General features: G+C 39.6%; 1 protein-coding gene and 4 pseudogenes across 1 annotated transcript; 3 read left to right on the forward strand and 2 right to left on the reverse strand.

The window, feature by feature from the left end:
• The first annotated feature begins 12062 nt into the window (after positions 1 to 12062).
• Positions 12063 to 13022, forward strand: LOC124975159 (E3 ubiquitin/ISG15 ligase TRIM25-like; annotated as a pseudogene).
• Positions 13023 to 21738: 8716 nt separating this feature from the next.
• On the forward strand, positions 21739 to 22905 carry LOC124975160 (SNW domain-containing protein 1-like; annotated as a pseudogene).
• A 3087-nt stretch (positions 22906 to 25992) lies between these two features.
• LOC124975161 (ornithine decarboxylase-like) lies at positions 25993 to 27050 on the reverse strand (annotated as a pseudogene).
• A 19344-nt stretch (positions 27051 to 46394) lies between these two features.
• On the reverse strand, positions 46395 to 46966 carry LOC124975154 (SREBP regulating gene protein-like). The gene is made up of 2 exons (XM_047538024.1): positions 46844 to 46966; positions 46395 to 46445 (listed from the first exon to the last, which is right to left on the reverse strand). The coding sequence occupies exons 1-2, from the start codon at positions 46964 to 46966 to the stop codon at positions 46395 to 46397; spliced, it is 174 nt and encodes a 57-aa protein (XP_047393980.1).
• An 18638-nt stretch (positions 46967 to 65604) lies between these two features.
• On the forward strand, positions 65605 to 70180 carry LOC124975162 (deleted in azoospermia-like; annotated as a pseudogene).
• The last annotated feature ends 41783 nt before the right edge of the window (positions 70181 to 111963 follow it).

The raw sequence follows: 111963 nt of genomic DNA on the forward strand, positions 1-111963 counted from the left end.
CCCTTATTGTGAATTAGCATCTGCATATCAGAGAAAACATTCAGTCTTTGGTTTTCTGGGATTAGCTTATTTCACTTAGCATATATTCTCCTGCTCCATTATTTATAATCAAATGCCATAATTTCATTCTTCTTTAAGACTGAGTAATATTCTATCACATATATGTAAATGTAATTATACACCACATTTTTTCAATCCGTTCATCTGTTGATCATGAACTTCCAGTGGTGTATACAGTGTCTCTTTTACTTAGTATCAGAAATAAATACAGTACTCATTACTGTTTCTTTCCTCATTGTCATTTCCACCATAAAGAAAAGTCATTTCCATGGAATTATGGAGAAGGATAATGAGATTGAGATGATCAGTTAAAAACTAACTCGAATGAAAAAAAATTTTTTTGAACTAATTGCAGACTTAACTAGGAGCCTTTAAAATATTTAATAAAACAGATTTTCTGATTTAGTCAGCTTTTGTGCTGCTGTGACTAAAGGACCCAAGCAGAACAATGTAAAGGAGAAAAAGTTTATTTGAGGGCTTAAACAGTTTCAGAGGTCTTAGTCTGTTGAAGGCCAGCTCCATTCCTTGGGGCTCCATTCCTCATGGCAGGAGAGTGTGGCAGAGGGAAGTAGCTCGCATGGGGATCAGGAAGCAGAGAGAGAGTTCCCTCTCCAGATACAAAGTATATGCCCCATATCCACACCCCCAGTGAACCACTCCCTTCCAGCCACAAACTACCACTTCAGTTACCACTCAGTTAATCCCTATCTGGGGATTAATTCACTGATTGGGGTAAGACTCTCACAAACCAATCGAATTTTCCAAAGGATGCAGTTGGTAAGACTACACATTTCTTATCACTCATAAGCAACCCATTGTTCTTGTTTCATTTATTTTAAAGACATCTGCCAAGCATGTGTCATTGGTTGAGTCTCTCAGATTATCCATCATGATAAAAGGGTCATAGTCCTTTCATTAAAAGGAGTGGAGCTTACACAAGAGTTCCTTAAGTCTATCTGATTCAGCAAGAAGTCACCTTCTCCATAATTACGAATTTATATCTATTAATTTTTCTACTGTACTCCCTTGTAATGTCATCAAATCATAAAATGAAGCAATATGATCATGGATCTCATCTAATATTCTCTATTGGACTATTTGGTTTTTTATAGTGGAACTTATACAGGGTAAGTTTGGGTTATCGCAGAAACAGGAAAGAAATTAGGAAAGATTCTATACAGATAATGTTTTATAAAGAATAGTGTATTCTTTTTTAAAATTTCTTTAATTTTTAAAATTTTTATTTTTTTATTTTTATTATTGTAAACAAATGGAATACATGTTGTTTCTCTATTTGTACATGGAGTCAAGGCATACCATGTGTGTAATCATAAATTTACATAGGGCAATGTTGTTGATTAATTCTGTTATTTTTTACCCTTCCCCCCCCCCCCTCCCACCCCTCTTTTCCCTCTATACAGTCCTTCCTTCCTCCATTCTTACCACCCTCCTTATCCCTAACCCTAAACCTAACACTAACCCTAACGCTAAACCCTCACATCCCGCATTATATGTCCTCATCCGCTTATCAGCGAGATCATTCGTCCTTTAGTTTTTTGAGATTGGCTTATCTCACTTAGCATGATATTCTCCAATTTCATCCATTTGCCTGCAAATGCCATAATTTTATCATTCTTCATGGCGGAGTAATATTCCATTGTATATATATGCCACAGTTTCTTTATCCATTCATCAACTGAAGGGCATCTAGGTTGGTTCCAAAATCTGGCTATGGTGAATTGAACAGCAATGAACATTGATGTGGCTGTATCTCTGTAGTATGCTGATTTTAAGTCCTTCGGGTATAGGCTGAGGAGTGGGATAGCTGGGTCAAATGCTGGTTCCATTCCAAGCTTTCTGAGGAATCTCCATACTGCTTTCCAGAGTGGCTGCACTAATTTGCAACCCCACCAGCAATGTGTGAGTGTACCTTTTTTCCCCACATCCTCGCCAACACCTATTGTTGCTTGTGTTCTTGATAATCGCCATTCTAATTGGGGTGAGATGAAATCTTAGGGTAGTTTTGATTTGCATTTCTCTTATTACTAGAGATATTGAACATTTTTTCATATGTTTGTTGATTGCTTGTATATCTTCTTCTGTGAATTGTCTGTTCATTTCCTTAGCCCATTTGTTGATTGGATTATTTGTATTCTTGGTGTAGAGTTTTTTGAGTTCTTTATAGACTCTGGAAATTAGTGCTCTATCTGAAGTATGAGTGGCAAAGTTATTCTCCCACTCTGTAGGCTCTCTCTTCACATTACTGATAGTTTCCTTTGCTGAGAGAAAGGTTTTTAGTTTGAATCTATCCCAGTTGTTGATTCTTGCTTTTATTTCTTGTGCTACGGGCGTCCTGTTAAGGAAGTCTGATCCTAAACCAAGAAGTTGAAAGTTCGGACCTACATATTCTTCTATAAGATGCAGGGTTTCTGGTCTGATTCTGAGGTCCTTGATCCATTTTCAGTTGAGTTTTGTGTAGGGTGAGAGATAGGGGTTTAATTTCATTCGGTTGCATATAGTTTTCCAGTTTTCCCAGCACCATTTATTGAAGAGGCTATCTTTTCTCCATTGCATATTTTTGGCACTTTTGTCTAGTATGAGAAAATTGTATTATTTGGGTTTGTGTCCATGTCCTCTATTCTGTACCATTGATCTACCTGTCTATTTTGGTACCAATACCATGCCGTTTTTGTTACTATTGCTTTGTAATAGAGTTGAAGATCTGGTATTGTGATACCCCCTGCTTTGCTCTTTCTACTGAGGATTGCTTTAGCTCTTCTGGGTTTCGTATTCTTCCAGATGAATTTCATAATTAATTGCTTGCTGTATTTCTGTAAGGTACATCATGGTGATTTTAATTGGAATTGCATTGAATCTGTATAGCACTTTAGGTAGTATGGCCATTTTGACAATATTAATTCTGCCTATCCAAGAACATGGGAGATCTTTCCATCTTCTAAGGTTTTCTTTAATTTCTTTCTTTAGTGTTCTATAGTTCTCATTGTAGATGTCTTTTGCCTCTTTTGTGAGATTGATTCCCAAATATTTTATTTTTTTCGATGCTATTGTGAATGGGGTAGTTTTCCTAATTTCTCTTTCTGAAGATTCATCACTTATGTATAAAAATGCATTGGATTTATGAGCATTGATCTTGTAACCTGCTACTTTACTGAATTCAATTATGAGTTCTAAAAGTTTTCTGGTGGAATTTCCAGGTTCCTCTAAATATATAATCATGTCATCAGCGAAAAGGGATAGTTTGAGTTCTTCTTTTTCAATTCGTATCCCTTTAATTTCTTTGGTTTGTCTAATTGCTCTGGCTAGAGTCTCAAGGAAGATGTTGAATAGAAGTGGTGAAACAGGGCATCCCTTCCTTGTTCCAGTTTTTAGGGGGAATGCTTTCAGTTTTTCACCATTTAGAATGATATTGGCCATGGGCTTAGCGTAGATGGTCTTTACAATGTTAAGGAATGTTCCCACTACCCCAATTTTTTCTAGTGTTTTGAGCATGAAGGGATGCTGTATTTTATCGAATGCTTTTTCTGCATCTATTGAAATAATCATGTTATTCTTAACTTTAAGTCTGTTGATATGGTGAATAACATTTATTGATTTTCAGATATTGAACCAACCTTGCATCCCTGGCATAAAACCCACTTGATCGTGGTGCACTATCTTTTTAATATATTTTTAGATGCGATTTGCTGAAATTTTGTTGAGAATTTTTTTGTTGATGTTCATTAAGGATATTGTTCTAAAATTTTGTTTCTTCGATGTGTCTCTGTCTGGCTTAGGTGTCAGGTGATATTGGCTTCATAGAATGAGATTGGGAGGGATTCCTCCTCTTCTATTTCTTGGAATACTTTGAGGAGTATTGGAATAAGCTCTTCTTTAAAGGGTTTTTAGAATGCGGCTGAGAACCCATCTGGTCCCAGACTTTTCTTTGTTGGTAGGCTTTGGATGACCTCTTCTATTTCATTGCTTGAAATTGATTTATTTAAGTTGTGTATGTCCTCCTCTTTCATTTTAGGTAATTCATATGTCTGTAGAAACTTGTTGTTGTCTTCGAGGTTTTCTGTTTTGTTGGAGTATAGATTTTCAAAATAGTTTCTAATTATGTTTTGTATTTCACTCGTGTCTGTTGTGATATTTCCTTGTTTATTCTGAATTTTAGTAATTTGAGTTTTCTTCCTCTTTCTTTTTGTTAGTGTGGCTAAGGGTTTATCAATTTTGTTTATTTTTTCAAAGAACCAACTATTTATTTTGTTAACTTTTCCAATTGTTTCTTTTGTTTCAATTTCGTTGATTTCGGCTCTGATTTTAACTATTTCCTGTCTTCTACTACTTTTGGTGTTGGTGTGCTCTTCTTTTTCTAGGGCTTTGAGCTGTAGTTTTAAGTCATTTATTTGTTGATTTCTACTTCTTTTGTTGAATGCGCCCAGTGAAATAAATCTTCCTCTAAGTACTGCTTTCATAGTGTCCCAGAGATTTTGATATGATGTGTCTTTCTTCTTGTTTACTTCTAAGAATTTTTTATTTCCCTCTTCATGTCTTCTGTTGTCCATTCATCATATAATAGCATATTATTTAATCTCCAGGTATTGGAGAAGTTTCTGTTTTTTATTCTGTCATTTATTTCTAATTTGAATCCTTTATGATCTGATAGAGTACAAGGTAGTATCTCTACCTTCTTTATTTGCTAACAGTAGCTTTGTGGCATAAAATATGGTCTATTTTAGAGAAGGATCCATGTGCTGCTGAGAAGAAAGTGTATTCGTTCTTTGTTGGATGGTATATTCTATATATGTCGGTTAAGTCTAAACTGTTGATTGTGTTATTGAGATCTATGGTTTCTTTATTCAATTTTTGTTTGGAAGATCTATCCAGTGGTGAGAGAGGTGTGTTAAAATCGCCTAATATTATTGTGTTGTGGTCTATTTGATTTCTGGAATTGAGAAGGATTTGTTTGACATACATGGATGAACCAATGTACAGGGCATAGATATTTATGATTGTTATGTCTTGCTGATTTATGCTTCCTGTAAGCAGTTTGTAATGTCCTTCATTATCCCTTCTAACTAGTTTTAGCTTGAAGTCCACATTATCTGAAATGAGGATGGATACTCCAGGTTTTTTGCTGTGTCCATGTGCATGGTATGTTTTTTCCCATCCTTTCACCTTTAGTCTATGGGTATCTCTTTCTATGAGTTGAGTCTCTTGTAGGCAGCATATTGTTGGATTTTCCTTTTTATTCCAATCTGCCAGTCTATGTCTTTTGATTGATGAGTTCAGGCCATTAACATTCAGCGTTATTATTGTGATATGATTTGTATTCCCAGTCATTTGACTCATATTTGTTTTTTGACATGATTTGGTTTCTCCTTTATTTGGCTATTCCTTTAGGCCTGTTCCTCCCAGTTGCTGATTTGCATTGTTGTTTTTCATCTCTTCCTCATGGAATATTTTGCTGAGAATGTTCTGTAATGCTGGCTTTCTTTTTGTAAATACCTTTAGCTTTTTTTTTTATCATGGAAGGATCTTATTTCATTGTCAAATCTGAAAGTAAGTTTTGCTGGGTATAAGATTCTTGGTTGGCATCTGTTTTCTTTCAGGGCTTGTTAAATGTTGTTCCAGGCCATTCTAGTTTTTAGGGTCTGGATTGAAAAATCTGCTGATATTCTTATTGGTTTCCCCCTGAATGTAATTTGATTCTTTTCTCTCGTGGCCTGTAAAATTCTGTCTTTGTTTTGTATGTTAGGTATTTTCATAATAATGTGCCTTGGTGTGGGTCTAGTTATAATTTTGTATATTTGGAGTCTTATAAGTCTCTTGTACTTGGTTTTCCATTTCATTCTTCAGATTTGGGAAATTTTCTGATATTACTTCATTGAATAGATTGTTCATTCCTTTGGTTTGTTTCTCTAAGCCTTCCTCAATCCCAATAATTCTTAAATTTGGCCTTTTCATGATATCCCATAAATCTTGTAGATTCTGTTCATAATTTCTTAACATCTTCTCTGTTTGGCCACCTTTGTTTTCAAGGTTAAATATTTTTTCTTCAATGTCTGAGGTTCTGTCTTCCAGGTGTTCTATCCTATTAGTTATGCTTTCGATGGAGTTTTTAACTTGGTTTATTGTTTCCTTCATTTCAAGGATTTCTGTTTGTTTTTTTTTTCAGTATCTCTAACTCTTTATTGAAATGATCTCTTACTTCCCATATTTGCTCTTTTAACTGTTGATTGGTGCGATCATTTAATGCCTGCATTTGCTCTCTCATCTCCTCCTTCAATGCCTGCTTTTGCTCTTTCATCTCCTCATTTGCTTCCCTGATTGTTTTACTTATGTACATTCTGAACTCCCTTTCTGACATTTCTTCTGCTGTGCTATCATTGGGTTTTATTGATATAGTATCTAGTTTTGTTTGGGACATTTTCTTCCCTTGTTTTCTCATATTGGTCAGATGTCAGTGGGACTCTGAGATATTGCAGATTTCCTCTATTGGCTTATAGTGTCCCTGTAGATTTTCAGTGTATCACCTCCCAGCCTTCAGTAGCCTGAAGTCTTGGAGGAACTTGATAATGCAGTGCTTCCAAAGAAAGCTGCCCCTATCCCACTACTGGTTCCAGGGCTTGGACCTGGCTCTGTGTGGAAAGGCTCTCACTGGGGGGCCTGCTCTGAGAAGCTGGCCGTGTGGGTGGCGCCCACCACCGGAGTACTCAGGGCTACCTGGAAAGACTCTAGCTGCTCTGCCCTGCTCTGATAAGACGCCCCTATCTGTGCCTGCTGCCCAGTCCAAGCTTCACCCAGTGCGGGAGACTCACCCCGTGGCTCTATTTTAGTCCGAGTCTCTCAATGCCTCCCCTTCTTGAATCCTGCATTCTGGAGTGACTGGAGATGTAGTCACCCTCTAGTCTGCCATCTTGGATCACCCCGTGGGAAGAGCCTGTGGCCTGAGGGGGCAGGGCCACATGGAGAAGTCTCTGGCTGCCCTTCCCTGATCCCAGAGGCTGCCTGCGGGTCAGAGCTCTCCGTTGGCTCGGGGACTTGTGGCTGACTCTGTAGAAAGGCTCTCACTGGGTGGTCTGCTCTGAGAAGCTAGCCTTGAAAGGCGCATCCCGCCAGAGGGGGCCGGGCTGCTTGGAGAAGTCCCTGGCTGCCCTGTCCTGGTCTCTGAAGGTGCATGCAGGCCGGAGCTCACTGCACTGGCTCTGGGACTTGGAGTTGGTTCTGTGCAGAAAAGCTCTTACTGGGGGGCCTGCTCCGAGGAGCTGGAGAAGCTGGCCGTGTGGGAGGAGCCCACCGCCAGAGTGTGCAGGGCTGCCTGGGGAAGACTTTAGCTGCCCTGCCCTGCTCTGATAAGCCACTTCTATCTGGGCCTGCCACCCAGGCCAAGCTTTGCCCGGTGGGGGAGACTCACCTCGTGGCTCTATTTTAGTCTGAGTTACTCAATGCTTCCCCTTCTTGAATCCTGGGTTCTGGAGTGACTGGAGATGCAGTCACCCTCTAGTCTGCCATCTTGGATCGCCAATGTATTCTTTTGTTGTTTTTGTTTTTGGTACTAGGGATTGAAGGCAGGGGTACTCAACCATGAGCCACATCCCCGGTCCTTTTTTGTATTTCATTTAGAGATAGTGTCTCACTGAGTTGCTTAGGGCCTTGCTAAATTGCTGATGCTGGCTTTGAACTTGTGATCCTCCTGCCTCAGCCTCCCTAGGTGCTGAAATTATAGGTGTGCTCCGCTATGCCCAGACTACTAGTATCCTTTTCAAAATGATTTTAATATGGTTAAATTAAGTGATTACTCCTCAATCTTTAGAAGTGGTTGTAAATTCCAAAAGCAAATATTCATAATAAATAGCCATTTATTGTGATATGCTGAATATGTTGTTCCTCAGGAGGAATTTATAGTTCAATAAGCTGTACAAAACAGCAATGAACAGTTTGCATTAAAGCAACATTCCCATCAGTCACTGCACATGCATCTGGCACATATCACCTCAATGATTTGTGTGTGCAGTTTTCATGGCAGAAACCCAGAACTTTATCCAGAAGAAGTAATCCAGGGGATTCAATCCAGTACAAAGATATTTACATTACAGAATTTATAGTCACCTGAATTTTATTTTATTAAGATTTACCTACTGTAAATCTCATAAACATTTCAGCATTTTTATACATAGCAAGAAATAGAAAACAAAAAAGTAAGATATTGGAGATAGTAACAAAAATACATCTCCTTTCTTTGCAAAATTTTTCACATCAAAACATTTTGTTGCAAATAAAGTAATTTGTTTTGTTTTGTTTTGCAGTACTAGAGATTGAATCTAGGGTCTAGTACAAACACATGCTGTACCACTGAGCTATACCCCAAGATCCTTTTTAATTTCATTTTGAGACTTGGTCTTGCTAAGTTGCTGAGGCTGGCTTCCAACTTGCAATCATCCTCCTTCAGACTCCTGAGTACCTGGGATTATAGATGTGTACTACCATGCTCAGCTTGAAGTGAGTTTTTAAATACACAGATAGAAGACTCTCTAAATGACATTTAGAATCAATTGCAAATTCAACTTTAAAAGAGACTTTTAACATAGGTTTCACACTGACTTCAACAAATCAGGCACTCCAGAATACAATATGTATACATATTTTACAATATGTAAAATATGTGATGCCATCTTCATACCCCAAGGGAAAAAGCTCTTTTGCAAATAAGTAAAATCAAAACAAAACAAAAACAGGGAGGCATTCTACAATGTTATCTCTAAGAACAGTTCCCTTTCATAGACTACAATGCTATTGACAATTTCAAGCACATTTACTTCTAAAGAATTCTCATAGGAAGAAATTCCTCCAAGCTTCCCCAGACACAGCTCCACTTTCTGTCCTTCTCACCACCTGAACAGTATAGCATGTCCAGTTCCAGGCAGACCCAGTGGCTTCCCCCTGTATTCTCTAAGGTTGGTCACATTCATAACCAATGTTTTGTAACACAATTAACTATAATTATTTCTGGGGTCAATGTGGATTGCTGCATTTTCCAAACAGGTGTAGATCTCTGTGGTTACTCAGAGATTTGCTAGGGTGTCCCTCCCTGAGATGAGCTGTGATATCCAGAACACCCCATCTCCCTATAAACATGTGGCCCTGCTTCTCACACTTATTGCACCACAGTTATGCAAATGACACAGGTGAAACTAATGTCCAGAAAGGTATAAAATAACACTGTGCCAGCCACAGTAAATGGGGAGTAAAAAAGCTAAGTTCTCATCTAGGAAACATGGCTGGCACAGCCCTGCAGTCCTGAACATTTTTGTGCATTAGCTTTTCTCACCCTCATTCACTTTCATTATGTCAGCAGTTATTCTTTTCCCCTTTGTCCAGTACTTGAAATTGCTGCTACCTGCTCCCTCATGTTGTCACAATCTCTATCATTTTTTGCCAACAACCACTTGTACAGACAGACATCTATCATCTCATAAATCCTCCTGAAACATTGCAAAAAGACCATCCCACTCCCTTTTATATTCCTGCCATAATTTGTTGCTAGGAACACTTTACATACCTATTTCCAACATCAAGAAAATCTTCAAGAGGTGTATGAATTTCCTTTGTACACTGTGGTCCCTGGAGTGAGAGAAACTTTCCACATTCCAGTCTATGACTTAGGCAAGTCACTCAGTGTCTCCAAACATAAACTTCCTAAAATGAGAATGAATGTTAATAATATTGTAGTGAGGGGTGAATGAGTTACAATATTAAAACACTTTGCCTAATTCCTATTGGATGCCTTTGATATTTTTTTTTAATTTTTATTTCATTATATTACCAACTTAACTTGATGATTTTTATTTTTACTGTATGATTGTCAACTTAACTTTTACTTGCTAAATTAAGTACACACAATTCTGGTACATTATTTCCAGAGTTAAGAAATTAATTTTCTAGCACAAAAGGTAATGTTTAATACATACCAGAGATTTACAGTTCTGAGAAAAAAATGAATATTCCTTCAAGAAATTTTTCAAATTGCTTTTTTAACATGATATTTAGTGGTTTTTACTAATTTATTTTGGTGTTAAAGGATTGTTTTCTATAATCCCAGTGACCGCTGCTTTGACTGTGAACAAGCTGCACTAATGGAGTTCTTCAAAACTGACTTTGTTCTCTCCACACTGCCTATGCACGCCAGCTCTTTGGTGCTGGTGTTTCCAGTCCTTGGGTGAAATCTAGGGTCCCCATGGCTTACCTGTTCATGTTCAGATAATGAAAAATCCACTGGTTCTCTCCAGGGACAAAATGATGTCTTGTTACAGTAATTACACTGCCAGTCCCAGGTTAACAGTCAAAACACAACACTGCATTAAAACAGGAAGTTTCTCTCTCAGGAATAGCAGGGCTTGCTGGAATCCTGCAGAGCCAAGTCAGCAAACAGCAGGCAGACTTCTCCATTTGCATTTGGTACATCTACCTCTTCTGCGACATAGGACTGGAGATCTTGTCTTCTAACCACTACAAGTCCAGCAGCCACCATGGGAGTAGAAGAGCAAGAAAATATCACTTGATGGGTGTTGTTCTTCCCTGAGCCCAAGGATGCTGTCTGGAGTAGACATGAGTTCAGAGGGGGCTCTTTCATGGCCATTCCCTGTGGTTTCTAGGGCCTTGCTCATGTACTTCCCATGGCTGGTCCTCTCAAGATCTGGTCTAACTTTTGGCCCTGTGGTGGGAAGCAGTTATTCACAAGGTAGCCTCGCTGTGTTTCTGGATTCTTCAGCTCAGTCCACTTCCAGATGGCTCAAAAATGGTCAGAAAATAGTCTTTGAGTTTCCCCAAATGCCAGAAGGAACATAGGCAGGTTCTCACAATTAGTTCCTAGATGGGAATTGTTTTAAGAAAACTGAGAATTCTTAATTTAGCAAAGCTTGCCTACAGAAAGAAAGAAAAGATTTCTAGCACAGTGGCACTTGGGACCAAAGACTGTTAACCCTCACCATCACCACCTCCACAGATAACACTCACTGCCAGGGAAAAGGAAGTGCCATATGGAAACCATCTGATTGGCAGCAGTCACCATTTCTGACCTAGATGCACATGATCAGAGCAGTGTGTACCACGTGATTATCTGAAGCTGCACTGCTATGATTGGCTGAGAATTAGTTGCTTGGTTATGAGTGCATTCCTACCTTAGATTGGGTTTCAATTTGTTTGCATAGAAAGCTAGGTTACAGTTCACCATAGACACAGGCCTCTTTGGGATAAACTTTATCATGCAAGTATGGAGACAGGTTTAGGAAAAACTTATTTCAATTTAAGACTTAGCCCCATTTTGCTCATATTTTTAAATCTCAAGAGAGTAACCAAGACCGTGAGTGTAGGGCTGGAGACATGGCTTAGTGGCAGAGTACTTGCCTAGCTTGTGTGAAGCACTGGGTTCAATTCTTAGCACTACATGTAAATAAATAAAATCTGCTGACAACTAAAAATTATTTTTTAAAAAAGAGAAAGGAATGTTTGAAAAAAATGAGTGTAGACGTGACACTATCTTCTACAATCATCAAAATGGATCTGCTTGATTTCAGTACAGGCTTCACAAGTGCACAACATCAAGTTAAGTTAGATGAGCTGGGCATAGTGGTGCATGCCTATAATCCTAGAGAGTCAGAAAATAGGCAGGATAGCAAGTTCAAAGCCAGCCTCAGCAACTTAGAGACCAGAAGCAACTTAGCAAGATCCTAATAAAATATAAAAAATAAAAAGAACTAGGGATGTGGCTCAGTGATAAAGCACCCCTTGGTTCAATTTCCAGGACCTCCCCACCCCCAAAAATAAGTTAGATGGCTTGTAGGTTTTATGCCTACCATCACAAGACCACTGGATGTGCCTGGACTGTATGAGTGTTTAAACTTTGAGTACGACTTGATAGTGTCCTATACAGCCTGGGGATGGTCATGTGTTGGTTTCTCACTGTGCCTGGGTGACTTGTCGGGGGTGTCCCCAGAAGTGCCATGACTGAGCTATTCTGACTGACATAGGAGCTGTTGTGTTCCATTTGCCTGGAGATCTTGAAGGAGCTGGTCACCATCCCTTGTGGCCTCAACTTTGTCAGTTGTGCCTGGAGGAGACATGGGCCATCCAAGGCAAGCCATACCAGTGCCAGCACTCCTGGAGATGAAGAACATGGTGCTGTGCATGGTGGTGGACCAGTTTCTATAGGCCTAGCTGAAGCATGTGCCCAACACCAACAGGATGCCAGTTCCCTGGCCTCCAGTCCATCCACCCAGCTGGTGTGTGACCACTGCCTTAAGGCAGAGGCCCTGAAGACTTGCCTGAAATGCATGGCCTTCTATCAGGAGCACTTATGGCCACACCTTGAGAGCCCTGCCTTCCAAGACCTGTTGCAGTTATGGGTTTGAAACCTGCTGAGCCGCAAATGTTCTCAGCCATGGGACTTATTTTGCCCCACACATGATGAATGAATCTGCCACATCTACCTGGTGGAGCACAAATCCAGCTTTCCAGTGTCCCTGAATCAGGAGAATAAACTGAGGCATAAACTAACCATCAATGGAGCCTCAAGAGCACTGGAGAATGTAAAACCCAGACAGCAAAGCTTGCAGGAGGCTGCCAAAAGGAAGATGGAGCAACTGAGACAGGAATACATGAAAACAAAAGTTCCCATTGTTACCTCCGAGGCCAACTAGATAGGCAAGATAAAGGAAGAAGAGAAGAGGGTCATCAACAATTTTGACTCCATTTACCAGATTCTCCTCAAGAAGAAAAGTGAGATCCAGACCCTGAAAAAGGAAATCGAGAGCTTAGTGAAAGGGGAAGAGTTTGAATGTCTAAAGAAAGCATCAAAACAGCAAACAGTCTCAATGAAGCCAGTCTATGTCCACAAGGTGGAGCTGGACCATGAGCTGACCATACATGCACAAAAAGGACTGCTTAGTATTTGTGACAAATGAAAACCTCTATTCCAAAGTACTTTTCTGCAACCCACAGGGCCAATTTTCTTGCCACTGGCAGTTTAATAAATGTGCTTCCAAAGTTCTCCCAGCAATTCCTCATTTCTTGCAGGAGTGGTTAGTTTGCCATTGGTTTTACTGGTCAGTTGGCAGATGAAGCCCACCAGCAGAGGAGCACAGGTCTATTTGGGCCACAATTTCCTCCTTGCTTCCTGGTCCTGTATCATGGTCTGTAGGTTCTTGAAAGGAAACCTTTAAGCCACAAGGCCACTCTTATTTAGTTATAACTAGATACTGTCATTGGCAAGTTCTATAGAGGGGTACTCACAGCCCCTCATCAGCCTGTGCTCACAGGGAATGATTGGCTGAGACCCCACTTTCAGCCCCTCTGCATGGGTGTTGCCCCTTTTCACCATGGACTTCAGGTCCATGGGAAACTGAACTCTTAGGGCAAGGGAGGCACTAATGCCACCTATTCACTAACAATGAGGGATGAATCAAATTAGAAAACCTCTGCACAGCTAAGGGTATAATAAACAGAGTGAAAAGATAACTTAGAGAGTGAGAGAAAATCTTTTTCAGCTATTCATTTGACAGAGGAATAATATGCAGAATATATTTTTTAAAAAACTCAAAAACTCAACAACTAATAAATATGTAATACAATAAGAAGTGGAACAATTATCTGAATGTACTTCACAAAAGAAATACAAATGGCCAGTCAATAAAAGAAAAAAAATGTTCAACATCTTTATCCATCAGGAAAATAAAAATCAGAACTACAATGAAATTTCATTTTACCCCAGTTGGAATGACTATTATAAAAAAATAAATTAAAAAATAATAAATACTGGTGAGGATATAGAGTAAAAGGAACTCTTTTACACTGATGGTGAGAATGTTAATGAGTACAAACTCTATAGAAAACAAGATGGATCTTGCTTGGAAAACTAAAAAAAGAACTATCATATGATCCAGGTATACCACTGCTGGGTATTTCTCCAAAGTAAAGTGAGCATACAAATTGATACCTCAATGCCCATGTTTATTGTGGCACTATTCACAATGTGGAAAGATATGGACTCAGTCTAGGTGCCTGTCAACATATACACAAACTTTAAAAAAGTATATATACTATACGGAGTATTTTTCAACCATAAAGAATAATATAATCCTGTCATTTGTAGGAAAGCTGATGGAACTCAAGGACATGGAGTTAAGTGAAATATGTCAGACACAGTTAAGGAAAGCATAGCCTGTTTTTCCTCATATACAAAATCTCAGTCTTCATTTCCAGAACTGTTAATAAATATTTTTTTGTTGTTCAAGCAACCCTGTCATGGCACTTTGTTATGACAACCCAAGCTGACTATGACCTCTGTAGAGAGGTGTAACCAGAGAAAGTGGACTCTTTCCTTCTCTCACAGCAACACTTGGCTGAAAGACAAGGTCCCATATGATTCTGTCACTGTGTCCAGAAGTAACTAACACCACTCTCATTATTTTAATGCTTTTGATGAAATTGATTAGCACTATCCAATTTGAAAACTGAATTCTAGAGTTGATACAGATGGGAGAGTTCCAGAGTGAAAAAAATTAAGATCAAGTAGAAAGTATAGGGGTGCAAAAATTAGTAGTCAAAGTAAATAATATTTAGAGTATTAGTTCCAAAAATCCAAATTAATGCCAAAAATATGATAAACTCCAAAATGTCAAAGATTTAAATAAAAACAGTATCTCCACATATGATATTCAGAAACTTAAACCAAGAATGGCACAGACTGCAACCAATGAGAATTGATGTCATCTGTAGGGCTGGATTCAACCCAGAAGTCTTTAGCTGCAAAGAGAACATGGAACTATAAATGGTGCCATAAAAGAGGTAGGGGTAGGTCAGTAAAAGAGGGCCATTCAGGATTCTTCATCAACCACTGTAGAAATATTTCAATATTGTAACAATCAATCAGGAGCTATGATCTGAATAATGGTCTCTGTCACCGTGACAGGAGCATGCCTGTGCTGGGAAGTCCGTGTGCAAAGGCACTAGTTAAGACTGCCCAGATGCTATGGTGACACCCTGCTCAAAAGAGGTTCCATGCATGCCACAGCACTATCAGTCTTGTCCCTGAGTTCAGGCACCAGTTTCTGGGGGTATAGAATTATGAGTGCAAGTTGATAATTATAATTGGATTGCCCAGCACTTTGTATTTTATCCTGCATGCTTTGAAGAAACTTTCTCACAAAAAATCATTTTGATGTTAAAACCTATAATAATAAACATGCTGAGTTAGCTCTGGGTCATTATATCTCCATAAGAGTATAAAAATCTACATGGTCTCAGCTTTCTCTGTGTGTATGTCTGTCTTTTCTAATCCCCCATTGCCCCTCATCAGTTTTGGAATTAACTGATACAGCCGCACTCTTTGGAGCCAAGAAACACCAGCCTACAGGTACAGGTGGACTCAGTAATTCCAGAGCTCTCTGATGTAGGTGATATTTATGTCTGAAAAAATGTGTGGTCCCTGTATAGCTAAGGCATCCTTGAGGCTTAGCCCACATAATATTTGCCTTTACATTCTTATAGTAGGGCTCAGTGTTTTGCCTTCATGCTTGTTCTCTAACTGAACTAAAGAAAACATCTTTCTCTCCATGTAACTTGAACATTATAAAAAAAGTATAGAAGGATGCATGAAGAACTATTTTTGAATAGAAATGGCCTTTCATGGGCCATTTTCACAATTGGGTGAAAGATAAGTGTTTTCCTAGAGACAGTTTGTGGTCTTTCCAAAGTTCAAAGAAAAAGAAAGGACGGTATTCAAATTTTAAGTCAAAATCACCATATCTTGAAATAAATGGCATACACAGAGGGGTTGTTGAAGGGCCTTTGAGGCAGGGACATTTCAGAGAGGTGTGGGCAGTGCTATAGAGTCCATTTATGGACCCATGACAGCAGAAAGATGGTTGTATCTCCAGGTATCATGGACAGGGAAGGATGTATTCCTGGGTTTTGGCCTGAGGTAGTCATGGAAGAACTGCTGCCACCTCAGCAATGACTTTAGAAAAACTTCAAGAAAGACAATTAAGGCCATGGAATGAGCACCCTTGTCTCTTTATCCTCAGGCCCACTTCTTCCCAGCAGTGCTTTCCATTGGCTGAAGGTGAATGGTAACCAGAGGTTCATGGATCTGGGATGATGGAGGGTGGCATAAACTCAGGATACTGCTGAGGGATGACAGAGAGAAGAGTCCATCAAATAGTGCAGAGTTGTGAATGTCATATGTATATATCTGCATTGATGGTCTGATGGCTTTCAAAATGCTTCCAAATTAACCAACACCACTACAGTATGTGTTAAGAAAGAAGGTGTTGAATGACTCTCAGTGATAATTTTCTATCTTTTCCGTACATCATTGTACCAGTTTTTCTCTAATGAAAGTGCCTTTCTGTGTTTAGAATGTTACCAAGCTCAGATAATGGTTAAGAGAATTTGCAAGATGGTAAAGAGAAAAAGCAATAATATAAACTCCATGGGCTGAAAAGTAGTATCTCATATGGAAACATTGAAAGTTTATGAAGAGGAAAGTTTAGGAAGAAGATGAAAATTATGAATTACAGAACACCAAGAAGACAAAGAATATAGAAATGGGAAATTATTTCTTAGCAAAATCATTAATGAGAATTAAAAAGGGAAAAAAGAATAGTCACTCAAGAAAATCAGCAAATTGCTTTTCTTGAAAAAGAGTCATAGCTATCAGGCAAAGTAACATTCATGTGTCCCTTAAGCAAAGTTAGATCTGAAACTCCATTTCTGCCTTTATATATTGACAGAGGGAGTATGGTTTCTCTCCAGGACAGAGGTGTTTAATCAATAGTCAAGTTTTGATGAAATAGTCCTCTGCTGTCACTTGTATGATGAAGGCCAATGTATTAAGAACAAGCCCAGAGAGAGGACCAACTTAATTCTGATGTTAAAATCAATCTCTTTGGAACAGAGATTATGGTTTGAAAGAAGAGAGCACATTCTTTGATGTACTGCACATTGCCTGCACTACCAGTCACCTTCAGCAGGTGTCATTTCACACACTGTGTGATCTTTGGCATAGTAGAGTGAGCAGAGAAATCTGTCTAGCTGAAGCTGGATGCCAGGAAAAGATTCAGGGAAGTTGGAAAAATATTTTAACTTGCTCTCTGAAATTCAGTCATCACAAATGAAGAATTACATCTGACCTTAGCACCATCCTTACTGATTCATTAGTAGACAAGAGCTGGTGGCAGGGACTGGGAATTAGAAACCTGTGTAAAGTGTAACAAGAGCATTCTATGGGTTGTCTGCATCATCATGTTTATATTCTTTTTATTAGAATAAATTTTTTCATTTATGAGCATACATACACTTTAGTAATGGTAAAATATTTGCTAAGACTTTATATTCAAATTCTGTAAGACTTCATATAAAGTATTTTGATGGGACTGGGGTTGTGGCTCAGTGGTAGAGCACTCACCTAGCATGGGTGAGGACTGGGTTCAATCTTCAGCACCACATAAAAATAAAAATAAAGGTATTGTGTCCACCCACAACTAAAAAATTTATTTTTTAAAAAAAGTGTTTTGATAGTAAGAACACATGTCATTAGGGCCTATATAGTCTGCTGGCTTGGTGCAATATAAAAATGCAAGATTGCCATTATAAAGCATAACAGAGGAGAGAAAGTGGAACATTAATATAAGGACACCACAGTATTATGCCATCATATGGCATACTGCTAGTGTGTAGAATGAATAAAGCTGAGAATGTTTGAAAAGAGCCATTCAGTGAGATGACTTTTGTAATCCAGTTCCTATAGGTGATAAGGTTTGATTGTTAAAAATGCTTTTAAAATTATTTGTATGGGACTGGGAAGATAGCTCTGTTGGTTGAGTGCTTGCCTAGCATGCACAAGGCCCCAGGCAATCCCCAGCACCATAAAAAAAATCTGTTATACAACTTTAATTATGATAACCAAAACCGCATTCCATTTAATTTTCTTCATCTGTTAAGACTGTGTAAAAATCCAGAATATGTACAAAAGTATAAGTCATTTTTAACAGAGAAAAAAATAAGAATAATAAAATAATGAACATATTAGGATATTTAATAGGAGGAAACTAATTAGTGTTCTGCATCTTCAGAGGCCCAGGCAAGTTGAAAGATTTATTAGTCAGCTTTTGTTACTGTGACAAAATACATGATAAATCAACTTAAAGAAAGAAATATTTGAATAAACCAAAACAATTCATGATCACTAAACCAAAGATATACTATACAAAGAACTCAAAAACAAATCCCAGAGTTCTCAAGTTGGTGATGCTCTCCAGAAGAGCAGTAAAGTATGTAAAAATTAAGAATGAATTAAATCTCAGAAACAAAACAAAATGTCTCAGAACAATAGATATAACACTGAACAGTCTGATTGTATTGAAAAACAAAACCCAGCATATACTGTTTGCAAGTTACTCATATTAAATGCCAAGACATCCAAGACTGAAAGCAAAAAAATGAAAAAATATAATTTATGCAAATGGAGTCCAAAAACAAGGAATAGCTCTTCTCATGGCTGATAAAACAGGTTTTAAGCAAAAATTAATCAGAAGAGATAAGTCACTACATACAGTTAAAGGGAACAACCCAACCAAAAGATACAATGATAGGAAATATTTATGCCCCAAATGTTGGTGCACTTAATTACATGAAATAAACACTTATTGACTTTAAGTCCCAGTCAGACTCCAAAACAATAAAACTGGGTGATTTGAACACACCCCTCCCATACTAGATTAGGTGATCCAGAGATAAAATCAATGAAAACAATTGTGATCCATATAATACTATAAATGAACATAACATATATCTATATAAAATTTACCCAACAGCTGAATATTTTTTCCCTCAAGAACTTGTGATAGTTTTTCCAAAACAGACCCTGTTTTAAGTCATTGAGCAAGTCTTGAAGAAAAAAGAAAAAAAATTGTTGTTATCCTTAGTATCTTATCAGATCATAATAAAATAAAATTAGAAATCAATAGTAAAAAAATATAGGAACCACATGAACACATGGAGATTGAACAATTATCTTTTAAATGAATGGAGCATAGAAAAAATGAGAGCAGAGATTTTTTTAAAAATTACTAAAATCAAACGAGAATGGAGATACAATACACTAAAATCTCTGTGACACTATGAAGCCACTTTTAATAGGAGGACATTTAGCATTAAGTGACTATACACGCACACACACAAAACAACAAGAGCAACCACATCACACACAAAAAATCAGAATGATACCAAATGAACAATCTAAAGCTACATGTCAAAGCTCTAGAAACACAGGAACAAACTAATTCCAAAAATCAGTGGAAGACAGAAAAAAATAAGGATCACAGCCAAAATCATTGAAATATTTTAAAATACAAAGAATCAAAGCTGCAAAAAATTGGTTTTTGAAAAGATAAACAATATTAATAAATCCCTAGCCAAACTAACCAAAAGAAAGAGAATACCCAAATCAACAAAATTAGAGATAAAAGGAGACATCACCAGTCATTTCTAAAACCCAGAGAACTTTTAAGGTCTATTCTGAAAACTTATATCCCAATAAATTGGAAGATCTAGAAGATATTGACAAATTTCTAGACGCATATGTCCTTCGCAAACTGAATCAAAAGGATAGAGAAAATATAAACAGACCAATAACAAACAATGAGATTGCAGTGGCAATTAAAAGTCATCCAACAAAGAAAACCCCCGGACCAGATGGATTCTCATCTGAGTTCTACCAGACCCTTAAATAACTGATGCCAATTCTTCTCATATTCTTACATGAAATAAAAAGGATGGGAACACTCTCAAACTCATTTTATGAGGGCAACATCATCCTGATACCAAAAGTACAAAAACACACATCAAGGAAAGAAAACTGCAGACAAGACCACTGAACATACATGCAAAAATACTTAGTAAAATATTAGCAAATATGTTTAAAAACACATTAATAAGATTGTGTACCATGATTAAGTTGTATTCATCCAAGGGATGCAAGATTGGTTCAAAATATATAAATCAATGTAATTCATCATACAGACTCAAGAACAAAAAATTCACCATCATCTCTACAGATGCAGAAAAAGTCAATGGCAAAATTTACCACCTATTTATGTTAAAAGCAGTGAAAAAACTTGGGATGGAAGGAATTTACTTCAATATGATAAAGGTTATAATGACAAACACGAAGTTAATATAAAAACTGAAGCTTTTTCCTCTAAATCCACTCTCACCACTCCTATTCAATACAGTCCTTGCAACTCTAGCCAGAGCAATGAAACAAGAGAAGAAAATTAAAGGGATGCAAATGGGAAATGAAGAAGTCAAACTATTTCTGTTTGCTGATGACATGATCCTACACAGAGAGGACATTCCCTCCCAGCAAAAATAATTCACCAGAAGATTTCTACACCTGATCAACAAATTCAGCAAAGCAGTAGGATAAAAGATTAACATACAAAAAAATCAATAGCTTTCTTATGCTTCAATATATGAATGGATGAATCTACATTATGCATAACCATAGAAACAAAAGATGTACCCTATTTGTGTACAATGAATCAAAATGCAGTCTGTAAAAATAAAAAATAATTTAAAAAATAAATTAAAAATTTTTAAATTAAAAAAGAAAAGAAAAATAATGAATCCATGAAGAAAGAAATCAAGGAAACTACTTGATTCACAGTAGCCTCAAAAAAAAACTTATGAATGAATCTAATGGGGTAAATATCTCTATAACTAAAATTATAAAACACTGAAGAAATAAATTGAAGACCTTAGAAGATGGAAAGACTGAACATGTTTATGAATAGGTAAAATTAAAATAATCAAAAGACCATATTACCAAAAGAAATCTAGAGATTCATATCAAGTGCCAATGGTGGTCCTGACAGAACTAGAAAACACTGTTCTCAAATGTATATGCAAGAATAAAAGGCTCAGAATAGCCAAAGCAATCCTGAGCAGTAAGAGCAAGCTGGGAAGCTTCACAATACCTGATCTCAAATTATACTATAGAGTTTTAATAACAAAGTCAGTATTGGCATAAAAATAAATATGAAGATCAGTGGAAGAGATTAGAGGACACATAGACAAATACACATAAACACAGTCATCTGATCCTTGACCAAGGTGCCAAAAACATACATTGAAAAAAGTCCTTTTAACAAGTGGTGATGGGAAAACTGGGTATCTATATGTAGAAGAATGAAACTAGATCCCTACCCCTCACCCTCCACAATAGTCAACTCAAAGTAGATAAAAACCATAGGAATTAGACCAGAAACAGTAAAACTCCTAGAAGAAAATAAATTCAACACTCCAATATGTTGGCACAGGCAACAACCTTAATAAGACTCCTATAGCTCAAGAAATAAAACCAAGAATCAATGTGCAATGTCATTAAATTAAAAAGATTCTGCACAGCAAAGGAAGTCATTAAGAGTGTAAAGAAAAGAGTCTACAGAATGAGGGAAAATCTTTGCCAGTTACTCTTCTGACAAGGGTTTAATATCCAGAGTATATAAAAACTCAAAAGGAATCGGGTCTTCCACATTGAAGGGTCTGGGAGTAGCCACCTTTTTCTTCTCTTTGTCTGGAGCTCAGAACAACATGGACTGATATCCTGGGTATACCTTTATTAAAGAGATAACAGAAAAGACAAGGGTAACTTTAGAGAGATCTGTATAACAGAAGGTTGCCACAGCCATGCCAGAACCAGCAGCTGATAAACTGGCTCCTGCTCAGAACATCCACTACACACCATCTCAGCAGGGAGTAGTTTTCAACTCTGGAGCTAAACAGAGAGCTAGTCAAATGGTAGAAATGCAGTAAGATCCAATGGAACCTCCAAGGTTTAAGATTAATAAGAAAATTCCCCAGGGAACACCTCTTCCTGCATCTGTCATGCATTTTCCTAGTCAAAAATGACTGTAAAGGAACAATAGTGGAAGATTTCTCCTATTTCCAAGTGGAAAAATGCAAAGGGTTATACAATTCCATTAGATAAACATCTAGCTGCTGATGGAAGAGGACTTCAGACAATAAATCTAAATGAGAACTTTGGAAGATTCATGAAGCTGTGGAAATGCGTGTCCAAATACAGCAAAAGATGGCTCAAAAAGAAAAGGAGAAACAAAGAGAAACTTAAAGAAATGGACCAAAAAGCCAGAGAGAGGGAAGTGGGATCAAAACCCATGTGGAAAAAGAGGATGGGGAGACACCTGAGAGAGATGAAATCTGTCATGATAGATGAAAAGAGAGACAGCATGACTGGAATCTTTTTAGGGAAGCTCTTGATAAGAGGTCAAAGCTGCAGAGAAATGAAAATCGAAATATCAGTGAACTCATTGCTCCTGTGTGCCCAATCATTGGAATTCCAATGAACTGCAGTATGACCAAAGGATTTTCAACCAATCTAGGGTGTAGACAATGGATTTGCAGGTGGAGAAGATGAAATTTACAGTGTATATGATCAAGCATGGAGAGGTGGTTAAGATATGACTCAGAGTGTTTATAGGCCCAGTAAAAATCTGGACAAGGATATGTATGGTGATGACCTAGAAACTAGAATAAAGACCAACAGATTTGTTCCTGACAAGGAGATTTCTGGTTCAGATCATAGATGGAGAGGCCAAGAAGGACCAGTTCAGTTTGAAGAAGATTCTTTTGGTTTGGACAAGTTTTTGGAAGGAGCTAAACAGTAGGGTGACTCTTAAAGACCCTCAGATAGCACATGCCATAAAGAACATGAACAAGAAGGGAAGAAGAGGAAGGAGTGGATATACCTGTCTTCAGCGTGAATGAACTATATTACTCATACTCCTAAAGATGCAAGTTATGGGGGAACACTTTGTAAATGGTCAGGATAAAAACCAAATGTAGGTGTCAGATCCCAGCACTACTTTTTATTATGGGAGATGGGGGGAATTGAAAATTCAACTTTCAATTATTTAGTTTTCTTAAACATTTGTGTTTGTACTTCTTTCTTAAAAGTTGTGTTTGTACCTCTCCCACCTTTCAGCACCTATATAACATACTGCCCACACACAGAATTAAGACCACCTTGTGTCACTCTAGTAGTCTGGGGTAATATTTTACAGAAGAACAACTGCTTATGAACAACACTACCCTAACCATGATGAGGAGAAAGTTCACATATTGGAACTATGCTACCAAATGAATTTTGCCTGTATTGTTATGTTTTAGTTTAGAGTGAGGAAAGTAAGTTCTTGCAACTATTTATTTCAATAAAAACATTTAGACCAAAAAAACAAAAACAAAAAAAACAAAAAACAAAACTCAAAACACTTAATAGCAAAAAAAAAAGAAAAAAAATTTAAAAAACCTACTCAATAAATAGCCAAAAACAATCTAATTCGAGTTTTTCTAAGGAAGAAATACAAATGAACAACAAATATATGAAAAAAAATGTTCAACATCTTTAGCAATCAGGAATATGCAAATCAAAATTTTCCTAAGATTTCATCTCGCTCATAATGGCAATCATCAAAATAATGATAACTGCTGGCAAGGGTAGAGGGGAAAAGGTACACATACATTATTGGAGGGAAAGCATATTAGTACAACCACTTTGGAAAGTATTATGGAGATTCCTCAAAAGACCAGGAATGAATTGACCATGTAACCCAGATATCTCATTCCTTGGTATTTATCTAAAAGAATTAAAATCAGCATACTGTGGAGATAAATACATACCAATGCTTATAGTATGTGAGATCTGATGTGCAAAGCCCTGAATTCCATGCCAGTAACTAACGCTGTCTCTCTCTCACACACACACACACACTCATACACAGAGAGAGAGAGAGAAGACAAAATTAAACAAGCAAAGTGTAACACTTTAGCCACTCACCCCATTGGCATCTTCTCAAGAACTTATTTTCCATGTGACCAAGTCTTCTCATTTCTGCTTTTCCCTCCCTTTTCCCTCCAGTGTTTCCTCACGGTATCCAATTGTCTTGGGCTCTCGGAGGCAAACCTCTGGATCCCCGCCTAGGAAGAAATAGAAAATGTTAACACCAAGGTCTCCACGAAACAGGAATGCAGGCACCAGGACACTTGGTTGTCACCCTGACTCACTTCCTTCCCAGGTTCCCTGGACTCCTACTCCTGGTAGAGCCCAGTGGGAGGCATATATTAGGTGCAGCTCTCACAGGAGGGTTCAGATAGCTAAAGACTGAATGTGCTACAATACCACTTGGACTGACATGTCTATTGGGGTGACTGTAAATACTTATCCTACAGATGACAGATGTTCTCTCATGGCCAGCCTAGGTGTCCATTAATAGATGAATGGATAAAGAAAATGTGGTTCACACACACACACACACACACACACACACACACACACATGCACACACAGGTTTGACTCAGTCATAAAGAAAAACAAAGCTTTGTCATATGCTGGTAAATGGATGGAACTGGAGAGAGTCGGTCTAAGAGAAATAAACCAGATTCAGAAAGTCAAAGGTTAAATGTTTTCTCTTATACATGGAAGATGGAGAGAAAAAAAATTAAAGTGATCTCACAAAATTAGAAGTGAAATAGAGGTTAGATGAATGATAGGAGGGAAAGAGGAAGAGCTGGGTATGAAGTTGACCAAAATATACTATGATCATCTATGACATATATCACAATTTTATATATAACTACAATGCATAAATTAAAAAATGAACAGAAGACCAATAAAGTATAGAAAGGGAATCAGGGAGAGGAAGGAGGGAAGGGAAAGGGGAAGTACTATGGATTGAAACAGAGCAATCTATGCTATATGCATTTATGAAGATGTCACAATGAACCCCACTGTTATGTATAACTATAAGGCACTAATAAAAACATCAAAAACAGGAGAAAAGGTTTATTTTTTCCTCACAAGTTCAGAGGTTTTAGTCCATGTTACTAGGCACCATTGTTTCAGAGCCTGTGGTGAAGCAGAATGTCATGGTGTGGAGGGTGTGATGAAGGAAAACTGCTCACATTATGGCAGTCAGGAAGCAGAGAGTGGAGAAGCTGCCAGGGACAAGTCTTCCCGGGCATGTTCCCATGAACCCACGTATTTCAACTAGATCCCACTCACTATGGTTTCCGATTCATCCCAGTAATGCCATCGAATTATGAATCTGTTGGTAGAATAATCAGTCAATGATGTCAAAGCCTTCATGATCCAACCACTTTCTGAAAGCACCACCTCTGAACACTGCTATGTTGGGGGCAAAGTCTTCAGCAGATGAGCCTTCAGGGAACATTCCAGATTCAAACTATAACAGAGGACCTAAAGGAAACTTACCCAGAACATGAGAACATATTGATTATCCAGTTAATTAAACCTCTATTATTATTATCAGCACATTTGGAGATTCTGATTTTGTTGTCTAAGGGAAAAGAATTGATGCCTGGGTTTTCTTTGAACACCCTCTATTTTGTTTGGATTTGTTTGAGACTGAAGCAGATAATTGCTCCAACTTCTTTCTTAGATGATGCTTATGTTCAATCCCAGAAGATTTCCTTCAGAGTGCAGTTCTTTTTTCTCCCCTAATACCTAATTATTTCATGATACTTTATTTTCAAATCAGGTCACAACATTAAGCTTTTGACCCATTCGTCCATTGTACAAGCTACAAATGCTTGCTGGTCCAGCTGAGGGGACACTCTTCAGTAGATAGTTTGAAAAGTGAATAAAAATCCATAAACAAATATTCAAATAGTTTCCATAAGAACATAGATAAGTGTGACCCCAACTTTTAGTCCATAGTGCTGCATCTATGCCAATTCTACTCTTAGAAAGACATTTCAAAAATAGCAGTAATTAAGTTAAGTGGTTTCCCCAGATCCCATAACTTAACCTTGCAGTTAACAGCTACAGAGTGGCATCTACACGTTGATACTAGTGGAGGCACAGGCTGCCAAATAACATTTGATCTTGCTTTCCTGAGCACAAGGCACAGGCAGAGTGCCAATGTCCTGCTCCTTTACTTCAGGTGGGAAGCCATGGTTCTGGATTTGCTGTATACACTGCCATGTTGGTTGTGACATCACACAGCAGACTGTGGGCCTCTGAAATCCAATGAAATGTAAAAGCAGTGGTAACAGTATATGCGACCATGTTTTCAAAAATCATCCAATTACCCACATGCATTTTCAGCAGTCCTCAACAATCCCATCAAGACCATCACATGTAATTCCCCATATGCCGAATGAATAATACTTCTCCTCTGGTTTAGGTCTCTTCTGCAGCAGAGGTTTTTCATGTGCATGATCATAAAGGATGCAATTAAATAATCTGTGTACTCCATCATTCACATAATACATAAAATCTGTTTACTTGACTCATCATCATCAGAGCCTGCCTGTTCCTTTAATATGATTTTTTTTTTTTTTGGCAATGATATTTTACTGCAAGCATGAAAGCTGAAGCAACATAATATCTACCTGGTTCAGCTATGGTCTTCACTCCAGAGTCCCACAGAAAGTATTTGTCCAGTGCTGGGTTAATCACACTGGTGATCTCTTCAAATTTAAGCTTTACTTCTTCAGATCCAGGAAAGCCTCCACCAATATCAAGCAGATACATGATGAAACTAACCTCAGCTCCAATGCCAAAGACAGTGGGCATCAGAGATGGCCTGCAGGAAAGTCTCAGGATCAGTGCAGCCATTCTCCATGTGAAAACTGATACCAATGACATCAATATTTGATTCTTTATCTAGTTCCAAAAGAAGTCTGCTGGTTTTGAGTGTGGCACCACATTTAACACCGAGGTGGCAGACTACTTTAAAATCATCAGTGGCACAGATGGGCCCAGGAGCACAATGGTTGGAGGAGCCAAAGGCATCCCCAGGGACTCCCAGCGTGCTTAGACACTGTGGCTGGTGCAACTTGGGGCCCGACCTGTGGGTGCCACAAGGACGACTCGGGCACCGTGAGGACATCTGGACCCAGGAGAAGTGGCCCACGACCCTCTCTGCCACCAAGTGTTCCCCTGCTGGCAGAGCGGGTCAGTGTGGGCCGCTGGACACTTGGCTGTGCTTCCCTTCCACCGCCCACTCGCCTCACAGCACAAGGAAGGCGCTGACTCGCCCTGTGGAGATGCCGCCGCGGGATCGGAGCCCCGCAGCGTTGATGAGGAACCAAAGCGAGAGGAGAGCTCCACTGCCCACCACTGCAGCGCCTGTCAGCTACCTAAATCCCGCCAGTCTGAGACGCCAGCCCCAGGTGGTGCGAGCTGCTGGCTGAAGGAGGCCTCAGGCAGCAGAGGACACTGCAGGGACTGACCTCAAAGTGCATGCAGTTCTATGGAGAAATTTGACCCAGACTAACTCATCTGGCTGTTAACAACACCAAGTATATCTCCATTCAAACTTAGAGTTAATATGAAATTTTGTATGCATTTTTTAATCATGTTGTATGTGATTGCATTTATGTCTGTCCTTTTTTGAAGAGTACAGAACAAAGGTTGCATATTTACAGATCTTGTTCATAAAGTAGCAGTGAATCCATGTTATTACTATGTTTACTCTAATCTTGTTAAAACTGGGCAATGTGAGCTAGAAAGCTAATCACATTTAATTTTTAGAAAAATTAATAAGTACTTCTTTAGAACTCATGGAAAATCTTCCAATCTTATCCAACAACATTTGTTTATCAGTTACCATGTGCCATGCCCAACTTGAGTTGTTCCTGGGAGTAGGACACAACAAAAACCAAAAATATTTAAATTCTTCAAAGTTAGGTTACTGCTTTCATGGGGAAAAAAAAGTACAATTAACTAAGTATTTGGAGTGATAGATGACGCCATAAACTGATTTGAGAAAATAAATTCGAGTTAGTGACTTTGCCTCTGAGCCTTGTTGATATTTGTACCTTAATTCTGCATGCAACAGATTTTTTTCAAGCATCTTTTAACAAATTTTACTGGTGTAAATTTGAAGGCAAAAATGAATGTGTATTTAAGAAGCAGGTAAACAAAGCTCATTTGGAGGGGAAGAAGACAGGATCAGGGAAGCATATAAAAAGGTTTATTTCCCACTTATCTGCATCCTTGCAACACTAGCTTCAGCAGCCCCTTTTAACTCAGGGGGCCCTTTCAATGCCACATGGTTGAAGTTAATCATGTGAACTGACTTTAGACTCATCTTATATTTTACTAGTGGAGTATGTGACAAAATATTAATTTGCTATAAAGCGTGTTTAGATATACTTCTGTTGTTTTATTTTTGAGGTTTCTACTTAATGCTTCCTTGTTGCAGTTTTGGTTTTCAGTGCTATTATCTGGCTGAATTTTGGGTAGCAACATGAATCTAGCATGATTCTTAGGTGGACATGTTTTCCCATATTTCCCAGTCATTAAATCCATTTATTTGAATAACTAAGTTCTACAAAGTCATAGATATGTCTGACTTGAAAAACAATTTTTCTACAACAGGTACTTAGAAATTTAATTATGGTAAGCACATATATAGTTTAAAAACATTGCCCAATTGGGGGCTATATAAATTTCTGCTTCTCTACAAACCAGGCCAAATACTAATATTATTGAATGTTTAAAATATCATTCATTTTCTGTCTAAAAAGGCATATCACAAGGAATTTCATTTGAATTTTTCTGATTAATAATAAGATTAAACATATTGGTAACATATTATTTACCACCTATGTGAAACTCACATACACACATATTCTACAAACATGGGAATAGCCATCCATTAGCCTTCACTTGAAGGTTTATAAGCTAGTGGATGCCATAAACCAGACCAATACAAGGACAGTAAGCCCTCGAGACATGTAAAGCGAGGATCATGGAGTATTCACCTGCAAGAGTTTTCTTCTGGAATAAAAAACTTCATGTAGTGCTATTTTTTAATGAAAGGAAGCAAAGACTATTATTTACAAATTCACTCTGGTTCAGAAAAGTCAAGGTTATTTGCTTGTGAGAACAATAACTAGTTAAGCTATGCAACTTTGTGTTTACATGAAATATCATTATTTATACCCTTTTAGCTCTAATATTGGCATACAACTGTAAATTTGCCTATACTGCAAGATCTTCCCTCACTCATCAAGTAGATATTGATATTTTTTTCAAAGATTTCACTTTAGAATCCAATAATCCATCATCTCCATGCCAGTAGCTTCTGTTAACACCTAATAAGAGAATAGTTGTTTATGCCCCAGCCTCAGCCTGTACATATTGAATACTTGTCAGGAATCATCAAATATACCCCAAACCCACCATGTGTGAAATGGACCCATGACTCCATACCTGGTCCTTGGTTGAGGGTATTATTATCTCACCAGCTGTGAAAGGCAGACCCAGCAGTGTCCCTGACATCTTTCTCTCCCAATGACCAATCAGTCTGGTCCTTCTCCTAAGGCTGCTTCAAATCCAGGCATGAAGTTTCTGTCTCCACATCTTCCAAATTCAACTAACCTATTCTTGCCCTCAGCAGAGACACCGGCATCCACCCTTGACTCCTGCCATGCACTCTCCACATGCAGCCAGGCTGGTCTTCTCAAAAGTGTGCCAAGTTAGACAATCCCCTGCTTAGTGCACTGTGATTGTTCACAAGATGAAGGGGAAGTCTCTGAAGACCCTGAATAAGATCAACATATCTTTTCATGACAAGGCATCAAACTTCACTTCCATCATGATCCCCTATCATCTGTGTGTGTATGTGTGTGTGTGCATGCATAATCTTCACACACAGCTTGTATGTATGTATATATTGGTATATATCCGCTAAATGCTGTTTGATTATACTGCAGATTATAAAGACTAAAATTACATCCTGGTTCTCTAATTAATCAACCTGAGAGATGTGCTTCCCCTAGTTTTCAGGTCTGAGACTAATTAATTATTAGCAATATTAGTAAACCTGACTTTACATAAGTCTGTGTACTTTCAGAGGTATCTACTCTTTTCCCTAATGTTTGTGAAAATTATCCTTTGAGTAAAGTTCACATTAACATATAAATACCATTTTGAAGTGAACAATTCATTGGCATTTAATACATTCACATTTTACACCCATCCTTCCATCTGGTTCTGAAATATTGTCATCATCCCAAAAGGAGACCCTGCTTTCATTAAGCAGTCATTCCCTATTCTCCCCTCTCCCCAGCCTCTGGCAACCATTAACCCTTCTGTCTGCCTGGGTATACCTGTTCTGAATGTTTCATACAAATGGATTCATACACTATTTGTCTTTTTCTGTCTGTCTCTTCATCCATATGGCCTAATATTTTTAAGGTTCATCCATGTTGTCACCTTTTTATGTGAACATGCCACATTTCCTTTAAACATGTCTGATGTCTGAGATTTTTCTCATTGGTTCATACCCATTTGCCCTCAGGCATCTCTCTGAATTAATCAACTTCCTCAATACAGAAATTAATAGAATCACCAGCATGCAAGACTCACTTATTACTTTTTCATTTCATCCTTGTCCCCAATCTATTCTTTTGCTTCAAAAACACTCACTCACTATGTTTGAGGTGTGTCATTAAACATACCCACATCCTGGTAATATCTGTACTTGTTTTCAATGTGTGCTTTCAATCTCTGCTAATGGTTTTTTGTGTTGTAAATCTCATTCTGAATCTTCCCCTTTCCCATTGACACCATAGACCTACCTGTGTCACTATTTGTACTTTACTTTGTTGTTCCTATTTGCTGAGGAATATTTCACAGCCAGCACCAGGCACATTTTTCTTATCCCTTTTCCTAGTAGTGAAAAGCTAGTTGTTTCTAATTCCCTGCCACAACCAAATGATCCTTCTCATGTGTGTCCTCAGGGACCTGTAGACCTGTTAAGAATGTCTCAGATGCATGCAGGGATGAAATGGCCATGAGAAGATGAACACATACTTACTTTAACTAGATTCCTTCCCTGAATACTCTGTGATGCACACTTGCACCAGAGGACTTAAGTGACCTGTTTCCTCACATCTTGTGTAACACACATTCTCATCTATCTTCAATATTAGCTCATTTTAAAAATTTACATTTCCTTATTTATGAGAACAGTAAGCATCTTTTTCAGATTTACTAGTCCCTTCCTGGCAGTTGTCCATCCACATCCTTTGTGAATTTTTAAAGGCAACCTCTTACCTCTGTTGTCATTATTGTGGTTTTTATAGTTCATTCATAAGAATGTTTGGCAATACTAGACATTGACTTATTATCTTTTTAGATTGATTTGTCTTTTAGTTTCTAAAAACTGAAGTATGCCTCCAATGCCCTGTACCATGCCTGTTAATGTCTCTGGTAACACTTGCTTGTTGTTAAAGCTTATTTTTTGGTGTGTTTATGTTTTCTGAATGCCCAGATTAGCTTTATATTCTCAGTTTTCTTATTTTGATCTTTAATCTTTCTGGAGTTCAATTCTATATCCAACAAACTGAATGAATAAATTAACAGAAGGGAAGGAACAAATCTTCCTTACAAGTCTATAGTAAACACATGTAGAAGAAAGGCAGGGAATAGAAAATCACCATTAGAACATCATGACAACATTGCTGCTGAAACATCTGTTGACTTTTTTCCTTTCTTCTGTTTTTTTTTTTTTTTTTTTTTTTTTCCCTTGGTACCGGGATTGAATGAAGGGGAGCTTAACCACTGAGCCTCATCCCCAGCCACTTTTATGTTTTATTTAGATATAGGGTCTTGCTAAGTTGCTTAGGTCCTTGCTAAGTTGCTGAGGTTGGCATTAAACTTGTGATCCTCCTGTCTCAGCCTCTTGCACTGCTGGGATTATAGGCATGTGCCACCACACCTGGTATACCTTCTTGTGGGAAGCCATTCTTATTTAGCAGAATCAGACTAGGTTGAGCCATGCAACGTAGAGGCCTGGCCTCTAGCAACTGCTGGGAAGTATGTGGCACTGTGTGGGAGTGGTTCCCTTTCTCCTTCTGGAATTTTCCCTCTAAGAGAATGGCTTCCCAAACTCCACCCTATCCTGTCCATCAGAAGCTCCTCCCAGTCCTTGCCCCCCTTATCTGTAAATGATGAATAAAGGAGAGTTGGACAAATCCATGGTATTGTACAGAGGCCAGAGCAGGTATGGCCAGACCTGTCACACCCCCTCACATATGAAAAGAGTATTGACTTTTTTTTTAATTTATTTTTATTGTAAACAAATGGGATACATGTTGTTTCTGTTTGTACATGGAGTAACAGCATACCATTTGCATATTCATACATTTACATAGAGTAAAGATGTTTGATTCATTCCATTATTTTTTCCTTCCCCCCGAGTCCTCCCATCTCTCTTTTGCCTCTATACAGTTGCTCCTTCCTCCCTTTGTGCCCCCCTCCCACCCCCCATTACATGTCATCATCCGCTTATCACTGAGATCATTTGCCTTTTGGATTTTTGAGATTGGCTTATCTCACTTAACATGATATTCTCCAATTTCATCCATTTGCCTGCAAATGACATAATTTTATTTTTCTTTATAGCTGAATAATATTGCATTGTATATATATATACCACAGTTTCTTTATACATTCATCAATTGAAGGGAATCTAGGTTGGTTCCATAGTCTGGCTATTGTGAATTGAGCAGCTATGAACATTAATGTGGCTGTATCTCTGCAGTATGCTGATTTTAAGTCCTTTGGGTATAGGCCAAGGAGTGGGATAGCTGGGTCAAATGGTGGGTCCATTCCAAGTTTTCTAAGGAATCTCCACACTGCTTTCCAGAGTGGCTGCACTAATTTGCAGTCCCACCAGCAATGTATGAGTGTACCATTTTCCCCATATCCTCTCCAACATATATTGTTGCTTGTATTCTTTTTTTTAACTGTGTTTTTATTGTTTTTTTCTCTTTATTTATTTATTTATTTTATTGTAAACAAATGGGATACATGTTGTTTCTCTATTTGTACATGGCGTCAAGGAATACCATTTGTGTAATCATAAATTTACATAGCGCAAGGTTGTTTGATTCATTCTGTTATTTTTTTCGCTTCCGCCCCACCCGTCCCACCCCTCTTTTCCCTCTATACAGTCTTTCCTTCCTCCATTCTTACCACCCTCCTTACCCTAACCCTAAACCTAACCGTAACCCTAACACTAAAACCTCCCACCCCCCATTATACGTCATAATCCGATGATCAGCGAGATCATTCTTCCTTTAGTTTTTTGAGATTGGCTTATCTCACTTAGCATGATATTCTCCAATTTCATCCATTTGCCTGCAAATGCCATAACTTTATCATTCTTCAGGGCAGAGTAATATTCCCTTGTGTATATATGCCACAGTTTCTTTATCCATTCATCAACTGAAGGGCATCTAGGTTGGTTCCAAAATCTGGCTATGGTGAATTGAGCAGCAATGAACATTGGTGTGGCTGTATTTCTGTAGTATGCTGATTTTAAATCCTTTGGGTATAGGCCAAGGAGTGGGATAGCTGGGTCAAATAGTGGGTCCATTCCAAGCTTTCTGAGGAATCTCCATACTGCTTTCCAGAGTGGCTGCACTAATTTGCAGCCCCACCAGCAATGTATGAGTGTACTTTTTCCCCACATCCTCGCCAACACCTATTGTTGCTTGTGTTCTTGAAAATCACCATTCTAATTGGGGTGAGATGGAATTTTAGATGGAAATGATTTACATTTCTCTTATTACTAGAGATGTTGAACATTTTTTCATATATCTGTTGATTTCTTGTAGATCTTCTTCTGTGTAGTATCTGTTCATATCCTTAGCCCATTTCTTGATTGGGTTATTAGTATTCTTGGTGTAGAGTTTTTTGAGTTCTTTATAGATTCTGGAAATTAGTGCTGTATCTGAAGTATGAGTGGCAAAGATATTCTCCCACTCTGAAAGCTCTCTCTTCGCATTGCTGAAAGTTTCCTTTGCAGAGAGAAAGCTATTTAATTTGATTCTATCCCAGTTATTGATTCTTGCTTTTATTTCTTGTGCTATGGGAGTCCTGTTAAGGGAGTCTGATCCTAAGTCAACAAGGTGAAGATTTGGACCTACTTTTTCTTCTATAAGATGCAGGATCTCTGGTTTGATTTCAAGGTCCTTGATCCATTGTGAGTTGAGTTTCATGCAGGGTGAGAGATAGGGGTTTAGTTTCATTCTGTTGCATATGGATTTCCAGTTTTCCCAGCACCATTTGTTGAAGAGGCTATCTTTTCTCCATTGCATATTTTTGGCACCTTTGTCTAGTATGAGAAAATTGTATTTATTTGGGTTTGTGTCCGTGTCTTCTATTCTGTACCATTGATCTACCTTTCTATTTTGGTGCCAATACCATGCCGTTCTTGTTACTATTGCTTTGAAGTATAGTTGAAGTTCTGGTATTGTGATACCCCCTGTTTCATTCTTCCTGCTAAGAATTGCTTTAACTATTCTGGGTTTCTTATTCTTCCAGATGAATTTCATGATTGCTTGCCCTATTTGTGTAAGGTACGTCATTGGGATTTTAATTGGAATTGCATTGAATCTGTATAGCACTTTTGGTAGTATGGCCATTTTGACAGTATTAATGCAGTCTATCCAAGAACATGGGAGATCTTTCCATCTTCTAAGGTCTTCCTAAATTTCTTTCTTCAATGTTTTATAGTTTTCATTGTAGAGATCTTTTACCTCTTTGGTTAGATTGATTCCCAAGTTTTTTTTTTTTTTTTTTTTTGAGGCTATTGCAAATAGAGTTGTTTTCCTCATTTCCCTTTCAACTGTTTCATCGCTTGCGTATAAAAATGCTTCAGACTTATGTGTGTTGATTTTACGGCCTGCTATTTTGCTGAATTCATTGATGAGGTCTAGAAATTTTCTGGACGTGGTTTTTGGATCTTCTAAATATAGAATCATGTCATCAGCAAATAGTGACAGCTTAAGTTCCTCTTTTCCTATTTGTATCCCTTTAATTTCTTTGGTGTGCCTAATTGCTATGGCTAGACTTTCGAGGACAATGTTGAATAGAAGTGGTGTAGGAGGACATCCCTGTCTTGTACCCATTTTTAAAGGGAATGGTTTCGGTTTTTCTCCATTAAGAATGATGTTGATCATGGGCTTAGCATAAATAGCCTTTACAATGTTCAGGTATGTTCCTACTATCATTATTTTTTCTAGTAATTTGAGCATGAAGGGGTGTTGTATTTTGTCGAACACTTTTTCCGTGTCAATTGAAATAACCATATGATTCTTATCCTTAAGTCTATTGACATGATTTATTACTTTTATTGATTTATGGATGTTAAACCATCCTTGCATTCCAGGGATGAATCCCACTTGATCGTGGTGCACTGGAGTTTTTAACTTGGTTTATCGTTTCCTTCATTTCAAGGATTTCTGTTTGTTTGCTTTTCAGTATCTCTCTTTATTGAAATGATCTTTTGCTTCCCGTATTTGCTCTTTTAACTGTTGTTTGGTGTGATCATTTAGTGCCTGCATTTGCTCTTTCATCTCCTTGTTTGCTTCCCTGATTGTTTTAATTATGCACATTCTGAACTAACTTTCTAACATTTCTTCTGCTGTGCTGTCATTGAGTTTTATTATTATAGTATCTAGGTTTGTTTGGGACATTTTCTTCCCTTGTTTTTTTCATATTGTTCAGGTATCTAACCCTCTAATAATGAAACACTGGGATATTGCAGATTTCCTTTATTGACTAATATTGAATCTTAGATTTCCCAATAACTCATCTCTTAGCCTTCAGTAGCCTGAAGTCTTGGAGGAACTTGATAATGTGTTGCTCCACTAGGAAGTTGGACTTCTTGGGGTGGTGACCATCAGGTGGGGTACATTCCCTGGTGGCTCTCAGTTGGTCTTGAGTCTCTCAATACCCCCTCTTCTTGGCTGCTGGGTCTTATCATAGGTCCTCTTGCCTCCTGTAGGTGTCTCAGGAAGGGAGTTGCCCTACCAATGATGATGGCCACACCCTCAGGATTAATTCAAAATGCCTGCACCAGCCTATAAAGAAGCCTATGTCTAACTCTGTGATGGTGACAAACCTCAGCATGGTGGTCGGGCGGGGTTGTTCAGTGATGGCATCTGTCTTTGGCCTTGTGCTTGGGTGGGTTGGCAACACGTCGCCCGGCTCTGCAAGGCAGGCAGGTTGGGTGCCCACCTGCTACCTCACCCACCAAGTCGCTCCACAACTGCAACCAACTAGTGATGGCACCAACCTAGGTGCAGGAGTCAGGTGGGGTCGCTCAGTTATGACGTCTGTCCTTGGCCTGCTGGCTGGGTGGGATAGCTGCCCACCACCTACCTCTGTGATGTAGGTGGCCTGGCTCACCACCAGCTCACTCTGTGACTGCCTGCAATTTCATTTCTGATGGCTGAATAAAATTCCTTTCTGTATATACACGCCATATTTTCTTTAATTTTCTTTAACCATTCATCTGTTGATGGACACAGGCTGGTTCCATAACTTGGCTATTGTGAACTGTGGTGCCAAATTCGCCTGCAGTACTGCAATAGTAACTTTAATTATCTTGAATAAATGCCGAGAAGTGGTTGGGTCATACTGGCTTTTAAAGCTCTCAAATTTTAATTTATTATGATAATAATAATAATATGTTTAATATAACTATATTAATATTATTGTACATTACTATATTATATTATACTGTATGTATTGTAACATTATGAATCTCAGGTAGTGAACTCAGGTTTATAAGCCATCTGAATGATTAGTTATCCAGGAAACCTAGGCAAGGATCCTGCACTCATGTAAATGAGTGCTGCCCAGGGTTATGGCCAGCTATCACTATCACCTGGGCAGTGACTGTATCCCATATGGTGGGCCCTTCTGCATTTCTTCTCTCCTCAGTTAGAGGATGGTGTGATAACCAGGTAGCCACAGTGATTCAATGATTCCCATCTCCTGGAATCTGTCTCCCCTTTGTGTAATCTCTACCCTCACTTTACCAAGATGGTCTGTGTGACCAATACAATATAGCATATGGTAAAGTGACTATGTCACTGTCCAGATCAGGTTATAAAGGCCACTGTGATCCACCCCTTTTCCCCACAATTGGGTCATTAGCTCTGTGTTTAGCCAGTTACAGTGTCTTGAGGACACTCAGCCAACCTTGTGCAGAGGCCAGTAGGCAGTGGAAACCTGACTACACAACTCAAGGGAGGGCTCAGTTGACTGCAGCCTCATGAGAAAATTTGGGGCAGAATCAGCCAGCTACAGCACCCCTATTCCTGACCCTCAGGCAACTGTGTGAATGAACATGTTGGTTGCTTGATGTGGTTTGGATGTGGCATGTCCCCGAAGACTCTTGTGTTGATGTCTTGTCCCCAGTGCAGCAGTGTTAAGTGGTGGGGTTTTTGGAAAGTGATTGAATCATGGAGGCTCCCATCTCATCAATGGATTCATCAATCGAGAGTTGAATGACCTACTGGGAGGTGGGGGGACTTTGTTGGAGGAAGTAGGTCACTGGGGGTGAGCCCTGGAAGCTATTCCTTCTCACCTGTTCCTACTTTTCCCTTTCTGCTTCCTGGCAGCTATGAGCGGAGTAGCTTTCCTCTGATATACTCTTCTGTGACACTGTTTTTGCTTTGGTGCCTCCTGACTGAAATCTTGTTCTAAGCAGTTAAGTTGGGCAGTAAATGGACACAAAGCAATAGATAACAAATACAGAGTGATGTTCATCTATGAAGGGCTCTTCCCTTCCCTCCTTGTGCCCTCTCACCCTGTCCAGGTCACTTTGAGCATTCTCCGGCACACGGCTCATAACCAAAAATGTGTCCTCTGCTCACTAAAGACTCTTCCCACTAAGGTCTCTGAGAGCTCCTAGGAGGCTGTGGCCTTCCCCTGTAACCAGGCTCTCTTTCTCTACTAGCACAGAGCCTGCCCTCAGTAAGTTTTCCATAAGTGTTTGCTTAGTAGATCTGGGTATTTGTTTCTTCCCCAGAGCCTGAAAAATTATGCTTTGCTCAAATTGAGTACCCAGTAGGTTTTTGTTGATCAAGTAATCAACCTGCAAAATTTATTGCCAGTTCAAAATTATCACTCACCCCTTCAATACTGACATTGATCAAACATTTTTCATCTGATAATCTGAGTATAAAAGCAATTTAAAATGTACACTTGTTGTCATGCAAATTAATACTTACACTTAATTAAAAATCAGAACAACTATAGTTGGAATTCTGCAACAAGGAGAACTTTCATCTTGTCCAGGGAATTATACAAATTTTAATATACTTTAGAAGGCAGAGTTGCCTAAGGGAAGGTTGTCCAAATTACATTCATCAAGAAAGATCTGGCTTCTGTCCTTTAGAAGGCAGTACAGGAGAGAAAACATGAGTGCCATTTCTGAAGTCTGTCACTGTGAGAAACTCAAATTGTGTGTGTGTGTGTGTGTGTGTGTGTGTGTGTGTAGTAACTACAGGCATGGAAATGGTCTAGTCAATGCACTTCAGTGTCTGCTGCCTGCCTGCTGTCTGCCAGATGCCCTGACAGTTGCTGAGGTACAGAGAAGGACATAGCATGACAGACTCCACAGATACACACTAAGCCTGCTTTCTGCCAGGACCTGTGCTGGTATTTGCAGAACTCACTATGCAGGGGTAGAAACAGACATGGATGCAAAACCATCCTGAGGTCACAGTCATTTGAGTAAGGGTATTCTTCTGTGGGACACGGAACAGTGTGACTGACCACTGAAAGAAGCACTTCCTCTAGAGGCTGACTGTGACCCCTCACATGCTCACTCAACTGACAGTTGCTGTGCACTGGGTATCTAACACTGTCCCTGGAACACACCAAGTGGACATTCAGAGGTGGTTCAAGACAAATCTGCCCACATAGAGCCCATGGTGTAGCCAGCAAGACAATAGACAATGAGTCATGTGATTGGATCTTAGAAAATAAGGATGGAATGCAAAGGTTTTCTAGATGGGGTCAAAGAGGCATTTGGGGTCTCAAGAACAGGATCTACACAAGCAAAGAGTGGTAAAAATCAGCAAGAAATGGCCCTGTTAAAGGAGGTTACAGCAGAAATTAGGTGTATACAGTCTCGAGTAGGCAAGTTTGAGATCACCTCTGAAGTGGTAGCAAGGCTGTCACAAGAAGACAGCAGTGTGTTTCCAACAGGGCAGGTTCAGCATCCCCTGAGCCAGCAAGGAAGTTGAGGTATTGCTAGAGTGCAGTGACAGGGGTGCCGGGGCCATGCCCATGTTGTTCCTCTGAGCTTAGCACTGAGCCTCGCACAAAGTAGGCTCTCACTCACTGGACAAGCACAGGAGGTGAAGAGTTTACAGAGTGGACTGGGGCCTGTGGAGGTCTAAAGGCAATCTAGAAAAACAGGTCTGGCTCTCACAATGCCACCTGGATTCTCCTTTCTGAGCAGGACTCTGTGTTTGATATGCAATACCTAACCAAAGTCAAGATTGGGTTTTCTATGCAGAATGTCAGTCCTAATGGAGATGAAAAATATTGAGCATTAATATTTTCATAACACCTCTCTAAGGAAGGAGGCTCCCATGTGAACATCACTTGTCCCAACAGTTCTGCCTGCCATCTGCTCCAATGGAAAGGGCATCTCACAGCCTTCTCATGAGGGTAACAGGATGCAACAGTCCAGTGTTCGCACACTGACCGCTGGTATTTGTAACCATTCTTAGAAAGAGTTAAGCTACTTGTTTACTTCCTTTGTTCATTTCTTCCTTCTTTTCCTAGCCCTCTCCACAAAGGATTTGAAGAGACCTAAAACATATAATCCTGTTTCATGGGATGGTCCCAAAGTTATCTCATTTGCCACTGGCTCTTTGCAGTGCCAAATCCACGGGTATTTGTCACCGCCTGCAGCAACAATTTGCGCGGGTCTTTTTCGGTGGTGAACTGGAAACGAACTGCATCTATCTTTCTGTTAGTGGGCTGCTTTCTCACTTATTTGCTTGTTACCTGGGCTATTGAGGAAGAAAGGCTTTTCTTAGAGAGAGAGAGAGAGAGAGACTTTGCATAAGAGAGAAAGAGAGACTTTGCTTATGAGAGAGAGACTACCCTTTCAGAGATCTGTATCTTCTTAGTTCTGCGCTTCTTAAAGGTGCGTTCTGCATTCTGTGAACTAAGGGTGCTTCTATCTGCTTGCTGCTTCTTCTTCTTTTCTGCTAGTGGCTTCTCTCTGCCTCTTTCTGCTAGCTGCTGCTCTCACTGTCGCTCATTACTGTTGCTCCTTACTCTCGCGCCCCCTCCCACCGCCTGTTTATATTCCCTCCAGGAGGTGGAGGCCGGGCCACGCCAGTTGCAATCAGGCTAGGAGCCAGCTGCCCTATCATGGCAAGGGTTAAAATGAGCAGGCCCAAGCAGGTGTGCTCGGAAATGCCTGTGCACGGCGTTGTGTGCATGGACTTAACTGAACATGGGCAGTGATAAATCACCTGAGTGTGCTTATGCCAATTAACCTCCTCACTGCTGATGTGATCAGGCACTGTTCTGGCTAGCACAGTCCCCAACACTCATTGTTTCTTTTTTGTTTTATTCTTGGAACACTGGAGCCAGAAAAATATGCAGTCCCAATCTCAGAACAACAGGTTCCTGCAGGAAGGCAAACCAGCAGTGACAAAGAATATATTTTCCTCATGAATTGGGTCAGGTAAGTTGTTCACAGGGCCTTTCTCAATCTCCATCAACTCTGTCACTACAGGTTGTAACCATGACTCTCATATATGTCACCACAGATTATGAACAGCCCCCCAGGCCACCCTTGTGCAAGAGGTCTTAGTCACTGGCCTCACCCCACTTTTAGTAACAGAAAAAAGATGGATGCTATTCCAAAGACACAGGAAATCTGAAGCTGCCCAGTGAAGGCCAGGTCAGGTGGAGAGAGGTCTTGCATGTGCCAGACTCAGGCCTGGCAGCAAAGGCAGGGATGCAGAGGCAGCCCTGTCATCTGACTGCAGGGATCTCTGAAAACCTAGCTTTGGCATAGCCAAATGGCTGCCTGGGTCACTGGGCCAGCTTGCATTTGCAGTGAGCAGGCACTCAGAGAGGGTTGATGAGGTATCTCCCTGCTACCCTGACTGAGTTCTTCCTCAGAGGAAGGCCCAGGACTCACTGACACTGCACATAGAGTCAGCTGAGGGACTCTGGAGATCACCAAGGAAGGTTGGTTTCCTCAGTGACTCAAAACAGTGACTGTGGGAGATGGAGAAAGGAGGAACCAAGAAGATGAGGTGGTCTAGCATGGAGAATGTGTTGGGAGAGCCAAGGATGGCAGAGGGGCCCTGCCTCAGACCCAGGTGTCCTTATAATCATGATAGTGATTACCTTCTGAGCATCTGTGCATGTGTCCCTTGTGCTAACCCTCCAACTGGGGAGGCAGTCATCTTTCCTCCTCAGGGAAACTGAGTCCCAGAGTGTGGGCAAAGAACAAAAGGGGTTGGTTGTGCCATGAGGAGCCAGCAACTCATTGAGGTTGATGGGCTAAAAGAAAGGGCCTCTCAGAGTAGAGAATAGTTCTCCAAGATCCTAAGTATTCCAGCCTCCTTCCCACTTCTCTTCATTCCCCCTATGGAGGGGAACAAGTGGAGTCCTGCCCTCAAGACCTAGGTCTTCATCTAGGTTTTTCTCATGGAGCCTTGAGCAAGTCACTGGAGCTCTTGGTAGTTTCCAGATTTGTTTCTACTTCTGTAAAATGGGATAACTCCAGGCTGTTGTCAGAACTGAGGAGCTCAGAGGGGGTTGGCTACCCACCCATCAGGCCTGGCCTGGCCTAGAACTTTAGACTCACTGCAGAGTTGAAGATACCTGCAGGGGCCTGGCAGCAACTCTGGAAGCTGCCTCTACCTGGTCCAACCTCTCGGCAGTGTAGTGCTGGTGGAGGTGGAAACTCCCTGGGGTTGGTCACTGGTGTCTATTACTATGCATCACACAGAAACCTTTGGGAAATTCCTACAGGAAGGCATTCTATAGCACATTGGTGGCTTTCAAGAGCCAGTGAGATCAGCATCAAGCAACTTGGGAAAGAAGAGCCCTTGGTTAATAACCCTTACAAAGAGATGCATCAGGTGCTCCACTGCAGAGCAGGGAGTGGGAATGGGGGGCCACAACACATACAGTTGTGTGTACTGAAGACACACAGCAGGCAAGTGGAAAATCCATGAGATAGACATAAAACAGAGACTTGCTTTTCCTTATGGCATGGAAAAAAAATTACCAACAACACAGTCAGGTATACTTCAGTCTGTACCAACGGCAAGTGTGTACACAAGGAACACACAGCTGCTGGTTTCCATTCAGGAACCACCCACTACCACCAATGGACTCTGGCAAAGAAACCCACTCCAATGAGACAGACTCTCAGATATCCCTACCCATTGTTACCTTCTCTCAGTGGTTGCAGGCACCTCTTAGAAACCCAAGGGAACTTTTCACAGTGTCCTGTGCTACTCTAAAGGCAGAAAACAACACTGAGGAATTAAATTCCAGCATTGCCCAAGACCACCTCAGCATGGCTTGTCCCAATATGCCATTCCAGGGATGGAGAAGCTGCCTGTCTCCTCTAGGGTCACTTGCATTCAGAAAGGCTCCACCCTCAGTGGCCCCATAGAGCCAAATTGCAGTCAGTTCATGGTTATGTCTCACCTATGATTGGTGCAGCACCACCTCAGGTCCTGCACTGAATGAGCTACTTTGATGCTCATTTCTAGGTCATGGTAAATGATTTTGTTGCTAGATCAAGAGAGGACTGTAATCTTCCTATTACAAAGCCTTGACCTGCAATTTATTTCTCAATGATTTTGCCAGACAAACAACAGCAATAGACTTCTGCCATTGCCCTGATCAGTCTGGACCACTGCCTTAATTCAGGCATTGTGGGACCAAATTCAGGAAAGAACACAGAATAGCACAGTTCCTGTGTCACTTGGAGCCACTGAGAGGTCAATGGGCAATCTGGCAGCAAGGATAAGAACCTAATAAAGGCATAAGCATAAACCTGTCCTGAGGCAGGTCACATCTGGCCTGGGAAATGCTGGATTCATCCAGCCATGGTGACTGATGACCACCTCAGGCAGTCCAAGACCTGATTAGACTTAATGACTTTGGCTGCTACTCTCAGATAAAGTAGTACACATGGCAGTAGGGTGATGATTGATGTCCTTGACACCTGATGGAGTCAAATTCTTCACCATACAAGCTCATGGGTTCTTTATTCCTTGGAATATGCTCATCTTTTCTTTCTCCTCTCTGGTTCTGGCCCACCTGGCTCTTCCTCTGCTTTAGAGCCTTAAAAGGAGACTGAAATTTGTCTCCAGATTCAGGGGTGTTGAAAGTACCATCCATGGCTCAGGTGTCAGAAAGTCAGTTCTGGCTTCTGAAAGTTGAAACTACCATAGCCCACCAACAGTAGCTCCAGCTTCTGGAGAACTGAAGGAAATTTCTAGTTTGTCACCAAAACCTGACTCACGTGTGAGAGCTCTCATCTCATCAGCAGCTATCCAGGGACTTCTGACCCTGGTTCTGACTTCTGGAGAGTAGAGAGAAACTCCCATAGTCCACTAGCATCAATTTCCAGTAGCTCTACTGCTGTGATTCCAGCATCTGGAAAATTGAGAGAATTCCTGTATCTGAGCCACTGGTTCAGGAGTACTTAGTTGGAGCCCGCATACTGTAACATGTCTTTTTGGTTTTTCCTTGCACTTGGGGTTTGCCATCCAGGTTGTTTACTCCAATGGGCTCGTCCATTTCTTCCTATAACCTTTCCTTCTGGCCCTACATATGTAAGTTGATATTTTGTTTGTTTGACATATTTAATTCAGCATTTCTTTTAAAAGGTCTCTGAATAACTCTTAGCCTATAATCATAGGGGTAATTTTGGAAGCTGTTAGAAGCTCTTTCCCCTCTTTCCCCCCAACACCTGCTATGTTTACTAAGGTAATTCAGGGTCACTTGATAGATTTATTCTCTCAAACCATCCTAGGTATGTGTAATACTTACAAGGTAACTCATAAATTTATTTGAAATAAGAAAATATAATTTTTAAAGATACCTCTAAAAATAAGCCACTATAAAACCACTGTTTAATGTCCAGAGGGGGAACTTGATTGATTTCTTTCAAGCCTAACACCCTGAATAGATTCCTCTGGGGCCCAGCATCTGGTATGAAGTGCTGCTCTTGTGCATAATCAGAGTCCATAGAATGAATGTTACCACTCTCTTTATATGGACACTTGTTCCAAGGATTCAACCCCTCCCCAGCACCACTCATTATGGGACACCAAATTTACAGTGGTATTATATACAGGTAACACTGACAGCAATTCAAAAGAGTCCCTTTTAGGGTATGTATTGTATAATGAGAAAAATTCAAACTAGATGATCTAAAGAAAAATGTTTTTTTTCTGCCATACTGCTTGCCCTCTATATGTGCTTGATGGTCAACAGGGATGACTTCCTTATTTCAACACCATTCACAACTAGATCTCTACTGCAGAAACAAAGAAAATGGACAGAAGTCCCTTATGTGCAGGTCTTTATGGCCCTCAGACTACAAAAATATGCCAGTCAGACTCCTATGGCCACACTGGTAATGGGAAGACTGATTGTCCCTACTTGAGAAGACCTGGACCCTCTAGTACTATCTAGAAAATAATTTCTCCATGAAGTGACATGGTCCAAATGTCCAAAGGGGTACAGGAACCCAGGTTGTTATCACACTGGAGGAGTCATATGTCATGTGTGGCATGGTGGGTGATTGACATGCCTACTTTAATGAATTCCTTATAAAGAATTTTAAAATAATCCTCCACTTGCAATTACAGGAAGCACCTACAGATTTTGGTGATTTTCTCTCTTCTGAATCTCCCAGTTGTACTGAAAATAAAGGTGTTTTCAAAATTGTTAGCACACATTCTTGCCTGGGTTGCTCACCAACCAAGGCTGTATTTATCCTTGTTGGATGTTGAAGGGATGCAATGACTACCGTTTTCTGTATTTCAGGTATGATGACTTTTACTGTATTCTCTGACAATGAAGCAATTGAAAATGGATGGTTTCTTGATTTCCATTGGTAATCTATAATCAACTATTAAAAATACATTAAATGTAAGTAAGATAAATATTTTTTTTATTTTTATTTTTTACGTTTACATAGGGTAATGATGTTTATTATATTTTTCCCCTCCCCCCCACCCCTCCCACCCCTCCCACCCCTCCCAATCCTCTTTTCCCTCTACACAGTCCTTCTTTCCTTCATTCTTACTGCTCTCCTTAGCCTAACTCTAAACCTAACCCTAAACCTAATGCTAGCCCATCCCACCCCCCATTATATGTCCTCATCCGCTTATCAGCGAGATCATTCGTCCTTTAGTTTTTTGAGATTGGCTTATCTCACTTAGCATGATATTCTCCAATTTCGACCATTTGCCTACAAATGCCATAATTTTATCATTCTTCATTGCGGAGTAATATTCCATTGTATAAATATGCCACAGTTTCTTTATCCATTCATTAACTGAAGGGCATCTAGGTTGGTTCCACAATCTGGCTATGGTGAATTGAGCAGCAATGAACATTGATGTGGCTGTATCTCTGTAGTATGCTGATTTTAAGTCCTTTGGGTATAGGCCAAGGAGTGGGATAGCTGGGTCAAATGGTGTTTCCATTCCAAGCTTTCTGAGGAATCTCCACACTGCTTTCCAGAGTGGTTGCACTAATTTGCAACCCCACCAGCAATGTATGAGTGTTCCTTTTTCACCACATCCTCGCCAACACCTATTGTTGAAGATAAATATTTGTAAAACTGCTTATAGAGTTTAAAATCTGAAAACTATATAAGGGGTAAAACAACTGAATCATTTGTAAGTTAAAATATGTTTTCAAAATTTCCTTGAATATATTCAACTAGAATGGTAAGGCATTTTCCTGCATACATTATGTTTTTCCTACTATTCCAAAGGAATCTAAAAATACATTTTACACAGAAGAGCCCAGATCAAAATAGCAGTGAACACATGGCACCTAATGAACACAAGTTCCAGGTCACTGTGTGGGTGCTGAGGCTGAGTCTCCCAGGGACAACAACACCGCTCCCAGCTCAGCCTGCAGTTCTTTCCTGCATGGGCCCAGCCAGAGGTTCCAGTCCACTTTATAGAAGAGCTCCACCAGTTGCAGCCCAGGTGGTGGGCAAAGCCAGTGAACAGCATGGAAGTGGTCACAGTCAATGTGTCCCCACTCCACCTTGTCCAGAACTGACCTGGACCCTTAAGTGTGGTTCCAGGTGGTGCATCCTCTGGCAGTGTCTCAGTGCTCAGGCTGCAGCAGGCCATCACATGTGGAAGAACTTGGGTGGGCTCTCTCCCTAGCAGAACTTGGCTATTGGATCCTGGTAGGGGTTCTCATGCTGTGCACTCTGGGAAGAGGTACTGCATTTAGCCAACCACAATTGGAAGTGATATTTCACTGCCATGAATAGTTTCTGGAATGGCACATCTGCCCTGCTGAGGAAGCGCTACAGGAAGAGTTGCTTGTTGGGCCGAAGGCAGCAGGACACACAGTACTCATAGGTGCTGCAGCCAACTATTGCAGCAATACTGCTTTGTGCTGGAGTTGGTTGACATCACAGTAGCCATTGGTCAGTAGAATCTTCCTTTCACAGACAAATCCTAGGTCATCCATGATGAGGCGCTTCCCTTGAAAGGAGTTCTGGCACTGAATGCTTGGCTGGCTGCTGTTGCCCAAGTTAAATTGTACTTTCCATGGAGTGGATTGGTTTTGGTCCTGAGCCTGGAGGAGATTGCTATCTCTCACTGTACTGTCCTCCTGTTTCAAGGTGTTGCTGAGGATGTAGACCTGCCAGAGCCTGAAGACCAGGACCAGCATGGACCTCTTCTCCAAGAGGCAGCGCCACACCATGGCAGCCAGGTTCACCATCCTGGTTGAGATGGGGGTGCTGCATCCAGGGAGTGGAGCAAAACCAGAGGCTGAGACCCAGTAGCATGGCCCCCTCATGCCCAGTATCCCCACCACTTGCTGCAACACTGGTCTTGCAGTCCTCAGCCCAGCTTGTAATTTAAAATATTTAAACATTCATTGCTAATTAAAAATTCAAGTATCTTGGTTTCTTACAGTCTATAAAATACAATATAATTGGGTCTCTTAAATGTGTTTTTATAAATTGTGTGTAAAAATTAGTAAAATATTATATGTGAAAAAGTTAAAAGGAGAGTCTCCTTCCTAGGTGTTCATTCAAATATAAGATTACTAAGAATTAAAATCTTATTCACATGTAATTGTATACCCTAAAAAATAACCCCTGAGGATCCTTGACTGACCTTCACAGTAGAAATGCACCATCTGCTCAGCCTTGGATGCCCAAAAGAAAAGTATACCCCAAGACAAACATGGCATCATATGGGTAAAGAAAAGTCATATGCTAAAGACTGAGTTTAACTTTAGAGGTTTAAATCCCAAAAGTGGAGGTCATCCCAAGACTAGTAACTCATTTCTCCAAACAGCTAGATCCTTTGAGTCAGGGGTTACCAAATTGTATATGAACAATGATCATGGCTCCTTTGGTAGTTAACCAGTCCTCCCAATTAATCTTGGGAAAGCATGTGGAGGTCCAGGTTCTCTCACCAAGTCCACACAGTTTTACAAACCAAGAATCATCACTGGTTCATAATCATCACTGTTAGATACTCCTGACATCAAATATTTCCAGGAATGTCCAACTTTGAATCTAACTACTCTATTCCTGAACTGAGCCCCCTCTAAAAGACCAATGTGTGGACATTATGGAACAAACTTTATAGCAAGCTAAAACTAAAAGATGTGCCTATAGATAACCCTGTGGCTAAATGATTCACAGGTGGAAGCAGTTTTATAAAAAAGATGACATAAAAGCATGGAATGCAACAGTTACAGTGATAATTTCATAGAAGCAAATGTTCTCCACACCCACACTTCTGTCCCCAAACAAAATTAATCATTTTTATTCAGGCCTTATAGTTAAAATAAGAAAATAACATCCATGGAGATTACACATATGGGCTTCTATTGCTTCCTGCTGCTTTTCAGAAGGAAAGAAATATATTAAGAGTTAAACGTACCCTCTGGGTCTTCTATCAGCAAATTGCTATTTGCTTCTCAGCATCTTGCAGAGTTTTAACTTCTATCAAGTGAACAAATGTGTGGGGTTCTTCCTGATACATAGACAGGTCTTTAGATGGTAAATTTGAAATGCAGTTATAACCAAAACAATTTGGAGGGGACTGGTTTGTCTTTTGACATGTTTTCCCTGCACAAATGACAATCTATTAGAAAAATAAGGACCTCAGGACACACTGACATAAGCATGCTAGAGAATGAATTCCCGTAGGAGTCATAGGAGCAGTCATATCTCTTGTTCCCTGGATTAGGTTTTTTAGTAAGATTTTCCATCACTGTGACCAAAAGAACTGACAAGAACAATTTTAGAGGAGGATCATCAGTTTTACTTGATGCTGATGGTTTTAGAGGTCTCAGTTCATAGACAGCCTCCTATATTAACTCAGGGTCCAAGAAGAGGTAGAATATCAGGGTGAAATGATGTGATGGAGGAAGGCAGCTCAGACCATGACAACTAGGAAGCAGAAAGAGCTCCACTTGTCAAGGCACACCCCCAATGAACCACCTCCTCGAGCCATACCATACCTGCCTACAGTTAGTTCAGTTCATCCCTAGCGAGGGAATAAATCCTTGATTATCTTATAACCAAATCATGTCACCTGTAAATTTTCTTGCATGGTCTCACATATGAACTTTTGAGGAATACCAAATATCTAAACCATCATAACAAACAGCTTTACCTACCTTGAGGTAACACTAATACTGTGAAAATAGAAGGGCATTCAATTTCTTATGATCTGAGCAGGGAGGAGTTTGTGCACACTTAAACTCCACCAGTTGCCCTGGAGTAAACTCCTCAAGATAAGTAGTGGTTAATAATAGCTGAGTATGTCAGTTGTCCTATGTATTAGGACAACTAGAGGTGTCTTATACATTAAACTAAGCAACTAATTGACCACTTGTGGTTAATTTTAAAATAAATATTATATTTGTACAGTGTTTTCCTTTTGAGAAAGGTAATTGGTGAGTGATGAGATCATTTGAAATATTTAAAAATTTATTGTGAACATGACAAACTATTGCGAAAGTCACTTTTACTAAATGTTTAATGGAATAGTAGTATGTACATAACAGGCATGTAATATAAGAAATACATTCATGAAAGTATTTTCTTGAAGTAGTTTGTCATTTTATATCTAGGAATGTGCTGTATTTCAAATTATTGATGTTTGAAAATAACTGTCCTATAAATAGGATACCAGGACTATGTATATTGCTTAGAAATGTGGAGTGTGACACACTGCTGCCTGACAACATCTAATGTTTTGCCCCTTGGTTGGTTTGCAGCAGAAGCACTCAAGAAAGCTCTAACAATAAACTTTAGCATGGAAAGGTAGTTCTCCAAATGCTTTAAGTGGTAGAGAATCCACTGTTCACTGGTTCTGACTTGTTTACATCCCATCCAGATAGTACATTTGGGGAAGATTTTGTTCGTAAGAGACAAAAGAGACCACACATGTGTTATCTGAAATGACAATAATGATAAAAGTAAAAGGCATATGATTAGATTTAATGCAAATAATGAAATTGTCTTTGTAAAATGATAAGATTATAAATACTTGGTGCAAAAAACTATCATAGAGTGGAACAACCTGCCAACATCTCAGTATGAATAAAAGGAGTGGAACCAACATGCCTCAACCAGAAGTAGTGGGTACTTGTAATAATCTCAACGGTGCTATGGATAAACATGATTTGTTGGTTTCCAAAGGGTATTAACTTTGGTTCACTCATATAACTTGCATGGGTATTGTAAATGCAGATATTGTTCACAAACTTGGGAACAAAATCAAATATCTCATAAATTGGTAGGATTTCAAAAGAGACATCTATTTAGCCTACCTAGAAGAATGCAATGAGAAACCATTGTGAGGAAGGAAGTGTAATACTCCTGAACCTACTGCTTTACAAATGAAATCAGATTTGACATGAGAAGTCCTACTGTTGTCAAACAGCAAGAAAGATGAAGGTGTCACAATAAGTCATTTCATGTAAAACACACAACATTTGGCTTCCTTGTGTGTCTCCTTAACCCATTAGCTCTCAAGTTTTCCCCTTGCTAATTCAAAGGATATAATCTCTCAGGGAAAATGAGATGGTAAGAGACCAAAATGGGGAACAACATGGCAGATAAGCTCTAAAGCCTTATTTTATAAGGTTATTATAATTTTTTTTAACTCTTCTACCTTAACAATGCATGGAATATGCCATTTTGTACACTTCCATTTTACAACAGATCAACCATAAATAGGTGTTGATCAACTGGGCTTAGGATGGCCCAGGAGATATCACAACAGCCTTTCACATGAAGGAAACTCCTTTAAAGCATTACCATGAAAATGCCGGCCCTTCCAACGAGTCACTCACTGGAAGCCTGGCCAGTCCATTAAAGGCTTGCTTATATGTTCATGCTCTACTGAGTCAACCTGATTGGCCCGAATAAGGTAAAATTTCTGATGAATCAGAAATTCTCATCTTCACTCTCACCACAACAAAGACCCCTAAGCCAACCAGGTCCTTTCTGCTTACCTTGAAGTCACAGTTGAAAAATACCCTTTGTGGCTAGCTGTTGTGTCTCCCTATTTTTATTACCAAGAACAGACAGGTCAGTGAAACAGAACTTCTCTAGGTATCCAAGGCCAAGTACTAAGCAGAAAAATACCCATGCATCAAGCAGGGAAGTGGACCAGCAAAGTACAGAGCTGAGGATGACCTGGAGTGCCTCTCACACAGACCAAGGGGCTGGAGACAGCTTCTCAGACTAGGTGACATCTAAGTAAAGCTTTCTGTTTGGAGGTCATCACATGCTAAATTATTCCTTCTAAATCACTGCAATAAACAATATTTCCCCCTTTTTGGGCACCTACCATGGACCAGGCCTCATGCTGTGTCTCATACTTCCAAATATCGCCACCCACTACCTAGTAGTATTAACAGCATTTCCACAGATGAAGCATGAGTGGCACAGAATAGTTAGAGTCTGCCATAATCCTGTAGCCACAGTGGCTGGGCTAGATTTGAAGGCAACACAAATAGTTCCAGGTAGAAGAGTCTCAATGGCAGACCTCATACTCTCAGCTTTATCAGGAGAGACATAAGCTTTGAATACTTGTTTGCACCATGAAAGGAGAAACTAGCTCATCTTAATGATAATAAAAGGATAATTGAGAAAGTGTTAATGGTTAATTTGTGTTGAAAATCTTCCTTTGACTGATGTGAAAGTGTCCAAGGCAGTGGATACTGGAGTACACACAGGAAGTGGGTCATAAAAGGGATATATCATATTCTCCTTTTCCTCTGTCTTCAAAATTTCAGACAACCTCTTGTCAATAATGACTTTTCTAACAGTCTCTACCCAGCTGATCATCTGGGATTTTCTATTTAGAGCCAGCTGGAACCTCCTAGAGAACAGATGGACTTGCACCTGCTTTTGCATAAAAGGGCACAGTCCTCTTGGTGGCATGGACTGTGCCACACCTGAGTCTCTCTTACCCTGTGCTGAGTCAGCCAGGTGAGGAGGAGCACTCTGGGGAAGTCTGACAAGAAGGCAAAGTAGCAGTGGTGACACTTTAATAAGGGACAAACACACACAGGCCCAGAAGAAGGGTAATGGTCAAGAGGGGGCCCACAGGATCAAAAAGATATCCCTGAGGCCAGAGTTCTTGACAGACTGAGATGACCCCCTCCTTTGGGAACCAGAATCCAGCTGAATATCTATAGACCTCTGAAGGTAATTGGCCTGGAAGCCTTTTCCAAAGCCTGGGTGATTTCCAGTCTGCTTACTAAAGTGTGGGACAGCTCTGGGACCCTGTTAGCAGTTATTTCCTTAACAGACCCACGCCAGCCCAGGTGTGGCCCATCAGGCACTCCTCAGCAAGGCTGTCGGTTCAGCAGTTCATCAGAACACAGGGGCTGAGCCTGAGCTCTGTCCTTCAGCAGCCTTCTTTTGAAAGCCAAAACCAGCATATTTTCAACCCATTGAAGATGACATCATGTGTTCACTTCTATCAATGTACATGCACACACATTAATACATAAAACATTAAGGATATCAATTGAGAAAGTGACCTCATACAAAGCTGAGAGACTGAATACTGTACCCCAGTTGACATTGCCTAAAACTGACAAAGGCCCAATATCTGGAATCTTCTAGGATGTCCTATGCATCGACAGGAGAAACACAGGCCTTGCTGGAGGCTTGGCAAAGAACATTAACTTGCAGTTTTAGGATTTAAGTAGCTCTTTGTCCCTAGAGACTGGCAAACTCTGGAGAGTGGGAAATGCCTAGTGTGGGGCACAGATGAACAGGTAGGTCTCAATGTAAGCATTGGTGGAAAACAGGAGGCAGTCCTCTCTACCACCAACCAGGTGAGAGTTAGGTCAGTAAGACCACTTGGGGTCTATGACCACATAGCTATTTTGCTGCTGACTTCTATCCCCACAGATATATTATCTTGTGTTCCAGGGAAGGTAAGGGACTGTGCCCTTGGTAAAGCACATTTCATTTTGTGGCCCAGCAGTACAGTGGTACAAGGATTTACAGGCCTGTGTGGACACATTGCAAGCTGAACAGAATCAGGATGGTGTGGGATTCAACATCACGTACATTAAACAGGGATGGCATTTACAAGAACGGATACCAATAAAATCCAAAATATTAAAGGGAGGAGGGGAGTAGCTATGAATGGGAAAAACAGAATATGAATGAGGGACTTGTCTCTGAGAAGTTCTCTCTTCCAGAATTTGGAGGCCAGTCAATTGTCTCTCGGGGAATGTAGCTCCCATTCATACCAGACCATGAAGGGTATTCCCCTTCAGGGGAATTGGTAGGCAGGTGGAACTTTTCCATACCCCACATTAGATCCTCCTCACTCTCAATTTTGGGAGCCAATTGGGTCCATCCAAAACAAGCTTCAATAGTCACAGCTTCCTTCAAAACTAAATCAAACCCTCCACACTGTATTCCTTAGCCAGAATAAGAGCCTTTTGGCAACAGGTGCCACAGAGTATGTCATCATCAGCTGCATGATAATAGAACATTGCTGAGTTTTGTCAGGCAGACTGCTTACAGCTCTACCTGAGTCACCCCATATCATATTATGACAATCCCAGGCAGTGAGTAACATGAGTGCTTCTATTTTTCAGAAAAGGAAACAGATCTGAAAATATACAGACACCAAAGACTCTTCAGCTAGAAGGAGAGAGAACCCCCCTGTTGTGGCCCCTTCAGGCCAATATCAGAGAGGATGTAGAGCTAAATCACAGTGCCCAGGCTCCATTTCTCATTCTGCTCTATGCTGAACAGGCCATCCCAGGAACCCCAATCCTGTACACTACTGGGACCACTTGCCAGGAAGACCTCAAATTTACCCTCAGAATGGCCAGGTTCTTGACCCTTAACCCTGAAGGGAAAGGTGCACTTTTATACCCTCCTCAAAAAAGTTCAGAGTGAGCCAGTCATGACACAACAGCCAGCAGAAGGAATGGTTCCTGACAGTGTTCTTTCTGACAAGCTCATGCACTGAATCTAATATTTTATCCAAAGCTGATAGAGGATTCCAAGAAGTTCCAAAATCTTTTCCATCAGCTTGGAAGACAAGAATGAAGGATGACCCTTTTGAGATTTCTTATTTACAGTCCTGCAGATGCAATGAAATGTGCTAAATGAGATTCTGATATCTCATTAAATCCACGGCGCATCCCAGACCTCTTAAATAATGATGCCCACCACTGACTCTCCAAGAGGAGCTGCACAGAAATGACTCTGAACCAAATATGTGGGACCTCATACAAGTCTCTTGTCTGCACATTTATGTCCCTTCAACTGTAAGTTTGGGACCAAAGCTGAGCATTTAAAAGCCACATACACTCAGTATGGTGGACTTGCACTGCAGGCCAGGCCTCTTCCCCATCAGCAAACTCTTGGCCATCACTTGAATAGATCCTACATCTTGCTGACTACTTCCTCATCTTTTCCATGCAAAGATGGAAACAGAGAGGCTTAGAAGAATCTTCAAAGATCCTTCACAGTTCCAGGATCTGAAACTGAGATGCCTCTGTCAGCACTGCCAGCTGGCCTGTTCCTCACTGAAACTTTCCCAACTCTCAAACTCTGAGACTCCAGAAACACCTTCCTATCACATATGAATGCTCAATAAACACCTGCTGTGTGCCAAGGGTATGTGAGGCACAGGGAATTAAGGCTGAACAAACTGATACTCCCCTCCTGGAACTTATGGCCAAGTAAGTAACACACTTATCTGGAGCTGAGAAGCCTGAACTCCATACAATGCCTCCCCTCTGTGGAGTCTTCCCCTGCAGTCCATACCACACTGTTCACCTCGAGTGGACCCTGTTGTCACACAATAAAATTTTCCAATATAATAGATTTTGAGGTTGAGAATTGTGCCTTTATTCTTTGCCATTCTCCATCTAGCAAACACAGGGGACTTCAGAGCATCCACACAGATCTCAAATGTGCTGGGAACTGGGATTCCTATTCCACAAGAAGAGGAGGAATCTGAGGAGTTGAGAATCCAGAGGTACAGACAACAAAATAACCTGCAGTCTCTATTTTTTTAAGTTTTTAGCCAGTGAGTCACACCTACTCTTCTGACAAATAGTTCAAAAAACCCAACTCCCAGTATATCCCCACACAGTGACTCCATGGTGGGCAGATGAGCAACTGCACCCCCTTCTGTCACATGAATGGTGGAATAACCTAAATACAGACCAGTGGGACCCCTTTGTCCCCTAGCTGCAGCCTACAAAACTTCTGGTGAAGTTCACTCCTGAGTTAGTTTATCCTCATGTATACCCATGTCTGAGACAGGCCAGGAGGACTCAAGACTGAGTCTCTTCTCCCCAGAATGTGTCCTGCAGCACCACTACCTCTCACAATGGTATCCTCTGTGCAGCTGGAGAGTGTCCCCTGCTATAAGCACAAGGTCTCCATCTCAACAACTTTCTTACCACCCATCCCCACTCCTATTCTAAATATTCCTTTTCAAACAGGGGTGACCACTGATCTTGGGGTGTGAAGTCTGTCATGTGTGTGTAAAGACAGAAAAGCATAATGGGTCCCTGGAGGGTCAGAGGCTGGCATTCCTCACCTGCTGCTACTGCCATTGTTTTACCTACAGCCTCAGTTTCCAGCCCCCTGGAATTCATCTGCAAACTCTGGGCTAGCCTAACCCAGCACAATGCCTGCCACTTCTCAGGATCTCACCCAGCTTTCAGTTCCAGTCATTCAGTTCCTGCCACACTGACTATCCCCATTCTGTCCTGGATCTGATGTTAACCAAGTATGAAGGGGGAAGAAAATGAGACTCTACCCTGCAAAGGCATCCCTTGTTCTTTGATAGTGTAATAGCATAAATCTCAGATTCAACAGCTTCAAAGTTAATTCAGTTATCCATTTTCAATCAAAATGTTCAAAATATCAAACAAAAAATGGATGAAATAGAAACTCAGTTTATGGTTTGAATGTGAGGTGTCTTCCAAAACTTTACATGTGAGACAATGCAAGAAGGTTCAGAGGAGAAATGATGGGGTTGTGAGAGTCTTAAACCAAGCAGTGAATTAATCCCATGATAGGGATAACTGTGTGGAAACTGAAGTGGTAGGGTTTGGCAGGAGGTGGGAACTGGGGGTGTGGCTCTGAGGTGTATATTTATATCTGGCAAGTGGAGACCTCTCTCTCTCCACTTCCTGATCATCACATGGGCTGCTTTCTTCTGCCATACTCTTCTTCCATGATGTCAAAGCTCCCCTTGAGCCCCAAGCAATGTAGCCAGCCTTCTATGGCCAAAGATCTCTGAAACTGAGCCCTCAAATAAACTTTTTCTCCTTTGCAGTGTTCCTGATTGGATTCTTAAATCACAGTAGCAAAAAAAAAAATCTAAAACACCCAGAAGTTTAAATTATTGAATTCTAATTCAAAAGAGAACACATGAAATGAATGATGTTCAGATGAAGGATGTGTTTAAACAAAGTTATTTTTATCTGAACTCTCCCTGAGGCTATAGGCCAAGTTTGTTGTGCCCAAGGCCCTCAGTGAAGGTTTCTGTGCTATAAGCTGTAAAAGGCCCAGCAATGACCTGCATGTACGCTCAAAGACCAGGCCAGCATGCCACTTCCCACTAGATCCTCCTGGAGCATCAGTTCAGAAGAACACACTTCACACATTCTTTAGACAACTGCCCAGCACCTGGAAGGAACTTGGCACACAGCTGCTATGGGCCCAGCCCTTCCCTCACCACACTGATGTGCTGCAGGGAGACACCCAATGAACAGCAGGCTCCTTGCTGAAAGTGGGATGGTGAGATCCTGAGATCCTCTTCCCAAGGTTCATAAATGCTCACTGAAAACAAGCAGCTCTCAGCAACAGTCCAGAGGCTCTACACTGACTAACAGCAAAAGGAGACAGGGACATTTCAAGGGACATCCTAAGTCACTTCAACCCCTCAGGTACCAAGCCAGAGTGACCTGGTGGGGAATCACCTGCTGTGAGAAGGGGGAGTTGCAGTTCCTCCAGGAACCCTAGCCCCTGAACCTTCCCAGGGATTTTCCTCTAACCTTGGTCCACCTCCACCCTGTCCTTGACCCCTGCATTATAATTCCTCTTTGCTTCCTGACTTCCATTGCCATTTTTCATCCCTGCTGAACCATACACAGCACCTCAATCCACCCTCACCTGTTGGTCCAAACCAACATAGTCCCATGGAGCCAGGTTGCCACAGTCTCATTAGATCCTTTACTGAGTGGAAAGGAAAATATATCTCCAACAGCATAACAATTTACTTCCACATCACTGAAATTCAAATAAAAAGCAACAATTCATCTTCAGAGGATAGGTTTCTTCACAACCCAAACCCTGAAGGGTTAAATTCTTTCCAGGCAATAGCTGAGCTACTCTGTATCTGGCATTTAGAACCATGACCTTCAGACAGTGAGAAGACATGCTTGAACCAAGAGGGTCTACTTTCTGTACCTTTCCTGTCCCTGTGTGTGAGGCTTACACAAGCTCCTTAGGAACTGGTTAAGTGAAAATTTCAAACTGCAGAGACCCCTTGGGCCTGGGACTCAACTTGGGTGCTGGCCCTGTCCTTCACTGTCCTGTGACCTTGAGGACACATGTCAGTGAATTCACTCATCAGTGTCACTGACCTAGCACCAGCATGTGTGATGCCTGGACAGTCTGCCTGACCTGTAATGATGCAACCTGAATTCTTTTTTCCTTCCCCCCAAAGAGCATGACTTAACTATTCCAAGCATCAGCAAAGAGTGAGTGCACAGGTTCTGGCTTGCTGAGGCAGTGACCCACGTGGGGAACAGCCTTAGCCTGACCCTAAACATCCTCATCTGTCAGGACTTCCAGTTTCTATCCCTAATAGTTCTTTCTGACTCCAAAGAGGTCAAGGTCCTCTCTGTCCTCTGCAAGATCACATTCACTGCAGTCTCCAGACTTTGCTCCAGCCTGGAATGCACTCCCTTCTCCCTGTTCCATGTTCAAGGCCACGCCTACCTCCTCCCACCCGCAGGCCTCCTCTGCTAACTGACCAGCAGTCCATATTCCCTGAAAGGACCATTCACCAAGAGGCAGAGTTGTGACTTGGTTCCCCCACTCCCTAATTCTTGGGGGCCACTGTCCTTCCTCCTCCAAGCTTCACCAAGGCACCTTAAGAGCAGGAATCAGAATATTCCTAGGCCCGTTTCTCTTCCCTTTTCCAAACCCCCTACTACAGGATTGAGCAATATAGGAAGGACTCCTCTGAATGTCCACTAAGTGACTCTACTCAGTACTCTGTCCCTGTGATCAGTGTTTGTCCATTCATCTGGCAAGTACCTGAGAGCCTAAGGGGGCACTAATACCCCTCATCCTGCAACTTCCTCAGGGAAGTCCCACTTCCCCCATGTGCCCCAGCAAGTCCTTCAGAAGCTTGCACAAACACCTTGCCCAGAGACTATTTTTTTCCCTCCAAGTGACACAGTCAAGGATTTCTGGAGGAGAGGGCTATAACCTTCCTATGAAGGCACATGACCAGCATGCACAAGACAGTTTAGAGATACTCTTCTCCATTTAGTAACTTCGGGTGGGAAAGAATAAAATTAAGCAGAAAACTCTTTGCATCTTGGAAAACACCAGGATTTGGGGGGTAGAGTAGCCTTCTGTGGGGTACTGGAACCTGCTGGGAACCTGGAGAGGACACAGATAGCAGTCTGTACCTAAGTCACTCTGAGTCTAGCAGTACCGACTCCTGTCTGGTCACTCCTTTGTCAAAGAACATCTGTGTTGGGAGAGGACAAAAATACTTCTGATGTCATACAATCTTAAGATCATTTCATGGACAGCATCACCATGGAGCAGAACCCACCTGTTCAGGGCAAAGGAGGTGCTCCCATCCACTGGCATGATCACAGCTAAGAATTTAACAGGGAGCCCAGGAGGTTCGATCAATGACTGGACTTGGTAGACCCACTTGATTGCTGTATGCCAACAGTATATATGAAAATGTTCATCTAAAATATTTTCACCTAAGTTTTTTAAATAGCAAGCTGCCCAAAACTTGTATGATAGCACTCTGGCTACTAAAATTTCCCAGCAGTTTGTGCCACAAAGGGGTAACCAAAGCAACACTACCAGAGGCACTGCAGGTATGTTGTAGTTGTGCATGTGCTGGTCCCTCCAGCTCCCATGTCTCAGGGATGGAGCACCTGGCCAGGCCTCTGTTAACTTCTGCACCTCTCCATGAATTTAATTTTTCAGCCCTCACAGCATCCCCAGATGTGGGCACATTATTATCTCCATTTTACAGACTGGGAATTTAAACAAAGATAAATTGGGAGCTTGCCCAAAGCCAAACCCAGGCAGAGTGACAAGGTCAAGCCCCTTGGCTGCAAGGCAATGTCTGCAGCTGTTGTAATTTTCTCCCAACTCTATCACTTACAAGGCCCTCTGGAGTTGGCTCAACCTTGGATCCTGGCTGTGCTGGAGATGCATAATGACTGCTGCTACTGGCAACCTCAGTACACATGACTAAAGAGCGTTTCCCTGTGAGTCTGGAAGTTCCTACTTTTAGTTTTGGTCAATTTCAAGAAGAGAGAGGACATTCATTTCTAAAGGTCTGTACACAGGAAGGCTCTGCACAGCCATATCTGCCCCTGGAGCAGTGTGTGGTGCTGGCAAGGCCAAGCCTCCCCAGGGTCAGCATGTGGGATTACCTGCCTGTGCACCTGAGCCAGCAGGTGGGGCTGAGGAGAGATCCTGAATCCTAGTCTTGTCCCAGTGCAATGCCAAAAGATGTTTTGTGACTGATGCTTCTAATGCATCTTTGTCAAGTTTTGCATCAAGCCTCCTACCCCACTGGACAGAAAATGGAAAAACAGGTTCTATCTTATATGTATTATCAATACATTGTTACAAAAATATCAAGAGAACAAGAGTCCTTTCCTCCATAGGGCACAGGGAAAGCTGGAAAGGGGCTTATGATGGGATCTGTTCAAGTACACAGGAAGAAGAGCTTTTGTATAAATAGTCAAATTGGTCAAGGAAGACAAGAAAAATCTCATCTGCCCCTGGAAATGCATGAATATGATTTCAGGTAAATTACCAATCAACTTACACATGCTTTTCTTTTCTTTTGTTCTTATTTATTTCTCTTTTTAATTTTCTTTGGATACTGAGGATTGAACCCAGCAGCTCTTTAGCCCTGAGCAATAACCCCAATCCTTTTTATTTTTTATTCTGAGATTGTCTTGCTATGTTGTGTAGGACCTCTTTAACTTGCTGAGTCTAGCCTCAAAATTTTGATCACCTGCCTGAGCCTCCTGAGATGCTGGGATTACCAGCATGCACCACCACACCTGGCATTTTTTTCTTTCTTAATGGAATTAATGGTTAAACAAGAGTAACCAGTATTTCTGATGGAGAACTCACTGAAGAAAGTATGGCACAGAAAGGAAGAAAGGGACAAAGGATTATCCATAGCTCCATCACCCCAAATGCTCTTCCCTTACAGTTTGGTTCCCTGCATCACTCTACTTCCTCCTTACTGAGCAGAGTGTAGATGTGGATAAACACATGGTGCCTCTTTGCAGACAGATAGCTCTAAGGTAAGAGGAGGACACAAGACAGAGTTTATGCTCCAAGAGAATAATGAGCTTCTGGACAAAACTCTCCTCATGACCAGACACTGGCCTCTGTTCTAGTGTATACACTCTCATGATGCCTGTCCATCATGCTCTTCCCCTTAGCCCATAGTGCTTCCCAAAAATGTAAGTGCTCAACTTCTTTACTAGCCTGACAAGTATCTAAACAAGAAGGAAGAGGACAAGTCTGAGATGAATTTATGACATTGGCATTTCCTTAGTCCAACTCCATAGATCCAAAAGGAAAGAATATTCCCAAATGTTAATACTTTTCCTTTCCAGAATTGAATCTCTGAACTTTTGAAAACAGTTTACTTGGGCTTTAGGATCCTAAGGAATTCTGTGTTGATTGAGACACATGTTTCCAGGATGCTAGGGCTTCAGGGTAGGTGACAGTTGCCAAGAGCAGCCCATGGCCCCACTCATCCTTCCTGCAAGCCAAGACCTTGATGGCCCCAGTTGCCTGCTACCCTGTGTTCTGCCCATGAGTCTGCCATGCCCAGCCAGGAGCATGTGTGCCACCCTGACTCCAGTGAGCTATACCCTTGAGGGCACAGGATTGCATTGGGCTTCATGAGGTTTCTGAAACTACTTAAGAGCTCTGCCAAATTTGGTAACATTTCTCTACTCAAATAGATGTACTGTTTGGATTTTTTACTGGTCAGCAATCTACTTGCCCAGTATGAGCCCTACCAGTACCTGCAGAATGCTCATACTGTGATCATCTTGTGGCGGAGCACCTGCCATACACCTGCAGGGAGGGGAGTAATCACAGGATTCCATGCTCCTGAAGGCTAGCACCCCTGTCCTCACCACACCTTAAGCAACACACTGTTCTGTGTAAGACCAAATATGAGAAAGGCAAGGCAGCAAAGGAGACTCAACAGTACAGAGTCACCACAGGATCAACTGCCTTGCAATATTTGACCAGTGCACCAATTCAATATATTTATACTGAGTCCACAGAGTAGAGCAAAGAGCAAAGCCATCCCAGTATTTCAGAGCAGCCCACTCACACCGACCATAAAGGAATGTGGCTGTTTTAGAAGGGGTGTAGTAGAACACACTTGACAAAATGTGCAGTGGAATGGAAAGAGGCTTCTGATACACTGGAAAGGCCCTGTTGGGCTGCCCTTCCAGTTACTAGTTATTATTCCTGTTGATATTGATCAATTTTACAAGTGTTAAGAAGTTATTTTGAAGCTGAAGGCTAATAAGATTAATATTGATGCTAATACATAATGACAAATTCATTTCCTGGTCATGTAGAAAAAGTAGAAATACATTATAAGAAATATATTTCCAACAGATGAAAACAAAACAAAACAAAATCCACCTCCAATTAATATCTCTGGCCACCAAGAAAGATGACCAAATGCTTATTCTCATCTTCTTTTATTTATTTGTTTTTATTTTTTGTATATTGATAGACCTCTATTTTATTCATTTATTTTTATGTGGTGCTGAGAATCAAACCCAGTGCCTCACACATGTGAGGAAAGTGCTTAACCACTGAACCACAACCCCAGACCCTGTGTCTTCTTCTTAGGAAGCTATTAGTTCTTCTGAAATCCTCTCTGCAAAATCTTGCTTAGGCACCACCTTTTCAGGCATACCTCTGCTTATGTGCCATCTTCACCTTCTCTGAAATGGGGTAGCAGCTGACAATGCAGACTCTGGAGATTAAGACAGTGATTGAGAGAGTGAAAACCTCAGCTCTGCCACTTACTTGCTCTATGACCTTGGCAAAGAGACTTCCCTTCCCCTCTCAGTGCCTCACTTTCCTCATCTGTGAAGTATGGATAATTATAGGATTGCATATTTTGCTCTTACAGAAACACAATAAGCTAATATCTGAAAAGTGCATCGAATGTTGCCTGGTTCATGGTAAACATCAGCAGCTGGACTCATCATCATGTATCCCTGACATGCAGGGTTGTACTGTAATTGCTGACACAACTAAGCAGCAAGCTCCAGAGAGCAGGGGTACCTCATATTTCCCCTCATGCTCCTTAACATTCATAATAGTTATCTAAATGTTGGCTGTCTTCAAATGTGTCCTAAGTTAAAATACTAAGTACTCAAATGTGCTCACATGCCTTACAACTTTCAGTTCTGAACTACCTTTACAAATATTCAAACAAAGATTTCTCTAAGCATGTCTTAGGAATGAAGGTAAACACCAAGGATGAATTGTTTTTGAACTGAGCTGAGGGAATTCTTTGGATGGGAGCCTTGGACTTGCATGTCAAAGGCTCTCATGATGACAGCTCTGAACACAGACACAGGAGCCTTGAGAAGAAACGTGAGCTCATCAGCCCCTGCTCATTCCCAAGCAAGGTGATGACACCCTGTACAATCTTAACTATCACTTAGATTAAGAGAGATGTAAAAGATGAGAGTACTAAGAGAAAAGGAAAGCAGAGAAGGTAGGAAAAACTGTAGAATTAGCATCATTTTAGGAAACAGCTTCCATGAACCAAAAAGCAAACTGAGGTGACGGGTTTCTCACAACCCAAGCAATTCTTCTATGAGTCAAAACATAATTTCTATAAAAATTGCATGCATTAGCTCCAATAATGGTTGCCCAGGTCAGAGAATTTTTTGTAGGTAGAGAATATTTCTAAATAGATTTCAGAAATTAGGAAATCATAATGAGTCTTGCAATGTCAACAAAGTTTTCATGTAATCAAGATATAAAATGGAGTAAGCCCTTAGCACAATTAATCTGGACTTCTACTCATAGACAATCTCAGGAATAGCTTCTGGGCTGCCTCATACAAGGTCTCAGAGAGTGTCTACACTAAAATCATAAGAAGGGTCACGTCCCATTTCCACTGAGTAGGAACTCAGTCAACTCTGACCTGGTTATCACCAATGTGTTCTAGGGATCTGCCAGATGTTGGGCTTTACATAAACCCAGAAGTGAGGAGCAGCCCAGGGCTAGTGAGGCATGGCCCCCTAGCAGCCAGTTCCAGAAGCCTTGCCATTAACCTTTCTGGAGGCTGTCTCCTGCTCTGCCCAGGCCACCAGACTGCCCATGTGCTTCACCCAAGCGGGCCTCAGGAGTTAAGTATAAGATCCTAGCCTGGAAGTTAATGAAACCCTCCACAACCTCAACCAGAAATTTCTCTTTTACCCTTATTTCTCCTCATTTACATTAGCATATAAACAGTAGCTAGGAAGTATTTCACTTTTCCTACTTCCCTTCTTACTGAAAGCCTCAATGCTGACCACCATGTTCCCTGCCTTGTCTCCATCGCCCAATCTCACCAAACCTTTGAAGTCCATTGCAAATGTCACCTCCTTTTTTAAACTTTGACTTTTCAACCACAAGTGGGTGTAATGCTTAGTTTCCATCTCTTTTGCAGAACATTACAGTCTATCTTCTTATGTATGGCATATTTAAGCCTGTTCCTAGCCCCAATCCAACAAGATCAGTGTGGAGATGTCTTTCACCTTGACAAAGCTCATGAAATACTTAAAAGTAAACCTGAGAAGAAACAGCTAGAAACTGAGTCTCAATATTCACCATTTAGCATTTTCTCTTGGCAAGGGCTCCCATAAGAGGAATCCCAGGAAGTCAGTTGGTTGTGAGCATCCTTGGGGCCAAGTGGTGGTAGAGTTTGTGTTCTTGTCAATTAGATAGATTTAGTCCATCATCTGTGTTAGAAACATAAAATGGGCAAGGCAAATTTTATCCCTGCCATGAAGGCCTGCTATCTAACTTGGCTAGCAATTGCACCTGGGTAGGTGGTCCACATTTTTTATTCCTAACACAGTACTACCCTTTGCCCAGAATTGGAGGAGATTGGGGTTACAATCTATACCATTTGCTAATTTTTAATCTGGGGTGAACAAGGGAAGGAATGTAATTAAAATGGCTACAATTGGATCCAATTAAGTGTAAATGCTACATTCTGAAAATGGTCCACCTAACTTTCTGTTTCTCACATCTACTCACTCTCTTTTTAGTATTACACCCCTGAGTTCAGCTGTGCCTGGTGTCTGCAAGTCCAAATTTTCTCTAGTTACATTTGTCTGCAAGGTTTCCACTGAGGTTGGGGAGAGGGGTGTAACAAGACAGGTGCAGATGTGTGGGTCTGGGTTCATCATTTCCTGCACAGTTTTTAAACAGCCCTGCTGTTGGCTCTATTTACACCTGTTTCCCAAGGTCCTGGTACTAACAACGTCTGAGAGCACCCTGCTGCTTCTGCACACCCCTGATGATAGCAGAGTTCTCTGTTCCCTCTGGCCTGCTATGTCTGTTACCCCTTTTCCATCTATTTCCTAGCTTCTAAAATTTTTTTTTGTCATTTCCACTCCTGATTTCATTTTTCTTGTTGATTTCTGGTGAGGAATACTCTGTTGTTTGCTGGTTAGTTGTTCTGTTCTCCACACATACACTAGAGAGTCAAACTTGTCCTTCATCATGCCATGAAGTCAGAGTTTTAATGGAGGCAAGAGGAGAGGAAACACTAATATTAGTTCCTGTCCACAGAATTTGTGGGAAGGAGCATCTGAAATCAGGAGTCCATGATATCCAAGAAGCCTCTTGAACACTCCAGTTTTATTGAGGATAAGGATTGTCAAGAGGGAAGAAACAGGCAGAGGAGGAAGGGGAGAGAGTGTAAAGAGAAATTATTACTTCAACAGACTGTGTTGGGTCAGTCAGGCCCTCAGTATTATTGTGATACATTAATTCACAGATGCTCTAGACACCAGGAAAGGCTCTGGTTTTGAAGTGCACCAAAATCCAGTCAGTCTTGTCTAGAGTCACAGAAAAACAGAGAGACAGAGCTGGAAAGGACACTGGTGGCCATCCATACCATCTTTTCATTCCTGGGTACAGGTCTTCAGGGTTATCTGTGTTCTCAGAACTAACCAACAACCCAGTGCTGGCTGTGACCTAGATAAGCATAACACCTCATAATACCACAGTATTCATGCCATTTGCAGAGGGACATCACCTCCTGACCATCACTCTGGCACGAGATACCTGGTGACTTGCTTGGCAGTAACCATCCCATCAGCTCCTTGTTGTGCATTCTCCACCACCCTAGGGTCACTTTGGTCTGCAACTCACCATCACTTAAGCTATTCTGAGGCTTAAAGGTGCTTAGGTCTTATTGGGTTCCAAATTACATTTTAGTACAGTCACTGTCTTACTCTGCTTTTGCTTGCTATCACAAAATACTTCAGATTGGATAATTTATAAGAATTGAGGTTTATATAGTTCACAGTTCTGGAATATGGGAAGTCTAGAGCATGACACCGAGTATCTGGTGAAGACCTTCTTGCTGTATGAAAACATGACAGAGGGCATCATGTGGTGAGACAGAGTATGTGTGTCCACTCTAGTCTCTCTTTCTCTTCTTATAAAGCTGCTAATGCTATTATGGTGGTTCTATCCTCACAACACTATCTAATCCTAGTTACTTCCCAAAGGTTCCACCTCTAAATGCCATTAGCATACAATTTGAGGAATAAGTTTCCTAAACATGAACATGTGGGAGACACAAACCATAACCATTACTTTTGCAGGCTTTTAGTGAAAAATTTGGAACAATGCAAGACAAGTGGCCCAAGCAGTTGATGATAGTGGCCTGGACAAGATAGAGAGTATGGCCATTGAGAGAAGTGGACAAACTTAAGACAGAGTTTAGAAGGAGACCTGGTAGGACTTGCTGAGGAATTTACTAATGAAACTGATAAATCAAGTCTGACTTCCTACTTTCTGGCTTAAGAATAGTGGGGAAACCATAGTGTCATTTAATGTCAAGGGATAAGCTAGGGAAGAGAGAACTGGCTGGGGATAAATTGAAGAGATTTTGGGGACATGTTAATTTTACAGTGTTTCTGTCAAATGTAACCAACCGGTGGTGTTCTGAAAAAAAACAAGCATACTTATCCCTGAACCATTATAGGTCTCAGATTCCTCCTCTGTGAAATGAAAAGAATTGGGCAAAAAATCTCAGTGATGCCCATCATTGTCCACATCAGCCTTCCTTTCAACTGTTATGGTTTGAATGTGAGGTGTTCCCCAAAAGCTCATGTGTGAGAAAATTGAAGAAGGCTCAGAGGAGAAATGAATGGGCTCATAAGAACCAGTGAATTAATTCCTTGATGAGATTAATTGATTAATTGAGTGACTGGTAGGGTGTTACTGAAGGATATGGGTCATTGGGGGCATGACTTTGGGGTATATATTTGGTATCTGGTGATTAGAGTCTCTCTGCTTCCCTCCAGCACACTTTTCTGCCCTTATCTTCTCCCTCACCTTGAACCCTGAGGAATGGAGATGGCTGGCTATGGTATCAACCTCTGAAACAGTGAACCCCCAAATGAACTTTTCCTCCTTTAAAATTGTTCTTGTTAGTTTTTTTTTTTTTTTTTTAATCATAGCATTAAAAAAAGTTGACTAAAACTCCAACACACTGGTCTAGGATGGTGTCTCTATAGAAGTTGGACCTGTTGATTTATTTCTCAGTGGAAAGATCTCAGTGAAGACATGCATTTGGGAGACAGAAGCATGAAGATAATCCTTTAGGGGAAATTAGACAATCATCTGGGAAGAAGATATGGGAAGAAAAGAGAAGATGGTTTCAGACTGCCTTATCCTTGAGGAGTCCCAACATAAAGCAGTTGGGGAGAGAAGAAAGACATTGATCCTTCTGTCTTTTTAGCACTTCCCAAGGATGATGGGCAAAGCAACAGAAAACCTGTTAAGGGTTAAATGACTCAAGTTTCCCCTCTAGTTGAGAAGCATAACTGCTAGGAAAAAGACAAGAAATATTAGCTAAACACCAGTGTGAATTCAACTGGAAATTATTCTGTCTGTGAGGACAATGCCCCTGTGACATCCAAAGAGTCACTAGAATTCCAAAGGAAAGAGTTTTCTAAAGAAAGACAATCTCTATTTACTAGAGATTGGGAAGTGATCATTGCATGTGTGGACATGTATTGAATTATCCTACTTTATCCCATTAATATGTACAAATAAGACCTGTCAATCAAAAATTTTTTTCAATTTAAAAAAACCATTGGAAACTGAAGATATGATTTCCTATAGTTTGAGAGTTATTTCCATGGCACAGTGTGTTCACTAACAGGAAGAAATAGTTCATGATGGAAAACATAACTTTTTTTTGAAAGGAGGAATTGGAGGAGGCTACTTGTGGCTATGTAACTCTTCAGGTGGTCCCAAACACACACCACAACATTTGCCCACATACAACTTAAGTTCAGAATTTAAATCAAAGCAATGAACACAAACAATAGGGCTCAACACATCCAAATTAAGTAATTGATACAAGAAGCAATTTGCTGTCATTTTTTAAAAAATAAATTTGAGTAGATTCCCCAACTTTTTCTCATCAATATAAGTAAGTTTTCTGCCCCATTGGGTATTAGGCTAATATTCAGCTTTTTTTGTATTTTAAAAGCAAATTTAGAGACTACAATTGAATTAAAATGAAGACATGGTGCTTACTGATACACTTTCATCTTAAACTATTTAACTTCCAAAACTGCTACCTAAACAAAAATGAACAAGCTCAATTTTATTTTCAAATTACATGTTTCTAAAAAACACAACCCAGTAGATTCCAGACCAGGAAAGTCCTCAAACTTTGAGACTTAACTTATCATTTGGGACTGTCAGAAATGATGCTTTAAAATTGAAATTCTTTTCAGACTCTACTTAATTCTGCTATTATTCATTGTTCAAAAACATCTTTGGTACCTATATGTCCATCAGAATGATACATAATCTCTATCTCCAGAATGAGCCTTAACAGACATTCCAATATTCTATCAAAATAACTATATATCAGTGTACTTTTCATGCAAATAATTGGGATTTTGAAAAGATAACATTTGATTTTCATTGAATAGTATTTTTTCTAGCATTAGCCTACTGCAAGTTATACCATGTTATACAAAAATCATTAATCTAATAGAACTTTAGGTAGCTTTATTGATTGGAGGTGAAGATATGTTACATGCTCATAGTAAAATAAAATTTGAGCAATATGGAAATGTACAAAAAATAAAAACCATGTGAGGTTGTGTGACCACCTAGGGACAGCCATGATTAATATTTTGTATGCATACTCATGGTCTTTTTCTCTGTGGGTGCTCACAGCCTCCATGCCACCTTCACACTACATCGCAGACACACAATTAAGATTATATTGCACTATTTTGTGACCTTTTTTTCTTTAGTATATCATGAACAATTTTCTTTATGATTTCATAATCTGCTCAATTATTAAAGTGTATATGAAGATTGTATGGATGTATTCCACCTATCATATAACCATACCAACACTGAACATTCTCAAATTATAGAACACTGAATGTATATTAATCCAGTTGTAAATAATGGTGCAGTGAATAATCTGCATAATGTTCCACATCATCAACCTCCCCAAGCAGAGTGGTGTATTAGTTGCAATTAGTGAATCTACAATGACACATCATCATTATTATCCAAAGTCTACCATTCACATCAGTGTTCCCACTGTGCATGCTGTGAGTGTGGACAAATGTGTAATGATATGTGTCCACCACATCACACAAGTATCATCCAGGGCAGTTTCACTTCCTAAAAATCCTGGGTTATGCATGTTTTTAAGTTAGGCTACTCACCTCCAAGTCTCCTTGGTCTTGCTGCTGGCCCCTGGTTTTCCTCTTACCTCTGCTTTTGGCTCCTTCACTGGTAGGAGACTGGGAAGAGGCTCCAGCAGGCTACTCTGGAGCCCAGAAGTGCAGCCTCTGCTTCCCCGTGGAGCCACATTGGCAGGAACTGGTGGCTATCACTATCACTTCTGCTGCAAATTCTGACTCCAAACTCAGCCATCTCCCAAGAGATGCTCAGTCCTCATCAGCCACCACCAGCCAAAGCTATGTTTTACCAGAAAGCAAAATCATGCCAAACACTGTTTTTGTTGGTGGAATTGATGTTAGAATGGAGGAAACTGAAATCAGAAGTTTCTTTCCTAGATATGGGTCAGTAAAGAAAAAGTGAAGATAATCATGGATCAAACTGGTGTGTCCAAAGGCTGTAGATTCATTTAATTTATAATGACATGGATGTAGAGAAGATAATATAATCACAGATAAATTTCCATGGTAAAAAGCAGAAACTGGGCCCTACCATCAGGAAATGAAATTTAAGTGCTTCTCATGAGCAACCATGTCCCCTTATTATTTTAAATAGTTTTTACATTGTCAGTGTGTCCTTTATTGTATTTATTTATTTTTTTTATTTATTTATATGAAGTGCTGAGGATTGAACCCAGGGTCTCACACATGCCATGCAAGTGCTTTACCACTTAGTCACAAATCCAGCCCACATCTTTTGACTTTTAACTTTACTCCTCCACCACAGTTTCAGAGTGTTAGGAGTAATCCAAACACCAAAACTTACATGCAGCCTCCAAGCATGATGAATCCTATAACACAATATGTTCTGGCATATATACGCCTTATCCAAGTTCACCAGTTCAGGTCATTGCTAGATATCAGCTCCCTGTTTATAATTATCAGATGCCACCTCAGTGGCCTGCTGGGGAACAAAGGAGTTATGTTATACCTCCTGCTTATACAGCTGTTAACTACCACTGTAATGAAGTTGATCCAGGAGCTGGAGTTTTGCCAAATGAATGCTCACTTCATGAAACTATTCCAGCCTCTGGAGATATTCCACAAAAGAAATCTGTGAACCAAAGTACACAGACAGTGGTATCTTGTCTACTTCATCCAGAGAACAGACTGAGAAAAACTCTCACTACTCGAAATGACTACTTTGAGGGCGGTGCTTAAATCTCTTTCATCTTCTCTGTTAATTTCTAGTCTCAGGGTAAGTTGCTGGTTTTGAATATTCAGAAGAGACTGAAAGTTGCTCACTACTCTGGAAATTTAATTCAAAGTTTTGATATTGCACTCAGACTTTCTATATAAGTTACATTAGATTATTTAGTTTTACTCTACATTGAAACTGTTCTTTATGTTTATTTAGAAATTGGTTCCTTATTCAATATATACTTAAAAGTAAAAGATAATTGAAAGTAAATAAGTATAAAAATAATTTTCAAATAATAGGAAACTATTTGTAATAACTCAAGATTTATCTGTGGTGTTTTTTTTTTTTTGAATTTGCCTTCTAAGAGCTTAGAAGCAAATACTAATATTCAAACAACTGCTTTAAAAAACTTATTTTGAAAGGTCAGAATTATAATAGTTTGAATACAAGCATTTCACATCCCCAAAAAGTACCTTAGAACAGTACAATATTTACATTATTGTGCTTTGCATATTTTGTTTGCCTAAAAATTCACCAAAAACAGCAGTTCTAAAATTGCATTTTTCATCAGTGGAACTCAATATAAAGTTAGTTTATTCAAGTTTTCTTATCTAAACCCAGTCAAACAGAGTCTGAACAAGCAGTCCAATCAACAAATAAATAAATAAAGTCAAGTTAAAAATTACCAAAGAAGTATGTATGAAAGTGTCTATCTCTGAATTCTTGTAACATTAAGAATTTGAAGAAAGAAATCCTTGCCTATTTGATAGCTGAAAGATGATATCATATTTTGATTTTTTATTGAGTTTTAGTGAACCACACAATTATTGGTTATTTGCATCCTAGTTAATACCTGTTTAAACCCTTTGTCTATTTTTAAATAGTATTTATCATTTTCTTTTTTATTTATATGAATCATTTATTATCTATTTTCAGGTATATTACAAATATTTTCCCCCAGTTTAGAGATGGCATTTTGTCTTTTTGTATTTAGTGGTAGTATTTTCTTAATTTTTGACATATAGATATTTTACTTCTAATATAGCTAAATCCATAGAAAATTATTTGGTTCTGATTACTTGAAACTAGAATTTCTAAACAGTGATTTTAAAAAGTTAAGTAAGATCATCAATACACATCAAAAATGCATACCCTCACAACCAAGGAAATAAAATACAAAACAATAATATGTCATTTTAATCTATTATGTTTAGTAAGCATTAAAAGGTACCATATGACTTATTGATGAAAATAAGTACTCTTGAGGAGATCCAAGATGGTGGACTAGAGAGAGGCTGCACTCCTTGTCGCTCTGTAACTCCAGTTCCAAGCAGAGGATGTCTGTTTCTTGGTGAGACAGTTTTTGCTGCTTATTGATCCCCTGCTGTTTACCCCATTTGTCTGCTGTGATCACCTGCAGTCTGCCAGCTTATCGATGCCTTCTTTGAGTTCAGATTGCTCACTGTCAGGTGCCTATCATCCACCATTTGCCTGCCTCTCACCTGTCCTTCACCTGCCTTACACATATCCATCACACAAAACACGAGATTCACCTCCCAATCATCCGAAAAGAGTCAGCAAACTGATCACCAACCAACAGTGGAGCACCAGCTGCCTGCTGTTGTCTGGAAGTTCACTATTATAGTACCTGCAGGTTTGATTACATGAAGCTGCCACCATTTTGAGACAAAAGCCAGGCCCCATAAGACCCCTGGTCACACTGACTAAGCCCCATATCCAGGATCCCTCAGCCCGACCATTCACTCTCTGCCTCTGGGGCCTTCACATCAACTGACTGCTCCCTCCTGCCAGGACCCTGAGACCAGCAGACTGCACCCTATCACCGGGACCCCAGACCGACTGATTGCACACAGCCTCCAGGATCCCGCAACCACACCAAACACACCCAACCGCCAGGACCCCTGCCTGACCAACCGCACCCCACTTCCAGGACCTCCAGCTGACCACATCCAAACCCTGAGCTGCAGCTCCCCATTTGCCAACATATTTGGAAGCCAGAGCGGCCATCTTGGATAATCCTAGAAGCCTTAGTTAAGATATTTGGGTGGGACAAATCACATCCTGAGATGCCTGCTGGAGACTTGAAGCTCGTTATAAGCTACCTCTCATGCATCAGGCTACTGAACACTGGGAGGTTTCATTAGTATATGATTGTTATACTGTAGATTTTCTTTTTTCTCCTTATTGAAAAATTTTAAGTTTTTATTTCTTTACTTTTCTTGCTCTCTTTTCCTTTTGTTTACCTGTTCCCTCAGAGTCTCTTTCTCCCTTTTTTCATGCTAACATCTGATTTGATTTGATTACACTCTCACACTTTCTATTATCTAGAACTTCTGTATATTCTTTTCATAGCCAATTAACAGCTACATTCTACATCCCTCTGCATCCTCTTTGTCCTCCATTAGAAACTGCAGACCTTATTGCAAATCTGTTTGTCTTATTGAAGATAATATTTGAACTCATTCTGTTTATTATGACAATATTGTTATTGTCCTCATAGGAGCTATTTGGTCTGGGATTGCATAGTGTCTGAACTGTGCACAGATAATACTGATCTTCCCCTTAAAGAAAAGGTTTTGGAAACTAATAGGGCCATTATAACCTTATAGGGGGAAATCTGAAATACCCCAGATCTACACTGCTAGAGGGGAAGATACATGAACAACATGAAAACACAGGGGAAGAAAATTATCCAATCAAATCTAGATTCTATATTAATAGAATCCAATGACAGTAAGTTAGAAGAAATGTCAGAAAAGGACTTCAGATTATACATGATTAAGATGATTCATGAAGCAAAGAATGAGATGAGATAGCAAATGCAGGTAATGAAAGATAATACCAATAAGCTGAAAGAGCAAATGCAGGAAGCAAAAGATCATTTCAACAAAGAGATAGAGAATCTAAAAAAAAAAAAAAATGGAAATACTTCAAATAAAGGAAATAATAAACCAAATAAAAAACTCAATGGAAAGCATCACCAAGTACTAGGCCAATTGGAAAACAGAAACTCAGACAATGAAGACAAAATATTTAATCTTGAAAATAAAGTTGCCCAAACATAGAAGATGGTAAGAAATCATGAACAGAATCTCCAAAAAGTATGGAACATCATGAAAAGACCAAATTTAAGAATTATTGGGATTGAGGAAGGCACAGAGTTACAAACCAAAGGAATGAAAAACCTATTCAATGAAATAATATCAGAAAATTTCCCAAACCTGAAGAATGAAATGGAAAATTAAATACAAGAGGCTTACAAAACACCAAATGCACAAAATCACAACAGGTCCACACCAAGGCACATTATAATGAAAATGCATAACATTCAAAATAAAGATAGGATTTTGAAGGTCATGAGAGAAAAGCATGAGATTATCCTTATTGGGAAAAACCAATAAGAATAGCAGAAGACTTCTAAACCCAGACTCTAAAAGCTAGAAGGGCCTGGAACAACGTATTTCAGGCTCTGAAAAATACATGGTTGTCAACCAAGAATCCTATACTCAGCAAAACTAACCTTCAGATTTGAAGATGAAATAAAATCTTGCCATGATAAACAAAAGTTAAAAGAATTTACAAATAGAAAGCCTGTGCTACAGAATGTTCTCAACAAAATATTCCATGAGGAGGAAATGAAAAACAACAATGGAGGTCAGCAAAGGGAGGAAATACCTTAGAGAAAAACCACTCAAAGAGAAACCAAGGGAAATTAAAAACCAAAAATAAGCCCAAAACTGGGAATACAAATCATATCTCAATAAGAACCCTGAACATTAATGGCCTAAACTCATCAATCAAAAGACATAGACTGACAGAATGGATTAGAAAGAAAGACCCAACAATATCCTGCCTGTAAGAGACTCATCTTATAGAAAAAGACATCCATAGACTAAAGGTGAAAGGATGGGGAAAAACCTACCATGCCCATAAACTCAGTAAAAAAGTGGGGGTTTCCATCCTCATATCAGATAAAGTGAACTTCAAGCCAAAGTAACTCAGAAGGGATAAAGAAGGACATTTCATACTGCTTAAGGGAACCATAAATCAGGAAGACATAACGATAGTAAATATTTATGCCCCAAACAATGGTGCATCCCTGTACATCAAACAAATCCTTCTCAATTTCAGGAATCAAATAGATCACACCACAATAATTCTGGTTGATTTAAAGCATTGCTGTCACCACTAGACAGATCTTTCAAAAAAAACCAAACAAAGAGACCATAGAACTCAATAACACAATCAATATCCTAGACTTAATAGATATATATGGAATATTCCATCCATCAATGAGCAGATTCACTTTCTTCTCAGCAGCACATGGAACCTTCTCGAAAATAGGCCATATGTTATGCCACAAAGCAGCCCTTAGGAAATGCAAAAAAAATAGAGATACTGCCTTGTGTTCTATCAGATCATAATGGACTGAGAGTACAAATCAATGACAAAATAAAAAACAGAAATTACTCCAACACCTGGAGACTAAATAATATGCTATTGAGTGAAACATGGATAACAGAAAACATCAGGGAGGAAATAAAAAAAATTTTTAGAGGTCAATGAGAACAATGATACAATATATCAAAATCTCTGTGATACTATGAAAGCAGTACTAAGGAAAATTCATTGCAAGGAGCGCATTCCAGAAAAGAATGAAAAGTCAACATCTAAATTACCTAACATTACAGCTCAAAGCCCTACAAAAAAAGAACAGAATAACAGCAAAAGTAGTAGAAGACAGGAAATAATTAAAATCAGAGCTGAAATCAATGAAATTGAAACAAAAGAAGCAATTCAAAAAATTGAGAAAACAAAAGTTAGTTCTTTGAAAAAGTAAACAAAATAGACAAGTGATTAGCCATACTAACGAAGAGAAGAGAGAAAACTCAAATTACTAAAATTCGTGATGAAAAAGGAAATATCACGACAGACACCACTGAGATACATAACATAATGAGAAGCTACTTTGAAAATCTGTATTCCAACAAAATAGAAGCTATTGAAGACATTCACAAATTTCTAGAGACATATGCTCCTACCAAACTGAACCAGGAGGACATACACAATTTAAACAGATCAATATCAAGCAATGACATAGAAGAAGCCATTAAAAATCTGTCAGCAAAGAAAAGCCCAGGACCAGACATATTCTCAGCCGAGTTCTACAAGGCCTTCAAAGCAGATCTCTTTTCAATACATCTCAAAGTATTCCAGGAAATAGAAAATGAGTGTACCCTACCAAACTCATTTTATGAAGCTAATATCACCCTCATACCCAAACTAGGTAAAGACACATCAAGGAAAGAAATTTTAGACCAATATCATTGATGAATATAGATGCAAAGATCATTAACAAAATATTGGCAAACCGTATTCAAAAACATTAAGAAAATCGTGCACCACGATCAAGTGGGGTTCATCCCTGGAATGCAAGGATGGTTTAACATCAGTAAATCAATAAATGTAATCCACCATGTCAATAGACTTAAGGATAAGAATCATATGGTTATTTCAGTTGATGCAGAAAAAGTGTTCGACAAAATAAAACACCCCTTCATGCTCAAATTACTAGAAAAAATAGGATAGTAGGAAGTATACCTGAACATTGTAAAGGCTATTTATGCTAAGCCCATGATCAACATCATTCTTAATGGAGAAAACCTGAAACCATTCCCTATAAAAATGGGTACAATACAGGGATGTCCCTCCTACACCACTTCTATTCAACATTGTCCTCGAAAGTCTAGCCATAGCAATTAGGCACACCAAAGAAATTAAAGGGATACAAATAGGAAAAGAGGATCTTAAGCTGTCACTATTTGCTGATGACATGATTCTATATTTAGAAGATCCAAAAACCACGTCCAGAAAATTTCTAGACCTCATCAATGAATTCAGCAAAATAGCAGGCCATAAAATCAACACACATAAGTCTGAAGCATTTTTATACGCAAGCGATGAAACAGTTGAAAGGGAAATGAGGAAAACAACTCTATTTGCAATAGCCTCAAAAAAAAAAAAAAAAAAAAAAAACTTGGGAATCAATCTAACCAAAGAGGTAAAGGATCTCTACAATGAAAACTACAAAACATTGAAGAAAGAAATTGAGGAAGACTTTAGAAGATGGAAAGATCTCCCATGTTCTTGGATAGGCAGCATTAATATTGTCAAAATGGCCATACTACCAAAAGTGCTATACAGATTCAATGCAATTCCAATTAAAATCCCAGTGATGTACCTTACAGAAATAGCACATGCAATCATGAAATTCATCTGGAAGAATAAGAAACCCAGAATGGCTCCATCAGTCCTTAGCAGGAAGAATGAAACAGGGGGTATCACAATACCAGACCTTCAACTATACTACAAAGTAATAGTAACAAAAACAGCAAGGTATTGGCACCAAAATAGACAGATAGATAAATGGTACAGAATAGAGGACATGGACCCTAACCAAATAAATACAATTTTCTCATACTAGACAAAGGTATCAAAAATATGCAATGTAGAAAAGATAGCCTCTTCACCAAATGGTGTTGGGAAAACTGGTAATCCATATGCAACAGAATGAAACTAAACCCCTATCTCTCACCCTGCACAAAAATCAACTCACAATGGATCAAGGACCTTGAAATCAGGCCAGAGATACAGCATCATATAGAACAAAAAGTAGGTCCAAGTCTTCAACTTGTTAGCTTCAGATTAGACTTCCTTAACAGGACTCCCATAGCACAAGAAATAAAAGCAAGAATCAATAATTGGGATAGATTCAAACTCAATAGCTTTCTCTCAGCAAAGGAAATTATCAGCAATGCAAAGAGAGAGCCTACAGAGTGGGAGAAAATCTTTGCCACTCAAACTTCAGATAGATCAGTAGTTTCCAGAATATATAAAGAACTCAAAAAACTCTACACTAAGAATACAAATAACCCAATCAACAAATGGGCTAAGGATATGAAGAGACACTTCACAGAAGAAGATATGCAAGCAATCAACAAACATATGAAAAAATATTCACCATCTTTAGTAGAAAGAGAAATGCAAATCAAAAGTACACTAAGTTTCCATCTCACCACAATTAGAATGCCTATTATCAAGAATACAAGCAACAACAGGTGTTGGCGAGGATGTGGGGTAAAAGGTACACTCATACATTGATGGTGGGGATGCAAATTAGTTCAGCCACTCTGGAAAGCAGTGTGGAGATTCCTTAGAAAATGTGGAATGGACCCACAATTTGACCCAGCCTATCCCACTCCTCGGCCTATACCCAAAGGTCTTAAAATCAGCATACTACAGAGATACAGCCACATCAATGTTCATAGCTGCTCAATTCACAATAGCTAGATTGTGGAACCAACATAGATGTCCTCAATTGATGAATGGATAAAGAAACTGTGATATATATATATATATATATATATATATATATATATATATACACACAATGGAATATTATTCAGCTATAAAGAATAATAAAATTATGTCATTTGTAGGCAAATGGATGAAATTGGAGAATATCATGCTAAGCGAGATAAGCCAATCTCAAAAAACCAAAGGAAGAATGATCTCGCTGATAAGCGGATGATGACCCAATGGGGGGTGCTAGTGGGGCAAGAATGGAGAAAGGAGGGACTGTATAGATGGACAAGTGGGGTGGGAGGGGTGGGGGGAAGAAAAAAATAACATAATGAATCAAACATTATTACCTTATGTAAATGTATGATTACACAATGGTATGCTGTTACTCCATGTACAAACAGAAACAACATGTATCCCATTTGCTTACAATAAAAAAAATGTAGGCAGACTTTAATAAATTGCAGAAATTCTGATAAAAAAAGAAAATAAGTACTCTTACACACTATTATAGGGGTGTAGAATCAGCAACTTCTTAAAAGAACAATTTCTTGATACCCATTTTTATTTGAAATACATATACCTTTAGAACCAGTCATTCTTCTGTCATATAACCTATAATTACTCTTCCAGAAATTCCAATGATTTATGGTGAGAAGTTTATGATTGCATTACTTGTAACAGAAAAAAGGTTGAACCCAATCTGTATTTTATTTATTTATTTGGGATAGTTGACTTAGTGCGTAGTATGTGTTAAGCATCATTCTAAGCATTTCATAACTATAAATGGATTAAATTCTAAAAACCTGTGTCTATTAATATACTGAAGTTTCAAAAACTGTAATTGCAACCAGCTTCTAAAAGAAAGAAAGACTCTCATGAAATTGAAATTTCAGGACTGGGGATATAGCTCAGTTGGTAGAGTGCTTGCCTCATAAGCACAAGGCCCTGGGTTCAAATCCCCAGCACCAAAAGAAAAAAAAGAAAAGAAAAGAAAAGAAATTTCAGAGGTTAGAAACTGAGTTGTGGTGTGAGAAACAAGTCAAAGATGTCATCAATGATCTGTCTTTCCTCACTTAGCTCTGCCATTTCTTGGATCAGCTGAGTCTTCTAACAGTCACAAGATGACTACCTTTCCTTGAGCCTGTTCAGAGGGAAAATGAAGACAGAAGGCAGAATTTAGCTTTTCTCCACTGAGTTTGAACTACCTGCCCCAACCTCCAATCTGATGGATCAGCTTAGGTCATGTGTATATTCCTGACCAACAATCATCACCAGAATAAAATCAAGTTCTGATGGGCTTATGTGAATCAGTATTCCCTTCTGGAACCAGGGGAGAGGGCATAAATAACAGACTTGTGATTGTGTTAAGGTGAAGAGGGGAGAAATTATGTTAAGAAGGCAACCAACAGTGCCCACCAGACAAACTGAATATCCACTAATAAGAGATTGGTTAAATACATTCGTGGTGCATCCATGAAATGAAAATTTGTATATCAACAAAAGGAACAAAGTAATCTATATGTGGTGACATGGAAAAATCTCTAAGATACGTTATATTTTTTTAAAGTAAAAGAGTATATATCATAGCGTATCTATTTGATAGAAATAAATAAATTGGCTATCATTGGATATACACTGGAAGAAAACTTTTAAGAAGTGAGATTAAAAGGAAAAGGAAAAAGAAGATAATGATATATAAATGCTGATTTAAGAACAATTTTGAGGTTTCTTTGGTTTTGTTTTTGTGGTGCTGGGATTTTACCTCAGGGTCTCACACTTGCTAAGCATGCACTCTACCACTCAACTACATTCCCAATCCCTAAGAAAGCATTTTGGATTTCATAAAAGGTTTTCTTCATAGCTGAGGTAAGCAGAATAATGACTAAGCTATCCAGTCCTAATCCCTGGAAGCTGTGCATATAGTAACTTTAATGGCAAGAGGGATTTTATAAATGTGATTAAATTAAGAATCTTGAGATAGGGAAATTATCCTGGATAACACAGGTGGATCCAATATAATCATGGTGGATCCTTATAAAAAGGCAGGAAGATAAGGGTGAGAGAAGAGGTGACAAAGGGAAGCAGGGTTCAGAGTCAGAAAGAGAACCTAGAAGATGCTACACTGTTGACTTTGAAGATGGAGGAAGGGGCCTCAAGTCCCAGAATGCTGCTGTTCTCTAAAAGCTGGAAGAAAAAGGAAATGTATAACTTAATTTGATTTTATCACAGGAAAGTCCATTCTAGAATTCTGACCTCAAAACTGTAGTTATTTTAAACTTCTATGTTTGTGGTTATTTGTTATAGCAGCAATAAGAAACTGATACAGAAGGGAATATTTCATTCTTACTCTATTGAATTAATTTTAAGTTGAAGATAAAGGACTTGAGAAAATAAATTACTTGTCCCTGAATTCCTGCTATCAAATACACATAAACACTTTTAATACTCATATAGAGCACATTAACCCAGTATTGCCTTGTATTCTGTGTGTACAATAATGGTTGTTGAAAATTATGGGCATTGGAGTTAGACGAGGTTCCTGTTGGAACTTCAGATGTAGTGTTCCTTTGACTTTTGGAGAGTTCCTTTTTCTCATTTAGGATGACGGGCAGAATAATGCTTCCTTTGCAAGAATGCTGTGAGAGTTTAATAAATTTTTGTTTTAATCAGATATGATAAGACCAACAGATCAGAAGACAGTCACTGAAAAGATTATTTTATTAGACTTCTAAGAGGAAGAGGCACAGCAAATCATTAAGGGACACATGGGGAAATGGCAGGGCTGGTGGGAGGCAAGGACAAAGAACAAGGGAACTGCTAGAAATACTTGATTGGGTTTTTATTTTTTGGAAGGAATGGCATGGGGGCATGGAAAGGGGCTGCCTTTGTTAGGACTGGCTAATTTGACTAATCTTAATAGGCTCTGGGATCTAGGGGTTTGCCCTGCTTATCTGATACAGAAGGGAATTTTTCATGTCTATGCTTGGTTTGATTAGGGTAGAATGCGAGGGTAGACGAGTGCATCCCAAAAGTAAGAGCCAGATAAGCAGGTGGGCAGGGGATATGCACTTGGATTAGCTGGTTTGTATATAAAGACATGCTCTTGGGCACAAATTCAGGTTGGCTCTTGAAATTGGGAGGGGCAGGATCTCACATCACCAGGTCCCCAAATATCAAACATCAGATATAAGCTGGATGTGGTGGTGCATGCCTGTAATCTGAGCAGGTGAGAAGGTTGAGGTAGGAGGATTGCAAATTCACAGCCAGTCTCAGCAACTTAGCAAAGCCATATGCAACTTACTGAGACCCTGTCTCAAAATAAAAAATTAAAAATGACTGCAGGTGTGGGTCAGTGGTTAAGCACCTTTGGGTTCAACCACTGGTACCAAAAAAAAAAAATACTGGGTACATAAATTAGAAAACATGGCTAATACACATATGAAAACATATCTAGTACTTTTTTGGCATGGAGCAAATGTGTTTTCCCTGCCCTGTGTCCAATCAACCAATTACATTTATAGCATATGTAAAATACTATTTATAATCTACCAGTAAAACTTGAGTCATGTAGTGTATATTTAACATATAATAATAAAGCCCTATGTATCACCTCTCTGCCATTTATAAAGCACTATATAGTCATTCCTTCATATCTCTAAATTCCAAACATAAAGATTCAGCCAACCAAGGATTTAAAATATTTGAAAGAAAAATTGCATCTGTTCTGAACTTGTTGCAGACCTTTTTTCTTACATGATTTCTAGGGAATTCAAGATTCTTCATTTATTCAAGATAATCAGATATTAAGATTATTAGATTATTCAAACTAGAAATAATTTCCCAGGGACTTTGAGAACACCCATGCTTTGAAAGGAAAAGGAGGAAGAGTTGTCATCTTGAGCTCATTTTCTAAGAAGCAGGACCTGAGTTACATAGAGGGTGTTCTCAGGAGCAAATTGGTAAGGGCAGGACTGGGAATGATCCACATAAGAATGTGATTTCAAAAGAAGACTGGTTTCATCTTGATTCTGAAGGATCTCTGGAGAGTGAGTCCCAACAGAAGCTTGAGGCAAGTGAGTGGAACTTTTAGTTCTGAACTATGGACTGCTTCGGGGCAGAAGTGATTGCACCAAGAGAGATGGCTTTGATTGCTGAGGGACAAGTCTTGGGAAAGGTCACAGGTGGGAGGGGATATCAAATCACTGGTCAAAGAACCCCAGATCATTGGGCAGAGCACAACATTATCTGCTACAAACCTTGTCCCGCCCAGACCCTCTTACATTTCATCTTAGTTTCCTTCCATCCAGGTACAACTCCAGGATGCTGGTTGCTCCCACACTCAGGAAACTTAAAAGATGTGAGATAAGGAGCAAGCTAGGATACCCCATGGTGCAATAGGTCCCAGGCTATCACTGACAGTCACCATGGCTAACTTCTACTGCCCAATCTCAACTTCCCTTGCCTCTTGCTCTCATGACCACTTGTGACTCAGTTTCTCTAAGATCTTTTTCTTATAATTAACCTTGACTGACAGCAGAAAGACCTCATTGAACTTCTCAACAGCAACAGCTGTCTCCTCCCCAGTACTGTCACTATTGTATTGTTCCAAAGGGACAACAAACTTAAGAGCTTGCAACAAACAGAGTCTTTCTGAGGAACTCAATTCCTAAGTGGACATGATGAAGAATTGGGTCTACTTTTTCTTCTATTTGGTGCAGGGTCTCTGTTCTAATGCCTAGGTCCTTGATCCACTTCAAGTTGAGTTTTGTGCAGGGTGAGAAGCATTTGTTGAAGAGGCCATCATTTCTCCAATGTATGTTGATATGGATATTCTTAAGTTTAATTCAATCATTCCACTACCAAAATTATATCCTGTGGTAAGAACAGGAAATTAAGGTCAAATGTTCAATTCAGTGGTTATTAATTATGAAAAATTTAAGATAACTAAAATGTTTATAATCAAATGTTCAGTGGCCAAATATTTGATACCTTATTTTATTCCAAAAAGTACATGACTAAGTTTTAGTTATTTATTGGTATATTACATGTTAATAGTAATACATGATCCTGTTATATTACAGAGGAGTGTACTGCCTTATTTGCTTTCCATTACTGTAACAAACATCTGAGACAATCAACTTATAAAGAGGAAAGTTATTTTGGCACCTGGTTTCAGAGATTCAGTCTGTGGCTTATTCACTCATTGATTTGGAGCCTTTGGAAAGGTAGCATGTCATGGCAGGAAGCATGTGGTACAATTGTTTTTCTTGTGTTCTGGAAAAGAAAGAGACAAATAAGGAATTGGGATCTCAATATCCTCTTTAAGGATATTCCCTCATGACCAGAATCTCCCACTATCCCCTACCACCTCCCAATGGCACCAAGGGCTGTGGACCAAGTCTTCAGCACATAGGCTTTCGAAGACACTTATCCAAACCATAGTAAGAACTCAACCATAAACTGTGGGGAGCAAGGAGGTTAGAGATGTCCATTTCCTATATCCTTAAGTGAAATTAAATCTAAATCCAGTCTTCATCTCCCAGGATTAGAGGAAGTTTCATCCCAGACATTTTCAATTTCTCCCTCAGCTTTTCTCAGATCTGTAAATTACATGCCCACCCACACAGTTGCTTAAATCTATGCCCAAGCTATATTTCTTGATTCCTATCTCTTTTTCACCCTCCCACATTACATCCAAGATCATCCAGGGCCAGCCCCCAAAACTCACCACAAAGCTATTCAGGCCCCACATCCCCACCTGACCTGAGGTCATCACCCTTGACCACTGGCCTTCTTATTCCATTTGTTGTCCTTCAACTCCTGAAAATACTTCAGAGAGCATCCAGAGCATTTTTAAAGGATAAGAGTGGTTATGCCCCATTTCTGCGATAATCCCTCCCAAGATTTCCCATACCCTTGGGATGACATCTTGTCTCTTAACCACAGTTTATCCTGGCTCTGGCTCTGTCACCTTTTAACCACCCCTCTCACTGCCCTCTCTATGGCAGCTTCCTTTTTATCCCTCAAACTAGGGCACATCCAAGTTTGGTCATCTTAAGGCTTGCTCCTAGGTGTTCCTCTGCCTGGGATAACCTGCTTCAAGGTCACGCCCTGGCCAGCACTTGAGCATGGGAGTCATTTCTTCCAAGGCCATGCCTGTCACTTCATCTGATTTTTATTCTTCACAGATGAAAATGTGTCTGAGCACTTAACTGTAAGATTGATGCATAAAGGGACTTTGTCCATCTTATTTATCCCTGAATTTCCCACATGGAATGCTGCCTCTTGAATAAATGTTTAAATGTTTCCCTCCAGTGTTCTCAGGATCCCAGCCTGCTTGATTCCTTATGACCCAGCCTCTGTGCCACTTATGGGACTCAGAAGACCCAGAGGAAGCAGGGAGGGTTCTTACCATCTCCCAATCTCCCTAAGTGTCCTGGGTGGAAAGACTCCCTACAGTACCATCATCTCACCAGGAATTGCCATTGAACAGGATGGAGTCCTCTCCCCTACCCCAGGAGGATGGGACTCTCCTCACTTCTAGTTGAGCCTGACCCTTCAGACTGAGCAGGTTTCAGACTGATCAGACCCAAGGGTGGAAGAGCTGGAGCCCTGCTTGGTCATCCCTGCCTCCTTAACATTCCCAGTGCTTTGCTGAAGATCCTCAAAAGTGTCCAGAAGGAGAGAGTTGTTTGTTTTAAATACCCATAGCATTTAAGTAGTTCTCTTTTTCCTCTGGGAAAATTCTTAAGGTTGAGAATAGGATTACACAAAGAATGAGGGGAAATATTGAGCAAACATGAGTTATTGCACCATGCAATGATAAATGAAAACTATTGAACACAAAATTATATGATATATGAAGTGGTTGATTGTGCTTTTTAATGCACAGCCAAAACACAGGAAGAAAGTGAAACATTATCAGTGCTTGTTTTAGAAGAGATGTCACTAGGTATAATCACGACTCTTTTGACTTTTTCATATTTTCTACATTTTATGCAATGACAGTATGTCATTTTTATAATTTTCAAAGGTTTTAAATTGTATCTTTTAAAATGATTTTATGATTAGATTTCTATACCTGACAATTTATCATTTGAAAATATTCAAATGGGGATACAAATTTTATTACATGAATGTTTATTAAATAATTTTCACAATCTTGAAAATGGAAAAATAAACTAAACATAAAGTAACCCAGGATATTACCGATAATGATGAATTATCAACAGTCCTTAAAAATCATGGCTTTCAAGAGTACCTCATATTATAGGCAAAGGTTCACTATGTAGATGTCTTGAAAATTTTAAAACAAAATTTATTCTAAATAAATAAAGCACATTTATTCAACTATATAAAAATTTTAAAAAACATAAGAGAATAAAGCCAAAGTTACCCTTAATTATTTCTCAGATGTAATAGGCAACATTATTTTTTTCTTTGTATGTAACTTTAAAAATAGACATTATGTATTACTTGTACTGCAAGGAAAATTCACTATGGAAACTGAGGGACAGTTGTACCAGGTGCCAAGTGCTGTGTGTGGGTTTTAGGCAGATAAGACACTGAAGATGAGGCCTAACCCACAGAACATGGAGAGCCATGGAGGGGTAGCAGGACCTCCTGCAGGGCAAGCAGTCCTGTGTCAAGGTGTAGGCCAGCACAGCAAGAGAAAGCCAGGTAGACAGGTCTCAAGACAGGGAGAACTGACTTCTCATCTCCATACTTGGGTCTTGTGCCAACATGAGGATGAAGTAAAGCCCATGCTACTGCCCCACCCTGTCTGAGTGGAGGTCAGAGTCCAGGGAGGCCAGAGTCAGCTGCACACAGCTCTGAGGCTTGGCCATGTTGCTTGATCTCTGTGCATTCTCAGTTTCTAGGGAACCAGAACATTCACTACAAAGTTATTTCTGTTAACTGAGTAGCTCCTGGGATGTGTTGGTGGCTCTATTATTTATGGAGGGTCACAAGAAAGTGATAATGGCATGATCATCTGGGGACTTTCCCAGGGACCATGTCCCAGCACAAGTCCATGACTGCATAGGAGTCACAACAGTTCTCAGCCCAGCCACCTCCACCAGCTGGAAAGAGAAAGAACAATTTCTCCTCAAGTCTCTAAGGACACTTTAAATGTGACCTCCTGGGGATAAGGCAGAGAGTGCCTCAGAAGAGCTGCAGGGCATCCCGACTGGCCAAGGGACAGAGCAGGAAGTCTCACTCTACCCAGGCCTGGTTGAAGCACTGATGGCCTGGGTACATGACATGCTGACATCAGTCTGTGCTGCCTTCCATTCAGGCATTCTGAACTCTTCTGTGAATTATAGCCTTCTGAGTTGCTGAGCCCTAGAGATAAGGCCAGCAGTTGCCTCAGCCTCTCCCCAACTCACTGTGAATATTTGCCCTGCCTCAGATGCATCCCTGACTCACAGGCCACCAGTTGCAGTCTTGCATTCTCTGACCTTGTCCTTACCTTTGTGTCTCAGGCTACTGACCCCTGGTCACAGTGTGTACCATGCAGTGGAAGTGTGGGCATCAAGGTAATTTGCATATCATTTCCTGGGAGGTTCTGCCAAATGGTGGTCTATGAATACCACCTTTGGCACCTCATTTTTCACTAGCTGTAATTTCTCGGGCTGCTTTTCACCAGATTTTCAATGTGTGGTGTCATACAATGTAGGCTTTGGGAAGGTCAAACCCAGATTTGAACTTACACTTTGCTGTGTGACCCAAGGTGACTCACAGATCGCTTACTTCACCCCAGGGTTTCACATTCCCCAACTTCAAAGAAGCAAAATATTTTACAAGAGAGAATTAAATGAGATGATAGGAACACACCTAGGGTGGTGGTTGGCATTCAGTGGGTGTTTGAAAATTCTTTTTACTTCCCAGTGAGCTTTACAAGGCCCACTAGAAGTTGTTATATAGAATTTTACCTTGGACAAACCAGTCTGGAAGGAAAGTTGCCTTTTACTAATAACTTAGATGCCCTTAAAAAGATGAATGGATAAAGAAACTGTGGTATATATACACAATGGAATATTATTCAGCCATAAAGAAAAAATAAAATTATGACATTTGCAGGTAAATGCATGAAGTTGAGAATATCATGCTAAGTGAAATAAGCCAATCCCAAAAAAACAAACACCAAATGATTTCTCTGAAAATTGGATGATGATACATAACTGGGGGGAAGAGGGGGAAAGAGAAGAATGGAGGAAGAATGGATTGTGTAGAGGAAAATGAGGGGTGGGTAGGGGGCAGGGGGAAGGAATGATAATAGAGTGTATATGTACCCTATGTACATGTACAATTATACAAACGGTGTGACTCTACTTCATGTACTACACAAAAAATTAAAGTTATGCCCCATTTGTATACAATGAATCAAAAACTAATAATAAAAAATTATAAGAAAAAAAGTTTTAATATAACTGAAAGAGAAATGAGTGGTGGAGCCAGGCAGTACTTGGTCATGCCCAGTGCTAAGTCAGTGTCCCGCTTTCCATACCTCCCTTTGGAGAGAGGGTTCATAGTGACTCCCGAGGTCCCAGACAATCCTAGCTTCAATGGTATAGACAAACACCATCTGGTGTGGCACTAGGGCCATCTTTACACTTGCTGAGCTGAATAATCCCCTCTGGTGACATACATGGCAATGGCAAGTAAACAACTTCAGGGATCCAGAGAGAATAACTTACATACATGATCCTATGCAACTACCTGCCCATTGAAGTGATTCCTGTCAAAATTCCAATTAACATTTACTAAAGTGCATTTTACAGAACCTGAATTCAGAGGGATCTAAGGAACAACTTTGTGGAGGAAGGAAAGATGCCTTGTAATGCACTGGGGGAACAAGTGGAAGGTTAGAATGAGCACCTTTCTTCACCCCCTGTCTTTTCAGACCTAGATGTTCTTGTGTGGCTCGTCAATCTCCCTGTGGAAGATGGACAGTGTTTCCCAAAACACTGGATCACACAGCTCCTCTATTGAGGAACTCCTCAATAGAGCACATTATAGAGTAGAATTATTCTGAGAAATTTTTTAGATAAATTGTTGGGGTTTTTTTTACAACTTTATTGAAGCATATTTTCCATATCATATCCAGCTGTGTGATCATTTACATATATCAGTTTTAGGACTTTTCATCCAACCCATGAAATTGATCCTTCTGCCCATTAACTGTAAATCCCTGTTTCCACCCATCTAGGCAAGCACTAATTTACTTTCTGTTTCTATAGACTCCCTTGAGAAACATTGTTATTTGGGGGAGGATGGTAAAATATATGTGACATTAAATTTACCATTTTAGCCATTTCTAATGTACAATTCAGTGGTGTTAAGTACATTCACACTGTTGTACAAACACCACCATCATCCATCTCCAGAACATTTTCAATAACCCAAACTAAAACTATATCCACTTAAAAAAAAAATCCCCCTCCCTGAGGCCCTGGTAACCTCTGTTCTACCTTTTGTCTCCATAAATAGAACTCTTCTGTTTACCTCACATAAGTACAATCATGTAGTATTTTTCTACTTGTTCTCTGGTTTATTCTGCTTACCCCTCAATATTCATTTATATTGTAGCATGTATCAGAATTTCTTTCTTTTTTAAGACTGAATAACATACCATTGTATATATATATACATTATATTTTGTTGATCCTTTCTTCTGTGGATGGATACTCAAATTGCTTCTACTTCTTAGCTATTGTGAATAATTCTGTCATGAATAGTGATGTACAAATGTCTTTTTGTGTCCCTGCTTTCAACTCCTTGGGGTACACCCTAGCAGTAGAATTTCTGGGTCACATGGTAATTTCATGTTTCACTTTTTGAAGAACCACTATGTTGTTTTCCATAGTGGCTGCATTGTTTTACATCCTCAGAAGGAATACATAGGGTTCCAACTCCTCATCAATACTTGGTATTTACTATTTGGTTTTTGGTTTTGTCCCTTTTTTATGATTGCCAATCTAACAAGTATGAAGTAATATCTGACTGTGGCTTGGATTTGCATTTACCTAATGACGAATGATTTGGAGCATCTTTTCATGTGCTTATTGGCCATCCGCTTATCTGCTTAGATAACTATCTGAATCCTCTGCCTGTTTTTTTTATCACATAGTTTTGTTGTCATTATTAAGCCATGTGTATTCCTTTATACAGTCTAAATATTCATCCCTTATCACATGATTTGCAAATATTTCCTCACATTCTACTGGTTTTCACTTTCTATATTGTGTTATTTGATACACAAATGTTTTTAATTTTGGTGAAGTTCAATATATCTATTTTTTCTTTTGTGGTCTCTACTTTTGGTGGAGAAGCATTGTTTTTACTTTTAAAAGATGAAACAGGAAAAAAGGGCCTGCCCATAAAAATTAAAAAGAAAAATAAAATTGCCTGCTATCCTAACAGGTATTATTATGTCTGTAGAAATAGTTCCTTCTTTCTACATTAAAAACTCCCAAATATTCAAGCCTCAGCTGTGTTTCTTGGCATATGTTTAAACAGTAGTTGTTCCTACTGAATATTCATTATGCACATCAGAAAATCAGAGACTGAAATATCAGCCATTCTCAGTTCCAGAGCTGCCTTTCTGAGATGAAAGGCATATTTATTATTAAAGACCAAGTTGCTAGTGACAGGACACTGATTTGAAATGGCTTACATAGAAAGGGAAATTTTCTGACTCATGTAGCTTAAATGTCAAGGAGTATAGTGGTTTTTAACTGGGTCTAGAAGCTATATCTTAACTATTTCTCTTTTATTATTCCCTCCTTCCTTTTCTCTCTCCCTGCCTGATGTGGCAAGGGAGTATGTGAATACCTCTAGTCCCTTTGTTCGAGAGCAACTAGGTGATCATCTAGTTTTGCAACCCTACTTCTCAATGATGGTCATCTTCCCATATTTAGCAAGGCAAAATGGATTGGAGAGTATATTATTCTTTAATCTGTTGCTGTAATGAAATACCTGAGGCTGGAAAACTTACAAAAAAGAGATTTATTTAGGTCAGTCTTAGAGTTTGAAAGTTCATATAGCATGGCATCAGTTCTGGTAAGGATGACATGGGAGATGACATCATGGCAGGGTTCATATGAAAAGATTACATAGTAATTTGGAAGCTAGGGCATGGAGTAGACTTGCTCTTTTATTACACCCTCAAAAGAACTGCCATTCAAGGAGAATGATTTGAATCCCTTCTGAGGTCAGCAACCCCAGGGACCTAAAGGCCTGCCACTAGATTCTACCTCTTAAAGGTTCTACTACCTATTAATGTCAACACACTAGGGAACTGGATTCCAATGCATGAATCCAGGGGGGACAATGTCAAACTGTATCCAAATCACAGGCAGTGTTGGAAAGACAGATAAGACTGAGCAAACCAGTTCTACCAGCATGTAGCCATACTGAAGGTTCAGCATGCTTGGCCACATCTACTATGAAGTGTACATCCAGAATCCTTACTCTGGACCCAACCAAATGTGTCAAGATTTCTTTTCAGGGATCCAGACCTTTCCTCTTCTGAATACAAACAGCCTCTCTAGGACATAGAGCCTCCTTAGTCAGGAATTGGAGCTAGTGAAACTGTTGTAGCCACCAATATGACATCTCCAAACTGGTCATAAATGGACAGTAAGCCTCCAATTATTATCAATTTAAGAACTATGTGTTTGATGCCAAAAACATATTCCTGAGTCACATGTGATCACAGGAAACCTTTCATGCACCCTTGGAACTGCACCCAATTCTGTAAGCACTCAGGTAATTAGGAATTTTAGATTTGCAATGTATATTTCTACACCTCTTCAGGAAAAAGTTTTGAGTTGTGCAAAAAAAAAATCTTATTTTTGTAAACCTAAGCAATTTGCATATAACACTCTCAAATCCATGACTTCATTTGACATTCACAACTATTAATGAACAACAACAAAAATGCAAATATTCTCATTTCATTGATAAGAACAAACTGGGTTAATCAAATGTCTTTACTGAGACTTATAGATAGGATATGACAGGTCAGATCTTTAGAACTCCCCGCCTTACTCTCCCACCATGAAGATTTTGCTTTCCTTAAGCTGGTCTTCACTTCCAAGTGTATCTCTTCAACGTTGACTTGTATACTTTTGTTTCAATGGCTCAATCATGAGATCATGTATCTGAATTGTAGTAGATCATGTTTTCTAATTTCCCCCATTTTTTAAGTGAAGTGCATGTCTTAGTTGTTACTCTACAAAGCTTCTGTTTTTGTTTTCTTTTGCATTTTGAGATGGGGTCTCATTATGTTGCCCAGGCCAGTGTCCAACTCATGGTCTCAAGTGATCCTCCTGGGTCTGCCTTCCCAGTAGCTAGAACTATAAGTATGCACCACCATGGCTCTTTGAGTTTTACTAAGGAAATTCTCATTTCTCATCTTATTGAGCCCAAATGACCATGTCCAGATTCTCTTAAAACCATTGACAGTGAGCATAGTTGATCTGTGTCTAACAATTTCTTCAAAGTCATTTGTAGCACATGCACATATATAGGAATTCTTTAAAATTGAATGTAACTTCAGTTTTGGTTTTCTGGGATCAGTCTGAGATAGTCAGATTCCCAACATCTTGCTTTAGGGTAAATCTTTCTCCCCAGTTATGATGAAGTCTGAAGCACAGCATTGACCTCTACCTCATTACATCCTTACAAGTTCTGGAAATCTGAGCGTCTGTGTAAATCTGTATTCTTCAGGCAAAATTCCAACTAATGAAAAATTATTGCTTCAGTTGGTCATAAAATTGATACATACAGTTAACCTTCCTTCTAAACCTAGAAAGGAAAGATGGAGACATGATAGAGAGTTGCCTACTCATCATACTATATAAATGATCAATCTCTTCATTACTTGCTCAAAACCATTTTCCATCTAGAATTCTTGAAACTTAAGAGCCCATGTTGAGATACTCCTAAAATCACACCTACCAGCAAGGTGTTTTAATTTCCATCTTCAAAGAGAACTTAAGGAAGAGAAATATCTGCAGTCACATTCACATTCTGATGGGCTCTTTTGACTCCTCCATACAGTGGTGCAGATGTGCATATGTCTGCACAGTCCTGTCTCAGACTCAAGCACATCACATAACGCATCCCTGCAGGACTGTACATTTGTCCAAGCCTCTCTCTGCAACAACCCATCATGCTCTGTGTCCACAGAGACTCAGACTGACTTGTGAGGCTGTCATTGATCTGCCTCACTGACTGGCTTAGTTTCAACCAAGAAAGCGAGGTCCTCAGAGGTCAGAGGACCTACGAGAGTAAGAACAACCAGATTGCCTTGTGACTGCCTCCTTCTGCAGAAAACTCCTATGTGACAGCGCTGAGTTCTGTTTCCCTCATCCTGCCCATGTGTTTAAAAATAGAGCCTTTGATTTTTGCTGCCCAGGAGATTTTGGGCCCAAGTACCAGCACCTCCCCACCAGGTTCCCCTCAGTCTGGAGCCTTGCACCTAGTGATTGGGCATGCCCCACTACAATGGGAAAAAATAAGTGGATCAAAGCTCCCAAAGATGGTGAAAAGATAGTATTTCTAGATATGTCAGCATAGTTAAAAGCACATCTCCTTTTGGGAAAAGGGACAGGGACAGTTAATATTTTACATAGTTGTAAATAAGGAATTATGATAGTAGGGCTTATCACTACTTTTCTTTTGAAAGGGAGAAATACAATTATAATATAAAAGAAGTGGGCAAAGGTGAACAGACAGGAAAAATAATAAATCATTTTCATCTCACAGGGAAAAACAATAAAGAGGCAGAGGATGATATGTGTGGAACAGATATTAAGGTGGCAGTGTTACAGGAGGACAAATCTATAGCACAAAGGAAGGAGAAGTTCTCAGGGTTAGGACTAGAAATATAAAGAGCTCTTTCAGTTCTCAGGAGAGACTCCATGGGTCAGCCAGTGTTTGGATGGGGAGGACAGGCAGGGGGTATAACCTGGCAGGACAGAAGGGTGATTTGCACTCTTGTGCCCACAGAAGTGATTAAGCCAAGGACAGAGGCAACCAAACATTGACCCAATCAAATGAGGGAGTCAGTCTCACTGGAACCTGTTGCACCCCTAGTTGCTGTGCTGTGGAACACTCTCATTATGTTAATGAACTGTCATGAAGTGAACCACCAGAAATGGAAGTAAACAGTAATTACAAGAAGGATTGCATGGGATCCTGGAAGACACTCAGTGACAATTTGTCTGTCAGGTAAAGGAGAAAAGGGAAAGACTTTGGCTGCTATATCCTATGTTCTGCAGAGAGCTAGTGGGTTCCACCAGTTTGTTCCTCACAGACTGATGAGTCATGGATTTGCCAATGCAGATGATTCCATATATTCTAATTCCTGGATTCACCATCCCTATGTAAGCCAAGGTGAGGCTGCTCCTGGGACTCAAGTGAGATTGTCTTGAGTTCTGAGCAATGCAGGAAGCTACTGTGTAGGTGTCTGCCCTCCCTCCTAATCCCAGAGTTCTAGGCCAACAGAGGACAGAGTTGACTCCTGGACATAATGCTCAATAATGGAAGCAACTGAGCTACTTCACCTTTTTAGTCACACCCTATTCTTTCACTTGCATGTAATCTGGAAATGCACAGTGTCTATTTGTAGCTTTAATCTGACCTTCCAGAAGTACCCTGTACTGATGTTTTCATTGAGGCCTCCCATTACCTTTAGAGTAAGTAAAGCTGCCTTTCTCAAGCAAGAAAATCTTCTGTTTTTCCTAAATTAGAAAACTATTTACACCTCATTTATGGTGTGGAAAGAGATCTCATAAAGTAAGGAAGTTTTCTACTAAACATCTACCATTATCTGTGAAAATTCTGACAAGCTGGGATACACACAAATTTATTCAGAGGTCCCATCTTAACACTAAGAAAATTGAAAATGTGTGCAAAGATCTCTCGAATGTTTCTCTCTTCTGCCAACATTTTTGACCTGGAATGTTAGCCATTTATACTTCATTTTGTGTAACTGATAAGTTCAAAGCACACTGGGAATTATGATCTGTTTTTTTCTATCTGTACCAGTTCAGCACAGAATAGTCAGGTTTCTCTCCACACCTGCACTCAGTATTTGTTAGCTGCAAACAGCATTCATGCATGGTTGGAAAACATGGTTTTGAACTAATTTTAAGAATTACATTCCATTTTAAAAATAGAAAACACTGGGTAAAACTAATAAATGAATTCAGCAAAATTGCAGAATACAAAATCAACATGCAAAAATGAGCTATGTCTATATATACTAATAATGTCCTGCCAAAATTAAGAAAGCAATTCCATTTACAATAGCATTGAGAAAATTTAAATGGTTAGCAATAAATTTAAACAAGGACGTGAAAAACTTGTACAGAAAAAACTATATAGTGTTACTGAGATAAGGCACTAGTAAGTGGAAAGACAGCCTTGCTGATGGTCTGGAAGACTTAATATTCTTATTAAGACTTAATATTCTTATGATGTCAGTACAGTCCCAAGTTGTCTACAGATATATTTCAATCTATAATAAAATCCCAATGACCTTTATTTTTTGCAGAAAAAACATAAATTCATCCCCAAATTCAGAAGAAATATCAAGGGACCTTGAAAATTACCAAAACAATCTTGAAAAAGAAGGACCAACTCAGAGGTCTCATACTTCCTGATTTCAAAACCTACTACAAAGTTAGAATAATCAAAACAATACAGTTTTGCTGACTTAAAAGTGACATATGAACCAGTGAAACACCAATAAAGATCCAGAAATAAATTCACACATACAGAGTGAAATGATTTTCTACAAAGGTGCTAAGATATTTCAGTGGGGGGAGGAAATTTTTTTCAATAAATATTCACATGCAAAAGAACAATGTTGGACCTGTTCCTTTTACTATAATTAATTAACAATTAATTAGTAATTAATAATTAACTCAAATTGATCAATCTCATAAACATCATTGCACTGAATTTTACAATTTACCTCCATAGCACTGTTGAACAATTTAACAACTATTTTTAACATGACATGGAAAATGCAGGCATCACAGAAAAAATAGGTGAACCCTGTTACCTAAAAATTTAAATCTTCTGTGCATAAAAGGATCCAAAAAACAGAATGAAAAGGCAGCCCATAGAAGGAGAGAAAATATTTGCAAATCACAGATCTGATATGGTATTAATATCCAGAATATTTAAAGACCTTCTGCAACAACAACAAAAACTAACCCAGTTAGGCAAAAAATTGAGTAAGCATTTCTCCAAAGAATATACATGAACCACAAACAAGCACATAAAGAGATGGTCAACATCTCTAATTATTAAGAAATGCAAACCAAAACCATAGTGAGATTCTACCTCAAATAAATTAGGATGAATCCAAAAAAAAAAAAAAAAAGCAAAACATATCCAGTGCTGGTGAAGATACGAAAAAATTGGGAGTCTTAGGCACTGTGAATGGGAATGTAAAATGGCACAAGTCCCTATGGAAACAGTATGGTCGTTCCTCAAAAAATTAAAATTATCATTATCACATGATCCAGAAATTCTACCTCTGGATAAATACCCAAAATAATTGAAAGTAGGGTCTGAAAGAGATATTTGAACCCCTATGCTCATAATAGCATTATTTACAATAGGTAAAATGTGGAAGTAACACAAACATCCATCAACAGATAATTGGATGAGCAAATATGTGGCATATGTATACAGTGGAATATTATTCAGTCTTCAAAAGGAAGGGAATTCTGATATGCTGCCATATGGATAGGCCTTTAGGACATTATGCTAAGTAAAAGAAGCCAGATTCAAATGGACAAGTACTAGATGGTTCTCCTCCTATGAGATGAGGTATCTAGAACAGTTGAATTCATGGAGACAGAAAGTGGGGAAGGGAGAGTTATTGATACATTAGGTTGAGTTTGGGATCATGAAAAAGTTCTGGAATTAAAGAGAAGTTATGGTTGTACCATGTCAAAGTTCTTAATGCCACTGAACTATACACATAAAAATGAATAAAATAGTAATTTTATGCTTTGTGTATTTGACCTCATTAAAAATTAAAATAAAATTATATTCCTTTTAAGCGAGGTTTCCTTAACATGGTTTTATCAGAGATTGGTATGAATAACAAAACTAATCAACAGTAGTGTGACACACAATACTCCCATTGTAACCCTTGAATTGAGGAGACTAAGGCAGAACAACTCTTATTTTTAAATATCTGCACCTTTGAAGTGGATTTTGACTCAATGGAACCATTAACATACAAAAACCAAAGTCTAAATCAACACACAAAGATTAGTGGAACACAGGATAATATATGTCAAAACAAAGCAAATAAAGGCAAGACACTGAAGAAACCCAAAAATGAAGAAAACTAAATGGTAGGTAGCTAGAAGAGGATAAAGCAGGCTTGGAATTTTGCTAGATTTCTATAATACTCAGCCTCAGTATCCAGGGGTGATAGAGACCTCCCACATGGATTCCTGCCTTGGGAGAAGGTTTGTTTGTAGCCCTTGAAATAAGGTTCATCAGGCAAAAACACCAATGGACTAATAATAAAGGTATAGCATGGTCATCAATTCTCAAACTTCACTGTGGGTTAGGGACAACTGTATCCCCTCAGTCTTCTTAGTCCTCAATACAGTTCAGCACCTCACAGAGTGGCACAGAACAGATCCTCAAAAAGTAGTTGTGAAGTTAATCCATGATGTGATGAATTATGTATGTTTGTTTGTATGTATGTATGGTTTCTGTCACCAATTTATGGAAGAGAACACTGAGACTCAGAAAGGTTAAGATACATGCCAAGGTCAGCCAGTGGTGGAGTCACTGTTGGAGCATTCATCTTTCCATGGCTCCCTCGAAGTCTTCTGTCCTTCTACAATAGGCAGAAGATCCCTTAAAAATGAAAATCAGATCAAGTTACTTTCATGCCCTCCATCTTTAAAATATGCCCAAGCAACTCAACAAAACTCAAATGAGAGGTCTTTCCTTGACCTATGAGGTCCAGGATACAATATGCAGGTTTTCAACCTCCTCCCCAGCTCCAGCCCTCAACAGATATCGTCACATCCTGACTGCATCCTCCACCCAGCATTGTGACCCGAGGGCCTGTGCACTTCCTGTCCACTCTGCCTGGAGTGGTTTCCTCCAGAAGTCACAGCTCCCTCCTTCACTAATTCAGGATTATGTTCAAACATCACCTCTTTGGCAAGGCCTTTGCTGACCCCTTTATCTCAGGGCATAACATCTCACCATCTTGATGCATTCAAAATTATGTAATATAACAAATTGTTCACTTGGCATTTTCCCCTCTGAAGAGAAGCTCCATGAATTTACATATTCTTCATATTTTAGTTACTGCATCCCCAGACTGAGTATTTGTAAAGTATTTGATGAATGAATGATAAACCTCTCAATTTGATTTCAAGAACAGTAAAGGACCCTACCAGGTCAACTCCTTGTTACCACAAAACTTATGCAACTTGTCCCTTAAACATAGAAAATCATGTCATAACAGTTTCACTGAGAATGGCAACCCTCCTCTGCACCCAATATTGTATACCACTCTGTCCCATATACCTAAAACATACATCCCATCTTCTAAACCCAGCACAATGTCTGTTCCCTTCCTTGTCCTGTGTCATATCTTTAAACTTCCTTTCTTGACCCCCTGGACTTCCTAACAACCCAGTTTCCCAGGCTTTACACCTTTTGATAGGTGCTAGATGAATCACCCCAACCAGGAAACTGGGTCATTCCACAGGAATGGACTGTAATGTATTAGAACCTAGTAGATGTCTTCAGGGAGAAGTACAGGGGAAGCAGAGAGAGGAGCGCAAAGGACTATTGGTCTCTCTCCTTCACTTCTCATCATTGATCTCTCTCCTGCACCTCTCATCTCCCCTGGGCCCAAGATTTCTCTAAAAATAAAATACCATTCTCAATTGCAAAGCTGCTGCATTTGACTAAATATAAGACAGAACATGTCACTAACCCAAACTCTCTGAGTGAGATGGACTGCCAAGAAGAGCTGGGGGATTCTCTTCCCCAGGAAGTCATGAGGCAGTGTGGTGTCAAGGCATTTCTGTATCAGGCAGGTGGCAAAACATGAACTCCAGAGGCACTCACATTGCTAAAATGCACCATTGTTAGCTCTCTGAGAAACTGGTTGCAGCTGCTATTTTATAGGTTACCAATTGTTGAGCACTAACAAAACCCCACCATTATATAATAACAAACTCTTTCCTGCCTCTCTTGGCTAGCTTTTGCTGCACAACTAACTATCCCAGAATTTAGTAGATTAAAACAACAACCATGCCAGGCACTACCAGTGGCACATGCCTATAATCCCTGTTGCTCAGGAGGCTGACACAGGTGGTTGCAAGTTCAAACCTGCCTCAGGTTCTTAGTGAGACCCTAAGCAACTTAGCACTCTCTCAAAATAAAGTTTAAGGACTGGAGATGAACCTACTGGTTAAGTGAGTGGTTAGGTGTTTCTGGGTTCAATCCCCAATACAAAAGAAAAAATGTATTTCTTTACCAGTCCATGGATTCCTGTTTTGAGCTAAGCTCAAAGACACAACTGGACTCTATTCCATGTGATGGTAGGAACACTTGCTTGTGTATTTGCAATCAGCAGTGAGTGGTCTCATTTGTGTCTGGTAAGTAGCAGAGTCAATGGGAAAAACAAGGTCATGTCACTCTCATCTAGTAGGTAGGACTCCTTCATGGTGATGGTCCTAGAGATTTTATTAGCAGCAAGAGGGCCAGTGGCAATGTCCACTTTATTCCCAAGCCTCTTTTTGCCTCACATGTACCAACACCACATTGGCCAAGCCCCATGGCCAAATCCAAATTCAAGAGAGGAAAAAAAGCATAGATTTTATTTCTTCACAGGGAAGTTGCAAAACTTATGTTGCAAGGGGTTTCAACATAATACAAAGAATCTGTTACAAAGTTGGCAATCTACCAAAGTGCCTATTTCTGTGCAATGCCACATCTAAAAGAAACATAAGCCTAACCCCGGAAGAAAGACTTTAAACTTCAAAATATGGCAGGAACATTTCCTAGAAACCTTTTTACCCATCCATATCCCTGAATTCCCAAAGTTCAAGGAAACTGCCAGATCCTTCATTCCATCTTATCCCCAAATTCACAGTCCCTACTGACTCCCTCATTCCATGTCCCCTCCCAATTCCCACCCTTTCCTGCCATTCACATCTTTTTCTGACTTTACCCTTCCTCCCCACTGATAACTCCCTTCCATTTATGAACCTAATCAAAATCACAAATAGCCAGCAGCAGAAAAATGCAGACAAATTCCTTCAGAGGGCTCTGAAGGATTGGATGTCTGACCATTCTGGTTTGTGTATAGTCAGTGAGTTCAGAAATTCTAAATGATAAATCAACTCCTCCTTTTCTCCCTCTCTACATTTTTCCTTGTGCCTCTCTGCATTTTCTCCTCTGTCTCACTCTCCTCCTCACTCTACATTTCTCCCTTTTTATATATCTCTCCCTCACTCTTCCTCCCTTCTTCTCATTTTAACCATGTCTCTTTAAGTATTTGTTACATTAATCAAAAACATAAAACTATATCTTGAATATTTGCAGTTTTGAGTGCATGTTACAAAAAGATGTTTACATTGATTAACAATAATGAAAGTACCTAAAGGAGAAAGGAAACAAGGGGTAGCAGAAATCATCCAACTGCCCAGCCCCACCTACAGATGAGGTTGCCTGAAGTCTCAGAGGTTGGTGGAGTGCTTGAGGCCACTGGAGCAGCAAATTTCTCTCCCCTTCCCAAAGGTTCTGCTGGTTCATTTTCTTACTCATTTGTTAGTTGATATAGCCTGAAATCATGCTCTCTACAGAAAATATGCCTTTGTCCCTTTTCATCTCTCTTTTCCTAATTTATTCAGCATCTGTTCACTGTAGTCCTGGGCCCTCAGGCACAGGGGGTTTATAGGGTTTCCAACTTTCTTAACTTCATTCTTCCTTAGATTGTGATGAGACAAGAGCTTTGCAATTTGCCTAAGCAATCAAGTCTTCATGTGTGTATGTGCATGCACACATTGTGTGTGTGTGTGTGTGTGTGCTGGGAATTGAACCCAGTTCCTTGCACATGTAAGGCAGTTCTCTACCACTGAGTTATGAATCCAGCCCCAATCACATGTCCCTATAATCTAGGAGGACCTGACGTTCCTTTCAAAATCTTAGGAAGCTTCCTTAGCTAAAGCATATGGCTACCTCAAAACTTCTGCAGAAACAATAGGATAGACATAGCTCTAAATCAACCAATACAAACCACCTGATTAGATAGATGATAGATAGGTAGATGGATACACAAGACAGATACCTATTTTTTAAAAGAGAATCATCCTTTTAGTTTGGCAACAGTTCTGGAAATATGAGACCTCATTTCTATAGCCTGGCCTTTAAAAATGTTTTTTAAAAAAGAAAACCTTCAGATCACACTGTAAGTTTGTTGAAAAATTTCCCCCTGCACTGTGCAGATACCTGCTCAGGTGATGGGGAAGCTGGCTCCAAAGGTGGGTACTAACAACTTAATTATGGCTCAGGCAGGGGGTGTAATTAGTTCCTAGTCATTGTTTTTGCATTCCCAGAGCAGGGCTTCCCCTGGCCTAATTTCTTCTGGGCCTTCAGCCCATTGCCCTCTGCTAATTAGCTTGGCCTCCCAAAGGCCTTTGATGTCAGTGTTTCAATATGTGCTATAGTTTGCTCTTTCATGTTTTGGTCTTCAAACTACTTGATACAGCTAACAGATTTTTCTATATTTCAGAACTGACAAGGATACTTCCACATCTTCTCTTCATTATATTTCCAAAACCTGTTTTGGGATACCAAGAACACCCTCACTACAGAAATTATTGGAAGCTAGAGGCCTTTGTTCACAAGCTGTAAAATGATAAAAATGTAGTTGTCTGTCAGTATTCACAGGAACATAAAGATACCAAAATCTATGGATGTTCAGATCTCATAAAATATAAAATTGTGGGGTATTTGTGTATAACCAGTTCACATCATTCTGTATACTTTAAACCATCTCTAGATTACTTACTATTACCAAACCAGGCCTGTTGTTCCCTCCAGGTGATATGCCAATCACTGAAATGAGTTTTGCAGAAGAGTTTATTTGAAAGGTGGCCAAGCAGAGACAGAGACCCAAGTTTCAAAATCACCTCACTGTGGAGAAAGTTTGGTTTGGGCATATTAATGGGGTAATGAAGCAGAGTAGTCCATGGCATGGGGAAATGTAATCAGAGGTAAATAAATCAGTGTTCTGTGCATGCACAATCAATCTTCATGGCTCTTCATAGAACACATTTTCAGATAATATCAGTGTTGACATGATCTGAGAGAGGATATTTTGACCCTCTGGCATGTAAAGGTCACCCATGGTGACACAGTTAGGGAACCCCATGAAAAACATACCACATATTAAGAGCTAAAAAGTGCAGCTACCTTCAAAGCTCTAAACTAACATGACATGTCAGGAGATGGGAGGCTAACTAGTCAGTGTGACCTTCAAAGACCAACAGCAGAGATACAAAGAGAACAGAGTCAAGAAAAACAAGATCATTAAGTCACATCTACTGAGGAAGGACAATGATTTGTCTGGCCCCAAAGTCCAATTAGGAACTTTCCCCAATGGTAAGAAGCAAATTTCAGGAGGTGAGGAGCAAAGGCATAGGTAGGACAACCACTGGAGTGATCCACTCTTGACTTGACCTTATCAGCATAGTGAAATACACAGACATAGGTGAGAACCTAAGATGGTAATGAGCCATGGGACACAGGATGCAGCATGATGGAGAAGAGCTCAGGAACAACTAAAACCCCTTCCACAGTGGATGACATCAAGAGACCAGGTCCCTGCCTACACCAAAGATGCCTTAAAAGCTGTACACCTCTGTCCTCTTTTTGAACCAGCCTGACACTGTCCTGGTCAATGCTTTATCTCCCTTTCTCTCCAGCAGGACATCCCATTAAAAGGTCTTATTTCTCTCACAGTTGCACCTTTTTTTTATTCTTCTGATAGAGATTAGAATCTACCAAGTCAGTAAGAATAGAACACCTGCAGAGGCCCAAATGAAGAGGTGATAGTTTCAACAAAGGTGACCTTTAATCCTTGACAAATAACTTAGACAATTGCTATGATCACAACCCACATGTCACCTGCAGCAAAGCTAGTGGGAGACCCATAATGTATAGCTCAGTTGTGTGACCTCCAGAACTAGTGATTTTTAAAATGTCAAATAAAAGCAAATAGCAAAGCAAGTGAAATTTGAGGCTGTATTGGATTTTGCCTCAGTCTTATTATGATCCCTAGTACAATGTAAATTCTATGTAAATAGTTATATGGCATTGCTTAGTGAATGCAAGATGAAAACAATCCAGGATCAGTACAGATAAGATGTTTTCTGGGTATTTAAGATGTATCCATGGTTGGTTGAATCCATGACTGCATAACCTGCTGATAGGTGTCACGTTCCTTCTGCCCGCAGAGAGAAACACGGCACCTCAATTGTTCATCAGAGCTCTTTATTCTTTTCTCTTTCTTCTCTGATCATCCTCTGGTTCTCTGATGATGATGATGATGATGATGATGGTGATGGTGGTTTTACAAGGCAGTTACAGTTATATATATATGAATTGTGAGACAATCAGGTTACAGAGTATAATAGTAAGATTACAGTATTACATATCAAAAAGGTACATAGTGGGCACAGATACAAGAAGGTACAGAAGAACAATCAGTTATAGAATATGTGGGGAGAGCAAGATTACAATATAATACAATCAGAGCAACTAAAGGGCGCGTGCAAGCACGAGTCACTTTTGTCTAATCAAAGCAGTTCTTTTTGGCCCTGGCTCAATGCCACGGCCACTTTCTTAGATAGCATCAGCTGCTGGCTTAGTGCCGGGGCTAGTTCTTATGGCAGTATCAGTCATATGTTGCAAACCAGGCTGCCCCGGCTTAGTGCCAGTCCTTAATGTTGCAGATCATGCTGCCCCGGCTCAATGCCAGTTCTTGATGTTGCAGTCTGTGTTGCCCCGGCTCAATGCCAGGGTACAGTCCTTGTTGCAATCTATGTTGCCCCTGCTTAATGCCAGGGTACAGTCCTTGATCAGTGTTAGCCTACTGGCTCAGCGCCGGGGCTCCTTCTTCAAGCAATGTCAGCTGTTTGTTGCAATTCTTTGTCTCAGCATCAGGGCTACACTGATGTCCTGCATCAGGGCCACACTGAAATCCTCAAGCCAGGCTAGGATGGGGTCTGCAGCCCCCGACAGATAGGAAGAGCTGACTAATTTTATTTCTAATAATTGGAACACCACTTAAGAATTTAGATAATTTTATATCCATGCTTAAAAAGTAAAAGGCTTGGAGTCATGGGGCAGGAGAAAGGGAGAAGAGTTTTCCAGGCAAAGGAATTAGCACATGCAAAGGCTCAGAGGTAAGAGTAGGAAGAAGAAAGTAAAGGCTGAAGAACCAAACAGGAACCAGATGCTGAAGGGACAAGGACAGGTAGAACATTAGGTTACAAAGCCACAGCAGAGAATATGTAAGCCAATGTACATGCAGAGCAAACCAGGATCCAAATCTGGTTGAGCAGCCATGTTAGACAAGGGGCAGGGGCGGCAACCATATACAAAACTTCCCTCCTAGGACAGGTACTGGCTGTAGAGCCTACAGAGAGGAAGAACTGACTGTGTTTTGATTTTATTTCTATATAGGAAAAAGATACTTAATAATTTAGATTAGCTTATGTCTGTGCTAACTCTGATTCTATGCAGCATCAGAAGCCTGACTTTGTGGATGAGCTCTTAAGAGAAGGCTCAGAAGAACCATGGATATAGCCAAATCCTTGGTGCTTAACAGAGCCTGGGGGAGGACAAGGAAAGGTGTGATACTGATAAAAGGGTACAAAATTTCAGTCAGAGTAATAAGTCTAAGATCTCTTGCATGGCAAGGTGACTGTAATGAACAATGTAGTACATATTTCAAAATTGCTAAAAGAATAGATTTTAAACATTTTCACCACAGAAAAATCTATGAGAGATGAAGAATTTGATAATTAGCCTGATTTAATCATTCCATATTGTAAATGTTCATCAAAACATCACATGATAACCCATAAACATATATAATTATTATTTATCAGTTGAATAACTTTTTAATTTAAAAAAAGAAACCTATATATAAAACCAATATGCTGTTTACTCATTATCATGTAAATTATGGCAGGGACCTACACCTGAATCTGTTGATCAAGTCAGCCTCTCAGTCTCTCCTGGGGTACACCTGAACAGGAAACCCATCAGGAATGAGAAGGTTGCTAGGAGCAGGGACTCTAGGAGCTCTGTAGATTCCAGTGGAATGTGAAGAGCCCTGGAGGCTGGTGACCAAGGTACACTCCCCTTAAGGAAGCACTCAGGGAGGCACCTGGAAGCCCTTCTTGCCTCCCTAAATTTTATGCACACTCTTCTAATTAACACAGGCTTTTGAGCTGAACTGTTCCATATAGTAGTCACAAGTCCTGTGTGACTGCTGAAAACTTGACATGTGGTTAGTTTGAAGTGAGATGTGCTGTGAGTACAGAAACACACTGGATTTCAAAGACTTTATAGGAGAAAAATCGAACATGAAATATTTATTTTGAACCAATGCTATTTTGAATATATTATATTTGAGGAAATATATTGCTAAAATGTTTCATCTGCTTCTTTGTATGTTTCTTAAAGATTTTATTAGGGAAGTGGAAATGACACATGAGACTTGCCTTCTGCTCTCCTGGATAGCCCTGCTCTGGTTACATGATTATGTACCATTCATTAGACAATATTCAAGTTTGCTGGCCTGAGCACCACTCTGTCTCTCTGAGATGCATGTGTCTGTTCTAACCTGTTGTTGTGTTGTCTTTAAGGTTTCACTCAGCAGATCTGAGAGGATACTTCATGTGCAAGTTGAGGTACCAGGGACAGACTTGCAGACAGAAGAGGCAAACCCTGCATGATCCCAGACTCAGAGACTCAGGTTTTGCTCAGGTGGGTGAGCTGGGTTTCACATCCACCTGTCTCTTGGACAGAAATCAAAGAGTGTCCAGAGGGTAAATCCCCAGGCTCTCTGGGGTCTGCCCTAAGGCAATCTGTTGAAGTAGGGCCAATTGCTGGGTTTTAGGAGCCAAATATTCTAGAGGTGGGATGTGAGGGCTGAGGGTGTAGCCTGGTAATACCATAAGTGTTTAGCAAGAATAGGCCCTGGATTCAATCTCTAGTGTCTGAGAGAAGGGAAGGGAAGGGAAGGGAAGGGATGGGAAAGGAAATGAAGGGAAGTAAAAGTAGATGCCATGTAAAAATAAATTCACAAAAGAGATAGTTGGGCAGTTGGGGTTTACAGGGAGTGCTGGCTTCATCTCCAGGGTGGCATTAATCACCAGGTCCCTCCTGTTTCTTGAGGAAGTACCCATATGCAGCTTGACTGTGGACAACAGACACAGAGAGCAGGATCCCAGCTGCTTGGAGTGGGTTACTCATTTCTATTCTTGGACTTTCCTCCCTCAGGGTCCATTGGGCCTCTGCAGTCACTGGAAATTCAAGGAGCAAAAGACTACAGACCCTGAAAAGCTCTGCCACCATTTTATTGCCAATTCAGCTTCTGCAGAGGAGCCTAGGTTTCTCTAATGCGCCAATTTTATTTAAAAGTGAGGGGACCATTGAATGTGAAAGCAACACTGTGATAGAATCACAGTCCCCCAATTGTCCATGTCATAATCCTTAGAAACTACAGGGACTCTGTGATCATACATATCAATGAGGACTTGGCAGTAGTTCAGTAAGGGATCCTGAGATGGGGAAATTGTCCCTGGAAGATCTGGGTGGATGTCCTTATCACAGGGATTCTTATGTAGAGGGTCAACATTAGAGAGGGTAGGTGAGAGTGACATGGTGTGAGGGTGGAGGCAGGAGCCACCAGTCAAGGAAGGAGGCCAAGAAAGAAGGCAGCCTCTGGAAGGTGGAAAATAGGGAAATGGATTCTCCCCTGGAGACTCCAGAGGGAATACATCTCTGCCAACTCTTTTAGCCCTGTAAATCTATTTTGGAGTTTTCACATTCATAACAGTGTGATAATAAATTTGTGTTGTCTCAAGTCTCTAAGTTCATGGTAATTTCTTTACAGTAGCAGTAGAAAACTAATACAATAGTCAATTTTATAAAACATGGTTTATTATTATCCTATACTATATAATAAAATAATGGTATCTATGTTTCCAGATTTGATGAGCGCCCTGTGTTTCAAAACTTCTCATGCTTTTCTGGTGAACAAATAAATCAAAGTGGCCCATATGTTCAGCAATTTTCCATTACTGTAACAAAATGGCTCTCCAGGCAGCAACCTGACCATTCCTTCTTTTTATTTTTTTAAATGTTTTATTTCTGAGTATTATTTAAGAGAAGCCCCAGATTGTCTCTAAAATCATTATATTATATTTGTTCTAATTAGTTATACGTGACCATAGAATCCACTTTTATACATCATACACAGAAGGAGTATAATTTTTCTTCTTTTGGTTGTACTTGATATAGAGTCCCAGTGATCATACAGTTACATAGGCAGATATTCTAATAACGTCTGATTCATTCATCTATTCTTCCTATTTATTCTTCCTACATACTGCAGAGAAAACACTTTTGATGACACTGAACTTTTTGTTCATATCCTAGAATGATACACTTACATTGCTGCTTCAATAAATATTAAAGTGCATTAAGAATATATCTGTCAAGCATTCAATTAAAATTGTGGTTGAATCTCATTGGGGAGGTAAGATTAGTGCCAACAGGCCTCCAATTAACCTATTTGGAAAATATAAATTTAGATATTCTAGAATCAGGCCAAAGATATCATTTTTGGATATCTACTTTGAAATGTATGTGCTCCGTAATAATTTGGAATCAGGTTTGAAGTAGAAAATAATGCACTAACAATATTTTCTTCCTTTTTTGTGTACCCACTGAACCACATCCTCAGTCCTTTTTACTTTTTATTTTGAGACAGGTTCTTGCTCAGCTGCTGAGGGACTCACTAAATTGCACATGCTGACTCTAAACTTGCAATTCTCCTGCCTAGATCACCAGCTATTGGGATTTCAGGAGCGCACCTATACTCATTAACAAAAAATTGAATGTGCTAAAATGCACATAAAAGCACCAAAGGGATTAAGAAATTATTTAAAGAAAATTGAAGCAAAGATATTCTTATTATAGTACTTAGGTGAAACAAATTGCAGTTTCCTGACACTGAATCCAACTTCTCAACTCTAAAAATACTAGAAACTAGAGAAAGAGGAAAGAAGACTAATTTTGATCACACATCTAAGAATATATGGCCAAATATCAAATTTCAAAATTAATTTTTCTTTTTCCCTATATTTAATATCCTTTCTCAAAGCTTTAAATATTGAAAAAAATCATAGCCTTTTATTATTTAAGAGAGTATTATTTAAGAGAAGGCATTCATAATTTAAAGATTGTAGTAAGCACTCATTCCCACTACTAAGTTAAATTTATAGTTGAAGTTGGTTGACAAACATGGCATGTTTCATGAAATTAATAGGATAGCAACATGAAGAAGTAATGAACTTGGATGACATTTAAACACTAATATAACTCCTATAGAAGAATTGCAGCATGTTTGCAACAACTTACCACATGCATTTCTAAGTATTTTTGTAACCCTCAAACTATATTTAACTATACCATTTACAGCCACCTATAGCTTCTTAAAATTAAATTTTTAAAAGATTTATTCAAGATCTACAATGTCACTGCAAAGTATAATCTCCATTTTTATGGAAAATGGTGCTCTGGAGTAATTTTGCATTGGGGCTGCTGCAGAAACTTTCAAACAACACTAACACCTTGGTGTTCCTAATTTTTGATGTTGACAATTTAAATGATATGCTATTTTATGTTCATTTATTTGATTTGCATAACTTTATTTTATATTCTTATTAAAATTATATATATTTAAGTATGCAAAGTGATGTACTGTATATATCACACATAGTGTACTCATAACTCAGTCTAGCTAGTTGAAGCATCAATCTCTTCACATAGTTACCTTTCCTGTGTGGATGTGGTGAGACATTAGGATCTACTTTTAGGAGACTCATGATGATGGGTTGGAGGAAGGCTGCATTCCTAGTTGTTCTGTGGCTCAGGATTCAGGAAGCAGGTGTATTACTTCTCAGTGAGTTGGGTGAAAGAGGGATTTTATTAAAATTCAATATTGGACAATCAGGGTGTCTTAAGACTCAGAAATTTGGGTGCATTGAACAAAGAACAAAGAGTACACTGGAGCCACGCTGGTTGTGACAGCAGCAGTGCTGGTTCACCACAGAGAGAGAAAGAGAACATAGAGAGAAATACAAAGGATAGGCTTGGTACAGAAAAACCGAGATCAGAAAAGCAGCCTGAACAATTATGAAGAATACAGGAAACCATAAGTGTTGGTGAGGATGAGGGGAAAAAGATACACTCATACATTGTTGGTGGTATTGCAAATTGGTGCAACCACTATGGAAAGCAGTATAAAGATTCCTCAGAAAACTTGGTATGGAACCACCATTTGACCCCGTTATTCCACTCCTCAGTCTATACTTAAAATCAGCATACTATAGTGATATGGCCACATCAATGTTTATAACAGTTTAATTCACAACAGCTAAGCTATGGAACCAGCCTAGGTGCCCTTCAACAAAATAATGGATAAAGAAAGTGTGGTATATATACACAATAAATTATTACTCAGTCATAAAGAAGAATGAAAATATGACATTTGTTGGTAAATGGATATAACTGGACACTACCTTTCTAAGTGAAATAAGCCAATGCCAAAAAAACAAAAACAAAAACAAACAAAAAAAAAAAAAAACAAAGGCCAAACAGTTCTCTCTGTTATGTGGATGCTAATTCACAATAAATGGGGAAGGGAAGAATAGAATTTCAGTGCATTAGACAAAGGGGAATGAAGGGAAGGGAGAGAGTATGAGAATAGGAAAGATAGTAGAATGATCTGAATATAACTTTTCTATGTTCATATATGAATACACAAGCAGTGTAACTCCACATCATGCATAACCAAAGAATGGGAAGTTACACTCCGTGTATGTATAATATGTCAAAATACATTCTGCTGTCATGTATCACTAAAAAGAACAAATAAATGTTTTAAAAAGAAAAGCAACTTGAACTTAGTGCACTGTGAACTGGTGTCTGAAACATGCTTTGTGTTCTCAACTGGCAGTGGAGAGTTGAAGGGTGAGCCATCTTGAGGCTACACTGCAGCTGCTGCAGTGGAGTCAGAAAATCACAGCAGACATTGCCATACTCTCCTGGCAAGTGCCTAGATTGTGGCCTAGAATGTACCTAGCAGAACATGAGTGGAACAGGCCAGAGAAGATTTTACTCAGGGGAATTCAAGTCAGAAAGGTGAAGAGGAGTCCAACATGCTTTTCCTTTGAGTCTCGAGACTTAGAAAATCAGCTGAAGTGGAACAGGAATTTGAACAGGTGGGTGTGAACACACTGAGGGAATAATCTCAGGGAGACTGTGCTCCTGGACAGCACAGTGTGTGGAAAGCTGGCTCCCCTGCCCCATGAGTAGAATTTTGGGGAGACTCCTGAGATCCAGACTGCTGACAGATATTGGGAACTCTTGGGCCGTAGGAGTATGTTGATCTAATCTCTCCAGAGCAGATACCACCCAACAAAGGCCGTAAACTATGATTAGTTGTAAGCCCCAGTCACAGGAACTCTCCTCACAGGACTCTGCTATGGCCCCACACTGGGAATGCATCCATCTCTTTTATGGAGACCAAACTCCAACTGACAGTACTTCTCATTCCATCCTATCTTGTGCTGATGAGAAGGGAAGCTGAGAGCTATTTCAATCAGCTTCAGTCTTAAGTCACTCCAGCTGCAGCTTGGTGAGCAACACAAAAAGAGGAAGGGTTTAACAATCCCCAGCCCTTGCTCACTCTCTCACTCCATCTCAGTACATATCCCAAAAAGAAAATGGAAAGTGGGACAGCTGGGCATGGACAGCCAGGCATAGGCAGTGACCATCCATTCTCATTGACTATTTTGACCACCTTGATGGAGACATTCCCTTCATTTTTAAGAATTTTTTTTCTTTCTTTTTCTTTTCTTTTTTCTTTCTTTCTTTCTTTCTTTTTTCTTTTTTCTTTTTTTTTTGTGTGTGTTATTGCTCTGCTAATTGGTTCATGGGCATATATACATGCATATATATTTTCTTTTTTTCTCAATTTTACCATTTTTTTAAGGTAGTTATTTTACCTAGGCTTGTCTTTTGAGGGTTAGAGTTTTGGGGGATTTTTGTTTTTTTGTTTGTTTTGTTTTGTTTATGTTTGCCTCTTTTATTTTTTCTCTTCTCCTGCTAACAGCCAAATATATTCTCTCTCTCTCTCTCTCTCTCTCTCTCTCTCTCTCTCTCTCTCTCTCTCTCTCTCTCCCCTTCCTGCTTTACTTTGTTTTTCCTATTTTTTTCTCCTTCCTTATAACCATCACCCACTATATGTCTTCTGTATTCTGTCTGTTCACTTTTTAAAGTTGTAAGCTCTCTTCCACCTTCCCATCATATATTCTTTTCTCTTAATTAACTGTATTTTTACCATCTTTTAGAACTAAGTGGTTACTATAACCCATACTGTTGCAATTTTTACTGTTGTAGATTATATAGTTGACACCTCTTGTTTTCTTTAATGCCAGATCAAGTTCATGGTTACTTATTGTTTTTGCTGTCATCAATTGCTGACACACCATTCCTGGGATGATTGGTTTGTGTATGTGTGGTAGTTAATGTTGTAGAATTCATAATAGAAACCAAGCATTTATTTTTAATGCTGTGTATTGTTTGTGTTAGTTGTTGCTATTGTTTGCTTCTCCCTATTCTGTGAGGTGCTGGAAACCTACAGGGATATTAAAAGTTCACAGGTTAGAGATTGCTACTGAACTAAGCTCAGTTAAAACAGATCACACTTTGCCCTCATACAAATTAACAACACTCAGTCTTCAGTTGTACTTAAATACAAAGAATAAAGAGATCAAAACTAAAACTAATGATTAGGAATAAATAGGGGTGGGCTTTCCAGTCCCTCTCATAAACATCCAGTGCTACTGTTACAGAAAATATGGAAAAATACAGAACATTATGGCAATGGAAAGAGACAAGTGGTGCTTGGAGATGCAGAAAATCCAGGTTAATTCAGCACCTGTGTGGGCTCAGCAATCTTCTCTGACAGTTGAGCACAGTCCTTTGTTCCCAGTATCTTTTATACAGTATGGAGCTCTGAGTTTCAAGACTTTCTCATGCAAGTAACCTTGCTTTCTATCCCTTTCTCCAGGCAGCTCTGGTTCCTACCACAGCTGCTGAGCAAGAATAATTACAGGAGCAGAAACTAGCAGGTTGCAGCTATTAACAGAGATAAAAGGAAACATCTCAGCAAGGAGTTGCTGCTTCACTATAGAAAGAGAGAGAGAGAGAGAGAGAGAGAGAGAGAGAGAGAGAGAGAGAGAGTTGACACAAAGGCTGTGGATACCACAACTGTGATCACTCTAGGAAACTTTGGCAAGTGAATGCTGGACCTAAAAAGGCCCACACACAAAAGTGGAAGAGAAATACATCCCAACAGATGCATTACACTTCCCCACATAGAAATACAGAAATATGAAAAAACAAGGTAACACATTACCACCTAAAGGTCATAACTCACCAGCAACTGATCCCCTAAATATTAATGTGGATGGATTATCAGACAAATAATTCAAAAGAATGATTATGAAAATGATCAATGAATTCCAAGATAACACAGAAAAACAACAGAACAAATTAAGAAAGTCAATGCAGAACATAAAGAAAAAATTCAGTAAGGAGGTAGAGATATTATAAAAGAACCAAATCAGAGTTTTTGAAATGAAAGACAATAAATCAAATGTTTGGTCAGTCTACTTCCTAATAGGCTAGACCATTTTGAAAACAGAATCTCAGAACTGGAGGACAAACTGCCCAGTATTAATTAATTAATTCAGACAGTATTAAAGAAAAGAAAATAAGTGATCACGAGCAGAATATATAAGAACTCTGGGACAATATCAAGAGATTGAATTTAAGAATCATTGGAATTGAGGAGAGTTATAAGATGCAGATTAATGAAATGAATAAACTACTCAGGGAAATAATGACAGAAGACTTTCCAAATCTTGAGAATGAGATGGATATCCAGATAGGGATGCCTTCAAAACAAAAAAAAATCTCTCCATGACACATTAAAATTAAAATGTCTATCATACAGAATAAAGAA

The sequence above is a fragment of the Sciurus carolinensis genome, unplaced genomic scaffold (assembly GCF_902686445.1).
Source record: "Sciurus carolinensis unplaced genomic scaffold, mSciCar1.2, whole genome shotgun sequence".
NCBI classification, from domain to species: domain Eukaryota; kingdom Metazoa; phylum Chordata; class Mammalia; order Rodentia; family Sciuridae; genus Sciurus; species Sciurus carolinensis.

What these genes read in the sequence shown, in the direction of transcription:
- LOC124975154 (XM_047538024.1), bottom strand. Translation starts at nt 46,966, where the DNA reads ATGGTGAACCTGGCTGCCATGGTGTGGCGCTGCCTCTTGGAGAAGAGG. An exon ending in TGAAACAGGAGGACAGTACA is followed by an intron (nt 46,446 to 46,843) that starts GTGAGAGATAGC and finishes ACCTCTTCCCAG; the next exon opens with AGTGCACAGCATGAGAACCC.